The sequence below is a fragment of the Saccopteryx bilineata genome, chromosome 8 (assembly GCF_036850765.1).
Source record: "Saccopteryx bilineata isolate mSacBil1 chromosome 8, mSacBil1_pri_phased_curated, whole genome shotgun sequence".
Classification (NCBI taxonomy): Eukaryota; Metazoa; Chordata; class Mammalia; order Chiroptera; family Emballonuridae; genus Saccopteryx; species Saccopteryx bilineata.
In genome coordinates this window covers 46,836,562-46,980,740 of record NC_089497.1, presented here as the reverse complement: position 1 = coordinate 46,980,740, position 144,179 = coordinate 46,836,562, and the positions used below count along the sequence as shown (strand labels likewise).

Genomic DNA, 144,179 nt, shown 5'->3' with positions numbered 1-144,179 from the left:
CAGATCTCAGGGAAGCCCTCATGCCTCAGGAAAGTCATTGCTCCAGCCCCTACGTTAACCCAGGCAGGACCTTTTCCCCTGTTACGTGTTGTCTGAGAGCAAACTGACTTTCCCTTGAGAGTGCCTAACACAGTATGAAATTTTATATTTACACAATTATATTAGTGTCTGTCTCCCCCACTGGATTATAAGGTGCATGTGACAGGAATCATGTCTATTTTACTCTACCTTATATGAAGAATCTAGCATAATGCTTGGCTCATAGTTGGAGTTCAAATGTATAAATTAATTAATGCATCTATGGATTTGTTTCCAATTTATATCATTCAATTTAACACTTTCTTGTTTCTCCCAGTCTCTTATATTGTTACTTGATACATCTGCTGGTAATACTTCACCATATAGTTAATGTACTTATGTCAAATCAATCATACATACTATGGAAAAAGAGTAATCCTTTTGCGATTTCCCAACCTATTTTTAACAACCAAATTTATTCAATAGTTTTTTAGTATATATTTTTTTAAGCAAGGCAGGGAGAGAGAAAGAGAGAGAGAGACAGAAACATCAATCTGCTTCTGTCTGTGCCCTGACCAGGGACTTGAACCAGCCACCCCGACACTCTGGGCCAATGCTCCAGAACTATCTGGCTAGAGCTTAACTTCTATTAAACTTTTTTCTTTTTTTTTTTTTAATTTTTTGCATTTTTCTGAAGCTGGAAATGGGGAGGCAGCCAGACAGACTCCCGCATGCACCCGACCGGGATCCACCTGGCACGCCCACCAGGGGGCGATGCTCTGCCCATCCGGGGCGTCGCTCTGTTGCGACCAGAGCCAGTCTAGTGCCTGAGGCAGAGGCCACAAAGCCATCCCCAGCACCTGGGCCATCTTTGCTCCAATGGAGCCTCGCTGCGGGAGGGAAAGAGAGAGACAGAGAGAAAGGAGAGGGGGAGGGGTGGAGAAGCAGTTGGGCGCTTCTCCTGTGTGCCCTGGCCGGGAATCAAACCCGGGACCTCCACACGCCAGGCCGATGCTCTACCACTGAGCCAACCGACCAGGGCCTTTAAACTTTTATTTAAGTGACAGAGAGAGGAAGGGAGAGCGAGAGGACAGGAAGGGAAGCATTTGTTGTTCCACTCAGTTGTGCATATTTTGGTTGCTTCCTATGTGTGCCCTGACTGGGATCAAACCCGCAGCCTTGTTGTTTCTGGACAAGACTCTTAACTGACTGAGCTAACTGGCCAGAGCCTAAAGGTATATGTAAATGTAGAAAAGTGTCATACCTTTAAATTAACAATTATCTAGAAAATGTATTTTTTTAGAAAGTTCTAAACATTTAGAAAGCTTTTAATCTAAGTATATTGAAAATGTGCTTACATTTTATGTGACCGTAGACAAACTTACTATTTGTTACAGACTTTGAAGTATGTTTATGAAAGATGTTCTTTGAGCCTTTCCCCCGCATCATGGAGGGAGCTGCAGACATTTTTAGAACCTTCATTAGTATTTACAACACCAACAAATCCCTCCTAGCAGTGTGTTCCAGAGAAGATTCCCATCCCAGGTGAACAGTAATCAGGCATGGAGACGTCCTCACTCTGTGGTTTATGGATTGTGTCACTCTAAAGATAACGGCCAAGTCTCCAGACAGCTCAGAGGGCAACAGTGTTAAGGAAATTTTAATTTCTGTAGGACTCCAGGGTTAGATTACAGCAAGTGTTGACATACAATAATGATATTTGGTGTGTGTACAAGATGGAGAGAGAGAGAAGCCTGACTACTTGGGGGAGGAAAATATACTGGAAATATAATCCTGTGTGTCAGAATGAGAATTTCAGTTTAAATAAATACCCTTAACATTTAATGTATTCATTTAATAAGTATGTAATGAGCACAACACGCTAGCTTGGTGCTCTATCGGGTATAAAACAATGACTCGGTGGATAAGCCTCTGGCTTGTCATGGAACTTACATCCTAATGTGGGAGCTCCTAATGTATGTCAATCAAGCTCACCAGGAGTTACTTGTGGTTCCTGGACAATTTCAGAGATATTAATAAACTTCTGCTCTTTTGTTCGAGGCTCTGTGTCTTTTGCTGTGTACCTAAAATCAACCCCCTCTTGCCAGAAACCTACTTGTCCAACAGGAGATGAGCCCTGCACACTCAAGGCAGGAAAGCCACAGGCAGGCCACACAGTGGCTGCCCTCTGGGAGCCTTAGCGATAGAGAGCCCCAACAGTTGAGATCGTTTGCCCCAGTTGCTCTTGAGCTGTTCAAGTAGAGCTGCCCCCTCTTTGTCAGGATGGATGAACTTCTTTCCTTAGAATGTTACTAAGGCCTCAGTAAAAAGTTGCCCTAATTCTTACATCACATACCTATGGAGGAATCCAATTGGAGAGAGAGGTAGAATAAAGCATATCAAATGACCACCCAGTAGTGTTTGTATGCATAAGATCTATGTTCTATCCCACCTGTCTTTCAACCAGTTTCCCAGATGAGGAATAAAACAGTTTGTAGCAAAAATAGGACTAGATGCACAGCTTCCCATTCCTCTTTGGGGTCACCTTATACCACTTCTCCTCTCGGCCCACCTCATATGAGTTGCACACACTGGGTCTTACCTAACCCAGCCTGCTCTGTGCTCTCTCTGCCTGGGTCTCCCTCTCCACTTCTCCACCCTGACCACAGACTTCTGTAGCAAATCTTCTCTGCCACTTCCCTTCCTTTATTTTTAGAGCTTCCCCAGGCACAACCAATCACAGGATATCATATTTAATCATGTCAAATATGCAAATATTGGTAAATATGTTTTATCTTGTCATAATGCTTCCTTATATTGTGCTTGACCTTTTCACTTGAAAGTGAAAGATTATATTACATTACTTGTCCTGGTACCTGGAATAAAGTTAGGCATGTCAATTCTTAAGGTCTTTATGGAGGACTCCAAATGAGTAAAAAGCCTAATGTTTGCAGATGGTTGAAGTTAAGTTGAACAGCTTATCTTAACCCCACGTGTGGAATTAGAAAGATAAGTTTATGGCTATTTTTAGAAAACAGACATGATTCTATTTATTTACCTCCTAAGCTTAGGCATACATTCCTGATTGATATTCTCCTAATAAGAATGCACACAACGCTATATTCTGTTTGTCAACCAGTGTGTTTTCTGTTTGCAAGAGGAAGTTGCTGTAGAACTCTGCCATCCACTTTGACAAGCTATTTTAGTTGGCAAGATATGACAAGGTTACTTCTTGAGGAAACGCTAAGTGGCAAGACATGCATTTACTTAGAAATGAGATTGAATAAGAAGTTTGCTTAATTTTTCCTAGACACTATGTGGTGATTGCAATGTTTGCACAAGCTATTTCTCAGGAAGAATTTGCTCTAACCCTAACCCTGTTCTTCAGGAAGGCGTGCTCATGCATAACAGCTGCAGAATATAGGCCATTGTCTTTCATTTCAATGACACTTAGCAGATCCCCTCCATCTGACACGTATAACACTGCTTTTTTGCTTCCTTCCTTTGACAGAAATGAATGTCGGCCAAAAAGTGGAAACCAAAATAGCAAAGTAGAAATATTTTTAAAGTGGAACATTTTCAAAACTAGGCACATGGATGAGAAAGAAAAAAACGAATACTATTTGAATATTTTCTGACCTCAAACCTCTTAACTAACTTGAAGTACTCACAGTAAGAGGAAGAACATAATTTATTTAAAAAATTCTGTACTAGAGAATTGGTTGTGAGTTGGTAGGAAGAGGTAACCACTTGGCCCTCCTGCCTGAGCGCAGTGCTGACCTCACGGCCATCTAGAGAAGGGGTGAACAGGGTGTGGGAAGGAGGAAGGCAGCGGCTCACTTGCAACATGGCCACCACTGAGTGGTAGAACACATCGTTAGGATGAAAGCAAGGAGCCAGTCATTCAAGGCTCTGGTACTTAAGGAAAAGTATGAGAAGTGGAACACAGGAGAGTTTTCTCATTTGTATAATCTGCAAGGGGCAGATTACTTGTTTAAGGGTTAGAAGAGCTGAAATCTAAGCTGCAAGTGCCCTCCAAGGAGCTCCTGGGCACTATGTACCTCTTGGGAGCTCAAATTCCTCAACTATAAGCTCAGAGAGCATATGGGTTAGAGACTGTAAGTCAAATTCATGTTTTGTTTTCTCCTTATTGCTTTGTCTTCTTTATTGAGTTAGTGTTGAATTTTTTTAAAAAGCAGGAGATTTCTGTTTAACTTTCTTTGGAAAAAAGCAATCATTTTGTTATTTTGTAACATCATATATGAATAGTTACCATGCACTGGATGTGATGAAAAGCTGTCCCTTTTAGACTGGATCTGCCACATTCTTCCTGCTCAGTATATAGTTTTCCATCTCAACCTGCTCAGTATTCTTCTACCAGCCCACTTCACCAAGTCAGGTTACCCTCTGCCTTTCATATTATGCATTTGGTATTTTAATACCTCCCGTGATTACTGGTATCACCTCCAACTCTAGCAACTGTTATCCTTTGATATTGAGAGGTTCCTCCTCCTATGCTCCCATTAATAATTGTCCTCTGATATATGGTCTTTTCAATTTGTAAACATCTTGGGAGAAAGAACAGTGTGTGTTTAATTTGCTTTGTGCAGCATGCATCACATCACCTTGTCTAGATGCTTTTTCATGATGTGCATGGGCAGGCTTTTTGTTTCTTATTTCTTTTTTTAAATATCATCTTCATCAGCTTTTTAAGCAACACTATCAGCAGTGAGTTTATCATTGTCCCTCACAGAAAGTTCCCACAGCTAAGGTTATCTGAAGCCCTGTGGGGTGGTAAGTTCCCAATATCACAACGAGCACTTAACTTAAATGTACCAGAGTGGTAGGATTTAGTAAAGTTTAAATTGACCAACTGATTTCATTTAGTTCTACACCCTGATTCATTTTAATCTATAGGCACATTTGCATGTGTTAATTTACTTGGCCAATACACAGGTGCACATCTCTGCATATTTATTTTAGGTAATTTAGAGTTTTAATTTTATAAATATGATAATGTAATTTTAAGTTAAGAAAAATCACAACATGGAATTTTGGTGGTGTTGGGAGTCCGTAGTATTTAATTATACACATATGCAATATAACTATCACCAAAAATAACTTCTCAATTACACAAAATGCATTATTTATATTACTTTTATTATTTTAAAATATGTACTTTATATATTATTTTTCACATTATGGTATTTTACTCAATCCACCCCAGCAATTCAAGGAAAATGATGTTTTCTTAACAGAGAGAGAGGATGTTTCCAATGAGGATGTCTCTATCTTCCTTTTGGGATGTCAGACTATGAAACAGTATAAAAAAAAACACATTTTTTAAAAAGCGAGCTTTCCTGCTTGAACCAAACTAACAAGCTTTCAGCCTTGTTTATTGGCACCCATTCACCTCTCTGCTGCCAGTTCCAGAACCCTGAGGCAACTCCAGAGAACTCTGGAGATCTTCAAAGATCTGTTTGAAATCATTGGTTTGGACACTCTCTGGTGTTCTCTTATATCAATATACTGTAAATCTAATGTTATTTGCCTATATATTTATTTATTTTGTAACTATTTGATATCAATTAATATACTTTTTAAAACATTTTATTTGTTGAATTTAGCAAGAGAGAAAAGAAAAGGGAGAGAGAGAGACAGGAACATTGAGCTGTTCTTGTATGTGCCCTGACTGGGGATCGAACTGACAGCCTCTGTGCTTTGGATGATGCTCTAAACCAACTTAGCTATCTGACCAGGGTGATATCCACAAATATCAATAAATATCTTTAAGGAATATATAAGCAGCTTTTTTTTTTCTCTGATGACTGCATAAGCATATTGAATGATCGTGAATTCTTAAATTCTTTTAAATTACACTACTAAAATAAAATTTGCCATTATTTTTAAGGGTAGGATTTTTATCTTACATTTGGGGGAATTATTTAACACAAATATGATAAATGATCCTGTATGTGCACAGTTTCCAGCTTAAATACCAGAGTTTTTGAACACCAGCTTTCCACAGTGGACCTGAAGGATGCTATGTCTTTCTTTCCATCTCTGCAATGGCTTTTCTACTATCATAAAGACATAATGATGTCCCATTAGGACACGTTCACGTTTCCCTGGAGCTGGGATGATATGGAACCTACCTTAGTCCTCTGACTTTTTTAAATCTCTTCTTCATAATTACTTTTATATTTTAGAACAAGTGAAGAGCCTGTTTGAGGGGGTGTCAGTGAGCAATGTGAGGCCCATACATTGATTATACAACCATCTGAACAGACAAGAAGAAAAGAGCCCTGAGAACAATAAAGAAAGCAGTTGGAAGATATCCAAAGTAAAAATCACAACATCCCATATACTCCTCTGGACAATGACCATGTTGTTTACAAGCCTAGGAAGGAGCCCATGGCTTCTTGCTTCTGGCTGACGAATAGGTACCCAAGTCAGGGTGGCAGACAGGATCGAAACCGTGGAACTCACTGAAACACCTATATAGGAACAAGAGCATCGATATTAGATGAAAAACATTCTAGCACACAGCCTCATTTTCTTCTTCAAAATTGGGTATATTAATATTTTATTTTCTCCAAGCTGTGGGGAAGGCATATATTATTGATAATATCATGTTATGTAGAGTTTCAGAATCTCTAGCTTTTCCTACTCTGTTATTTTTCAGCATTTTATACAGAGAAGAGCCTTGGGAAGAGAATCTTCTATGATTGTGGGGTACCATAACAATGAGAGAATAGATTAAAGGAAAGGTTTTTATTTCTATCTTTCCTAGCTGGTATCTTTTTGTCTTCTTCTTCCCTTCACATTCCCCTTCCACTGTTTGATGAAGGATGAAGTCTAGATGCCAGTGAGAGGAAATGATGAATGCTTTACAGAGACATTCCCTGAGCCTTCAATAAAAAAAGGGGGGCTGTGGGAGATTGCACACTGAGATCAACCCTATGCCCCTATCAGTCTTCCAGCCAAGCATCTAAGTGATGTGCATAGAATGAAGGGATTGATAGCATTCTGATCGAGCTGCAGAGAGTCAAGTCCCCATGGTAGTCCCTGTGTTTTGTCACTTCTCTTTTGCTGAGGGAATAGGTCATAGGGATTGCCTATCATGTCTTGATCTGGTTTTGGAGATAACTTAGAGCAAGTAGAAGTAGTGATACTGGGTTTTAGGCACTTGCTTTATCAGCTAGCCACTTAAATATTCTCTATCATTCAAACACAGAGCCGGAAGAGAAAGCTCCACAGGTTGTCCCTTCCTCTGTGAATGGATGGTGCACGGCTCCAGTGCTATTTTGAGCATCTGTTTCACAAAATCATTTTCTCAAGTAATGTTTTCCAGCAAACATTCCGGCCCTCCCTTTCTTGTTTCCTAGATGATTGGAATTAGAATAAAAGGTTAGAGGAATGTGGGAAAAAGGTCACATTTTTCATTGCAATCCCCAGTCTGGACAGTGGTCATAGAGGTGATGGGCACAGGCTACAGGGAGATAGGTAATTATTATTATCACAACCTCATCTGCATTGCAACTCCATTTTTCTCTCTCTGCATCCAGTCACTTTCATTCTATAGTCACTTGAGCCTGAGGATGTAACTGGAACTACTGCAATAGTGACTACATGGTTTGGGGTCTAGGCACCCTTGTAATCAGCTGGTGGTACCCAAAACAGCTGTAAGAATATGTCAAACCTCTCCTTTGAAAACCAGTAAGTGGAAATTTGTCATGTTTTTCTTTGTTTTATCTTTAAATACCTTTGCTACCTAAATCCATGGATTGCAGCTGTTGTCAAACATTGTAGTCACATTGTCTCTGTATTCAGGGAAAGTGATAGCTTGAATCTTAAGTGTGTCTCACATTGCTCAATGTAAACAATTCCAGTGCCCAAGGTGGAGCGGATAGGGAGTAATTATATATCTGTCTCGTACTTTTCAACTTTTAGTGTTCTTTCTCCTACTTGGAAAAACCTACCTCAACCCTATCTAACAAATTATTAAAAATCACACAGAGAACATATGAGTAGTCCTCCAAGCAAGACAAGTGGTCTGACTTTTAAGACCCAAATATTTCCTGACTTAGTTACATCTAACTTCACAAAAATTCATGGTTGTCCTTTTCATAACTCTGTCCTTGTAGTTAATTTAATTTATAAGGAATCCAAGATCAGCACTGTGTAAATAAATTAATTACTTAATATAATTTTTCAACCATAAATCTCACACCTTTCATATTTGAGATCAATAAATATTTTCCTTGTATCATATCCCCACTTTCAAAATTCGAGAATGCTCCAGCTGCCAGCAGAGTCCCCTTAGGTGCTGAAGAACATTCATCAGCATGATTGGCTTCATCCTGGCTGACAAAGGTTTTACCCTCTACTTTAATCCACCCATCCTTTTATCCTTTTTCTTTTTCACTTTCTTTCTCCTCCTCATCTCTGCTGCTGAAACTGTGCTGAGCTTTTCTATGAAAGGGCCTTTCTGAGGTCCTGGTGAACATCTATTCCTACAGGAAGATGTGAAGGAATTATACAACAACTGGTTGACCCTTCTTCCCCCAGACTGAAATTCATGACCTAGGTTGAGAATAACCTCACTGACCTTGAAGCTTAAGTTATGTGGATGTCTATTTTCATTTGTGAAAAAAAAAGTTTCAAAAGGAATGAATGAATATTATTTTTCCTGAGTATCTTAAAAATGATGACTTAATTGTCTCTCAAGAGATATGTATAGATAGATGATATAGATATATACACACATATACACACATGTATGTATACATATCTATCTATTTATCTATCTTTCTATCTATCTATATACAATTAAAATATTTTAGTTTAGTCCCCAACCCCCCCAAAAAATATGATGTTAACTTCGATAAGATCCTAGACTGGGAAGCTAACCTGGAGTCCAGCTTATAGCTAACATCATAGATAGTAGTTGAAGTCAGGAAATGCACATACCCATGCAGGTGTGAAGCAAATTAATTACCCATAGTCGGGAAGGATATGGATTAAGATAGAAGCTAGCTTTAAGTACAGGAGTATTCCCAAGTGGTCAGGAATTGTGATAGGCATAGGTAGGGTATAATGGATGGGTTTAATACCAGTTAAAACAGTTATTTAGTTGGTTAAATATATGGGCAGATTAAAGGCAGAGTAGCTGTGAGCTACTTACTCTAAGAGAAAGGCATAGCAAAGGATCCTCTCACCACTTGTGTGCCACAGCCTTCTTTGCCATAAAGCCAACAGATTTATTTCTAGAATACTGCTTTCGTATACAAACAAAAAATGTAAGAATTTAGACTTCAGTTTCTGGGAAGATGGAGGGGACATGCTGTTTCCTCTTCTCCCACTAAGCTAAACACTTTGGACATTTGATATAAAAGAAATATTAGAAGACTTTGAAGGGTGGAGAGAAAAGGGAAGACCAGTTAGACATCTTTAAACTGAAAGACTGACATGGTGGTAAGTTCCCTGGGTTATTAGGCAAATATAAACAAATTCAAACAAACTGAAATCATACTAATTTTCTTCACTGACCACAGTGGAATCAAATTAGAAATCAATAAGAGAAAGATAACATGAAAAAACTCTGAACAAGGAGAAATTAAACAACATACTTCTAAACAATCAATGGTTCAAAAGGCAGTCTCAAAAGAACTTTTTTTCTTTTAAAAGAAACCTTTAACTGAATGAAAATAAACATCATATCAAAAATTGTGGAACATGCTAAATTAGCACTGTGAAAGAAACTTAGAGCAGTTAATACTTAGTTGAGAGAAGGAAGAAATCTCAAATCAATAATCTAAACTCCTATCTGAAGAACTTAGAAAAAGGAGAGCAAAATAAATCTAAAATAAGTAGAAAGAAGAAAATAAGAACAAAAGCCATAAAATGAAAACATAAAAACGATAAAGGAAATCATGAAACCATAAGGTCATTCTTTGACAAACATTTTCAAAACTGATCACTCTCCTTCCCCTAGAAAAAAGAGAAGAGATGAATTAGCAATATCAGGAATGAAGTAGAGTATACCACTTCAGATGTTGCAGACATATAAAAAAATGATAAGGGATTACTATGAACAACTCTACAAACAAATTTGACAGTTTAGATGAAATGGACCAATTTCTCTAAAATCAATAACTACTATGATTCACCCAGTATGGAACAGAACATTTGATAGTCATGTATCTATTAAATTTTAATTTGTAGTTTAAAAACGCCCCAAAATAAAGCTCCGTGATAAGATGGTTTCATGAGATAATTATTCTGGATATTTAGGGAAGAATTAATACCAATTCTGCATAATCTTTTCCAGAAAACAGAAGAAGAGATGAGACATACTGGTTTATTTTATGATTCTCCACATACCACAGCCAAACAAAAATATTTTTCATTCACGAGAATCAAAAATACATAGAAGGGTCTCTTATGATCACAGATGCAAAACTTCTAAGAAAATATTGCCCAAAAAATTCAGTAATCTTTAAAAAGTTACCCCATGATCAAGTGCACTTATTTCAGGGATAGACTATTGGTTATTTGAAAATTAATCAATAAAATTTATACTAACAAATTAATGAGGAAAAAAATCATATAATCTTGTTAATTGATACCAAAAATAAAAAAAAAAGCATTTGGCAGGATTCAATACCCATTTCCAATAAAACACTAGGAATAAAGGTGAATTTCCTCAAACTGATTAAAAACATCTACAAAAACCCTGCAGTTAATTTTACTTAATGATGAAAAACAATATTTTCCCCTAATATTGTAAAGAAGTCAAGTATATCTGTTTTTACCAATATTATTCAACATAATACTAGACGCTCTAGCCAGTAAAAGAGCAAGAAAGTGGGGGGGGGAGCATAGAGACCAAAAAGGAAAAATTAAACTGTCCCTACTGGCTGATAGCATGACTGTGTAGGTAGAAAATCATAAGACACTGTAGAAAAACTAAAGCTAATAAGCATGTTAAAAGGGGTAAAATACAAGATAAATATTACAGAAAATCAGTATTTCTAAATATTAGCATTTTGCATATGGTCCCTAAAAAAACAAAATTAATACTATTTATACTTGCTCAAAAATTAAATTCTTAGGTGTAGATCTGGCCAAACATATTCAGAATTTGATGCCGAAAAACAACTGAACCCGGAAGAAAGAAATTAAAGAATAGCTAAATAAATAAATATACCATATTCATTGATTAAAAAAATTCAATAAATATATCAGCCCCCCCCCAAATTGAAAAACAGACTTAATATCTTTCTTATCAAAATTCTAGAAAATTTACTTTTGGAGATATAGACATGATTACTCTAAATATTTATCAAAAGGCAAAGAAACTAGAATAGTTAAAATAATTTTGAAAAATGAAATGAAATGTGAGTAATCAGTCTACCTGCTTTCCTGACTTATTATATAACTACAGTGATGAAGACTATGGTTTTGGCAGTGAGATAGACTCATAGAACAAGAGAACAGAATAGGTAACCCAGAAATACATGTGCGTGGATATGCTCAATTGAGTTTTACAAAAATATAGAAGGCATTTGAGGAAGGATGGGCTTTTTCACAGATGGAGCATGGAACAATTGGGCAATCATGAACCGAAAAAATTGTTTTTAATTTAATTCTCATATCTTATATAAAAAATAACTCAAAATAGTCATGAAATTAACTGTAAAGATAAAATTATAAAAACCTTTAGAAAATAAAACCAGAAAGTCTTTGGAAATTAGGGCTTGGTAAATAATTTTTTGTACTGGACACTGGAAGCACACTCATAAAAGGAAAAACAGATAAATTAGGCTTCATCAGAATTAAACATTTTCTTCTGCAAATAACCCTAGTGAGAAGATGAAAGGACAAGCTATATACCAGAAGAAAAAAAATTAAACCACATTCTACAAAGGATATTATCTAGAATAAACAAACAGATTAAAAAAAAAAAACCCGAATTTCAGCAGTAAAGAGCCAAACAGTCCTATCAGAGAACAAGCAAAATACATGAGCAAGTATTTCACTGAATAAGTTACACAGATGGAATATAAGCATATAAAAAGATGTTTGATATCATTGGTAAGTAAATACAGATTAAAACCACAATGAAATATTACCACAGACCTATCAGAATGACTGATAAATATTAAGGGTAATGGGTGCATGATGCAGTGTGCAGACCATGTTTTCTTGAGTTGTATACATGAAACCTGTATTATTTTGTGAACAAATGTCACCCCAATAAATTAAATAAAAAATTTTGACCATACAAAATAATAATGATTCAGAGAAGTGGATTACCACTTTGATGTGGGTAAATGCAAAATTTCCTGCAGTTTGGAGATAGTTTATCAGTTTTTAAAACTAAATGTGAAGTAAACTCAGTAATTGAATTCCTACATATTTATATCAGAGAAGTGGAAACTCACACACACATACATAAAAAAAAAAGAAAAAAGAACTGGACACAAATGCTGATAGGAGCTTTATTTGTAATATCTTCACGTATCCTTTGATGGATGAGTGATTCAACTCCCTGTGGTATGCCCGTACCATGGACTACTACTCAGCATGGAACCACCTGGATATATGGTCAGAGAATTATAGTGAGAGAAAAAAAGCCCATTCAAAAATATTACATACCGGCCTGACCTGTGGTGGCGCAGTGGGATAAAGCGTCGACCTGGAACACTGAGGTCGCCGGTTGGAAACCTTGGGCTTGCCTGGTCAAGGCACATATGGGAGTTGATGCTTCCTGCTCCTCCCCCTTCTCTCTCTCTCTGTCTCCCTCTCTCACTCCTCTCTCTCTAAAAAAAAAAAATCAATAAATTAAATATTTAAAAAAATATTACATACCATATTGCTTCTTTTATATTACGTTTTTGGAAGTGACAAAATTATTAAAATGGAGAACGAATAAGTGGTTACCAGGGAATAAAGGCAGTGGATAGGGCCTGGGTAGAGGTAAGTGTGATTATTTTAAAAGGTGGTCAACACAACAGGAGTGATCCTTGTGATGGAACTGTTCTTTATCTTCACTATATCAATGTCAGTGTCCTGGTTGCTACATCATAGTCTATTTTTAAAAAATATTACCATTGAGATAATTGGATAAAGGGTACATGATACCTCTTTATATAATTTCTTACAATTAACTACTTATCTATAATTATTTCAAAATTAAAAAGAAAATAGACATTGCAACAACATGAATTCTTCCAAAGCATGAACACAGGATGTCATTCCATTGTGTTTTATTGTTTTCAGTGCATATGTATTCTACCTCCTTGGTTGAATTTATTCCTAAATATTTTACCTTTTTTGAAGCTAATGTAGATAGGATTATTTTTTTTTTATTTTCAGAAATGCAACTAAATTTTCTGTGTTCATTTGTATCAACATTTAGAGCTTACTGAAAACAATGATGCAATATACTTTTTCCTGTGCAAGTTCACAGATCCCTTGTAAAAAAAAAAAAAAAAAAAAAAAAAAAACCAGCCTGACCAGGTGGTGGTGCAGTGGCTAGAGCATCGGACTGGGAAGCGGAGGACCCAGGTTCAAAACCCTGAGGTCGCCAGCACAGGTTCATCTGGTTTGAGCAAAGCTCACCAGCTTGAGCCCAAGATTGCTGGTTTGAGCCTAAGGTTGCTGACTTGAGCAAGGGGACTCGGTCTGCTGCAGCCCCCCCCCCCACCCCCTTCAAGACACAAATGAGTAAGCAATCAATGAACAACTAAGGTGCTGCAATGAGAAATTTATACTTTTCATCTTTCTCCCTTCCTGTCTGTCCCTATCTGTCCCTCTCTATGTCAAAAACAACAACACTAAAAACAAAAACAAAACAAACAAGTAAACATAAAAACAACTTGTCCAGAAGGTATGTAGTAGGCTGCAAATTGCCTGTTGCTCTACCTAAAGTATCATCTTCAGAATTTAATTCAGCTAACCTTTTCCTCTAAAATTTTGGTTGTTAAAGTGTTCAGCTTTCTTTTTCCAGATTTTAGTATTATGGAACCTTAATAGTCTCCTCTCTTCCCAAGACCATCATCTGACACTGTTCCATCCCTGTAGTCATTGATACTGCATTGAAGGTAGGGCACACTTTCTAGAATGGTGGTGGGTGCCCCATGAGTGATGTTATCATCTCCCAGGCAGGAAGAGAGACCTACTTCATTTAGGCCTGGGCTGGCAGAATATATGTTAGTATATTTTAAAAGTAAAAGAAACTTGTTGATATTGTGGTCAGTCACAGAAGAGTATTTTTTTTTGTTTATTGGCATTGTTGTTTTGATTATTGCTATTGTTGTTATTAGTGAAGAGAGACTTAAGCGTGTTTAAAAGGGGTAGGAGGATCTTCATAGAGGAGGAGCTTGACTGTACACTCATGATATAGTGGAGAAAACACTGGACCCAGAAGTCAGATTGGGTTCAAATCCCAGCTCCATCTCCACTAACATAATGTGTGACCTCGGAAAAATTCACTAAGCTCCCTACGCCTCAGTCTTCTCGTAGGTAAAAAAAGATGATTGAGAATTCTCCAGTGTTTTCAAACCAAACATGTTATAATTACACAGTTTAAATTTTAGTGCTGGAAATACTGCAATAACTTTTTTTAATGCTTCCCATCTGTAGCTGCTCTTTTCATCCTTTTGAGCACAGAAATGTTATGTCAAAAACTCCAATTTCCTTTTGGTTTTGGGTCTGGCTAATTTCTCTCTTAACACTTCAAGACTTTGGATTGTCGGCTTTCGGAAGGGTGTGACTCTGCCTCTCCACCATTCTACTGGTCTTCTGAGAGATGATAGCTCCAATACCTCCTTTCAGTGGCATTTTGATTATGTCCCCCTCTCTGCTTTTGTCACAGGAGTAGTCTTAGCTGGATCCCTTCCCTGATCATCAGTGGTGTTTGATCTTTGGCTGTGATTTGCGTAGAAGACAAGTCTGTGTTAAAGGTAGCTTCTACGCGAGCGTGTGGGTGTGCATTGCTTAAGTTTCCCAGCGGTAGGATAGGGCAATGTTCGTGTGTGCAGATTCACTAGCATGGTGAACAGGAGAAGCGTTTTGCATATTATAGCAGGTGTGTATGTCTTACGACGCTACTTCCAACGCATTTTCCAATTACATAAGATTTCAAACAGGAATTTTCAAATTTGAGAAGCGATAACAGATGGGAGAACTGAATCGCAGAGTTTCAGATTCCAGAGCTGTCACTGCTGCCACACGCGTTTTCAGCTGGATTAGCTATTTTGTCTCGTTTTCAGGCTGTTTCACACCATTTGAGAGACTTTCCGGTGTGAGGGAATTCAGAGCCACGGGAAAGCCCCTTCTCAGGCAGAGCCTCCCCTGACTGACTCAGGCTTCCCTGTTTGTTCTCCCATCTCATTAATGCAGCTGTGAGTGCATTTCCAGAGCACACTCCACCTGCCACCGTGACGAGGGATCAGGTGCCAGGTGGGTCTATCAATCTGGAGGGCTTTTAGCAGCACATCCCGCCACTGTTTGACAGCATGTCTCCGTCAAGGAGACTGTCTTCTTAGATCGATAAATCAATCAGCCCTTTTTACATCTCACGGCGCACCCCTCACACCCCCTGTCACTCATGCCGCGCCACTCACAAATGAAGGATCAGGGATGAGGTCGGCCCGTAACATCCCTATTCACATTCTGTCCCATAATTGCATATTCTCCCCAAAATCAATTCCTGGCACAGTGGTAATGGATCAAAGTCCAGTTTTTTACTCCTGTGAACTGACGAATAAATTGGTCTAAAGTGCTGGATATTGTCGTGTGTTTAAAACTAAATAAATCACATCTGTATTTGAAAGGCGACTAATTGCAAGGTGTATGATTACAGCTCTTCAAGGGAGACAACAAAGGTTTTATTAACAAATACTATACTTGCTGACATTGGTCAAGGGGACCCCTGACTTAAATAGGCTACCCAAGTTGGAAAGGGGCTCAGAGACCACCTTGTGCTGCTCCCGCGCACTGACAAGTACCCAGTCACCTTGCAGGCATGGGCTGGGGGAGGGGCGGTAGTATAGCCTCTGTCACCAGTGGAAGCCACTTGCATTTCTGTCCTGTGTTAGCTGTGGGCCTAAGATACCGTTTACACACCGGATTGTGCTGTTCTGAAGGGAAATGGTGAAAATCAGTAATTTATATTATGCTTGGTATCCTCATATTACAAAGGTAGAATCTGAAAGTTATCCACATACCTTGATCACAGTCACACAACTGGTAAGTGAAAGATGTGGGGTGAGACCCCTCACTCTCCACTCCTCAATATCCATCCATACTAAATCCCATTTAGAAAGTGACATTGGCTTTTCTCCCTAGGAATGGTGTCCCTTTCAGAGTGTACCAGGAGACACCAGAGGCAGTGTTGCTCAACAGTTTCAGATATAGGGTCAAGTATGTGGGGAGAAGGAATTTGGCTCATCTTTATTATTAGTCTATATCTAATCACTCTATTTCTTCATTATTAGAAGGAAGTTTGACCTTAGGTATAAAAGCATGAGTTTTCAAGCCAGACAAATTTAGAAAGGAAGCCTACTCCTTCCTTCATCCCTACAGAGTTTTGCAGCTCAGGAAAGCTTACTAGATAACAGAATCAGCTACACAGTCAGTCTAATGAAGTGCAAGTCTGGCCCCTCCCTTACTCTGTAATGTTGGGTAAGAGACCTATGCTTTCTGGATCTGTTCCTTTATCTGCTGGGCTGTGAGGACTAACAGAGCTAATGTGCATAAAACCCGTGGAAAACCAGCCTTGTGGCAGGCTCTGGGTACCTGTCAGTTTGCCTGCCCTCATCCTTGTTACCTGTGAGTGCTGTTGTTTCTCAGTACCTCCAACGTGATGCCACAACGCCGGTTTAGAGCTGCTGTCAACTGCTCTTTTCTTAAAACCCAATCCCAAGTTTCAAAGTAGAAAATTTAAAAAAGGTAACCTCATACCATATGATATCACTTTTATGTGGAATCTAGTGAATAAACTAACAAACAAAATAGACTCAGAGATACAGAGAACAGACGGGCAGCTGTCAGAGGGGAGGATGGTGGAGGAGCTGGGTGAAAAAGGTGAAGTAATTAAGCAAAAGAAAAAAAAATCCCATAAATTCAGATAACAGTATGGTGATAACCAGAGGGAAATGGGGTGGCAGAGGTAGAAGAGGGAAAGGGGGAATAAATGTGATGGAAGGAGACTTGACTTGTCGTGGTGAACACACAATCCAATATACAGATAATGCATTATAGAATTGTATGCCTGAAACCTACATAATTTATTAACCAATGTCAACACTATAAATTCATTAAAAAATTTAAAAAAACTTCTAGGACTATGTTGAATAAGAGTGGTAAAAGAAGGCACCCCTGCCTTGTTCCTGATTTTAAGGGGATTGCTTTTAATTTTTGCCCATTGAGTATGATGTTGGCTATGGGTTTGTCATAGATGGCCTTTATCATGTTGAGGTATGTTCCCTGTATTCCCACTTTGCTGAGAGTTTGGATCATGAATGGGTGCTAGATTTTATCAAATGCTTTTTCTGCATCTATTGAAATTATCATGTGGTTTTTCTCCTTCCTTCTGTTTATGTGATGAATCACATTGATTGATTTGTGAATATTGTATCAGCCTTGCCTCCCCAGAATAAATCCCACTTGATCATGGGGTATGATTTTTTTTCATATATTGTTGGATCCGGTTTGCTAATATTTTGTTGAGGATTTTAGCATCTATATTCATCAGGGATATTGGCATATAATTTTCTTTCTTTGTGTTGTCTTTGCCTGGTTTTGGAATCAGAATTATGCTCGCCTCATAAAAAGAGCTTAGAAGTCTTCTTTCCTCTTGAATTTTTTGAAATAACTTAAAAGGATAGGAGTTAGTTCTTCTTTGAATATTTGGTAGAATTCACTTGAGAAGCCATCAGGCCCAGGAGTTTTCTTTGGTGGGAGTTTTTTGATAACTGTTTCGATATCATTTGTTGTAATCAGTCTGTTTAGGTTTTCTGATTATTCCAGACTGATTTTTGGAAGATTATATGTTTCAAGGACTTTGTCCATTTCATCTAAGTTGTCTAGTTTTTTTGGCATACAGTTCTTCATAGTATTTTCTTACAATATTTTGTATTTCTGTGTGTCAGTTGTTATTTCTCCACTCTCTTTCTAATTTTATTTATTTGAGTCCTCTCTCTTTTTTTCTTGGTGAGTCTAGTTAAAGGTTCATCATGTTTAAGTTTTTAAAGAACCAGCTCCTTGCCACAGCAATCAGACAAGAAGAAGAAATAAAAGGCATTCAAATTTGAAAAGAAGTAAAACTATCATTATTTGCAGATGATATGATATTGTATATAAAAAAACCCTAAAGTTGCAGACAAAAAACTACTGGACCTGATAAATGAATTCAGCGAGATGGCAGGATATAAAATTAATACTCAGAAATCAGAGGCATTTTTATACACCAACAATGAACAGTCATAAAGAGAAATTAAGGAAACAATCCCCTTCACTCTTGCAACCAAAAAAATAAGGTACCTAGGAGTAAATTTAACCAAGGAGATTAAAGACTTCTACTAGGAAAATTATAAAACATTGATAAAAGAAATCAAGAAAGATACAAACAAGTGGGAGCATATACCGTGCTCATGGTTAGGAAGAATAAACATCATTAAAATGTCTATTACTGAAAGCAATTTATAAATTCAATGCAATACCAATTAAACTACTAATGACATACTTCAAAGATATAGACCACATATTCCAAAAATTTATATGGAACCAAAAAAGAATACGAATAGCCTTAGCAATCTTGAAAAGGAAGAATAAAGCGGGAGGTATCACACTTCCCAATATCAAGTTATACTACAAAGCGATTGTACTCAAAACAGCCTCTTATTGGCATAAGAACAGGCATATATATCAATGGAACAGAGCAGAAAACCCAGAAATAAACCCACAGCATTATGGATAACTGATATTTGGCAGAGGAAGTAAGAGCATACATTGGAGTAAAGACAGCCTCTTCAATAAATGGTGTTGGGAAAATTGGACATCTACCTGAAAAAAATGAAACTAGACCACCAACTTACACCATTCACAAAAACAAACTCAAAATGGATAAAAGTCTTAAATGTAAGCTGTGAAACCATAAGCATCTTAGAAGAAAACATAGGCAGTAAGCTCTCCGACATCTCTTGCAGCAATATATTTGCTGATTTATCTCCATGGACAAGTGAAATAAAAGACAGGATAAACAAATGGGACTATATCAAACTAAAAAGCTTTTGCACAGCTAAAGACAATAAGAACAGAATAAAAAGACAAACTATACAATGGGAGAACATATTCGACAATACGTGTGATAAGGAGTTAATAACCAAAATTTATAAAGAACTTGTAAAACTCAACACCAGAGAGACAAAAAATCCAATCAAAAAATGGGCAAGAGAAATGAATAGACACTTCTCCAAAGAGGACAAACAGATGGCCAATAGATGAAAAAATTCTCAACATCACTAAACATTAGAGAAATGCAAATTAAAACCACAATGAGATATCACCTCACACCAGTCAGAATGGCTCATCAACAAAACAACACAGAATAAGTGCTGGCGAGGATGAGGAGAAAAGGGAACCCTCCTGCACTGCTGGTTGGGAATGCAGACTGGTGCAGCCACTGTGGAAAACAGTATGGAGATTCCTCAATAAATTAAAAATTGAACTGCCTTTTGACCCAGCTATCCCACTTTTAGGAATACACCCTAAGAACACTATAGAAGTGTTCCAAAAGGAGTAATGCACCCCCATGTTTATGGCAGCATTGTTCACAATAGCGAAGATCTGGAAACAGCCCAAGTGTCCGTCAGTGGACGAGTGGATTAAAAAGCTTTGGAACATATATACTATGGAATACTACTCAGCCATAAGAAATGATGACATCGGATCATTTACAATAACATGGATGGACCTTGATAACATTATACTGAGTGAAATAAGTAAATCAGAAAAAAACTAAGAACTATATGAATCCATACATAGATGGGACATAAAAATGAGACTCAGAGACATGGACAAGAATGTGATGGTAATGGCGAGGGGGGGGGGAAGAGGGTTGTGGGAGGGGAGGGGCACAATGGAAACCAGATAGAAGGTGACAGAAGACAATTTGACTTTGGGTGAGAGTAGGCAACATAATCAAATCTTAAAATAATCTGGAGATATTTTCTCTGAACATATGTACCCTGATTTATCAATGTCACCACATTAAATTAATAAAATTATTTTAAAATTTTAAAAACAACAATAACAAACAAAACACTACAATTCTTGGGTCCTTCTTATAAAGAAACATGCAGTTTTTTCCCTAAAAGCAGCAAGAAATAGCCAATGAAGGGGTGGCCTGCAGGTAGGGTGTAATTAGCCTACTGATGCAGTTCTGACCTAGCTGCTCCTACATGCACAAACCCCTGTCTAGAGCCAATGCTTAAATCAACTGAGCTATCCTCAGTTCCTGGGTCCGATGCTCAAACCAATCAAGACACTGGCTGCAGGAGGGGAAGAGAGAGAGAGGGAGGAGAGGGAGGAAAAGAAAAGCAGATGGTCGCTTTTCATATGTGCCCTGACTGAGGATCAAACGTAGGATGTCTACACACTGGACCGACACTCTACTCACTGAGAAAACCAGCCAGGACCTGTTCTTTTTTAATAATTGTGGGCTTCTCAAAGAGCTGAGGACAACTTTGCATTACTGGTTCTCAAAACTCATCACACTCTATTCATTTAAAAGAGTGATAGAAATATTACATGAAAAATATAGCATTATTTAAAAATTAATTTGAAATCTGTGCTTTTGGCCAGTATCCTTATACCATTTATAGTAGGTGGTTATATATTATAAAGATTTTTATAAATGGCTTGAGGAGTGAGACAGATTATATTACTAGGCCAGAGAATCTTTCCTAGATTAAGGGATAATTTGTAGATTACATATTTGAGGGGAAAAGAGGAGGTGATCACATCTCATTCCTTTTGTCTACAGGGAAAACAGCAATATTTGAACTAAGATCCAAAGTCAAGGCCAAAGGTTATTTGGGGAATATGAGGACAAAGTTTCTATTAGAAAGAGCCAAAAGGAACTTTCCTACATAGGATACTATTAGAACAAAAGGGAATTGAGAGGTTATCTGATTGCTTCCCTATCTCCCTGCCCACCCTGCCTACCCTGCCCATGCTACCCATAAAGGTGACACTCATGTTACTTTTCTATTAGAGGAAGAGGAGAAACAAACACTGATTCTCCTGTTTCCCAGCTTAAGGCTCTGTTCAATATGCTGCATTATCTCTCTAGGCAGACATGTTTCCACATATCCATTAGAGTTATCCAAACCCATATTATGGTGACAGCCCACTGAAATGAGCATCTAAACTGATAATGATAGTTCATTTCATATGGGCCATAAAGTAGCAATAACTGTCTTTAGCTTCTTGGTTGAAGCCAGACCTGTAATTTCTAGATAAATGGCTTTGCGTGCTTTTTACCAATTTTCTGAGCAAAGCAGTCTCCCTTGTTTCTCCACTCAGGAGCAGCATCTGCTTAATTTTTAGACTAATGAAATAATTTCACGGCACTAAATACATCTGGTGTATTTAGTTGATTGCTATTAAATGGATCTGTACCATCCTGACGCTGTTATGTTATCTGTCTGCTTAAGTTTCCATTGCCTAGTTGCACAGCCTCTCCCGAGCACACATGGTTTGTATCAGGTTCCCTTGCATTCACTCTTTACTGCTACATCCACCAAAAAATTATGTTTTCAATCCTCCAAGCACTTTTCAAAAAGTACCTGATGCACAGGCTGATGGACCCAAGGCTTCGGTGGTTAGAAACAGGGAAATCAGACCCAGCACTCAGAATGCTTTGACAGATATAACATTGCATCTAATGTGAGATGTATGTGCATGGAACAATTTTTCTGCAATGATATTAAATGTAAGCAGAAGCAATTTACTGGTAGTTTCTTCAATCGCTTTCATCCATCGCCTAATTATTCTCTAGATTGTTGCTGGATAACTTTGTTTTCTTCCTATCCTAATGTAGTCTTGAAATGTAACCTGAAGGTTCTATGTTTCTTAAAGGAATGGCAACCTTTCCTTTGCTATAAAATGTTAAATGTAATTTTGGCTTTTGACATGAGTTTTATTGTAATGTTATATATAACGTGGTTTTCCTGTGCACTATAAAAGTAAGTTGGGTTACAAGTACCCAGTTTTCAAGTACTTGCAGAGGGCAAGGTCTTCCTTTTTATTTGCCTTGATGAAAACCCGGTACATGCATTAGGATGAGTTATTTTGAAGTCAATCTACATGGAATACTTAAGGCTAGTAGAAACTCTATATAGTATACAACTCTGTCAGTTCCTGTGAACTGTGTGTATGTGTAAGGAAGACATTAAAAATATGGCTCCTGCCTTTAAATAATTTACAATTGCATGAAAAAGACAAGTGCAACAAAATGAAATTATTTTAAAATATTGCAAATAATAAATAACACATAAATGCTTATGTGTGTCATACAGACAGACCCTACTGAAGAACATTAAGAAGCTTAATCAGAATTAAAATGGGAACATTTACTGTGGGCCTTTAGCTGAGAGTTGCTGGATGAGCATGTTTGGTGGAGAGCAGTAGATTATATTGTAGGTCTCAGATATCCCCTGCTTATCCCTGGAGGAGGATTGTACTTTCCTGGGCTGTTGGTATAGGGCTTGGCCATGTCACTTGCTCTGGCCAATGAAATGTGTTATTTCTAGGAGGGAACTTTAAGGATCAGTGTGTGCTCTGTTATAGTGTCTTTCCTTTCTGCCACACAGCTGACACTGTTCAATAAAAGGCTTCCCAGTGAAATAGAATGACAGGCTTTGTTTTGTAAGACATTGAGATGTTGGGATTCTTTGTTACTGCAATATAAATTAGTCTGTCCTCACAGACACAGACAGGTAAAAGTAGGCTTTCAAGCAGGAGGAAAAAATAAGATTTAAGCAATTAGAATGGTATTTTTGAGCAGAGTGAGAAGAACAGTCTAACTTTAGAAAGAGTGTTTCTGCATTTTATGAGGCCAACATAACCCTCATACCAAAACCAGGCAAGGATGGCACAAAGAAAGAAAACTACAGACCAATATCTCTAATGAATACAGATGCTAAAATACTAAACAAAATACTGGCAAATCGAATACAACAATATATTAAAAAAAATAATACATCATGATCAAGTGGGATTCATCCCAGAATCTCAAGGATGGTTCAACATACGTAAAACGGTTAACGTAATACACCATATCAACAAAACAAAGAACAAAAACCACATGATCTTATCAATAGACGCAGAAAAGGCTTTCGATAAAATACAACACAATTTTATGTTTAAGACTCTCAACAAAATGGGTATAGAAGGAAAATATCTCAACATGATAAAGGCCATATATGATAAACCATCAGCCAACATCATATTAAATGGCGTAAAACTGAGGACTTTCCACCTTAAATCAGGAACAAGACAGGGTTGTCCACTCTCTCCACTCTTATTTAACGTGGTGCTAGAAATTCTGGCCAGAGCAATCAGACAAGACAAAGAAATAAAAGGCATCCATATCGGAAAAGAAGAAGTAAAGGTATCACTTTTTGCTGATGATATGATCCTATACATCGAAAACCCAAAGGACTCCACAAAAAAATTACTAGAAACAATAAACCAATACAGTAAGGTCGCAGGATACAAAATCAACATACAAAAGTCCATAGCCTTTCTATATGCCAACAATGAAATATTAGAAAACAAACTCAAAAAAATAATCCCCTTCACGATTGCAACAAAAAAAATAAAATACCTAGGAATAAACATAACAAAGAATGTAAAGGACCTATATAACGAAAACTACAAGACATTGCTAAGAGAAATAGAAAAAGACACAATGAGATGGAAAAATATTCCTTGTTCTTGGATAGGAAGAATAAATATAATTAAAATGGCCATATTACCCAAAGTAATATATAAATTTAATGCAATTCCCATCAAAATTCCTATGACATTTTTTAAAGAAATGGAACAAAAAATCATAAGATTTATATGGAACTATAAAAAACCCCGAATAGCTAAAGCAATCCTAAGGAAAAAGAAGGAAGCTGGGGGCATTACAATACCTGACTTTAAACTATATTATAGGGCCACAATAATCAAAACTGTATGGTATTGGCAGAAAAATAGACACTCAGACCAATGGAACAGAATAGAAAGCCCAGAAATAAAACCACATATATATGGTCAAATAATCTTTGATAAGGGGGCCAACAACACAAAATGGAGAAAAGAAAGCCTCTTCAACAAATGGTGTTGGGAAAACTGGAAAGCCACATGCAAAAGAATGAAACTCGACTACAGCCTGTCCCCATGTACTAAAATTAATTCAAAATGGATCAAAGACCTAAATATAAGATCTGAAACAATAAAGTACATAGAAGAAGACATAGGTACTAAACTCGACCTGGGTTTTAAAGAACATTTTATGAACTTGACTCCAATGGCAAGAGAAGTGAAGGCAAAGATAAATGAATGGGACTACATCAGAATAAAAAGTTTTTGCTCAGCAAGAGAAACCGATATCAAAATAAACAGACAGCCAACTAAATGGGAACTGATATTTTCAAACAATAGCTCAGATAAGGGCCTAATATCCAAAATTTACAAAGAACTCATAAAACTCAACAACAAACAAACAATCCAATAAAAAAATGGGAAGAGGACATGAACAGACACTTCTCCCAGGAAGAAATACAAATGGCCAACAGATATATGAAAAGATGCTCAGCTTCATTAGTTATTAGAGAAATGCAAATCAAAACTACAATGAGGTACCACCTCACCCCTGTTAGATTAGCTATTATCAACAAGACGGGTAATAGCAAGTGTTGGAGAGGCTGTGGAGAAAAAGGAACCCTCATACACTGTTGGTGGGAATGTAAAGTAGTACAACCATTATGGAGGAAAGTATGGTGGTTCCTCAAAAAACTAAAAATAGAACTACCTTATGAACCAGCAATCCCTCTACTGGGTATATACCCCCAAAACTCAGACACTGATACGTAAAGACACATGTAGCCCTATGTTCATTGCAGCACTGTTCACAGTGGCCAAGACATGGAAACAACCAAAAAGCCCTTCAATAGAAGACTGGATAAAGAAGATGTGGCACATATACACTATGGAATACTACTCAGCCATAAGAAATGATGACATCAGATCATTTACAGCAAAATGGTGGGATCTTGATAACATTATACGGAGTGAAATAAGTAAATCAGAAAAAAACAAGAACTACATGATTCCATACATTGGTGGAACATAAAACGAGACTAAGGGACATGGACAAGAGAGTGGTGGTTACCAGGGGTGGGGGGGAGGGAGGACGCAGGAGGGAGGGAGGGAGAGAGTTAGGGGGAGGGGGAGGGGCACAGAGAAAACTAGACAGAGGGTGATGGAGGACAATCTGACTCTGGGTGAGGGGTATGCAACATAATTTAATGACAAGATAACCTAGACATGTTTTCTTTGAATATATGTACCCTGAAATATTAATGTCATCCCATTAACATTAATAAAAATTTATTTAAAAAAAAAAAAAAAGAAAGAGTGTTTCTGAAAAAATAATGATAAAGAAAATTTGATTGCTGGAGTGAGAGTAGACATGAAAAGACTAATTTTAATCTCGACAATAAGAGTTCAAGTTGCTTAAAGACCAAGACTCTATCTTTTTCTTCTTTACCTTCTCATCCTCTGAATGTGACATCTATTCAGAAACGTGTTGAATTTATAGTCTGAATTAAGTTGACATGGTAAAGTACAATGAAAATTTAGTTTATAAATGACCATGAGGGTAAAATAGAAGCTAAAAAATATAATGAACTCTAATTGTGACCTAAGGAGAAGAGCATTAACAAGGTTTAGAAAGACAATCATAGGTTGCAATGAATATGCTAAAATTCCCATTTGGAAGAAAGTTAAGTGTTATTATGCAGTTTGACCATAGACTGTAAAATGTCTACTGACTATAAATAAAATGTTTCTACATCAGCTAAGTGATTTATTATGTTATTAATGGAAAAGAATGGCAAATGTATATAGAATTGTCTCTTTTATAGAATTTAAAGAGTTATCAAGGGTTTTAAGAGATAATCCTAATCAAAATATGACATGCTCTTTATGACATTCGCCATCTGGCCAATCTGTCAGTCTGAGTGCCAAGCCTATTGGTTCTCAGGTGTCATCCCTACTTCCTGTCGCCACGGTCACTTCTGCTCCTTATAACCATGGGTAGCAATCCCTTAGCCCTCCTTTTTTGTTTTTTTTTCAGGTCTATAATACTTCTCACTTACCGATGAGGTAAAAATTCTGCATAATGTTTGTACAACCCTAACTGTGTTTCTCTTCAATCTATCCTTGAACTTAATGAACTCTGGAGCTCTAGTTCTGGCCTGTGTACGTTCTGAGCACACACAGATACTACAATTTCCTGAATGTCCACAGCTATGTTCCTTATGATGAAGATATTAGAGCCAGGGACTCGTAATGTTATAGTTAAATCAGCATCTGCTTCATCAAACACTGTGCCATACTGGCTGTGTCAAAAGTAAATTAATTAAATTCAGAACTCAATTCAGTAGCCAACAGCTAAGTTGCACTGAACTCCTTAAGGAGCAGGAGGAAATGCCACTCCAAGCTCACACACTGCTTCGCCACTGAGCACTGATACCAAACAGCTGAGCCGGTCTCTCCTTGTGTATGCCTACGTGCCCTTTCTGCTATTGATTCCTTCCTTCCTGGCATTACCTTTCTCTTCAGAAGCAAGGGGAAAACAAATGCACTGAGTTCCTCAGAGAGCAGCAGTCTTTTATTAATATTACATGTTCTGCAGGTACTACTGGTCTCTATGTATACATCAGGGTGGGGATCTGGGATAGATAATAAGAGAATTAACTGGCCCTAAGCACCAAAAAAGACATGCAAGAAACAGCTTTTAGCCTCTACCTGAAACATCTGGTGGATGACTGCTAAGTGTCCCAGTAAAAAGGTCATGTGTCAGGGAGTGGTTGGCTGGATACCTGGGTGGGATGCAGAAATCTTGGCTTGGAATTCCCTCTTTAGACTTGAGATATTGTGTGTGTGTGTGTGTGTGTGCGTGCGCACGCTTTTTCAGATTTTGGCAGCCTGCCATTTAATTGAAGCTATTTAGCTTTCTTTGCTTTGTGCTGACCAGCTCAGAGAAAGAAATGAGTATTCATGATATTCAGGGAAATGCATCTGGGGAACCAAAAAGCTGCCCAGAGGCTGTGGCCGTGCCCATGAGCCATACTTGGGGTGAGTGCAGGGCAGCGAGGGAGGGCACTGGAAGAGCCTCCCCTCCTCCTGTCCTGGATTCACATCCAGTCACTCTTCTGCTTCTGTTCAGCAAGTGTAATCTTAGGGCCACACCGAAGGAATGAGCAACCTTAAAGAGAGAGAGAAGGACGAGAAGTGTATTTCAAATCTGTGTTTGATCTCTCTGTGTTTTACAGTCATGGGTTTGTTTGGTTATATATAGAGCCTCGTGCAGTGTCTAGCATAAAAGGAAAAGTGCATCCTGTAATGCACTTGATACTTTGAAAAAAACAACAGACTTAGAATCAGACAAACCTGGTTATAATTCCTACTTTACCCCTCAATAGCAATATGACCTAGATTAAGTTGTCTCTTTTTGACTGTTTAGTTGTGGAAATGTTCTCTCTATTATGTCAGTAAAAGTCTATTGTGAAGAGTTACCGGCATGTTGCACAGGTCACATACGTTGCATGGATAGAGTTCATAAAGGTGTGATCATGTCATAATGGGAAGCGCAGGGCATAAAGGCTAAACTCTCTTTATCACTAAAGACAAAATTCAAGCAGCTGCACCAGGAACATTGCAGATTGACTGGATATTCTTGTGAAATTATGGGGGAATACCTCTCAGGTATTGGACACATGATAGGTACTCAAAAATACTAATTTTCTTTTTCTTTGCTTTTTTCCTAATCTCCTACCACAGCATTTTACTTCCTAAAAGCCACTTTGTATAATTTTTACCTTCCTTTCACCCTAAGAAAAAATATAAGAAAGTTCACAGTATAATATTTTCAAACAAACAGTATTGCCTTCTTTATATTATAAATCTTCCTCCTTTAAAGAGAGCAATGATGTCTTTTAGTTGAATTTTATATATCACTGAGCATGATCTTGTCAACCCAACATGGAGCTGAAAACAGACTGGTAAGTATGTAAAAGATAGGCTTTCATTAAGAGTGAGATAAGTGAGTGGGCTGGGTGGAAGGCGAGGTGGTGATGATAAAGCTTCGTAGGTCATTCAGTTTCTCAAAAGTTTTTCTCCTCTAAAAAGTAGAAACTATGATATTCAATAAGAGTATTTAAAAATTATCCAGTGAGCATTTCATAATGTTCCTACATGTTTGAGAGGCAGTGTACTATGAAGTGATTTTCAAATTGTGGTCCCTAGGCCAGCAACGTCAGCATTGGCAGGGAACTTGTGAATTCTCTGACCTCGCCCCAGATCAACTGCATCAGAAACTCCGGGTGTAGGGCCCAGAGATCTGTGATTTAACAAGCCTTCTATGTTTTTCTGATAAAACTAAAGTTTGAAATTCTGTAACATAGAGAAATATGGGTTTGGTTCTGACTTATCTATGTTAAGTAATTTAAATGTCTCTCTCTGTCCAATAAAAATTAAGAACTTTGGACTTGACATTTAAGCTATGGTCATGTTAGTATTCTGTGATTCTCCATAGGATGCAGATCATTCATGAGAGGGAAGATATTTCTCTGGGCTATGGAATGGCTCTTTGATTTTGTAGCTCCATTCCAGAAAATGTCTAGGGGCTCTGACTACTTGGCTCAGTGGTAGAGTATTAGCCTGGTGTGTGGAAGTCCTGGGTTTGATTCCCTGTCAGGGCAAACAGGAGAAGCAAACATCTGCTTCTACACCCCTCCCTTTCTCTCTCTGTCTCTCCCTTCCGCTCCTGCAGCCATGGTTAGACTTAGCAAGTTGGCCCCAGCTGCTGAGGATGGCTCCATGACCTCATCTCAGGTGCTAAAATAGCTTGATTGCTGATCAACAGAGCAGTGGCCTCAGATGTGCAGAACAATGCCCAGTAGGGGGCTTGCCAGGTGGATCCCTGTCAAAGTGCATGCGTGCAGGAGTCTGTCTCTGCCTTCCTACCTCTCACTTAATAAAAAGGAAAGAAAGAAAGAAAGAAAGAAAGAAAGAAAGAAAGAAAGAAAGAAAGAAAATAAGAAAGAAAGAAAGAGAAAGAAAGAAAGAAAGAAAGAAAGAAAGAAAGAAAGAAAGAAAGAAAGAAAGAAAGAAAGAAAAGAAAAGAAAAGAAAAGAAAAAGAAAAAAATGTCTGGGCTTTGAAAGTCATTTCAAGATGCCACCTATTAAATTCTCTATATGCCAATAATGTAGGCTCAAGTTCTTCCCACTCACTGGACTCCTGACCCAATAAGAACGTTTCCAAATAAAAACCAGTTCAACTACCAGTACATTAGGAACTTCCTCTTTGTTTACCAAGGAGGACATATCCACATGCTTTCAGCTACCAGGAGTGCTTGAGAGAAGACCAGACAGGGCAATCATCACTGTGAGTCAAAAGTCTTTTTAATTTCTCAACGAAAGTTCTTTCAGTGATCCCTGCAGAACTGGTCACAAAATCTCTGGACTTCCTGGGGTTAAGAGATGTTTATGCAGCCTAGACTCAGTTGATTTGGTTTCTGCACTTTTTCTTTCCTTCAGTAGAAAAAAAAATACTTTCTGGGCAGTTAGGGTTTAGGTTAGAGGAGGAAGGAGGAGTGATGGGGAGGGCTTATTTGCTTCTAACCTAAATAATAACAGTTAAATTTAGAGAGGAAAGAGTAGAAGAGGAAGGAGACTTAAGGAGAGCAGCCAGAAAACTGGATGAGTAAAGGTAGATTGAACTCATAGATAGGGCCTAACGTAAGCATAAGGAGAATCAAGAAAACGGATTGTAGGAGCTCATCCTCTTGCCCACATCTGAGTTTCCATACCAGCATGTCCCTGGTAACTGTGGACACTTGAACATTTGTAAAGCACTCGTGTTTTCCCTTTCTCTATTTTCTTTTTTTTTTAATTTATTAATTTTAGAGAGAGAGGAAGGTGTGTGTGTGGTGGGGAGAGATCAACTTGTTATTCCATTTATTTATGCATTCACTGGTTGAGTCATGTCTGTGCCCTGACCAGGAATCAAACCCACAATCTTGGCATATCGGTACAATGCTAACCAACTGAGCCGACCTGGTCAAAGCTGTTTTATTTTTCTTTATTTGAAAGGCCTCTGGCATAACTAAAGAATCACTATATAGAAACTCAGTTTGGTGTAAAAAGCAGATCCATATGCTTAAATTTAAAAGGAGTCTGCTTATATGTCTGCCTTGGGTTTGCTCCTCTCATCATCAATGAAAACAAGGAGAAGTGGGGCAGGTGATGATTAAGATGTTAATAAAAACACCTGTTTTCGAGATCCAGCTAAGTACTGACTTTGTGCCAACAGTCCAGTGCAGTTGAAGGTGTTCATGTAAAGATGCAGAAACTGAGTATCAAGAAAATTAAGCCACTGACAAATGTCACACAGCACTAGTGTCTGGCCAGAAAGTACCGTAGACAGGTTTCAAACACAAGTGTGGCGTTGCAATTTAAGATTTTCCTTGTGCAGCATGCTACCCCACTTTAAGAAAAGTTGCTTCCTGAATTAAAATGCTACAGTTTACACCCACTTTCATTGTTATGGCTACAATAGAACATGGGAATTAAAGGAGATGTAGCAAGCACATGGTTTCAGCAGAATGAATTGAACAGAAGTGCTGTAGTGCCATTAAGTAACATTTTTAGAAACTTTATTTCAATGAAAGAGTTCCTTAATTGAGGCAAATTCAAATCAGCATAGTCATTGTGATACAGTGGTATGACTATGTTAGTCTTTGACTTGTAATTATTGTTTTTTAGGACCTTTGACTATCTTTTGCTAAACAGACATTAATCAAACACCAGATCCCACACCAAAGATATTTATAGCCTCTAGCATCCTGGCTTTCCCCCCTGCAGTTTAGACTACCCACCATGGGGCTAGACTAATTACTTCTGAACATAGAATTTAACAAACTCAATGTCATAAATGCTGAGCATTTATTATGTGCTAGAGTGTGGTTCTAATTCTGTGATTTCCTAGTCTGCATATTTTTAGAGATGGCATATATTTCCTCTGGTATGAAAAGGAAACTCCTGTAATTGACTGTCAGAACTGCTCTACTCTTTCCATTGAATCCGATTTCCCATGACTCCCCTGCATGTTTCCTTCACTCTAGCCATGCAGGTCTTTTCTCTGTATATTTAAGATGACATATGTATAATTCTGTCCTTCATCTAAAAATCATCACCACACTTCCAGATGGGGACAATCTTCTGTTCTCTAATTCTGGATAGATTTTTTAGACACAGTTCTTGTTTTCCTTTATGATGTTTGGAGATTATTATCTTGTCTAACTTCCCATACTACTATTTATGCTAACTACTACCTGTTGTTGTTACTTCACGGATTTTAGTGTCAATATTATTTCCAAACTGGGCTGTTAAGCTATTTGAAGACAGTCTCTCTGACTTATAATAGAGCTTCCTAAACTTTCATGTGCATGTGAATCACCTTAAATGTAAATTCTCATTGAGTAGGTCTGGGGTGCGGCCTGACAATACACATTTCTGAGGAGCCCTCAGGTGATGCAGGGCTGCTTGTCCACAGACTCTCAGGATTTCACTTTGTATCCTTGACACAGCAAATGCAAACTGTTTCATGAGTAAGTATTAAACACAAGTGAAGGGTGTCATCCAAAAATAAATTTTCAGTAGATAAGAACTAGTCATTTTATTTTATTTTTTTCTTTTTCATTTTTCTGAAGCTGGAAACAGGGAGAGACAGACAACCTCCCGCATGCGCCGGACCAGGATCCACCTGGCACGCCCACCAGGGGCGATGCTCTGCCCACCAGGGGTCGATGCTCTGCCCATCCTGGGCATCGCCATGTTGCGACCAGAGCCACTCTAGCGCCTGAGGCAGAGGCCACAGAGCCATCCCCAGCGGCCGGGCCATCTTTGCTCCAATGGAGCCTTGGCTGCAGGAGGGGAAGAGAGAGACAGAGAGGAAAGCGCGGCGGAGGGGTGGAGAAGCAAATGGGCGCTTCTCCTGTGTGCCCTGGCCGGGAATCGAACCCGGGTCCTCCGCACGCTAGGCCGACGCTCTACCCATTTTATTATTATTATTATTTATTAGTAGTAGTATTATTAAGGTAATTTGATGAAGAGCACCAGAAAGTTTGCTTTTTAGAATAAGTTTGATCCCATTTGACAAATAAAGCAACGTGACATTGTGTTGTAACATTATAAATAAATCTGGTGTTTTCTCTCCCCTCCTAAAGATAGCAAGAGACACTTAAAAGCTCACATTTTGGAAAAGCTTATGACACACTCTAAGCAACTTACCACATTAAAATCAATCAAGTGAGAATGGATAAGGAATATTTTCTTCCTTTCTTCCTCTGTTCCTTAATGTATCCTCTGCTGTTGCTACTTTTCTGCTTGTCATTTCCTGCCACTCAGGTTACCTGGGGGCATGCTTTCTGGCAAGCTTTTCAGCCCTAACTAGAGATGCTCACCTGAAATCTGCATACTTTTACTGATCAATGTTACCCCATAACTTTTAATTTTTAAAAAATTAGATATTACTCTCTCATTTTCCCACTTGCAGTTTTTATGAAACATTATTTCTAAAGATCATATCATGAATACAGTATTTGATGCAGAAACTGAACCCCCTGTGTATATAAAGTGCTAACAGCTAAGGAACAATATATTTTTCCTTTTAACTCCTCAAAGCTAGAAGAGTGCTTCACATCACTGCTACTCATTCGTTATTACTGTCACAGTCACTTGCTTTATGGTAAGATTAAGATTAATAGTTTTAAAGACTATCTTTTACATATTGTATTTTAATAAATATTGAATTACTACCCTGAATAGAAAAGTCAGTATTATATGCCATAAGTAAAAGGAAAGTGTTAAAAATAATAAATTCACTAACACCAAAGTTTTGCTGATTTTCAGCTAGATACAATTCCCCTCAGAAGATGCTGAGTTTAAGGATGATTTATTATTTTTTTTAAATGGAAAATTGGCCAATGGGAGCTGTGTTAAACACATAAGCCACCTTGATTAAAGAATTGAAAGAGAATTTCAAAGAGAATGTGGTACACACTATATGATTCAATGTTATCTAAGACTGACATCTTGCACCATTTCCAGCGATCTCTTCTACATATCACACTTCAAGAAGCAATATTCTAGTCACAGAGATGATAATCTGTAGGAAATGTTCAGTTCACACAAAAAGAAAGAGAAATGTTCTTGTTTAAGTCTGAAATTTAGTCTTTAAATCCAGAACATGCCTTAAGACTTTCTCTGTGTCTTTCAGACAAGAACAGGAAATGGTCTAGGTTTGTTTTCTTTTTTTCAGCCTTGAAATTACAAGTACAATATCATGATAAAAAACTTTAGTATAAAGTAGAATAAACAATAAATGTACTTACTTGGAAATTCCAATCTAGGAGAAAGCTCATCTGGTAAATTTGGGTTCAGCCTGGCTCATGGCTTACCTGGCCCAGTAAGGCAACAAGTTCAACTACATTCTGTAACACGATGCAAAAAAATACATAAAAAAGTAACACAACATTATTATTACTGTAAAATAGAAAGGCGACCCATCCCAATGACTTTGGGGAATACAATTCCACTGAAATGGATAAAGCAGAAAGAGTAAGGATTCAGTTCTGTAGTAAGTTCTGCTTTGAAATCAGTCATAAGGAATATTCTCCACAGGGAAAGGAAATCAAAGGAAAGGGAATGAATGAGATTCCAGCCTTTTCCTTACCTTTTCCTGAGAAAGATTCCTGTATTCCATTATTGCCCAGTGGAGATGTATAAATATATATGTAGATGTAGATGCAAATAGAGATAGAGAGAGAGATAGATGTATATATTTAAGGAAACACTTTTGACTCTCTACCTTGTGTGTCTGTGACAACGATTAAAATACGAAGAATTCTGCTTTTGTTTCAGTCTTGACCAACTACTTATGGATGATTTATTTAAGAAGTCAAGCTTATTTCTTTTTCATTTTCTTCTCTTCCTTCTTCTTCCTCCTTGCAGGCATAGCCAGACCGGTTTTGAAGTACTAATGATGATTAGTTCATTTAAGCCAGTGCAGACCAACAATAGGTTTGAAATGTTAATCTGATGAAGGGCTTATTGCCAAACAGCCCACAGAGTAGCAAATGAACTAGGAAAGGAAAGCAGGGAGAAAAAGAGACTGAGTGGAGATTTGACACAAGCGTTTTCAGCTGCTAGGTCTCTTTGATGTGTGAGTGAAACAGATGCGCTGCTCTTCTCCTGAGAGAACCCTCTTTGTATACAATAGCACACTGATTAATATCACTTCACTCTTCCTTTGAGAGGATCAAGACTGGCTCTTAGTCTTTCTCTCATTGGGCATTATTAGACCATCTTCTCTTTCCTGCTGTTAGGGAACTGTCATTCAGTCTCTCCTCTCTTTATCTAAAAGCTCAAACTTAAAGAACTTCCGTCTTCCATCATGACTACCCCAAGTGTGTGTCTTATAATGAATGAGGTCATTTATATTTTCCTTTTATGCAAAGGACACAGGACATTAAAGAATTGACACAGAAGGTACACACAAGTACACAACTTTAGACAGGTTGGAAAGACTGGTTAGGTCAAGGCATTCACCTCTTAAAATACTGCTGTTGCATTCTAGAGTCAGTGATGGAAGTGGTCTATATCTGTGCTGTTCATTGCAGTGCCGCCAACCGCATTGCTAATGAACACTTGAAATGTGGCTAGTGCAGCAGAGGAAATGAGTTTTAATGTAACTTAATTTTAATTCATTTAAAGGTAAATGGCCATAGGTGACTATAGGTAACCATATTGGAGAATATAACTCTAGAGGGAGGGTCTAGAGCTTTGCCACTCAAAGTGGGCTCTGAAGACCAGCACCCTTGATATCACCTGGGAACTTATGAGGAATGCTGACTCTCAGGCACCACCTCAGACTTTCTGTATCAAGTTCTGTATTTAGGATATTCCTCCCAGGTGACTTATTCATGCATTCAATTTTGAGAAGACTTGTTCTGAAACGTGTTGAAATCCAAATATCCTAAACCTGACAGTTTCAACAAATGACTTAGTGATTCTACATTGTCTGGTTATTTGCCTCCTTAAAAATATACTTTTCCTAAAATGTGATGAGTCTTTTTTTTTTTTTTTTTTTTTTTTTTGCTTTTGGAAAAGAGTTACAGGTACATGATAATTGGGGCCTAATGTCTGAGGAGGCAATGGTAATGGCCCTACAAAGAAAAAAAAAATCTGTTAGGGAAAGTATTACAGACTTATTAGACCCCAAAACCACATCATCAGCCGGATAATGGTTGCACAGTTCCTTACCATTTTTATAAAACGCTTCTAGGTATGTCATGTTAGATGGGTATTATTTTTATTCCCACTTGAGGTGTAAGGAAATGATTGCAGTATGTTTATCACTTGAGCATGGTCACTGAACATGGTTGCACAACAAGTGAATGACAGATGTGTAGTCCAAGTCCAAACATTTTCCTTCTTGGGTCTTTCTAATCTATTGCAAAATGAAATGAGCACACCCTTCCTTGAAAATTTCATGGTGGCAGAATTTAGGAACAGGTTGGATGAGAGAATTTTAAGCCTGTGTCTGAGCCATAAAAAGAAAACAAGACTATAGCCCTTTCCATCTTTCTTCTCTCAAAATAAAATATCTTTTATGTTATTGCCTCTACGAACATTTGGCTTTCATATCTCATTTACATATCATCAGTTATAAGTCATTTTTCCACGTCTGCTGAAGACAAAAATGATATATTGTGATTTTAAAAATAATGTTGAATGTTATTTCCTAAGCCCCTCACAAATTCTTCAACAGGTATTACAGTTTCCAAATGAGAAAAACTCAGAAGGTTATAACTCTACCAAGTTACAAAAGGTCAGTGTTGCTGTATTCAATTTCAGGAAAATAAGAACGGGGCAAGCTTCTTAAGTCTGTAAGAGAAAATTTATGGGTCCATAAGTAGAAGTTCCTATGCTAAAATTAATAAACTTACAGAAGTTGTCAGCTAAAGCGATTATATAGGCTAGTATGATGTGTATTACATGCCATGAGTTGGCTCTGACTCCTGGAGACTCTATGAATCAGTAAATTCCAGAATGTCCTGTCCTCAGTAGCTCTGCTCAGCTCCTGCAAACTCATGTCTACAGTTTCTTTTATGGAGTCAGTCCACCTCATATTTGTTCTTCCTCTTTATCTGCTGCCTTCTATTTTTCTCAGCATTACTGTCTTTCTGAAGAACTCTCCCTTCTCATGATGTGCCCTAAGAAGGACAGTTGTAGTTCTTTTTTTTTTTTTTTTTTTTTTTTTTTTTGCCTTCAGCGATGTTTCAGGTTTAATTTGCTCTAGAACCCACTTGTCACGTGTCTGGTAGTCCAAAGCATCTGTGGCACGTTCCTCCAGCACCATGTTTCAAGTGAATTAAGTTTTTTTTATCAGCTTTCTTCACTGTTCAGTTTAAGCATATGCATATAATAATTGGGAATAAGAGGGCGTGGATGATCTTAACCTTGGTCTCTAATGACACATTTTTGCTCTTGATGATCTTTATTCTTCCATTGCTGCCCTTCTGAGTCTTAGCCTAGTATGATGCTAATATTTAAACATGTTGTCATTGCTGACAAAGCAGGATTGGACTATTAAATAAATCTGGCATTATTTGGATATGTGCCTCACATGCAAATGCTGATGTCACAGGGAAACAATTCTTTTCTACAAATCATACCAAATTGCCTCCAGTGAATTTAATGCTTGGCTAAATATACTTGGATCAGAATTTGTGGTACTTCTTGTGGTCTTAGTAACAGCTCTAATGCATATTAAAGATTTTCTTAGTTTTATAAATGCCAGAGGAATGTATTTATTGAGCTTACAGAACAGTTTCTGATTTTGATCCCCACCGTCAAAATTCTTATTGGCAAACACAGAGTCCTCAATAATTTTTTTTTGTCTTTGAAGTCCACATCAGATTGAGATAGGTATGTGGAAACTGAACAGAATCATTTTATTATTGTTTGCAGGTCCTTCTAAATCTTACCAATCTTCCTTTATCTCCATACAAACCTTTGATTAACATATCACTCTGACATTTGTAGGGGTTCCCTTACCCCAGCACAGAGAGGGTATTACCCACCAACACAGCAGGATTTCAATGGAGCAGAATGAGACTTTAATTACAGATTTAATGAGGAGAAAGCCTGATCTTCTTTCTTGCTGATTTCCCAGCTGTGTGATGATGTCTGATTATTTCCAATACACCTATGGTTTATTTTCCATCTGCTGCTGTCACCACCACCACTTTCACTGGGCAGCTTTCTGCTGGTTGTCCTATTCCTCTGGCATACTGGCTCTTAGAAAAAGCAAATATCAAACTCAGGTATTCTCTGCTGTTGCTAGAGAGAAGTAGCTGAAGAGATGTGTGGTGCTGCCTTCTGAATAATTTGGGGCAAAAATGAAATCTACTTCTGATTTTCTAAAAAAACACAGTACACATGTTACTGATTCCTCTTAGAGTATCAGTGAGGATACCATGTCACTTTTTATCATAAAACCCTCAGTTTTCATCTGGTTGTAAATTTTGGCAAGAATGCCCAGGGATAAAAATTAGTATTTCTTTTTTTTTTTTCCTCTAAAATATAAAATATTCAATCAACCACTGATTTTTTTTAAGGTTTAAAATTCTGTAAATAGAAGCAATATTGTTGTACAACCTGGCCATTTATTGAACTTCTTTATGCCTCAATTTTCTCATCCATAAAATGGAGATATTAGTAATATCTACCTCACTGAGTTGTTAGTAGAAATAAACAGTTTTATTCATAACACAAGTTGACAGTAAATTTTCTAATTTTTAGAGTATTTATAAATACCATTCTCTAGTAAGTGTTTATTTAGTTTTGAGAACATAAAATATATGGCTAAATTTTCTTTGGACATGTTTAGTTTAAAAAATAATTTTTAAATGACTGAAAAGAAAATAATAACTTAGCACCAGCAGTTGGCATGTAATAAGACCTGGAAAACTTTTGGAAAACATTTCTAATCAAGAAGCAGGCCAAAGAGCAGAAACAGAAGTGCTATTTGAGGTGATTCATGGAGGAGACATTGACCTTTCAGACAAAAAGTGACAGTTTTTTAAATCATTTTACACAAGCCATCTAATATTAGTAAATATCTAAACAAGTGAAAGTGATATAACATCTAATAATGATTAGAGTTATCATTTCAAGACAGAAGAGTCTTAAATGGATGCCTTGGAAAGCCAATATATTCTGTTGTTCTTTGGCTTAATAAGGTGATAAATATTGAATTGCCATGACTTGTTTTATATATAATATACTGGTTTTCAAACACTGTATGTCTTAACTATTATTATTCTTGATATTCTAAACACTTGGGCTTAGAGACTAAATTTTTATTTGTGTTTTAGTCAAGTCTCACTGAACACACACACATATACATACACATGCACACAGTATAACATTGCATGTTACATATGTTAGGTGCTAAATAATTATTGAATGTCAGATTGATCTTTTAATTCATCAATGTGTTTATCGCTTTTATGTGATCAGCCTCTTCCTTTCCTTCTCATTGCTCTTTCAGTGAACATTTGCTGAGCACGTACCACATGCAATGCAGATATTTAAGCCTTTTTCTTTTCTTTCTTTCTTACTTGTTTTCCTTAGAGAAAAAGTACTAGAATAGATGATACTTCCACTTCAGCGGTTAGCTTTGACCCCTTTGGAATGCTACTCTTTACCTTCCTGGCTTTAGCACATCTGTCTGGCATGGTTATAGTGCTGGGTGGAGTGAATCTGCCTGCTTTGTAATTTCTGTATTCTCTCCTTTTCTCACTCCAAGCACTGTGACCTATTGCCTGCTGGCCGGGAGGTCTAGAAGTAGTTCTTACTGATCATTCTGTCTTCCTCGGTTAGGCTCCCATCTTCAGTGAGGCCTTTCCTGGATCAATAATGTCCCTCCTGAGGGCCCAGGTGCTCTCTCTGTTCTTTTTACAGAGCCTAATGCACTGTAGGTGCCCAACTGTTATTAACAGCACTAAGAATGAAACTGTAAAAGCAAACAAAAATCTATCTCTTCACTTTGTGTGTAGTTCATCTTTTGCACTTTATTTGGTCAAATAAGTTTTCTAGTTTGTTTTACTTTATTTTCAAAGAAACTTTCTATTTGGCATCTGGTTCCTTAATGCCATGTGGTATTATTTGTTTTGACAAAGCTGAACAAGAAAGTATAAGAACCAGTTGTTATTTCATTTAAAAATAGAAAATATTTCTTTATAATAGATAAAATAATTTTAATTTTTGAGCTATTTAGGAAATAGATGATTTATAAAAAGTATATTTTTTTATTTAATCCTAACAACTTTATAAACTAGACATTATTAATCCCACTTTACATACCAAGAAACTAACACTCACTGAGATAATTAGTATGGAGCTAGGATTTTAGCCAATGTCTTCTGGCTTTAAAATTTACTTCAGTGGTTCTCAAAGTTCAGTCTCTGAGTCTCTGACAGTATTGTTTAAAATGTTTCAACTTCCAGATCCCACCTTCAGGAGATTCTCATTAGCATAGAGCACAATCTTAGGACTTTACTTTGAGAAACCCAATCCTCCTTTTAAATTTTGAGTAGAAAATTATAGCCAAATAATTTGTATAAAACAACTTGAGAATATTTATCTTCCCTCCTAAAAGTTCTCACATTGTATTAGGTTAAGTGGAAACTCCAAAATTACCATGTATTGGGGGTCAATATGTGTTATTGCCCTTGTTTCAGACAAGCAGAGAGAATCATGTTGCATTCACTTGTCTCAGCCCTGCTCAGTTTCAAAAAAGCATTGTAAAAATTATCTCTAATTATAATTTTAATATATACAATAACAAAGGGCATAGAATTACCAAACAATATCATATGATAATATCAATGGTGGCATTGGATAAATTGAAAATGACTAATATAATATGAGGATTATTGCATGTGAGAAGAAAGCAAAAAGAGCATACGGTATTGTAAGCCCACTCTGGAAGATACGTTTGGCCCTTAATGAAAAATAGACTAAAAAAAAAAAGTAATTACATGGGACATGGTAGGCTAATAATGAATGAATGGACAAGAGGACAAGAAAAAAAAGAACATGCTATGTTAATCCCTGCCTCCACAATTCCTAGCTGTGTGTCTGCCTAGTAGTAGAGGCACAATAATTACTAGTTGCATGAATGAATGAATGAATGAATGAATGAATGAAGACATATTACAAATTTTAAAAGAAAGTGAAGTAAAGCAGAAAGATTGGCTAATTGAAAGGAGAAAAGGGAGCCATGGATAGAAGAAAGCTAATTGTTAGTCCTAGAAGAAGAGAAAGATCCTGAATGGACAGAAAGACTAAAGCAAAAGATAAGTAAGTACTGGCGGGAATGCTCCTCTCTGGGTTTGCTGCGGACGGGCGGTATTTCCATTCCATAGCAGTTCTTTATAACAGTGTTTTGCATATGAAAATCTAGTTAAGCTAAGAAGGTCCTTAATTAGGGCTTTTATTATCCTTTAATTCCTTGCTTAAAGGGAAATGATTATGAAGCTCATTTTATGATTTAGAAAACTAATGTTTCATTTCTAAAGTGTTTCCTTCTCTCATTGCTGATATTAAAAAAGAAGAAAAACAAAACCCATAGAATGACGCAAACCTGTACAATATTAGTCAATAGAAGTGGTTGAACCTGTGTATTATTAGAACTGCCATGAACTTCAGAAAAGTCTCCTATATCAGACATGACCTCTTTTCTAGATCTTAATTTAATAAGGACCAATAGCAACTCTGTATGAAGACTACTGAAATTATCTCTGCCAGATTCTTTGGCATGCATTCTTAATATTTTTTTTTTATTAAGTGAGAGGTGGAGAGGCAGGGAGACAGACTCCGGCATGTGCCCTGATAGGGATCCACCCAGCAAGCCCCCTACCTGCTGATACTCTGCCCATATGGGGTTCTGCTCCATTTCTTAGCAACTGACCTATTTTAATGCTTGAGGCGAGGCCATGATTCCATCCTCAGTGCCCAAGGCCAACTTGCTCAAATCATTCAAGCCATGGCTACAGGAGGAGAAGAGAGACGGAATGACAGCAGGGGTAGGGGGGTGGAGAGGCAGATGGTCACTTCTCCTGTGTGCCTTGACTAGGAATAAAACCCAGACATCCACATGCCAGGCCCACACTCTACCACTGAGCCAACCGGCCAGGGCCCATTCATAAAATTTTAATTACAGGACTGTGCATGGATCTCTCTCTCATCCTAGCGAGACACACTCTTGTTCTTCTGTATCCGCACTAGAGCATCCACCTTCATCTACTCAAGGATCAATCCCCACCCATTTTTTTTTAAATTTTTACTTAATTGCTTTTAGTGAGAGGACAGAAAGAGATTCAGGAGATGGGGTGAGCAGGAAGCATCAACTTGTGGTAGTTGCTTCCTGTATGTGCCGTGACTGGGCAAGGCCAGTCATGTTTTTGAACAGGCGACCTCAGCAGTCCAGATCGACACTTTATCCACTGAACCACCACAGGTCAGGCCCCACCCATTCTTTAGGACTGCAAAACAAAACATATAACCCTGGGGCTCTTCTGTTGCACAGCAGTATTTTCCAGATAAAATCAAGCTGAAATAAGGATCAAAGAGTGACCTACTAGAGGAAAATAATTCCAAAGCATAATGTCTATTTAATTGGTCTTGGAAAAAATAAAAAGAAAACAACTATCATTTGAGAACTGTCTGTTAAAAAGAGGACTGGCAGTGATAACTCTTTGCCTTTAGTTCAACAGACACAATGTCCATCTACGGTTGTCAGTTATTCTACTATATTTTGTAGGTGTAACTATTAATGCTATTTATTTTGGGAAAGAGACACATAAATAAAAACTTACCAAATAATGCGCAAACTGAACTCTGAGGTAAGGATATATAGCAGATAGGAAACAGTAGAGTTCAAGTTGAGGGTTCAAGGATGGCTTCTTGGACATGGCATGCAAGTAAACATGCACATGATGGATTTAAGAGGAGCTATATACTACAAAACCCAGGTAAAGACTGTCACAATATTCCCAGGAACAAGAGATATGAACTTGAAAGTAGGGTGTGGCAATAAAACTTGGAAAGAGGTGACTGGTATGAGAGATTCAAGAGGTGCCAAGAATGTGAGTTGGTGTTAGTTGTCTGCAGATGTGGAGGGAGGTGAGGTGTAGCAGAGACTCTGGGCATTCTGGCTTGGATGACTGAATAGACTGTAATGAATGTAAGAGTCGTTCTGTTTATTGATCTGCTTGTTGTTTTCATGGAACTTGACACCTTCTGAAAATTCAAGTTGTGCACTTCTGATTTGTTCACTTTCTGTTATATATAATTGATTAAATAGAAAGGAATAGATAGGAGTTCCATGAAGAACAGCTTTGATAATGTTAGAGGTGCCTTCTGTGTTGTGTTTTTAGTAGTGTTTTGCTGGATATGATCCTTGTGATGATTTGCCTACTTCTCCTCTGAATCGCTATGCTTGTGTTAGTTACTAGGGATGAGTGAAGGCCTTCATTCAACACTTTTTATTGATTATTTTGCATAACATAATTATATATTTAATGGGATTTCAATCTTTCTTCAAGGAATATTTGATAATTAGTGAATGATGACTCTGGAGTTTACCTAAAAGAGAGTACACATGGATGACCAGACGGTTCTAGTAGAGCAAGATCTACATACAAAAATTATGTTCCTTTTCATCAACACTAACCTGTTCAAAGTGTAATTTTTTAAAATGCTATATATTGATAATTCACAATGGAAACAAAAACTAGAAGAGAGCTTAAAAATTAGAAGAACCTATATGAAGGAAATTTGTAAACATTTTTAAAAAGACATATGGTCCAATGCAAAGCATTATTTATTAGTTAATAAAGCTGAATATTTTAAGTTGTCAGTCTCCCAGAATTAAGTTTTCAATCCAATATTATCATATTTTATTTATTCAACATTCCAGTAGAGTATTTCTTGGACTCTGACAAACTAATTTTTAAATAGATTGATCAGGTTTTTGTTTGTTTGTTTGTTTGTTTGTATTTTTCCAAAGTGAGAAGCAGGAAGGCACTCAGACTCCCGCATGCGGGACTGGGATCCACCCGGCAAGCCCACTAGGGGGCGGTGCTCTGCACATCTGGGGCATTTCTCTGTTGCAACTGGAGCCATTCTAGTGCCTGAGGTGGAGGCCATGAGCCATCCTCAGTGCCTGGGCCAACTTTGCTCCAATGGAGCCTTGGCTGCAGGAGGGGAAGAGAGAGAGAGAAAGGAGAAGAGGAAGGATGGAGAAGCAAATGGGTGCTTCTCCTGTGTGCCCAGGCTGGGAATTGAACCCGGGACTTCTACACACTTGTCCGACGCTCTACCACTGAGCCAACAGGCCAGGGCCAATTAGGTTTTTAAAAAGTTTGATTATACTACTTAATATTTAATAACCACATTTTTCTTTGCAAGAAAAGTTTTTATATATCAGTAGACTCTTAGCAGTAGTATTTCTGTGTGGCTCTGGAAAGGTGACTTGGCTTCTTAAGCTCCCATGTCCTCACCTGGCATGGGAAATGGATGTAAAATGGTACCAACCTCAAAAAGATGGTGAAAGGCATGTGAGATAACACCTGCAAAGTACATGTCAATTGATGCAATTAGGAAATACTTACTAATTTTAAGCTATTATAACTGAAATATATATATTGAATATATATATATATGTATATATATATATATATATATGGACTCTTAGCTTTCATTTGTTTCAAAAGAATGTAAATTTCTATTTTATCAGTTTTTCTTACTTACTCTACTAGCAAGTTTATGTTTGTTGGAATCAAGTTTTTAACATAGAATTCCACTTCCACTTGCATCCACTTCATTCACCAAATTGAACTCACATTTGAACCCTCCCTTTTTATCCTCAGACTTGAAGTGTAGATGATTCTACTCTGCTTTGATTACAACTTAGTTGACAGACTTCTATTTCCTCAGCCAAACCTACCTCAAACTCATCATTTTCACTTTTATTTGTCTTTTTTTGTACCGTAATTTCTGCTTTCAATCTTTATTATTTTCGTCAGTCCTCTCTTTTTCCTATCAGTGAGAACTGTAGGGCCCCACCATTCATTTTCCTAACTCGTTTCTGTCTCTTCTTTCCCAAGTTCAGACAAGCATTCTTACCTGCTGTTTCCTAGCTCATTTAGGAACAGAGAATTACAGTAATTTAAATTGAAAAGTTAAGTGCCACACACCAGAAAATTCACTCTAATTTTCTCCATCAGTTTTGAGACAATGGGTAAGCAATGATTTATGATTAGACAATGGGATTAATTAAAGTGATTCTTAGGGTCCAATCACTTATGACATTTTGCTAAAGAAAGGTAAGTTCTACCTTTATCCTTTGACTAGTGAGTTTTTTTCATGCTTGCTGACCCCCAAGAATGAGTTTTTTCCAAAAAATGAAATTAGTTCCAGTTCCAGTTTTATTAACTTAAAATCATGTTTGTTTGATAACCAATTTAAGGAAACAAGAAGAACATACATTTGCCTTTTTTTAATGTTGCCTTACACATGTACGATTGTACTCTCGATGATTAGGAGGCACAGGATGTACATGAATGTTGATACTACTCAAAGGATTAAGAGATACACATTAGTTTCTCTAATACACAATGTCAAACTGAGATGAATTAACAAGTCAAAATGCACCTGTCCCTTACAGTTTTTGATGAACTCTCAGAATACAGTATTATTTTTAAGTACGCTTAGACAAATTTAATTTCTCCTCAGCAATTATCAATGATCACTTTACTTAACCAAACCTTTGGATTCTTTCCAAGGCCTAAATTAAAATTTATTCTTATCTTTTTTTTTTTTTTTTGTAAAAGCCAGGGGCCCATGGCCTGTGCCATTGACAGTGGGACATCTAAGCCAGTTCAGGTTTTGATGAAAAATCCCCACCAGCTGTTTTGCCCAATGCTGGGTTAATGGCCTTACTTAGCTTTCTTACAATACTCTTTTTTACTCAGAGTTTGTGAGCTCTTAAACTCCATTCTAGTTCTTTTCTCACAATGCTGACACTTGAAACATATTCATTCAGTCCTCTGACTGCTCTTGAAGTCTAAAATGGAAGATAAAATTCAAGAGAAAAACATTCCCTCTGCCACTGTTTTATTATTTTTTTTCTGTTAGTTATTCTCCCAAAACTCTGACCCTTAACTTCTAATCAAGACAGGTTATTCTGACTTTCTAAAATACAAACAGCTAGATCTTACTGTCTCTTTCTTTTTCTATGGCACACTTAGCCTTCTTTTCTAATGAATGCTTAATTAACATTGATACACATCTTTTCTGATGAAGCTTGTAGCTGTCACAATTTTCAGGTTGCTGGAATCTTGCTCATAAAGAGGCTCAACTTGCAGTTATAGAACTTTACAGTTGTAGACTTTCCTGAAAGTATAAAGACAATTTTAACATTCAGTTCCCTTTGTAGAATTTCATGCAGACCAGGACTTCAATGGTATCAAGTAAAAGCATCTCTGTCACTCCCCTAAAATCTGTGACATGAAGATATCTTTCAAAGAAAGTAATTAAGTTCATCCACAAAGACTTGATCTTCATAAACATGTCATTTTTACTATTGACCGATAATACTTTTCCCCTATGAAATGTGCTAATTTATATAGTTTAGTTTATTCTAAGTATTTCTTATAATGCTTCAATGATATTTAAGTCACTGTGTATAAATAATAATAATTTGATGTGCCTGTTTTTAGTATATGTGTATGTGTTTTTGTGTGCACAGTTTTCTGAACTTATTTTAAGTTGTACTGAAGTTTTCCAATGTCACTGCCAATTTAGTATAAAGGAAAAAAAAAACTTTATGACCCTGTTGTCAACTAAGCAGGGGGAGCATGAGAGGGAGAAAAGGAGAGAAAGTAGAGAGAAAAAGGAAGGAGAAGTAAACAGAGACTGGGAGAGAGAGGGAGGAAGGAAATGAGCAAATGAGCTAGCAATCCTAGGAGAAGGGTGGGAGAGAAGGGAGAAGAGGAGAAAGAGAAGGAGTCCAAGGAAAATAGGAGAGAAAGAAGTGGGGAAAGAAAAAAAAGGAGGACACAGAAGGGGAGGGAGGAGGAGGGAGAGAACCCTTAAGAATGTACATGAGCACTTGCTTCCTGGAAGCGTATGTTGTTATTTTATGGGTAAATAATAATACTGATGTTAATTTTATGAGATGCTTTGATTTCATTGAAATGTCAGTTTTTGTTGCTTATTTTATCCATATCTGGATATCATAGAACTGTACTCACCCATACTTTGTCATAATTGGTCTTCCTCTTCCTCAGCCCCACCAAGTGATCTTTAAAGAAAAAGCTTAACTTGATTTACAGTTGTTCTGAGTATCTCTAGAGCAGAGATGCTGAGGTTGTATGAAGGCCTAGGAATGATAAGCTAGGGGATATCTTTTGTGAATAAATAATGAAAAATATGTGTGGCGTGCTATTGGAAAAAGAGGTATGAACTCTTATAAGTATATAAGGAAAGATAATGAAGAGGGGAAAAAATTTAGATTTTGTTGTTCTAAATGTTTCAACATATACTAAGATTTGAACAGCATTGAATTCTTCGTTACACTATTAGAAGCCAAACTCTTAATTCAGGTGGTTGACAAAATGACTGTTTAAATAATAAGATGATTATTTAAACTTTACAAAAAATTAAATCAGTGTGCGCCATTCACATATTTCTTCTAAATCCGCTTGGCATTCTGAAAGTATGAGTCAGCGTAACCAGTGATGCATGTAAATAAGGGAACAGACAAGAAGAAAAAGAATCAAAGAAATGGAGGAACCAGTGAGGTCTGATACTCTGCATCATTATATTATGGCATTTCAAATTAATTTTCAAAATTGAGGTGCTTGTACTCAGAGCAGAGGGTTTTTATTTATTTTTTCTACTTTTCAAATGTAGAATAATATTGCTTTTGTCTAAAAACATCACTTGTTACTCATGTAAGCTTGTATATACCTTCCTTACACGGTGATCAAACCCCTACTCTTTTGTAGGCTAGCGTGTAAACTACAATTGTCATTTAGTGTCCCCCTGGCACAGTCATTGACAATAATGTTATAATAATACTTGGGAACCTTCAATTTAGGGACTTAAAAAGACTGACTGCACCCTATGGATTGAAGTTTCAGTATAGCTTATTACCATTAATTTAAACATAATGGAATGCAACAGCAATATCTACAGTAAGATGAAGTGGATTTCTGATATTCTAATTTCTTCTCACTCTGACATGGCTCTAGTGCACTCTACCCTGGCTTCCCTGGCTTTTCATCATATCAGCTCTTTTCCTGCTTTCCCTGTCTTCCAGAGTGTGCCCAGGATGATTGCTGGATCCATCAAGATCCTTGTTATTAATTGCGGAGAAGCCTAAACCTTGGCTTCAGCAATTACTCAGAGTCAAGATCTTTTTAAAAAGACCCCTTACCAGCTATAGATAAATAAGTGTTACATTGTGCCTTCCATTGCTGAGAAATCAGGAATAGTGTCTCTTTTTGTGCAACAGATATCCTCTAATATGTGTATGCCAAAGGACTTTATTCAGAATTGCTTAGTTTTGATCTACCTCTGACACTCTCCTCCATGTCTGGCCCATGACATAGAGAGAGATTTTTTTTTTTTTGTATTTTTCTGAAGTTGGAAATGGGGAGGCAGTCAGACAAACTCCTGCATGCATCCGACCAGGATCCACCTGGCATGCCCACCAGGGGGCGATGCTCTGCCCATCTGGGGTGTTGCTCTGTTGCAACCAGAGCCATTCTAGCACCTGAGGCAGAGGCCATGGAGACATCCTCAGCGCCCAGGCCAAATTCCTCCGATGGAGCCTTGGCTGTGGGAGGGGAAGAGAGAGACAGAAAGGAAGGAGAGGCCCTGGCCGGTTGGCTCAGCGGTAGAGCGTCGGCCTAGCGTGCGGAGGACCCGGGTTCGATTCCCGGCCAGGGCACACAGGAGAAGCGCCCATTTGCTTCTCCACCCCTCCGCCGCGCTTTCCTCTCTGTCTCTCTCTCTTCCCCTCCCGCAGCCAAGGCTCCACTGGAGCAAAGATGGCCCGGGCGCTGGGGATGGCTCTGTGGCCTCTGCTCCAGGTGCTAGAGTGGCTCTGGTCGCAACATGGCGACGCCCAGGATGGGCAGAGCATCACCGCCTGGTGGGCGTGCCGGGTGGATCCCGGTCGGGTGCATGTGGGAGTCTGTCTGACTGTCTCTCCCTGTTTCTAGCTTCAGAAAAATGAAAAAAAAAAAAAAAAAGAAAGGAAGGAGAGGGGGAGGGGTGGAGAAGCAGATGAGCACTTCTCCTGTGTGCCCCGGCCAGGAATCGAACCCGGGACTCCTGCACACCAGGCTGACCTCTACCACTGAGCCAGCCAGCCAAGGCGACAGAGAGAGATCTTGTAGGAAGAGTCAATGCCCAGTTGAGTGCAGGCTGAACAGGGTTTCTCACAAGCAGAGACATGATGTGATATTTGAAAACAACATGGAATAGCCTTCTTATCAGCATCTATAAGGACCGTTCTCCACACCCACAGATGTGTATGCTGTGCATGTATCAGTGTTCAGGAGTTTTCCTTTCAGATTCTCCTTCAGAGCCTATTGCCCTTACGTGAGATGATTTGTTGAGACTGAGTTATCAGGTTTTGCAGACCATGGCTTTTCCTTGCTGTCAGATTTCTTACTGTCAGAGCTTAAAGTCCATCATCACAGCTGGAATTCATTTCAGGTAGTGCTAGCTCCCCTCTTCCCCTGCACACACCTCTACAGACCTGGCTTGTACGATGGTTGAGTTTTAATTATGCAGAGTATTTCCTTAATATATAGAACTTCTTTCTTTGATGATGTCAAGTAAATGAGATTTCTGCAATTAGTAATGTCTTTTAAGTTATGTACAAATTTGGCAAGAATAAACATAATAACTATATCCGTAGTTAAAAATTTACCTTAGAAACCAAAATTGCCCTTCCAGAAATACACCTAAAAAAATCCATGGCTAGTTTAACAGCCATTGTTCAAGGGGAATTCACAAGACTAGACGTGGCATTTCAATTAACTGTTTTCATTTCAGCAGGTCCCCCAGAGTTGGGATTGACACAGCTTCTCATCTCCAGCCCTTCATTTTATTTCCCCCAGTATCAGTGGTGGGATTTAAATACTTTAACAACTGGTTCTCTGCCCTACTGACTGTTTTAAGTATAAAACACAGTATACTGAAAGGTAGTTTATTTGCATTTACTACTTAAATAAGAACGATAAAAGAGGTACACTAAACTAGATTATAAGAGTTTTAAAATATTGATAAAATTATTAAATAATACCTGACAAAAACAACAAAACTGTTAAGTTATTTCCATATTGCTTCTTGAATGGCATGCTTTCTTGCAATTTTTTTTTACCTATGGACGGAATGAACATTACTACGGGCACTTAGAATACGCTGTTGTGCAGATAAACATTAAAAAAAAGTAAGGAATTTAAATTTGTGATTTCCACATTGGACATTTTCCCAGGTGACCACATTAGAGAGAACCCTGATTACAAGTGCCATTTTAACAATCGGTTCACTGAAATCAATCAAAAACTAGGTAGTGGTTCTGCTGAACTAGTGCAAACAACTGAATCTCACCACTGCCCAGTATACTGGCTACCATTTAATAGAAATGCGAAGTCTCAGTCATACCAAGCATTTATACTTGTTCTTCTATTCTCAAGGATCCACTTTGTAAAAAAAAATACTTTCTTTGTTTTATAGGACCTTCATTAAATAATATCTAAGTATTTGAGGCAATACAGTAAGATCCCCTTTAGGGAAATAAAATCCAGTTATATGGGCTCAAATATTAAAATAATGGTATTTTCTATCCTTGGGACAATAGATAGTTCCACACATCAGACAGCTTCTTGAGGAGATCTTCAAGGAAAAGCATCTAAATTACTATATACCTTATTCAGAGTAGTTGTAGCCTAGTATTGTCCAGCATATCTGGCCATTGTCTCTGCTGTGACACATGTAACAGATGGCATTCATATGCTCAGCACACTCCCATGGGCTTACCCAGATTTTGATAAAACATAACAACATTTATACTGAAGTCAGGCACAGCAATAATTTATAGTCAACACAATTATTAAAGTGATGTCAGTATGTGTTACTCCCTGTGGGCCCTTCAGAAAGTCCGGATGTTAACGATAAATAATTAATTTCATACTAGCTGTACCATACCTCCACCCCTTTTTTATATCACTCAGGAAAGAGCATGAAATTCCAGTGAGGTAGAATGGCATAACCAAAGATACAATTGTGAACCATTCTAAACTGTATTTATTATAATTTTTAATATTCACAGACTTTGATATTCTATGATGAGTAAATTATTTGCAAACACATAACTCACAACCGGTAAAGTCAAATTACCATTGATTTGGAATCTTACATGTTGGGACTGATATTTCAGTTCTGGTTTTTACTGTAGGAGTAGCAAACTCTTGGAATCTCATTGTTGCCTTTATTAAAATTGAGATAACTCTGACTTCACTGAGGATTAAGGAGATACTTTTTACTTATACATTTTTTACTTTTATTAAATATGTTCATGATTGTATCTTATTTTTTGGTGCTTTATGATAATACATACATATATACACACATATTCATTTATGATGCTTGGGACGATTGTGAGATGTCCATGGCAGATATTAATCTATGTGATAGATAAGGGAACAAACTAAGATGATTTCACTTTACTTAAGTGCCTAAGCTCTGTGTCTTTCCCATTCCAAACTGAATATCCCTGAACTGTCCCCATCTCTAGCATATATGCACTTGTATAATAATATTTTTGAGAACTTTAAGAGAATTTTTAGAACATGAGAAGTCATTAATATCTTTAAAAAATAAAAACAAAATGAATCACTATAGAGTTAGAAGAAATAATTTGTAATAGAAGATTGGTTCAGAAGAAAGAAGAAGAAAAGAAGAGATGAGAATAAACATACATTTCTATATGTAGTGAAACACTAATAATTAAGACTCATAGGAATTACTCCTGGGGCTAGTTTTGACACTTTTATAAATGGTCCAGGTGAGGGCATTCACACTGAAATATCTACTAAAAGCAGACTCTGATAAATTATTGACCTGGCTTGCTTTGCTGACAGTTTCATCTTTCTTAAAGTATAAGGTGTTACAGTGAGGAATTGCTACTTGGGGCTTAATTCTAATCTCAAGGGAGAGCTACTGGAGATGTGGTAAGGAAATCCACAAGAGACCAAATCTGGTGGACAAAGTGAAGGAATAGGTTGGGTGATAGTAAGGGAGACACAAAGATCACTTGTTGAATTCAGAGTATTAACTTAAAAATTACCATCAACCTGGAAAAATCTCTTAACAAGGCATAGCCCTAATCAAGGTTATTATCAATGTTACTGACTCTATCATAGAAGTAACTTATCAGTTGTTGATGTTAATGTGACAGCAGGTAAATATAAATAATGCATTAATGAAAGAATTAAGGCCCTGGCTGGTTTTCTCAGTGGTAGAGCATTGCCCGGCATGTGGAAGTCCCAGATTCAATTCCCGGCCAGGACACACAGAAGAAGCAACCATCTGCTTCTCTATACTTCCTCCTCTCCTTCCTCTCTCTTTATGTGTTCCCCTCCTGCAGCCAAGGCTCCATGGGAGCAAAGTTGGCCCGGGGAACTGAGGCTGACTCCATGGCCTCTGCCTCAGGCATTATAATAATGTCTCTAGTTGGAACAGAGCAATCCCCCAGATGGGCAGAGCATTGCCCCCTAGTGGGCATGTTGGGTGGATCCCAGTTGAGCGCATGCGAGACTCTGTCTCTCTGCCTCCCTGCTTCTCACTTCAGAAATAGAAAAAAAAAAGAAAGAAAAAATAGAAAAAAAGAAAAAGAAGATTTAAGACTTAATGTAATCCTGACAGGCTAAACTCCAAGGCCAAAAGCAACATAATAAAAATGTCCTAAATACAGGTTTTTGTGAAAGTACACAATGACCACTGATGTTTGAGATGTTGCTGATTGGCTTATAAATTAGTTTGATCATCCTGGAGGGAAATGTGAAAATATACAACCAGATCTCTAAAATGTTTTAAACCCTTAAGCTGGGTATTTAACCTGAGAGACTTAGTCTAAGGAAATAAGCAGGAAAATGTTTAATACAGACAAGCAAAAATATGAATAGTCAATTGATCAGGCAAATTACAGAACTATCATAATAAAATTCTAAGCAGTTATTAAAAATTATGCAGTAAACACTTGATTCTTTTTTTATGACAGAGACAGAGAGAGGGACAGATAGGAAGGGAGACAGATAAGAAGCAAAAATTCTTCCCCATGGCACCTTAGTTGTTCATTGATTGCTTTCTCATATATAACTTGACCAGGGGGGTGTGTGGGGAGCTACAGCAGACCACATGACCCCTTACTTAAGCCAGCAACCTTGGACTCAAGCTGGTGAGCCTTGCTCAAACCAGATGAGCCTGAGCTCAAGCTGGTGACCTCGGGAGTTTTGAACCTGGGTCCTCTGCATCCCGGTCCAACTGCTCTATCCACTGCACCACTGCCTGGTCAGGCTAAACACTTACTTTTTGATAAGCAAATATATTAAAGTTGATAAAGAAGACTACAGAAGAATGTTATAGTGTTAATTTTTTATTAAATAAAACATATTTTTTTGTATTTTTCTGAAGCTGGAAGCGGGGAGAGACAGTCAGACAGACTCCCGCATGCGCCCGACCGGGATCCACCCGGCACGCCCACCAGGGGGCAACGCTCTGCCCACCAAGGGGTGATGCTCTGCCCCTCCGGGGCATCACTCTGTTGTGACCAGAGCCACTCTAGCGCCTGGGGCAGAGGCCAAGGAGCCATCCCCAGCGCCCGGGCCATCTTTGCTCCAATGGAGCCTCAGCTGCGGGAGGGGAAGAGAGAGACAGAGAGGAAGGAGAGGGGGAGGGGTGGAGAAGCAGATGGGCACTTCTCCTGTGAGCCCTGGCCGGGAATTGAACCCAGGACTTCTGCACACCAGGCCGACGCTCTACCACTGAGCCAACCAGCCAGGGCAAAACATTTTTTTTATAAAATAAATATTTCTCTTAGTCAACTTACGTTTTTTATAAAATAAAGTTTCTATGTTTATGTGTATAAATATATGCAAATATATGAAAACAAAAATCTGTGGAAAGATATCCAGGAACATTTTAGTGGTTTCTGTGGTTGATATTTAAAATTTTTTTAAAGATTTTATTTATTCATTTTTTAGAGAAGAGAGAGAGGGAGAGAAAAGAGAGATAGCGAAAGGAGAGAGAAAGAAGGAAGGAAGAGCAGGAAGCATCAACTCCCATATGTGCCTTGACCAGACCAACCCAGGGTTTTGTACCTGCGACCTCAGAGTTCCAGGTGGATACTTTATTCAGTGCGCCACCACAGGTCAGGCAGTTGATAATTTTAGAAATACAATTTTTTCTTTATGCTTATCTATGTCTTCTAATTTTTCATAACATATATGTATTGATTGAGTGATTAAAATTTTATCCTAAAAATATAAGATTGAGACGATTTCAATTTTATGTGAAAATTTTCCTTAGTCATTTGGATGACAGAGTTATCACCAGTGTGATATAGCAGCTGATAAAAATAGTATTATTAGGTTGTATAAGTAACAGTAAAGTTTTAATTGGGGTTGGTGGGAGGAGGATAGCACAGAGTTATAAATTCACCTGGCCATGTGGTATTCCATTGTAAAAACCATGTTTAGGTAAAAACTGTAACAATATGTACCTTTCAATGGGTGGGAACTTATCATATAAAGAAAACTCTTGTAACTCAAATATTTAGTCTACACAATTGTAAACTTGGGGATCAGAAGACGTCATGCCTGGTTAACTGTGCTTAGATGTTAGAAGGATAACAGAGTGAACGAAAATTTGATTATCTCTGTAAAGCTTTAATCAGTGGTAGTCAACCTGGTCCCTACTGCCCACTAGTGGGTGATCCAGCTTTCATAGTGGGAGGTAGCGGAGCAACCAAAGTATAAATAAAAAGATAGATTTAACTATAGTAAGTTGTTTTATAAAGATTTATTCTGACAAACAGCGAAATCCAACATAAAGTCCTTGGTAAGTAATTATTATTATATGCTTTAACTTGCTGTAACTCTGCTTTATAAATTTTATAAAGTAAAGTTATTTTCCTACTTTATAAATCACCATTACTGTGGAACTGGTGGGTGGTTAGAAAATTTTACTACTAACAGAGATACAAAAGTGGGCAGTAGGTATAAAAAGGTTGACTACGCCTGCTTTAAATAAAAGACTTGAACAAAAGGACAGAAGTTAAAAAAAAAAAAAGATATTCAGAAGTATCAGAAGGATTTCCTAACCTGTATTAGAAAACTGTAACAAGTTACAGTAGAAGTAAATGCATTTCTATCTTGACACTATCATTTTGGATTCTCTCTAATAACTGAAAACCATGCTCAAAATAATGTTAAGTAAGAGGAAAATTTGAGTAGAGAAGTGGCTGGTTTAGTCACAGACAAGCTAGATACATGGTGCTGACAGTTCCCACAGGACACACTTTTCCTACTTTCTTGTAGTTTCACTGTAAAAGTAGCTCAGATCCGTGATAGAAAGATGACTATAGTACTTCAGAAATTGGTCCTCTATTTTCATTTACAGGAAAGAACTCTATCATCAATGGTAGAATGGAAAGCCCAGACAGGATTCCTCTTAGCCATAATTGTCCCGTGTCTATTCCTGACCTAATTACTGTTGCCACCACGGGACCCATCATCCCCCAACAGAGGATGGGCTTTTACTTAGACAAACCACATGGGCTGAGGATATGGAAGAGAAGTTTCTGAAAGGTAATTCAGGCTAATCTTTTATCAGGAAAATGAATGGATAGCGGATTGCAATAATAATAGGTGCCTATTAAAACTAGAATAATTTCATAGGTTCTTTTCAGTGCCAAAACTCTATGAGACTACAATCCAATCTGTAGTTGGCACTAAGATTGATTTTCAGGGAGAAAAAAAATAAAGTTAAAAGGAATATAATAGGAATTTTTTATAAACTCCAGGAAGATATTACTAATCTACAAGAGAATATGGGAAAGTCATGCTGCGGGCAGGCAAAGACATTAAAGAGGGAAATAATTTAAAACATAGAAACTTTCCCAGTTGTGAAGTTTAGAATTTTGACAATATTGAGATCCTATCAGTTAACATGTATCTCTCCCCCAAGCCTGCATATTCCAGTGCTTAAAAGATGTTATCAATCATCAATCATAGATTATTTAGGTTTGATAAATGCCTTTAGAAATTTATATGATCCCTAGAAGGGTTAAGATTCATTCACACTCACAGTGAATGGCTTTAATTATATAATCAGATCACCAGCTCCTTAGGGCTGGCTGCCCGCTCAGCATAATTTCCCCTGCAAATTTCCACTTTTCTTTTGAGAGTGGGAAGAGAGTTGGGAGGACAAGGGTTTGGGAGCAGACTGTGTTTGGGTACATTTTGGGCAGTGTCCTTAAAGAAATGAGGGGGGAACGCAAGGGGATAGATGGAAACCCAGAAGTAGGAATTTAGAAAGACAGTAACGAAGACAATTTTCTGGAACTCTCTCAACTCTGTATAGACTAGCTGGAAATAATGAACATTTCTGCTTCTGCAAGTCACTACAACTCCCAACTCCTCTAATTTCCCCCTCATCCGATCCCTGCTCTATCTTCTTTTCTCTTAAGATGTTAAAATGTAAGGAGGAAAAAGATTAGGGTAAGTGTAGCAAGAGGAAGATTTTTTATTCATGTGCCTGTCTCCTATCCCTTTGTATTTTTCATGCTGTTGCAGGTTGTAAACCCTGGGATTTGCCTTTTTTAGGTAGGATAAGTACATTGCTTCCCATAGGAACACCCAGGGCAATGCCCTTGTTATAAAGCCTTAGTTCATCTGCACTCTCTGTGTTTCTGGTTGATGAACCTTAAAAGAGAGGAAATGGAGCTAGGAAAGGTCTAAGGAAGGGCAGATAAAGTGATCAGAGGACAAAAAAGGGCGTTGTATGAGAATACATTAAAACAAATACTTTCCTTACCCATCACCCAAAGTCAGATTGTCCTCTGTCACCTTCTGTCTAGTTTTCTTTGTGCCCCTCCCCCTCCCCCTTTCCTTCTCCCTCTCCCTGCTCCCCCTGTAACCACCACACTCTTATCAATGTCTCTTAGTCTCACTTTTATGTCCCACCTACGTATGGAATAATGCAGTTCCTGTTTTTTTCTGATTTACTTATTTCACTTCGTATAATGTTATCAAGATCTCACCATTTTGCTGTAAATGATCCGATGTCCTGGACGTGTTATCTTTGAATATATGTATCCTGATTTATTGATGTTGCCCCATTAAAAAAATAAAATTATTTAAAAAAATACTTTCCTTAATGCTGACCATTATGAAAGTGTGAAGGGCATAGACAAGGCAAACTCAGACTAGATGGTCATACCCTCCAGTGCCATCACCATGAGAAAGCCGCAGAAGCCAGGGAATAGCAATCAGGGAAGTAGAAGTCAGTAATTCTATGCATAGCAGGGATACATTCATGCAACTTCCTATCCTTAAGCATTGTATAAACTAAGCAAATTTAAATTAAAGAAGATTGTAGTTGAAAAGCCCACAATGAGTTATCAGAGCAAGCCATATGATGTTTATGAGTGCTTCTTAAATTTCTGCTGTGGATACAACATACTGGTCTTTAAGACTGATGGATCAACAGACTCACCTGGGGGTACTTTTAGACCATACATAGATTCCATAGCCCCACTTGAGACATCAAAAATAAAAACTTCTGGAAGTAAGGTTGAGGAACCCTGGTCCTGCGCTGTCCCTGCTGCCCCAGACAGTAGCACTGGGATAAGGACATATTATAGTATGGACTATGGGGTCATGCAGACTTGGATTTAAATACTGACTGCTGCTTTCCAGGGTGTGACTTTGATGATTTTTCTGCCCTCTCTGAGCCTGAAACTGTGTTATAGGGTAACTTATAGAGGATCTGATACATAGCTGTGTTAAGTATTAGCCTATGCATCCCAATCCCAACCTCCAACCAGCTCCTGTGGATTGGCAAGCACAGAATCCTAGGCTAGCGGTGTTATGCACATCCATAATCTTCATACATCCAAGCGTTTGTCTCTGACAGGAAAAGAAGACAATTTTATAGAAAGGTGTGACTGTAGACATGCCATCTTTTTCTCTCTGTCCAAACACTTCTGAATTTCCAGTAGAAAAATGAAAGAAGAGGCAGAGGATTCAAAACTACCAGGTTTCATTTATTGGCTTCATGGTGTTTTCAGGTAATTTGTCAATATTTAGGCTTTTTGGTTCCTGTTAAGGTCTGTGCCTTTTTAGATTAGTTTATTGATACTTCTGTAGAGTTGAAACTAGAGGGGAAACAAATCAGTGAGGATCTCAAAATGTGAGTGAGTACCTCTTGGGTTGATGTGCACTGAAGCAGCTGGTGAGAGAATCCCAGACACCCCATCAAGTCGCAGTCAAGATCTAAGGAAATGAGAGGAGAAGAAAGCTAGGGGATGTGAGGACCAAGGAAGATGGAAGCTCTTTTAGAGACAGGTGCAAGTAAGTAAGGCAGATGCAGGTGTTTAGAGGACAGAAAAGGAAAATAGAATTCCAGGCTTCTGTTGAGCTGGCTGGAAAGGAGGGAGATCATCTGAGAGGTGGGAGGAGCTAGGCTCTAGTTCTGCTCTAGTGCCCAGCTGGTCACGGCCACTACTGGATCTTAGGGTTACACAGGTATTTTCAAACTCCATTTCCTTACATGGAAACACAGATTTGCATGGAGAAACCTGCCTGGTGGGGTGAGCAGTAAAGAATGGGGAGGCAATGAATCTATAGTAGTGAGTCTTCCCCAGTGTCACACCAGATGATGGTGAGCCCATTTTCCCCACCCTCTCTTTGCATCATCTCACTTGAAGCCTCTCAGGAAGTCTGGTCAGTAGTCTCTGTGGTGAACTTGTTTCTGTCCCTGGCCCATAGCTGGTTATTGAGGGAGCCTTATGCCTACTAGGATGATGGAGAATATGAATTTTCCTGTTATATTGGAATTGGGGTCACCCAAAGCCCAGATCAAAAGGTGCTCTGTATCCATATTCCAGATGCTGAGAGCCACCAGAAATTGTGACTGGAGACTTTCCCCAAAGGGCTTTCTGAGGCGAATCTTTCCAAGAGCCTAGGCAGAGCCTAGAGTCAGGAAATGCAGCGTATTTTTTTCAGGTTTTTTTTTTTAATTATTGGGGTGACATTTGTTATAAAATTATATAGGTTTCAGGTATATCATTCTATAGTACATCATGCATATATTTGTTGTGTGTTCACCAGCACAAGTTAAGTCTACCTCTATCACCATTTATCCCCCCTGAACTCTCTTCTTCCTCCCCCACCCTCCCTTCCCACTGGTAACAAACATACTCTTGTCTGTGTCTATGAGTTTTTCTTTTTTAATTTTTTGCTTAATCCCTTCACCATTTTCCCCCATGCCTGCAACCTCCCTCCCCTCTGAGAGCTGTGTCAATCTGTTCTCTATCTATGCGAAGGGAAAGACAAGCACCATATGATTTCACTTATATGTGGACTCTAATGAACAAAATAGACTAACAAACAAAATGCAGCGTATGTTTGACAACAGTTTCCCTCCTATAGGAGTAGCAGGGGATGAGGAGAGAGAGAGGCCTAAACAGAAGGGGCAGGGCTCTGAAGTAATGTTTACCTCATTTGGAAGAGAAAAAAAGGTTGCTTTGCCATCTGTCCTCTGTTTTGGGAAAAGAATCCTAGGTTTGTATTAGGCATTTTATTTTAATTCTTCGTGATCATACAAGAGAAACAGAGATGTATTCTTAATTTAGAAGTTAGAATATTAAAGAGAAATGCAACCCCCCTTTACCAGACCCTAGATGATATAAATCTATAGCTATATACATATATCTTTATATCTAAAGATCTTTATACCTAAATAAGAGTACACATATATAAACATGCACACACACAGAGACACATAATCCCATTTAATATCCATAATAGAACATGATGTAAAATGCTGTTGTGATGTAATCTGTTTTCTAATATGGCTTTTTACTATTACTCAGTTTGTTTCTCTTATAGATATTATTTGACTCTTTAAAAAGGTGATCTACATAGTTTGAGTGAGACCATAGAACTTAAAAGCAAGTTAGAACAAGAAAGTTAAAGTCTGGACTGTGGAGCCAGACTTTCTGGCTGTGTGACCTTGGAAATTTGTTAATATTTCTGTGTTCCAATTCTTCATCAGTAAAGTTAGGATGTATTTGAATTTACTTCACAGGTTTGTTGTCATAATTAAATAAAATTTATACACATAAACCACTTAGAATGGTGCCTGACATATTTTAGAAATGTTACAAATAGGTCATATTCATTTTTACTACAGTAAATTCTAGCATATGAATATACCCTATTTTATTTATCAATCCACTACTGAATGACATATTGGCCCTTTTCTAATTTTGCATTATTACAAACAACCCTGCAATAAATATTTGATTAATGTATAATATGCATTTTCAGAACACGTGTTACAACTCATATGTATAATGCTGCTATTGTAATAAATGCTTTTGAAATCACATTGATGCTAAGAATTCAATGTAACTTTTTTTCTGATTTATACGCTTGAGATCATTTTTCCTATCTCTGAAATGACTTGAGAGAAGCTATGTCCCAAAGATTTAATGAGGTTATGTCCCTTCTAACTGTCAAGAGTCCCCATTCTTTACACTGATATTCTTTTGAATTGTTTATAATTAATCAGGAACATCAGTGGTAAAATGTCACAGAGATATCACTCCAACCATTCAATCTATAGCTTTAAAGGAAGTTTTTCTCCCTGCCTGCTGGCCTTGTCATTGCCAGGCTTCCTTCTTATTAACCTTGAAGTCACAAGGAACGGCCTCTCCTCTGATTTCATCACATCTCCCATCTGAAAAGATGCTATCACACTCAAAAAAAAAAAATGAAAAGGACCACATCACCCCCAACAAAGAAGGAGGGTCATAGGTTTATTTTATTTTTTTTAATTTTTGCCCAGTGGGACTTCTTGCCCTATTAGTCGAAGATAAGTATTCAGACCTCACTAAGGACATTACATTATTTTCAGAGAACATTTTAATATTAAAAGCTGTTCATGAAATTTCCTTTCTTCTGATGAAGTTGGTCTTCTCTGAGCTTTGTGGAAAGGAGTTTTGTTTTGTTTTTTTTCCCTTAAAAGTGTTCAACCTCACAATGGTGATATTTGATTAATAAAAATAGTAAAACAAAAATATGGAAAGCTTTCCAAGACCTTTATAAACTACAAAGAGTGAAGAGCCTCTTGTCAGGCATATATGACATTACCCATATGCTACCTCTCTTGGATCTAGTTCCCAGTACACAAGGCTAACCATAGGCAAAATGGTGCAGGTTGTCCTGGCCCTTTCTCTCAACATCAAAAAAGACCTTGGCTGCTTTGGTTTACAAATTCCTATTTCCTATCATCCTTTTCAGCCAAATGTCTGAGCTTTCTCTACACTAGAAATATCAGAATGAGACAATGTAAGAATTTCCAGGAAAGGGCAAGATACAGGGGCCAGAGAGCATGATCTTGACATGGGATAAAGGAGATTTCACTTGAATTCATAAAGTGGAACAACTGTCAGCAAGAAACAGCTGAATAAATGCCGGGTTCTGTTTTATTTCCAAAGCATCAGACGCTGGATTTGCACAAAGCTGACACTCAGAACAGATGGAGGAATAGCCTTTAGCCTAAGTCTGTTGAAATTGCAAATGACAAACTTCGCAGTTTGAGTTGGAATTGAATACAGATCCACAGAACCAAGACTGAGCAGGTATCAAGTCTGCGGAGTTAAAACTCTGGAGTACACAAAGGTCAAGGGTTAAGCCTCAAGAGCAGGCAGATTGGTTATGTCATGGCAAGTTGTAATGCCAAGATTTGTGTTCTTGTGTTTTTTAACTGAATGAAAAGGGTTTCTATTCACTCAATTTTATCACATTCCTGGGTCTTAAGGGGTCCTAGAGCATCTTTGGCTATTACGCACTTGCATTACTAATGGACCCCCTTCTGTATTGCTTTGTTTTTGACAACCTTCTCCATATTCAATTTTGAATAATGGCAGCCTGAATACCCCACAAAGAAGCCTTTAGTCCTGCTCTCATTCAGCCATCACTTCCTACTTTCCTACTCTGAAGCTTCTAACATTACAGGAATGCTCATCTATGTCATCACATCCCCTATACAGTGTCTTACTTGGGTGAGAGTCATGCCACCACTGTCATAGCAGAGCCATTTTCTAATCCAAGCAGCCTCCTGGGTCCCTTTCCTACTCAGAGGACCCCATGGTTATCCCTTTCAGGGTCTAACTTTCCAAAACCAAGGTCTGCACCTTGACATCATAAAAGCTATCAACACCTAAGACAAAGAACCTGGAATAAGGAACAAATTTTAGTTCTTGCAAAAAAATAAATAAATAAATGGCTGTTCATTATTTTTTTTATTCCTCTGCAACAGAAAGATATCAATTAATCTATTAAGGACTCCCTTTATATATTTGATTTTTCAACTTTTTATGGGTTGAGAAAAGTCTACCCTTTACCTGTGAAGGCTTGGGATCAGGAAAAAGATGGAGAGTTGCAGAGGCATAATATTTATACTATAGGATGTTCTTTTTGATAAACCTAACATGCAAATTTTGACACTGCATTGTGCTAGATGTAGAAAGACACAAGACAATGGTGTCTGAAAGAATGAGATCTGAATTTCACTCTACTAGTAATTTTGTTTGCTGTTCAGAAAGTCATTTCATTTCTTTACGAGACCATTTCTTTATCTGTAAAATGATAATACGTACCTTATAACATTGCTGAGAAGATGTGATGCACTAATATATGGAACTAATGCAGTGTATTTTCAAGCACATAGTAGCATTTCCACAAAGAATATATCTATAATGAACTTTGCCACTTATTTTCTAACTTACAGCACAAATATAACTTTGGGTGCACATACAGGCAGAGAGGGAGAGGGAAGTTGGCAGGAACACTTGCTTTTGGAAACTCTCTAGTCTCAAGGGTTACCTATCTTACTAGGCAGAAATTCTAGGTTAACTATTTTAGGACATAAAGAATATAAATGTGTATGAGTTTAATTTGAGAGAGAGAGAGAGAAAAAAAACTAGGACTAGCTGTGAGTTTTATCTCTGTAATGAATACTTCTGTCTTTGAATCTAACCTCTCAGCAAGTAAGGGATTTCTTCCCATTGCATCTTTCTTTGCAGGCTATAGGGCAAGTTCCTGTACTCTCTCACAGAGCTGCTCACATATGCATAGACAAAGCTCTTTTATATGAAAAAAAAAATGAATGGAAAATATTTTTACACACCCCTTACTATTGGAGAATCTCTGTTTGCATCAATGCCCTATAATGTCATTTGACCTTTATGACTTATAAAAGAGAAAAATGTGGGCGGGAAATTGAGTTAGCAAAGTTGAGGTATTCTCTTCTAAATGACCCACAATATGCACATGTAGATTCCTTTTCACTTCATTTGATTTCATGAAAAAATGCAAATTTAAAAATTATTATATGAATTGCAAACTGTAAGTGTTGTAAAGTGCCTTACCTTACTTCCCTGGGTTTATGTAGAGACACCAAGTCCAAATGAATTTTTGAGGAATTTTATTAATAAAGCCGGCTGCATATGACAAACATGAGGTATAGCTGACCCAAATCGTGCAGTGTCCAATATAGCTCTGAGGTTAGTTTTATACACTTGATCACATACAGGGTGGGGGCAAAAGGAGGGAGGAGCATGATACAATCATTAACAAGCTTAAAACATTTGTCTATAGGATTTCTAAAAAAACATTCCTACATATTAAAACTTACAAGGTAACACAATAGCGAAAAATGTTGTTTTACATATCAAAAGACATCCCCAAATCTTTTCCTGTCTACCTCCTATTCCTTTGTCTAGAGATACATACATCAATCACATGACTTGAGGATGGGAGGGGGCTTACATGATGTCAGAAGATAAGTGATTTGTAAATCGCCCATTAAGGAGAAAGAAAGGGGGAGAGGAAAGGGCTTCTTAAATCTTTCTTCCCTTCCCCCACACCTGGCTAGCTGTTTACCTTCTTCCTCACAGGTACGGGGAAGACAGGGGGTCCAAGCCTTCTTCCTCTTTTTATTCAAAACCTAGTACAAAAACCTCTCTATTTACTATATAATATCCCTTCCTAAGCAGGAACACAAGTATAAAATCATATTTACAAAATCTCGCTGAATGCTTGGCCTAAATCATAAAAGATCTTTTAAGCCTCTTAGTAAAAGGGGTTTCTCATCTCAGTACATAGTATGACCTTGTAAGCCAGGAAACTCCCACATTCCTCTCCCTCTACTCTCCACAGAAAGGATGGGGCAAGAAGGCTGACTCCTCCTCCTATAAATTAATATCGATTTTTTCAATTATTTGGTACCTTACCACATAAGAATCAATGTGAGAAAGATAGCTGCAACCTGAAAATATTATGATCCTGACCTGGGCAGATCCTTCTAAAAACCAGTGGAATTTAATGTCTCCTCTGAGGAGCCACTGAGCCATTTCACCTGCAGGTGTCATAAAGTACCAAAGGCTACAGAATTAATATTAATATTTTAGGAGGCTTGGAGAACATTTTATTAATTTGGGTTAAGGTGTGCAGAGAAATTGTGAGAATAGCCTCTGTACTATGTGATTGGCATAACCAGGATGGCTCTTGCCATTGTATTGTAAATGAAAAGGGAAGGAAAACATGGATTCCCTGACATTCCACCACATCTGTGGGGAAAGGAGTGAATGGCTAGCCAGGTGTAGGAAGAGAAAAGCCAAAATAAATCTTTTCTTATAACTATGAGCCATTTGCGGGCATTTGTCCCCACAGAAACTACCTCTTCTATGTAAATGCATGTGGTTAATACGTCTGACTCTGGACAGAGAGATAGAGGGATGAACACTAGAAAATATAGGAAGGCCTTTTAATATGTAAAGAGATATCTTTCTACCATTGTGTTGATTTGTTTTCTCCAAAAGGATGTATGGCTTGCAAATTGAACATGGTCCTATCATATTAAAGGACATATGACTATAACCAATAGTGGTAAAGGGCTCCTAAATACAATTTTTGCTTCTGTACTTCCCACTTTCAAAACTATAAAAACTAGGTAGAACAAAGGGCCAGAGCGCTCTCCCTCAGATTTCTGTTGGAGCTGCCGCCTCTTGGCCAAGCTAGACAATAAAGCTTGATGTGTAAACGACGGACATTGTTCCTGTCTTTCATGTTTTGAGTCCCTCCGAATTTGGCTTAACATCCTCCTTACAAGGGCCAAAGAAAGGAAGAAAATATTCGACATGACCCCACAACAGCTCAGGGGTAATGAGACCTCAGATCCACCATTCAAGGTAGAGAAAGACTCTGGAAGTCCTGAGTTACAGAAAGCAGTTATTTCTCTCAGCTCTTCTACCTGAGAAGTTATACCAAAGATAACTTCCCCTCAATCTGTTCTCTTTGTTATGTTTCTCATTTAAGCATTTCTAGTTATTCCCATGAGGATGCAGAATTCCAAGTCCTAGGCTGGCATCTGGTTCACCCATAAACCAGATTTGCTTTAAGGGCCCCTGCTGTAGGCACCATCCTCCAGGGTGCTTCAGTCCTGACCCACAGAGGCTAAAGCTATTAATGAGGAGTTTAAGTCTCCCTGACTCATTCAGCTCTTGTTCTCTCTCCCGAGACTGCCAGCAAGAGAAGCAATTAGGGCCAATTGTGGTGGTGGTTGGCTTCCTTTTAAAATAGAAACCATCTCAAAATCTTTCTAAGAGCTTGCCTTACTTTTAGCTTCCTTACAGACTGCCGAGACAATTCAGTGACAATGCTGAGAATTACTCAGATTTTCTAAGGGAGCCTATAATAGTCCAATTACCAACATGTGTTTGCTGTCTTTTTGTGAACTTTCTCTAAAGTCAGGAAATGGCTGGAAGGTGCTGAGGAGACACAGGGTGGTGGAAGAAAAACAGTTCTGAGAATGAAATTGTTTTCACCAATTACTCGAGTCGCCAACTGATTAGGTGACTACCAGAGGCTCTGATGTGTTTTATTAACCTTCACCATTTTGGGAAACGGCTTCTCTGCAGGTTATGGAAATCTCCCACGAAGCCTGGGTTCATTATACATTTGTTATATTGATGTGAGAAAAAGTTGGTGGGTTTTTATTTTCCTTTTTACTGAATTTATTGAGGTGATACTAGTTAACAGGTTTCAGGTGCACATTTCTACAACACATCATCTGTGCACAGTATGGTGTGTTCACCACCCCAAGCCAAGTCTCTGATCATCACCCTTTGTCCTCTCTGTACTTCCCTCCACCTCCCCTTACTTATCCCTTCCCCTGGAAATCTCAATAATATTGTCCACATTCATGCGATTGTTTTCTGCTTTTTCTTTTTTGCCTTTTCTGATGTTTGTTTTTAATCCTACACTGTCCCTTCTTGAGTGAGATGATACCAAGATTTCTAGGAAACTCAAAAGAAAACCTGAAAATGAATGTGCTTATTTGTCATCTATTTTAATTCTTTGAATAGGATTTTCTTGCTTTGCATTTAGAGGAACAACCCAATTCAGAACAAACTAGGAAATTAGTCAGACTATTGTTAACATTTTTATCCTTCAGGGAAAGAAAAAGAAACCAAAATTTGTTTTCTCATGAGCACTGTTTCCCTTGTCAAATCATAAAAAGGATTATATAGATATGTACTAAATGCTTCATTTCCATAATAAAGTAGTAAGTAGTGCTTTTTCTTTTCTTTTCTTTTTTCTTAAGTAGAGCTATTAATAAGCTGTTATTTGGAGTCTCTGATCTTCTTACTTACCTCTAGCTGTCTGATAATTAATCAAGTGCTATCATTCATTGACACAGGAGATGAGTAGTCAACTTCACTCAGAACTCTTCTGAATCCTAATTCTTAACCATCAATTTCTGCAGGGATAAAGGGACCACATGGGAGAGCTTTTCATAATTTCCTTCTGTCACAACTGTTTACATTCAAACTTCACCTCTTAAAATTATTCTCTAATGTTTTTTTTTTCTTTTCTTCTAGTCAGTATCTTTTAAATTACAGTATTACCATATACGCAGACCATCATAGATATATTTCTGGTGCACCTGAAATTGTGCAATTGTGTGCATAAACCATTTGCTCATTTCTTCCTTTTAAGAGCATCTGTGTTTCTCCATGACTGCTCATTTCTGTGGTTTATAATTTTCACTTTGGAGCATTCTATACCCTAGACCCTTCTACACTGGCCAATGGCAGCTGTATCTACTCAGATCAGATCAAACTGAAAAAATCTTGGGTTCTGTCAACAAATATCTTAGAAGGAAAGTATAGATGTAATATTGTGTCTGTGTGTGTCAATGGAGGTGTTTACATGTTAATCAGAGTATAAATTTATTTAGGGTGGAACAAAAGCAGGTTTATAGTATGAGTACATGCAACAAAGTTTATTCTTGTGTTATTACTTATTAATTATTTTACATATGAATAACTGCAAACCTACTTTTGCCCCATCTTCTATGTCTCTGATTGTTTCCATAGACCTTTTGCAGCTTATTAGCTCTTTGCTGAGTCCGGGTCCTTCTGGCTGTCAGGTCACTGCCCTTTAGAGTAGAGACAGAGATGCTACTCTGTTACTTAGGATTCCTTTGCATTTGGATGCATTTGTTGTTCAGGTAGAAGGAGACCCATCTGCCCAAGTGTCAACCCTTATGTTACAGGGGTAGAAAAAACAGGGTTTTATAAATTTTAGTAGGATAAATAATGACCACCCAAAGATATATTGTAAAATCCTAATCCCTGGAATTTGTAAACCTTCTTTTATTTGGAAAAGGGGTCTTTATAGATGCAATTCAGTTAAGGATCTTGAAATGAGGGGTTACTGTGGATAATTCCAGTGGATCCTAAGTGCTATCACCAGTCCCGGTGGTTATTTACAAGTGTTATTAGAGAGAAGCAGAGAGCTACAGTAGACACAAGACAAGAGAGAAGAGGGGCAGCAGACATTGTCATGATTCTGGAACAAGCCCAGGAATACTAAGGCAACCACCAGGCACTGGTATGGTCAAGAAAGACTTTCTTTCCAGGTGGACCTAGAGAGGGCTGTCCTGGTGGCTTTGAAGTTCTAGCCTCCCACAGTGTTAGAGAATAAATTTCTGTTGTTTGAAGGCACCAAGTCTGTGGTAATTTGTTATAGTAGTCTCAGGAAACAAATAGGGAGATGGGGGAATAAAACAAACCCAGGATATGCCTTTTTTATAAGTAGTATGCCTCATTGACATGTTACGTTATCAGAATTCTTTCGCATTATCATCAGCACCACTCATGGGCATAATCACCCTTTTCTTCCTCCTGCAGCTGCAGTGTTCAGGACTGGAGCCACCAGCCACAGGTGGCTACTGAATAATTGAAATGCAGCTACTGGGACCAAGGAATTAAATTTTTAATTTTCTTTAATTTTAATTTACTTAAAATTTTAAAACTTGGTATGTGGCTTCAATTATTGGAAAACTTTTGAGTATGCTTGCAACAATTTAGGTATGCGATTTTACTTTTGCAACTTTAAATTTTATGAAATATAAATATACATCAAATATTTCCAAGAAAATTTAGTATCCAATGGGATATGTGTTCTGAGTATAAAATATACCATATACCAATAAACCACATGTCAAAGACATAAAAATACAAAATATTTTTACCAGAAAGTTTCATATTGTTATGTTGAAGTGATAATATTTTAGATATGTTATGTTAAAATGAAATTGTGTTCTTTATTTTTAAAATGGAGCTACTAGAAATTGGAAATTATATATACATTCATGAATCACATTAGATTACTTTTAAACAGTGCTGTCCTACAGTCGTCTTTCTGAGTGACCCAGCCAAGGAGACCACAGGAATAAATCTGGTTTTCTGGAGCTTATGGACCAAAATACTTACCCAACTTGCCATTATCTGTTACCACATATCCATTGTCATATCATAAAAAGGATTATATAGATATCTACTAAATATGTTCCTTAATGAAAACAATCATGTTTGGAACTAAAACTTAAAAATAAACAGTTAATATTGCCTTCATTCATTTTATCACATGGGAAAGAAATAATTCAAGATCACAAGAAGTTTTTCTTGATGGTTGCCATTTGAGGGTGTTTACAGAATTTGTGAAGTAGACATTGTCAAGAAGTAGTTGACCTTCCAGAGATTTGGCAAAGATAATTTAGTCTCATTTCATATATCTCTTGATAGTTCTATGTCATGCACCACATTTTTATTCTTGCTTTGCTTTATTTGCCTCATGGATCTATTTTAAAAGATTTAAAAAAAGAACATTGTTAAATACTTGTATAAATTAATAGATTAATTTTGTTTACTTAAAATATTATTTCACTGGAGAAATGCATTCAAATTTTTCTACTGTTATACTAAATGTAGTTTATATTTTAAAGAAATATTGGTTTTAGGCAGTTACCATAGTGAAAACAGCTCACTAAACCAAAATTAGAAATAAAAATATTTTTCTCTATTAGTCTTTGCTGGACTAATTGTGGACCTAAAACTGTAAGCAATAAACAATACTTGACAATAGAAAACCTCTTGTATCTGATATCTAAAAGTGGTTCAAAATTTTTTTGGTTCTTAAATTTAATGGGGTGACATTGAACAACAAAAGTACATAGGTTTCAGGTAAACATCTCTATAGCATTTGAACTGTTGTGTTATGCACCTATCATCCAAAGTCAGATCACTCTCTGTCACCACATACTTGCTCCACTTTACTCCTCTCCCCCAACCCCCTCCCCTGGTAACCACCTCACTTTTATCTATGTCCATGAGTGTCAGTTTTATATCCCACCTATGTTTGAAATCATACAGTTCTTAGCTTTTTCTGACTTGCGTATTTCACTCAGTATAGTGTTCTCAAGGTCCATAGACATTGTTGTAAATGGCAATATGTCATAATTTCTTATGGTTGAGGAATATTCCATTGTATATATGTACCACTTCTTTAATCCTCTATTGAAGGATACTTTGATTGTTTCCTTGTCTTGGCCACTCAGAATAATGCTGCGATAAACATAGTGGTGTATGTGTCTACTTACCAATGTTTTCAAGTTTGGGGGATAGATCTCTAGTAGAGGGATTGCTGGGTCATATGCTAGTTCTATTCTTAGTTTCTGAGGATCCACAATACTTTCTTCCATAGTGACTGTACCAGTTTACATTCCCACCAGCAGTGAATGAGGGTTTCTCTTCCTCCACAACCTCTCCAATACTTTATCTGTCTTATTGAGAATAGCCAATCTAACAGGTGTAAGATGATATCTCATTGTAGTTTTGATTCGCATTTCTCTAAAAGCTAGTGAAGATGAGCATTTTTTTTCATATAGCTGTTTGCCATTTCTTTGTCTTCTTGGGAGAAGTGTGTGCTCAGGTTTTCTCCTCATTTTTATTTGGACTGATTGTTTGTTGTTGAGTTTTGTGAGTTCTTTATATTTTGGATATTAACCTCTTAGAGCTGTTGTTAACAAATATTTCCCATTTGGTTTGCTGCCTTTTTGTTTTATTGCCAGTTTCTTTTGCTGTGCAGACACTTTTTAGTTTGATATATTCCCATTCATTTATTGTTGCCTTTCCTTCTCTTGCCTTTGGGGTCAAATTCATAAAATGTTTTCTACAGCCAAGGTCCATATGTTTAGTATGTATATTTTCACCTATGTACTTTATTGTTTCAGATCTTACATTTAGGTCTTTGATCCATTTTGAATTAATTTTTGTTCAAGGGGACAAACTATGGTAAAGTTTCATTCTTTTGCATGTGGTTTTCCAATTTCCCCAGCACCATTTATTGAAGAGGCTATCTCTACTCCACTGTGTGTTTTTGGCTCCTTTGTGAAGATTATTTGCCCATGTCTACATGTGGGTTTTTTTCTGGGCACTCAATAATTTTCAATTGATCTGTATATCTGCTTTCCTGCCAATACCAATTTGTTATGATTATCATAGCTCTGTATTATAATTTGAAGTCAGGTAGGGCAATACATCTGGCTTAATATATATTTTTTCAGGATTGTTTTTGCTGTTCAGGTTTTTTTATCGTTTCATATGAACCCGGTGATTTTTTGTTCTATTTCTTTTAAAAATGAAATGGCAACTTTCATGGGGATTACATTAAATTTGTATATTTCGTTGGGTAATATGGCCATTTTAACTATGTTGATTCTTCCAATTCATGAAAAGGATAAGTTTTCTATTTGTTGTGTCTATTTCAATTTCATTCATCAATGCTTCTTAGTTTTCAGTAAAACTTTGTTAAGTTTATTCCTAGGTATGTTAACCTTTTTTGTTGCAATTATAAAAGGAATTGTTCTTTTTTTTTTTTTTAGTTCATTTTCTAAAGTTTCATTGTTGGCATATAGAAAAGCAATAAACTTTTTATATTGATTTAATTTTTTAAAGTTTTTTTAATTTTTTAATTTTTATTTTATTCATTTTAGAAAGGAGAGAGAGAGGGAGAGAGAGAGAGAGAGAGGACAGAGAGATAGAGAGAAGGGGGGAAGAGCAGGAAGCATCAACTCCCATATGTGCCTTGACCAGGTAAGCCCAGGGTTTCGAAACAGTGACCTTAGCATTTCCAGTCGCTGCTTTATCCACTGCGCCACCACAGGTCAGTCTTATATTGATTTTATATCCTGTGACTTGACTGTATTCGTTTATTTTTTCTGATGGTTTATCATGGAGACTTTAGAATTTTCTAGATACAGGATTATGTCATCTGCAAAAAGTGATACCTTTATTCTTATTTCCTGATATGGTGCCTTTTTTTTTTCTTGCCTGATTGCTCTGGCTAAAACTTCTAGAACAATGTTGAATGAGAGTGAAGAAAATGAGCAGCCTTTTTTTGTTCCTGATTTTAGAGAAAAGCCTTCATTTATTCACCCTATAGTATGATATTGTCTGATGGTTTGTCATATATAGCCTTTATTGTGTTGAGGTACTTTCCTTCTATACCCGATTTATTGAGTGTTTCTAACATAAATAGATGTTGTATCCTATTGAATGCCTTTTCTGCATCTATTGGTAGGATCATATTATTCTTTTTTTGTGTTTGGTTGATGTGATGTATTATGTTGATCAATTTACGTATGTGTGTTGAACCATACTTGTGCTCCTGGACTAAATCCCATTTAATTATTATCTGTTACTCTTTTAATGTCTGTTGTACTTGATTTGCTAGTATTTTGTTTAGGATTTTTGCATCTGTATTCATTAGAGATATTGGTCTGTAGTTTTCTTTTTTAGTGTTATTCTCACCAGAGTTTATTATCAGGGTTATGTTGGCCTCATGAAATGTGTTAAGGAATATGACTTCTTCTATTTTGGGGGAAGACTGAGGAGAATAAGTACCAAATATTCTTTGAATGTTTGGTAGAATTCACTAGTATAGTCATCTGTCCTGGACTTTAATTTGGGGGAGGTGTTTGATAGTTGTTTCTATTTCCTCCCTGCTTATAAGTCTATTTAGTTTTTCTACTTCTTTGTGACAGTCTAGGAAGATAGTATAGTTTTGGAAGCTTCCATTTCTTCTAGATTGTTTAATTTGGTGGTATATAATCTTTTGTAGTATTCCAGTATGTTCCTTTGGATATCTATGATGTCTGTGATAATTTCTAATCTTTTATTTCAGATTTTGTTTATATGAGTTCTTTTTTTTTCCTTAGTGAGTTTAGCTTGTGGTTTGTCAATTTTATTGATCTTTTCAAAGAATCAGCTCTGGGTGTAGTAATTTTTTCTGTAGTATTTTTGGTCTCTATTTCATTTGGTTCTGCTCTAATTTTTACTATTTTCCTTCTTCTACTGACTTTGGGTTCCCTTTGTTCTTTTTCCAGTTCTTCAAATGTGATGTTCAGTTGTCTACTTGGGATTTCTCTTCTCTCTTTATATAACATAAGCCTGTGATGATATAAACTTTCCTCTTATCACTGAATTCGCTGCATCCCAGAAATTTTTATATGTGCTGTTGTCATTCTCGTTTTTCTATATATTTATTTTGATACCTGCTTTTATTTTTTCTTTGACCCAATTATTTTTTAGAAATATATTGTTTAATTTCTACATATCTGTGGGTTTCTTTACTTCCTTTTTGCAGTTGAATTCTAATTTCAAAGCCTTATGGTCAGAAAATATGCTTGATATAATTTCAGTCTTCCTGAATTTGTTGATGTTAGTTTTGTGGCACAACATATGGTCTATCCTTGAGAATGTTACATGCACAATGGGAAAGAGTGTATACTCTCATGTCCTGGATGAAAAGTCCTGTAAACATCTATTATAAGCATTTGGTCTGGTGTTTCATTTAAGGTTGTTTTTCTTTATTGATCTTCTGTTTAGATGATCTAGCTAAAGTCGTCAATGGTGTATTGAGATCATCAATGATGATTATGTTTTTCTTTCTATTTTTAGATTAGTAAGTAGATATCATATATTTTTGTGCTCCCTGATTTGGTGCATATATATTAGAAAGTATTACACCTTCTTGTTATAATGTCCCCTTTATCATTGTGAAATGTCCATCTTTGTCTCTTGTGATCTTTATTGTCTTGAAGTCAGCATTGTCAGATATTAGTATGGCTATACCTGGGTTTTTTTTTGGTATAATTTACTTGGAGAATTATTTTCCAACCTTTCACATCGAGTCTACTTTTGTACTTGCAGCTTAGATATATCTCTTAAAGGCAGCATATGGTTGGGTTTTGCTTTTTGATCCAATCTGCTACTCTGTGCCTCTTTGTTGGTGAGTTCAGTCCATTTACATTTAGGGTAATTATTGACACTTGAGAATTTCCTATAGCCATTTTATAATTTGCTCTCTGGTAGCTGTGTCTCATTTAATTCTTCTCTTTTGTGTTTCTGTCAATTGTTTTTGTTTGGTGGTATTCCATACTTCTTATTCATGTTTCTTCTTTTTTAAGCTATGTGTTTCAGTAGTGGGTTTCCCATTACCATTAGGTTATTAAGAAAAAAATTGTCATATGTGCAAGAGTCCTTTGTCTTATAAGTGCTTCTGCAGTACATCCTCCTTTGCTACTGCAGATCTTTATATTCCTTCCTTTTATGTTATTGTTGTCACATATTATTCATGTTTAGAATGTGACCTTGTTGAAGCTTTTTTTTTAGTTTTGATCTTTGTATCTGGTTGAGTAACTTTCTTGACTATTTTCTGCAGTGGATTTTTTTTTGGTGATAAATTCCCTTAGCTTCTGAATGTGTACAAATATTTTTATTTCTCCTTCATATTTGAAGGATAGCTTTGATGCATATAGTTATTCTGGGCTCTTTTTTAGTACTTTGAATGTTTGGGTCCACTCTGTTTTGGCTTGTAAAATTTCTGCTGAGAAGTCAATGGTAACCTAATATGCCTTTTTTTATATGTTATGTTTTTCTTTACCTAGCTGCCTTGAAGATTCTTTCTTTGTCATTGATTTTTGAAAATGTTATTACAAGGTGCTTTGGAAAAGTCTCTTTGGGCTGAGGTAACTTGGCATTCTGTTTGCTTTTTGGATTCAAGAATCCTAATTCTTTCCATAGGCTTGGGAAGTCCTCATCAATTATTATTTGAATACGCTTTCCATTTCCCTTTCACTTTCTTCTTCTTCTGATATTTCATTATTCTTATATTGTACTTTCTGGTGGAGACAGAAAGTTCTTGTAGTTCTCTTTTTCTTTTTTTATAATTTGTGAGTCTCTCTCTTTTTCTCACTGTAGTATCCCTAGTTGCCCATCTTTGATGTCTCTGATTCTCTCCTCTATCTGGGCTGTTATATTAGCTGCACTTTCTACCTCAGTTTTCAGTTATTTTATTGAGTTCTTTATCTCTGTTTTTAAAGTATAATCTGCTTAGTGAAGAACTCATTTTGTTCATTAATTTGTTTTTTAAGCTCATAAAATTGCCTGTTGTCTTTTTCTTGCATCTCATTAAGTATTTTCCTAATTTCAATTTAAGAATGCTAACAAAACCAAAACCTTAAAAACTAAAAACTTAAAATAAACAATGCAATGAAAAATATAAAGTTTAAAAAAATAATAATGACATATAAAAATGAAAAACCACAAAAAACAAAGCGCAAAAATAAAAAAATAAAACACTCTCAAAAATAAAAATCAGAGTGAAATTTGAAAGTGAAAAAAGGATTTCAATTTTGAGAAGTTCTGTTTTCTTCATGTAGGTGACAGTTTATTACAAGTTTAGCTCTGTGAAATTTCTGAGCTTATCTCTGCTGATATGTTCCTGTTGCAATGATATAGCCAGATAGCCAGGGCTGCAGTCTCATTTGTGGCTAGGGTGTGTTTTGAGGGCTTTACATCTTTACAGCTCTAGGGCTTTAGCAATGGTCATCTCAGGTCTCTCAGCACTCCTCCCCACATCTCAACAGACCAGGGAACCAGGCATGGAGCAGCTCTGTTCTTTAGAGTAGAGAGATGCTCTGGAGAGTAGCTGTGGGGTCTGTCTCTGGCACTCTCCATACCCTGTGAGGTGAGGGAGGTGGGATCTGGAAGACTAGGAGGTTAACTTTGGTTTTCTCTGTCCTGTGCCAAGTGAGGGCTGTTAGCAGACTGCGGGAACACTAGCCATGACCTCTCTTTCTGCCATCACTTTGGTTCAGTAGCTCCTGCTCTGTCCCTCAATTTCACCACTCCTCCCCACAGAAGGAGGCCCAGTCACTCCAGGCTTTCCTCCCTTCTCTGTAGCCCTGGAAAAGTGTAATCCAGATAGTCCAGACTTTACTCTTCTCCAGAGCTCCTGCAAACAAAACCAAGACAGAGCTTCTCTCCTCTCTAGAGCCCTGGCAGGCAAAAATCCTGGATAGTCCAGGCCTCTCCTCTCTCCAGAGCCAACCACCAGTATGTCTTATCTTCCACTCCCCTTCTCAACCCTTCCCACCATTAGTCCATTTGCTGCTTAGATCTTTCAGTCAAACCTCGAGGACAGCTGGGGTTGCTTCACTGTGTTATAGCTGTTCAACTTGTTGAAATTTCAAGGAGAGAGATCAGAGATATTTCTCATGCCACCATTACTCTAATGAAGAACCCAATTTTGTTTTGCTTTTTTCTCTTCTTCATTCTTTAATTAATACATATTCTTCAATGGTTTCTCCTGTGTTACCTTCACATCTCACCAGCTCCTGCTGGCTATAGAGGAGGCCTTAACAGAGAACTGATGAGTATATCATCTGTGTCACAAAAAAATCTACCAGAGCTCCAAAGGACTTACTGGTCTTCTCATATCACAGATGAAGAGTAGTTCATATTCAGAGACAGGACCAGCATAAAGGGTCTTCTGACATCAAATTTATTTATTTATTTTTTTGCTAAAACATACTTTTCCACTATGAATGACTTGAAAATACCCTGAATGCAATGCTTTTACCTTATCTTCTAGCTTCTAAAGGAGTCTGATCAAATCCGAAAAGCCAGTTCTGTTGAAAATTAGAAATTGGTGGGGGTTGTTCTAATTTCAGTACAAGTGTGAACATCTGAATTCCCAATGAGTGCTCTGGTCACTCACCCCTCATACTTTTCCCAGAATGTTTGTTGCTATGACATGGTTGTTTTTAAGACAGGCACCCTTGGCATAAGTACTTCCTACAATCACATTAGCCATATTCAATGGTATTCATAAACTCCCATGTAAGTTTCTATAAGGAAAACTAAATAATTGTTCTAAACTTGAAGATTAAAATATATGTTCCAAGTTTTTTAAATTAAACTTATTATTTAATATAGCATTCCAGCTATCAAAGCTAAGAACTAGTCATTTGAATTTATAGATTCAGACCTAATAGCAATATTTTAGGTGTAATTTGAAGAAAAATTAATATCTTAGTCCACTCTGGCATACTTTTAAAGTGCTGTAATTTGATATCTAAGTCTGTTTTCCAGTCTTTATGCTCATAAACTTCAAAGTTATATATTACCCTTAAATGTCATTTTTTTTTGTGCTCTACATCTCCCTAGATTATATTTGCTGCCTTGTCTGTTCAAATGACTAGACTAGATCATTGGTCCACACTCAGATCTTACCACAGGGGGCACAGCAACTGGAGTGCAGGTTGTCCTAATGACTCAGTCAGGAAAAGCACACACAGCCAGAGGTCTATGTGATAGCTCCAGATACTGGTAGGCAACATGTATCTAAGTCTTTGGGCTATTCTCCTCTCTGGGCTTTATGTTCCTAGTGTGGAGAATAAGTATTATTCTAGAACTGTTTACCTCATAGAGCCTTGAGGATAACGTGGGATAACATATTCATGTGCATTGTAAAATAAATTAACTGTGAAACACAAGTAATTGCTTAGGGAGAGAAGTAATAGGGTAGAGAAAGCAAAGGAGGAGAAGAATGATGGAGGAAGAGAACAATACAAACTAAAGAAATAAGTGATGTAGAAGACCAGGAGCTTAGAATGAGTCAGGCTTATAGGCGTGGAGTTGTTATGGGAGTTTTATTTTTTCTTAAAATGTTGAAGTTTCAGCCCACTGTTGATGGCTGTGAAAAATGTACCAGAACTTTTACACATATTGCAGTAACAGATTTTGTTAGAGAGGTTGGACAGTGACATTAATTTTATTCTTGGCATTAGTAAAATGATCATGCATACATGCACAGTGCTTTGTAAACTAAAGATCTAGTCCAATTGTGTAGATTATCATTACTGTCCAATGATGTGTGTGGGAGTTCTGGTTGTTGAGCACAGTTTGTATTCATTGGGAAAGGGGGGTTTTGTAGACTAAAATGGAAGGCTGCCTATGAGAGGCAATTCTATGAAGTGACTATTTCAATCTGTTCAATATCTTGAGGTTTCTTAAAAGTTCTTTGTTTTCATATGCAAAGTTAGGGTAGAGAGTAAGGAAAATGGGAAGAAATAATTTCTTTAATTGAAGAGTAAATCTACTGTGATAAACATTTGTGGGGCATTATCTATTTGTCTTTTTGAATCCTAGCAGTTTAGTGTTTTTCATGTATATTTTTGTATTTTGCTGCTTTTATCATTAGTCATTTGTTTTATCTTCCTCTTCTTTTTATTATAAAGTATATAACCATTTAGTCTCGGTTGTAATCAGTGCTCTGTTCAGATTATGGCAGATGACCTCTGAAAGCAGTCCTAAGTGGACATGTAAACATGATATGTGAATAGAGCGAATTCTGTCTGCTATTTTCTTTGTACACAAAGTTTTCTTCAAAGAAATAACAAAATCTTTTCACTCTTTTTAAATTCTCCAGTACCTTGGAGGTTATTTTCAGTGAGGTAGTGAGAAAGAAGAGTTCAAATAGGATTGGTTTAATAGAGTTATGATTTGAAAAATCTCACAACACACTGTCTTCCTGAAATGGCCAATCATGGAAGCATTAAAATTAGAGTGGGGAAAGAAGCCACGGCATCCCAGAGAGGCACGTGAATTAAAGAATGATAGCAGTTTGCCATTCCTGTGTGGGAAAATAAAAGTATTATATGATGAGTAATAGCCAAAGAAACATTTGAAGGAGTCATCATCTACGAGCTACAACTTCAGCCATAAATTTAATGCAAGAATATGTCCCCATTATTCTCCCAACAAAGACCAACAAACATCAGAGACCAACAAAATTAAAAGAATATCTTCTTATTTATTTCACCCACTTTTCTACTCCCTCCATGGGATCTTTTCTCTCTTCCATACCTGCATTTTATTGTTATCATCACAAAACTCTACTCTTAATATTTTAATGGTATATTTAGATTCCTTTTTCTGTGCTACTTATTAACTGCTCTCAGAGTATTATTCATCTACACACTCTTTAAAGCTGCCTGTCTGCACATGACAAATTTAGCCTGAAGGCAGGCACTTTCTAAGAGATTACTGCCTATGAAGTATGGCAATGATAGCAGCAAGCATATGGAATTGCAGGTGACTGAAATACAATGTAGAGTAACTAGAGAAAGTGTTTGCAATGAGTTCTGCTAGAATTATGGCAGTGGACAGTACTGAATCTTTGGGTGATTGCCTCTGTCCCAAGGTCACCTAACTGGGTATGACAAAAACAGAAACATGATTATCAGTGGTACGCTGTGATCCACAAAATGTGCAGGATTTATTTTACAAATTAGAATTCCAGTTAAAATAATATCTTTACTATTACAAAGTTATGTATGCATGATTGGGTATGTGCAAATGTAGAAAATGTCTTTAAACATAAAGAAGAAAATAAATAGGTCTAATTCCATCCCTTGGTGAACTACTGTTCTGATGTCTAGTTGTCAAATCTATGTATACTTAAGTATATGTTTTTTAAAAATAAGGTATAATAATTGAAGTCCAAGGGAAAGATTTCAATGAATTGAAAATGAAGACAGGTGTTTAGGGGTTTTAAGATAAGAAGAGGAAGTATGAAAATTTTCTTGGTGAATAGAAGAGTGAATGTTTAGTCTACTACAGTGGGATTACCAGATAGTATTGACTTCCTATTTGCAGTTCATAGTAATGCAATTAAAATGAAACCAGTTTGCTTAGTGATGTGGTTCTCAAAGAAATGTTTAGCTGTTTAGATTCAAGCACAACAAAGGTTAATGATACAATTCTTTCAGAGTTGGAGGTTTGCCAGGTGGTTGTAATAGAGGAAGCTGAGAGCATTTGCAAGAAAATGTTAATAACAGAAAAGCAATGAAGTGGAGATGCAGAAGGGTAGATGGGGTATTTGAGAAATGAAAGAATTCTGGCAGTAGAAGGACCACAGCAAACTGGGGAAAATATTTTAAAAAGAGTAGTCAAATATCAGAATGTTTAAAATTGAGTTTCTCTTGAGCACGGGTTCTCAATGTGCCCTTGACCATGTACTTGAATTGATGCAAGGTAGTAGAGGAAGATGAAGACTTGAAGCAAAGGAGAGGCAAACTGAATGATTCATTAATGTGAGTGTTGAATTCACTGTAAAAATGGCAATCATTGTGGTGAAAGAAGCTATGTAATAACATTTTTGATGAAATGAAGTAATAAGGAAATAAGGAAGTAACTGTAGCAAGTTGAATAAGACTGTGATTTATTAAGATGGTGTCCATTTTAAAGGTGTAGTGGTTTTTGCAAGGGGAGGGATGATAATAGTCTGGAAGCCACAAGGGGAAGCAAGGAGGACACTAACCTCACTTTCTAGTTCTGAGGTAATAGTGTATATAAGAGGAAGCACAATCACTACCTGCAAAGGTTTTAAAAGAAATATTTGTTCTCAGAGAACTAGGTTTCAGCTAAGATGAGGAGGTAAAGGGAATGTTCTGAGAAATTAACAGTGGGGAGAAGCTTGGGGAAGTAAGGAGGTGGAGATTGAGTCTGAATAGGAGATGAGCAGAAAAATACGAAGATGAGTCTGCATTGAAACATATGGCCAGAGATACTGGTGGTGACGAGACGTGCAATGACGAGAGTCATTGGTGGGGCTGCTGGATAGATCTGAGATGAGTGTTATCCATCACTCAAAGAGGACTGTGGCTCTCTGGGACTTAGTTATTATGGATCTCTTTAGGCTCCTAGTCCTTAAAAAAGGGAGAGGGCTGAGCCAATGCAGCTTCACATCCTCTGTTTTATATATGAATATCCTGATAAGCTTTTATATGAAGGAAGGGTCCTGTGGCTAAAAAAAAACAAAAAAAAAAAACCCCAAAACAAAACAAAACAAAAAAACCCCTATTACAGGCTGTCCTTCATCAAGCCTCATTTAGAAAAATCCCTGGGTAATCAGAAAGGGATACATGAACATTATTTTTTTAAACTTCTCTTTCACACTGAAAAGATAGATTTGATCATAATTGGGTCTGTGGGTGAGAATTAGAACAGAGGAAGCAAAAGGGATCAGGAGCCAGGGAGTCAAGCTGAGTAAGTAGAGAATTCTGATTTTGTTCTCTTGTCAGACAGAACGTGGAATCTTTTGTCAGGAAAATAGCATGGCAAACTGTGGACAATCCTATCCATTAGGGGAGATTTATACACATCAACTTCCATTCTGGGCTGAAAGAGAGGCTGAGAGCCAGAACAGATATATCTTAATTGACCAATTCCCAAGCACATTGAAATATGCCTCATTTCCCTCCCTCTCCACCCTGTACCGCAGATGACAGAAACTTCTATTAGCTAACATTTCACTCAGTGGACAATGTTTAGGCAGTAAGACAGTCCATTTCATTTTTCCCTAGACTAGTTGTTTTCCATCATAGAGACTGTGCTGTCAGTGCTCTTAGGTCTGCTAGCCACCCCCAACCACCTTATTATTGTTCTTTTTTTCAAATCCAAAGTAACAACATCTGGATAATTAGAATGATTAGCGTTCTTTTATTGCTAGAATTCTTGAACATTTGTGTTGGCTGAGATAATGGAATTTCCCTTCACATAAGCTCCTATCTTTAGGAATGCTCAGAATTATAATTTTCATATTGTGAGAACTCAGTTCTTCCTCTTGAGGCAAAAACTCAAGCTATCTCTAAGCATTGAGAAGAAGTAATTTTCTAATCCAACAACTGTCATGGTATTTCACTTTCAAAGTTTTCTGTGTGTGTGTGTGTGTGTGTGTGTGTGTGTGTGTGGCAGAAACAGAGAGAGTCAGCAAGAGGGACAGATAGGGACAGACAGACAAGAAGGGGCTCTCGAGAGATGAGAAACATCAATTCTTTGTTGCGTTCCATAGTTGTTCATTGATTGATTTCTCATTTGTGTCTTGACTGGGGGGGCAACAGCAGACCAAGTGACTCCTTGTTTGAGCCAGTGACCTTGGGCTCAAGCTGGTGAGCCTTGCTCAAACCAGATGAGCCCACGCTCAAGCTGGCGACCTCGGGGTCTCGAACCTGGGTCCTTCACACTCCAGTTTGACACTCTATCCACAGCACCACTGCCTGGTCAGACATTCACTTTCAAAGTTTTCTATGAATTAATTGTTATCACTGTGTTTACTTGACCATACCATTTAGCCTATCATTTTAGATATAATTTTGATGGTCTCTCCTTACCTCTTCTGTGAGACTGACTTTCTCTTTTTTTATTCTTTCTTTAGTATTTTCTCAGGAAAAACTTACATGATAACCCTTAGACTAGGTTATGTGATGTTGCCCTTTGTGCCCAGAACACTATTCTTTCCCCTATCTTATCAAGTATTTATATATATATATATATATATATATATGCACACACACATATATATACATATATACATACATATATAGATAATTAAATAAGCAATAATATATATTATAATATAACATAATGTTATATATATTATAATATATATGTATATATTACTGCTTATTTAGTTACCAGTATCTATGTCTGTAAGGGAGTAGCATGTACATTCTCATTTTTTAAATTTATTTTAGAGAGAAACAGAAATATTGACTTGTTGTTCCACTTACTTATGCATTTATTACTTGATTCTTGTATGTGCCATGACCAGGATCAAACAGCCTTGGGATATGGGGATAACACTCAAACCAACTGAGCCACCCGGCCAGGAAAACCTCATTTATTTTTATATCCACAGTAGCTAGAAGTTTTAGTCTCACATATATTCTTTTTTTAAAAAAAATTGAATTTATTGTGGTGACACTGTATAACATAAAACAAGTTTCAGGTGCCCAATTGTACACCACATCTATATATTGCATTGTGTGTTCATCCCCTTCAAGTCAAGTCTTTGTCCATCACCATTAATCACCCCTTATACCCTTCCGCACCTCCTCTAAATATATACTTAATAAATATGTATTGAATGAATAAATGCCACCTTTTTGGATTCATCTTGAAATTGCTCATTAAGTTACTTCAACCTGTTTTCTCTTACCTTTAATAGGTTGATTTATTTTAATTTATTTTCTAACTCTAGGCTGGTTTCAGTACCAGATATTCAGAGGTCACTCAATATTTGTTCATTAAACAGTAGGAGTTTATTTACATTGGGTATGCTAAGTTGGGAAAGGTGAGTTCTGGGAAAGAAGCCAGAGACATAGTTCTTTTGGAGTCTTTATAATACCACCATGTTTACGAGAAACTGCTTCAGATGTCCACTTCTAGTTCCTTACCTCTGTCTTCTATCTTCCTCCATTAAGTCTGAAAAAACTAGATTTTACTATTAAGAAACAATTTTTATTATTTTTCTCTTTTAATGCAATGTCTATAAATGTTCTTGAGCAGATTGGTTTTAATCAAGAAAGGATACATTTATTTAGGAATAAGACCCTTTTTCTATTTTTTATTAACTATCTAACTTGAACTTCAAGTCAGATCCAGTACTAATGCTTAGAAATGAAGTTTGCTAATGGCTTGCCAAAGGACAAATCAAAACATGCCTTCCTTTTGAGTGCAAGACAGTTGTTTCAAGTACAGGGCAGGACTTTGAGTATTGTAAATCATATAGCAGTTGGGTTTCAAAAAATACAAAGGCTAAAATTAAATCCAAAAAAGTCAGCATAAAATCAGAATTCCATGCAAATGCCCGTGTAGAAATATGATTATCAGATAAGGAACAGGAACACATAAGCAGGTTAGATTTTTTTTTTCTTAAGCTATCAAATGAATGAGAGCTTTCACTTGTCTTACTCTGTAAGATGAACTCCATAGATATGACTGAATCTGGTGTTATTTGGCAACAGATGATGCTTATCATTTGGCAATTAGCATCTTTTGTTATGTAGAATATATCCAGAGAGGAATATACCTGAAGTAGTGAATCATTTGATGTTTAGATCTAGAAGAGATTAAAAGATTTTGGTAATTTCATATATTACTATTTTAAATTTAAAATGGCCAGTGTATCTATATTTCAGATTTATATCTTCTTAGATGCTATATTACCCTTACATTAACATTTGTTGAGGATCTACTATCTACTCAACACTGAGAATGCTACTGGCCCCAGCAGCTATGAACTAAAGATTATATTCTAATGGAATGGAAACAGATATGTAGTCAGAAATTGAATATAGTGTATTAAAAAAACATGGAGGAAAAATATTAAAATCCAATTTAAAGCTCCTGAACAGGCTGCTTGAGCACAGTAGTGATTTTTAAGAATGAACATGCCTTTGCCTTGTTAGGAAGAATGAGAATTTATTCTAGGTAGAGAGTACACTATGCACAGGGTACAGAGATGAGCATGTGTGTGTGATGGGGTGTAGGGTAATTATAAGCCTATGCAGAGACCATAGAAAGAAAATTGGAAGTTAAGCAAGACTTTGGTTATGAAAGGTCTTTTATGCTATATTTATGTATTTAGAATTTATCTAGAGCTAATGATATATGCATAAAGGATGTGATGTCAAATCTTCACTCAGGAGACTCCGAGGAGTAGCTATTTTAAGGAAACAAGCCAATATAGTGTAGTAGTTTAATGTAATATTCTTGGTCTGAGCAATAAGGAACTGAAATAGAGTTGTTGTTTTCTTAAATAGATAAAGGTGGGGTTAAAGAAGTATTTATGCAGCTAATAATGCAATTATTTTGCTATTACTATGTAGGAGGCTTATTACAAGAGATAAAAAAGAATTATAAATATACTGAGATGAACTGAATGACAGGTACATTTTGGGTTCCTAAAATAACTAAGGTATTTGGGGATTACCCATTGAGATATACAGTGTGTCCGTAAAGTCATGGTGCCCTTTTGACTGGTTACAGGAAAGCAACAAAAGACGATAGAAATGTGAAATCTGCACCAAATTAAAGGAAAACCCTCCCAATTTCTGTAGAATGATATGGCAGCATGTGCGCATGTGCAAATGATGATGTAACACCATATACACAGCGGAGCAGCCCGTGGCCATGCCAGTCAAGATGTGGATGGTACAGAGGAAAGTTCAGTGTGTTCTGTGGCTCGCTAAATTCAAATCCATGACCAAAGTGCAAGGTGAATATTGGCACATTTATAACGAAGCACCACCACATAGGAATAACATTACTCGGTGGGATAAGCAGTTGAAGATAACCGGCAGTTTGATGGAGAAACCCTGTTCTAGTAGGCATCAGTCAGTGATGAGTGATGAGTCTATAGAGGCTACATGGGATAGCTACCTAAGGAGCCCTAAAAAATGTGTGCGTGAGCCCACATCGAACTGCACTGAATAGGTATGAAACTGGGAGAGTTTTCCTTTTATTTGGTGCAGATTTCACATTTCTATCGTTTTTTGTTGCTTTCCTGTGACTGGTCAAAAGTGCACCATGACTTTATGGACACACTGTATATGAGAATCAGGCCATGAATTAATTATAACCTGAACCAAGACAGATGGACCTGGATGTATGTGCAAGGAAGTTGATGAGAGTGGAGTAGAGATTTCTATTTTCCTTTTCAGGAACTGTGCCTATAGAAAGCTTTGGTCGACAGTTACCTTCTGTATAAGAAATGGCATCAGTTTATACCTATTCCAATATAAGATTAACACTTTTAACTTGGATACATAGAATTCTAGAAGAAAAGGAGTTTACTCTTTTTTTGTACTTAAAGATGTTATTTATATGCTGTTTTACATAATTTCTGTTAAAACTCCAGCTGTCATTCTTAGTTGTTGTTGTTTTTTTTGTTTGAATCCAATGTGTCTTTTTCTCCCCCTCTGACTTCTTTAATCTTTTATCTGACTTTTGCTTCTAGTAGGTTTGTTATATTCTACCAAGGGTTATTGTTGTATTTATCTTACTGGGAGTTTGTGTAGTTTCTTGAATCAGTGGCTTCAAGCCTTTGATCTGATTTAAAATATTACTTTCCAGTGTCTCTTCAGATATTGCTTCTGTTTCCATTATCTCTGGGCTATACATATATTAGAGCTGAAGTCTATTGTAGCTAATGTTATTAAACCATATATTGAGTTCCTAATATCTGTTATTGCAATTTTTAGTCTAGAATACTATTTCATTGTTTCTTTAAAAAAATTAGTTCATAGTTTTAATTCCCCAGCTTGTCATCTATTTTCTGAATATGTTTGTCATAATTATTTTAAATTCATGATCCAATATTTGTTTTTCATCTGTGGGTCTCTTTCTATTGCCTATTTTTTTCCTTTTTGGTCCTGATCTTTTCTTCCCATTCTCTGACATAACTGATAATCTTTTACTGAGTACCAGACATTGTGAATGGCAAATTTTGAAGGCTCTAAATGATATTAAAAATATATTTTTCCTTAGAGAAATATTTTCCTTCAAAAACAGTTACGTTAGTTTCTTAACCTTTGAAAATTGTTTCCTTACTGAGACATTTTTTTCTTAATCACCTATGCATGAAATTGCAATAACAAAAATATGCCATGTGTTAGTTTATAAATATCTGTATATCTGTTTTTTATATAAAATAAGTAAGTAAAATTTCCTTTTTTATTAAATACTGGATTAAGTATGAATAGATAATTTTTTTAAGTTAAGAGTAAAAACCAATTTTTAATTTTTTATTGAATTTATTGGGCCACATTGGTTAATAAAATTATACAGATTTCAAGTGTACAATTCTATAATATTATCATCAGTATAGTGCATTGTGTGTTCACCACCCCAAGTGATGTCTCCCTCTATCACATCCATACGCCTTCAATCCTTCTCCACCTTCCACCACCCTCCTTATCCTCCTGCAATCTCCACATTGTTATCTGTCTATGAATATTTTTATTGCTTAATTCCTTCACCTTTTTCATTTAGCTCTTCTACCCCATCCTCTCTGATAGTGGTCAGTCTATTCTTTGTATCTATAAGTCTGTTTCCATGATTTCAGTTATTATAGAATCTAATAAACAAAATTAAAAAGTAAAAAAAAAAATAAAGCTGGTAACATTTAACTTTAGAATTTATTTGTGACTTCTAATGTATTAAGTTATAAATGAAAATTAGCAGGCTATATAAATACATAATATGAAAGTACTTTTAGAAATTATTTAAGACTATAATTTCTTCATTAGAAATTTTTTTTTTTTTTTTGCATTTTTTCTGAAGCTGGAAACAGGGAGAGACAGTCAGACAGACTCCCGCATGTGCCCGACTGGGATCCACCCGGCACGCCCAACAGGGGTGACGCTCTGCCCACCAGGGGGCAATGCTCTGCCCATCCTGGGCATCGCCATGTTGCAACCAGAGCCATCCCCAGCGCCCGGGCCATCTTTGCTCCAATAGAGCCTTGGCTGCGGGAGGGGAAGAGAGAGACAGAGAGGAAGGCACGGAGGAGGGGTGGAGAAGCAAATGGGCGCTTCTCCTGTGTGCCCTGGCTGGGAATCGAACCCGGGTCCTCTGCATGCTAGGCCGACACTCTACCGCTGAGCCAACTGGCCAGGGCCTTTCATTAGACATTTTAAAAATATATTTTAAAACATTATTTTAATGAATTTAATTTAAACTTTTACACAACATGTGAAATAACTAAGACCGCCAGATGTCCATTCAGATAAAATTGACATTTGTTCTTTTAAGCACCTCACATAAGTAAGAATGTTTAAATAACTTGTGTAGAATGAAATAATAAAACGTAAACAATCTTTATTTAATTTTCAAAAATCATGTCACAAGCAAAAGCAATACATAAATAACATCTATAGGGTACTTATGTTTTAGACACATGCAAGTCACCTCTTAAAATAACACTAACATTGAACAATCATTGAAGAGAGTCCTTCGATTACAACCATCTATTTACTGCGTTTCAGCACTGATCTTGCATACATTTTGTGTATCTTCTGTGAATTCAATGTCAATATGCTTATGCAATACCCAAGAAAACTTAATGAGAGAAAATAAACATTAAGATATAAGAATTAGTTCAGAAGAGTTTTACATCCCATTTCTCAGCTAAAAGATATTTTTTTCCCATCCAAGGACCAATCTTTATTAACCTTTTTTGAGAATCAATGGATTAGGGAGTGGTCATCTGGATCCAACGGCATTGAGATGATTTGAGGCTAATTTTCAATCTTTGTGAAAGCCTATCTTTGGAAATATTTGCCTTCATTCCTAGGCTGTATACTTTCAGATTTCTCCACAGAAATGTCTTTCCTGGACATAGATAAAAGTGAAGTGGTTACTAAGGGGAAGGGAATGTGGGGGAACGAAACAGGGGAGTGTGGAGGGGAAGGGTATAAAGAGGGACAAATATACAGTGATGGAAAATGATTTGACTTTGGGTGATGGGTATACAACATAATCAACAGTTCAAATGATATAGAAATGTTTACTTGAAACCTAGCTTCTCTTATTGATCAAATGTCCCTGTGTTAAAGTTAATTTTATAAATAAAATTTAAGAATTAAAAAAAAAAAACCTTGGCTGATTCTGAACCCCATTTAAAATTTTTTTAAATTGAGAAGCAGGGAGATAGGGAGGCAGAGAGACAGACTCCCGCATGCACCTGACTGGGATCTACCTGGCAAGCCCCCTACAGGTGATGCTCTGCCCATCTGAGGCCATTATTCCATTGCTCAGCAACTGAGCTATTTCAGCACCTGAATTGAGGCCAGCCATGGATCCATCCTCAATGCCCAGGGCCAACTTGCTAAACCATTTGAGTCATGGTTGCAAGAGGGAGAGAGAAAGGAGAGGGGTGGAGAAGCAGATGGCTGCTTCTCTTGTGTACCTTAACCGGGAATTGAACCTGGACTTCCACACACTGGGCCAATGCTCTACTGCTCAGCCAGGGCCCTGAACTCCAATTTTTGTCTACCTGTTATCTTAAGACTATTGAAATTTCTGTTTGGTTTTGTAGTCTCCTCTTGTATTAGTTGCTTTTTTGCTTCTGGATTTGTTGCCTAGTATAATTTAGGAATTTTCAAATATCTCGAGGGATGAAATAGCATGTAAAGAAGGGCTCACTTTTCCACAGTTCCCTTTTTGTTTTTATTCTCAGCCCCCTGATACCCTGACTACATTGCTAATCCTGAACTTCATTTTCCACTTCCCAAGTCTCATTAGTCTGTCAAAAGTTTTGAACTCCTACTTTCTGTTTTCACTCTTCGTCCTGCATAGTTGACAAGTTGGCAAATGCCTTGAGGAGAAAAGCAATGGAGAACATTGGACACACCTCAATGTGTTTTAGTTCTCAAGATCATAGATTATTAAATCATGTGTCATTGGTTGCTCTCTGGTCCATTTATATCCTTTTTTGTATTTTATCCAACTTTTGCTTTTTGTATTTTATCCAACTTTTATAGTTGTTCATAGTGGGAGAGTTAGTTTTTTACAAACTACCTTATCATAGCTGGAAGCAGAGACTCAATCCAATGATGTGGATTGGTTGGAGATTTGATTAGTTTCTGGCAGAGGGCACTGAGAAAAGCTCAAGGCTAAATAGATAGATATATAAACAAAGGTGCAATTTCAAAGAAACTATTATAATTTGTAAGTTTATTTTTTCCCTTAAGATGCACCTCAAATATTTTTCATGAGGTTATTCATATGTTCCACTTTAATAAGAATCAATGGAGAAGTGGAATTAATGTTAAAATATTTGCTTTATACACACATTTAAAATGCATTATGAAGTAAAACTGTTTTTTGTCTGGTCAGAGTTATTGCTCTGTTTTCATACAACCCTGGAGGCTGAAGTTTTCATGAATTACTTGGAGTGGAACACTAAGAGATAGTGTGTTTATATCTGATATCTTTTTTCTAATAATTTGGGATTGGCTCTCTACTAAGACATTTCCAGTTCTACCATTTATTAGTTGCTTTTTCTTTTCTTTTATGTCGCTGTTCTAATTCTCTGTCAGCAGTCATAAATGAAAGGTTCATTTTATTTTAGCTTTACCCCATCTCTATCCGCAGCTGAAATACAACATTGAACTGTTCCTAGAGTCATTCCCAGATGCCATTATAAAACGGTTTCATCTCTTCACTTCCTAATACTGTTTTTTTTTCTCTTTTAAAGAAGGTGATAGAATGCTTTCCTGGTCAGTCATAAAGGTTTAATGCTGTTGCCTTCTCTTTGATGCCTGGTTATAGCACCTTATTCCACTGATATAATGTGTTCTTGTCTGCTGTTATGAAAGGCACAGAGAATAGCTTCTGCTGTTTCTTTTGTTTGCAAATTTCCTATGAAATAAATCAAGAGATCAACTTATTTTCTTAGTACTTTGTTCATTTTAAATCAGTTAATGACTTTGTGTATATATAATTAAAGTACTATACTTTTTATTATTGGATTTATTGGGGAGACATTGATCAATAAAATTATATTGGCTTCAGGTAGAAAATTCTGTAATACATCATCTGCATATTGTATGTGTGTTCACCACCCTAAGTCTCTTCCCATCACCAAAGCCACTAGGTTGACAGGCTTTTCTCTAAGTTCTATATTAAATTACTTTAGGTTTTTATTCATCCAGTCAACATTATAAATTAAGCAAGACCTCTGTTTTAGTAGTTTCTGGTCTAGTGGGATGAAACAGTAACAAAAATGCTGCTTTTGCAGAATGAAGACCAAAGACCTAACTATTTGCAGAAACTGGACAAGGCAGCACATTTTTCTATAGTGATTGTCTTCTTTTTTTAATTTTTTTATTATTAATTTTAACGGGGTGACAATAATAAATCAGGGTACATATGTTCAGAGAAAACATCTCCAGGTTATTTTGACATTTAATTTTGTTGCATACCCATCACCCAAAGTCAAATTGTCTTCCGTCACCTTCTATCTGGTTTTCTTTGTGCCCCTCCCTTCCTCCTCTCCTCCCCTCCCTGCTCCCTGCTCCCCCCCTAACCACTACACTCTTGTCCATGTCTCTTAGTCTCAGTTTTATGTCCCACCTAAGTATGGAATCATACAGTTCTTAGAGATTGTCTTCTTATAAAAAAACATATTAAGAAGTAAAATAGAGCCTGACCTGTGATGGCGCATTGGATAAAGCATCGACCTGGAAATGCTGAGGTTGCCGGTTCGAAACCCTGGGCTTGCCTACTCAAGGCATATATGGGAGGTGATGCTTCCAGCTCCTCCCTCTCTTCTCTCTCTCTGTCTCTCCTCTTTCTCTCTCTGTCTCTCCCTCTCCTCTCTAAAATGAATAAAAAAAAGAGAAGTAAAGTAGGCATTCAGGGAAAGGAGGTGATTTTAACAATTTCAAACTGTTAGAGCCATTTTAAAGACTGATTTTCCCCTAGTTCAAGGGGAAAATGAACCAGTTTCTGCTCCTCTTTATTCTGCCTTTTGGCCTCTTGGAGTATGACTCCCTGTGGAAAATCAAGTGCTATAAACTGAGTGTTAAATTTCCCACAAAATCCACATGTTGAAGCCCTGATCTCCAATATGATAGTACTCTGAGGTGAGATCTTTAGGAAGTAATGTAGTCAAGAGAGTGGAGATCTTGTCAATGGGATCAGTAACCTTATAAGAAGAAATGTGAGACAGAGTCTCTCTCTTAGCCATGTGAGGAAAGAGTGAGAATATGGCCATCTGCAAACTAGGAAATGGATTCACACCAGATCTACTGGTACCTTGACCCTAAACTTCCCAGTGTTTGGAACTGTGAGAAGTAAATGTTGTTTAAGTCACCTATTCTATGGTATTTGCTATAGCAGCAGTCTGAAATGAGTAAGACAGTGAGCAACAACAAAGCACATCCTCACAGAAAAAGAAAGGTCAAATAAAGTGAAGAAGCAATTGGCCCAAGGAGGGTGTTGTTAAAGGAACCTTTTCAGGTATCTGGCCTACATAATGGGATCACCCCTCTTGTAGAATATTCATTCCACTAAGCCATTATCTAATTAAGTGTTATCTGTTTGTCTGCTTGTTTGTTTGAGGAAGCTATATGTATATGCAGAGGAGATGACTGGTAAAAACTTTCCAGCCCTTAACACTCCCTTTGCTGTATCTCTTTTTTTTATATATATATAATTTTATTTTTTTAATGGGGCGACATCAATAAATCAGGATACATATATTCAAAGATAACAAGTCCAGGTTATCTTGTCATTCAATTATGTTGCATACCCATCACCCAAAGTCAGATTGTCCTCTGTCACCTTCTATCTAGTTTTCTTTGTGCCCCTCCCCCTCCCCCTTTCCCTCTCCCTTCCCCCCCCCAACCACCACACTCTTATCAATGTCTCTTAGTTTCACTTTTATGTCCCACCTATGTATGGAATAATGCAGTTCTTGGTTTTTTCTGATTTACTTATTTCGCTTCGTATCATGTTATCAAGATCCCACCGTTTTGCTGTAAATGCACTTGAGTTTGAACCTCAAAATGTACTTTTAGTGTAGAAAAAAAGCAGTCTTTTAAAGAATTCTATGACGATGTGAGGAAAAAATAAAAAGAAATGGGCTATTCATACTTTTTTTTAACTTTAATTATAATGAACAGGTGACCAAAATGTCTACTTATGCAAAAATTATAGAATTTAAAAAAATACATATGCTTAAGTCATTCAGATTAGTAGAGGTACACAAAACTTTGTTTTCTAGAAAATCCAATTGATGACAATAGAAACAAGAATTTCTAACATGGTACAATTTGTGTTTCCCATTTTTTTAGATTATAAGTGTGCTTGTTAGCAACATCTTTTCTAGGTTAGCAGAAACTATCACAAATTTATCTTCTACTTACTTTTATTCAATATATTTCTAAGGTGACTCAATATTTACCCACAGAATATTTTTCAGATTTTTTAAAATCTAGTGAAAAATACGAGTTTTGCTATTTGCTTCTTAATATCCACTTCTCTGATATTGTCTGAAACTTCAAGTAAAAAGTGTCTGATAATGATCTGTTTTCATTCAAGGTAGAATATTTCTGAAAGACTTTTGTACTTTTAATAGCATTTTCTATTATATGTAAAACAAAGGCCTCTGAATTTTTTTTTCTTTAGAACTATAGTCTCAAAAAGAAGTTCTCTATGCAGAATCTTCTCCCCACCCCAAATCTCCCCTTTAGTTCCTCTTTATTTAAATAACACAAGTAATGTTTTCTCATGTGCCCCTCTGTTAACTTTGAAGGGCTTCTATCTAGAACCCTAGCATGAGAAATACCACTTTGTCTGGTCTAGTTGCTTTCTCTTTAGTAATCTCTATTAAGAAGCCATGCCTGGCATTTCTGAGGTGTACAAAAAATGGGTGTGTGTATGTGAAAGACCATGTGGTCAGAGTTTATGGAGAAGGGATGTAGTGAGAAAATATGATGTTATTTTAAAATGATAAATGCATATAAAATAATTTGTCATTGATTGAAATAACAGCTTTATTTTATCATTTTGAATTAAGCATAATGCTGCAATCCCTGCTGTACCTTCAGGACTATTTCAGGGGTTGTATTCCACAGCTTGAATGCTAGAGGATTGTTGTGTAAGTTTCCCGTCTCTCTACAAAATTTTATATGTATGACAGGAGTAATTAAAATGCCGAGACCTTTCTAATAATCTAGAAATAACGGAAAAGATATATCACAGAAATAATCTACATGAAGCTTTTCCAGAGTTTAAGCGGGCTGATTAAATAGAAAGTGATATTATTTATTTATGCTAAGATATATAAAAGTCTGGACAAAGCATACAGTCCAGTGTTAAATGAATGGCAAATCCAACTAGATCATATCCATCTAGAGAAGGACTCTTAGGAAAAGGGGTAAACAGGGTATTCCACAGTTGATAGGATAATTGCTGCCTATGCTTCCCATGGTTCTGTAAAGTTTTCCTTCAGACTTTCCCCAACTGCTTCCTCTACTACCATTTTTTTTCCTTTTTGCAATCTATAGCACTTTATCAGTTTTGCAATTATTTGCTCATTATTTCTCCCATCACCTATTGTCTGTCACCTCCCTTTCATTTGATTCCTTTATTTCCCTTTCTCAACCGCTGAACTAAGTCTCTTCTGTGACTTATCTATAATGTGGCCAGTCTAAGGTTCACATCACAAATCCACTAGCAAGTAAATTCCTGGTAACTCCTTTTTCTCAGAAATCAGATAAGGTACAGGACTCAATGGAAAGAAGTCTGATGGCACTGGATCCACTGTCCTTATTCCAGATAAGGTCTTTCCTCAGTGTTCTTTGGTGGTGTGACTTCTTCACCTCCCTCTGGAGTGTCCTCTTTTCCTGAAGTGGTGGCTCAGAAAGAACAAGATTGAGCTCCCTGCCCACCCAAGTTAAATTCTTTTAAAGGAGCAATATATTTATTAGTGGCTTTTATAGGATCTCTAAAACTGTACTCATTTTCAGGATTGCCATTTTAATATTGGCATAGAAATGCCAGATCTTTCCTAAGGACACAATGATGAGAGTTTCCAAAGCAGAACAAGATGGCAATCCATCTACAATCATGCTACTTTAAAAAAGTAAATCAAGCTTTATGGATCTAAACTTAGCCTTTCCAAATACATGTGTCTGCAGACACTGGTGATTAATAGATGACACTGAAGCCTGGCACTGCGGGGCCTGATTAATGGCAGTGACATCATGACTTTAAAACATGCTATTAATGCTGGGGCTTATGACAAATGCAAATGTGACACATAGATTTTCATAGCATTTGCATAGATGCAGAAAAAAAATAAAATAAAATAAATAACCTTTCCCCTTCAATTAATCACTAATTTGTAAAGGCAGTATCCAAGGACATGAACTCTACCTCTTCTGGCTTCTCTGAGGGAGATCTGAAGTTGTTCTTGTGGAGCTGGAGAGACTTGTCCCCACACCCCTAGATGATTCTGGGACATGAATTTATTTATAGAATTGCCAACCTTAGGGGTTCTTCCAGAAAGTTCATATCCTAGGAATTGAGTGTTTGCAGCGAGGAAAATGAAGTCAAACTTATATTAGATAGTCTCTTGTTTAGAGTCTTTCCTCACCATCACTTGTCCCAAATAGAAAAGAGAAAAAAGAACAAAAAATATTTCACAAACTAAGAGGAAAATGCTGAGCCTCTTTCTACTGAGGTGTGGATTCTTAAGACTGTATGCCTCACTGCCTCTGCACTGAGCTCTCCCTAGAAATCCCTACCAGGGAACCTGGGACTCCAGTTCAAGGCTGCCTTCCTCCCACCCCCAGATCCGTAAGCATACAGTACACATTCAGAGTGCTGGGTGTGCCTGCACATATCCGCCACATGCCTGCAAATGTCTACCTCACTCTATACTGGCATATAAGCTGCACCTGTAAGGATAGAATTTGCCCCACATCAAGTACATTCTGAGAAATGGTAATAGAGAGCAGTGGTGGTAGTGGCATAGTGGTGCCTGATAACTTTTATATTCCCTGTCTGACCTATGAGAGGACAAAGAATATCCAAAATATGGGTGGTCCTTCAAGTTGAGGAAGATACATTAACCATTCAAGGAACATGGAGGTGGTGAGAGAACAGAGCTGTGGGAAATGTTAGAAGCAGGAAAGATTGGAGGAGCACCTTAGATATAACTACACAAACTACAGGCTAAAGAACCCTATTTTTGGCCCTGGACAACTGGCTCAGTGAATAGAATGTCAGTCCTTTGTGAAAAGGTCCCAGGTTTGATCGCTGGTCAGGGCACACATGGGAAGCAACCATCTGCTTCTCTTTCCTTCTCTTCCCGCCCTTCTCTCTCTCCTCGCCTCTCACAGACAGTGATTTGATTGGTTCAAGCGTTGGCCCCAGGTGCTGAGGATAGCTTGGTTGATTTGAGGATTGACCCCAAATGGGGGTTACCAGGTAGATCCTGGTCAGGGTGTTTACGGAAATCTATCTCCCTATCTCCCCTCCTCTCACTTAAAAAAATTAAATATAATTTTAAAAAGAACCTTATTTTTTGTTAAATACCTAGTCAGTAGTAAACCTCACAATTCTCTCAAGGTAAGTTTGGTCATCACCACTTTTTTTAATGGAAAATTTGGGATCCTGAGAAGCTACTTAAATTGCCATAGGCTCCAGATATAAGAAATGGTAGAGCTGGAATTCATCTCTAGATTTGTCTTTTGCCACTCTGCTTTATTATTATTTTTTTCATTACATGCTTCCTTGCAGAATTTATGTTAAATTGAAATAATACTATTTGAAATATCTGAATTTCCAAGTCATCAGCTCAGAAACATGGGCTTCATGCTGTTTGCAAAGCCTGGGTCCGAGCCAAGGATATATTATTTCTGACACCGTGATGTCTAAGATCTTGTTTAGCTCTAACGTTCTGTAGTTCTATGACCATTCCTCTCAATATTTTATCCTGACCTTCCTCTTACCTCACTGCCCTTCTCTTTCACCTCCGCTCAGCCTTCCACGGGCTTCCATTACATAGCTGCACTCTCCATTTTGACTGTAGCACACACATTATTTTAAGGAAAAAAATAATTGGCTTCTAACTGCAGGTGTAGTAATTGGCATTCGCTATAGCCTTTAGCCAGTGGGGATAGCTGGGACTTGATAAGCCAAGGAGTCTGACATCTGATTCCAGAGAAGAACAAAAGACCTGGCAAAGAGTCTTTTAATGCAAAAGTCTATGTTGTAGGAACAGAAACAGGAGGCACAGAAGAAATGTATACAGTCTAAAAGGCAAGGAATTGAATTTTGCCTCAAAGGATTCAGTGTTACAAATCAGATCCTCTTCCTTAAACTGCTTGAATATTAGTAGAACCCCAAAGGTCTTCAAAAACACAAAATGTTAAAAATAAAAAGGACCTTAGAGAGTTTAACCTACCTATGTCATTTTTGTGGAAGAAATTGATGCCTAGCAAAACTGTAACAAAAAGCAAAAGAAAAAAATTAGCCCGAATCTTGATAACCATATATTTCTGCTTTTTATTCACAAGTAAAATATTATAAATAAAGTCATATAAATTTAGTACTAAAACATAGTTCCAGTAAATTCTTATAGTAATTTTAATAAAATTTTATGTGTATGCTCTTTGGCAAAAATAGATGAGAAATCAATTTTAGTGTTATAATAAGACTGTTGTTTAAAAGTACTGTTACATGTTTATAAATATCTTAGGTGACTTGTTTTAGGAGAATGTCTTGCCATTTTAGACATTTGTTTTTGAGATCTTTTACAGAGGCAAAATAAAAGTTGCTCATTACTAGACAGTTTCTAAGGCAAAATTGCTTCTTAATAAGCATTGGCCAAGAAGAAAATGTACAGTTTGAGAACTCCCTTTAAATATCTTCTACCTGCCTTTTTCTTCTCCCTGCTTTCTAATACATAAAAAATTGAAGATTTAAAAGCATAACCTTGATTTTGGAGGAAGGTTGGCAAGCAAGTATAAGAGCCCTCTCCTATAGGACAATGCAGGACTATGAGGTGGAAGGGAGTTCATAAGACTAACTCAGGGACAACGACCCATTTGAAAGTATATTTTAGAACATAAAACATTACTGTGGAACACCAGTAAGGGTGGCGCTGAGGTGTGGAGATCTGGTGTGAAGACTGAGGACCTGAAACTTGAAGGAATTCTGAAACCTGTATTTCTCCTGTGCCCCATTTGCACTATTAATTAGCAAAGGGACTTGAATTTACCTTCCAGTTATATCCTGGATCTAGCTGTTGCATACTACCTCTGCCACTGACCACCACCGGGTCCAAGCCACCATCATCTCTTGATTAGATTGTCTCATTGCCTCCTGATTAGTTTCTGCTTTCACACTTGCTTCATCTAGTCTGGTCCAAGGTTGGGCAAACTTGTCTGTAGGGGACTTAGGGGCCCATGCAATCTTTGCAGCAATGCCTTCGTTCTGTTATTGCAGTGTAAAAGCAGGAATCACCAACAGGCAAATAAACGTCCATGGCTATTTTCTAAATGAGTTTTATTGAGATCTTGAAATTTGAGTTTTATATGATTTCCACATGTTCCGAAATGTTGAATTTTTTGTCAGTCACTTACAAAATGTAGAAATGATCTTAGGTCTTGGGTCATACAAAAACAGGCAGCAGGCCAGAGTGATCTTGTAAAATAACAAGTGAGTTCATAGTATGCTTCTATTCAAAATATCCTTGTAACTTCCTATCCATTTAAATAAGAGTATTTATGATGGTCTATTAGGCCTCATCAGATCTGCCCCTGTTACTGTCTCATCTCCTCCTCTCCTTTCCTGATCGTGCTTCACTCAGTCTTCCTGCTCTTCTTTAACTCATTGGCCGTGCTTCTGTCTTAGGCTCCGTGATTTTTGTTTGCTCTGTGTGGAGCAATCTTCCCCCAGGTACCCACTTGGTTTGCATCTTACCTCCTTTAGACCTTTTCTCAAAAAGTCCTCTTCTAATCACTGCTACTTAAAAATCTCAAACCATCTCTCTGAGGAGAAATACATGAGCAATTTCACTTTCTTCTTCATGTCAACTGCTTTCTAAAATACTCTAAATTTACTTAATTATTATCGGTTACCTCCAACTAGATTTTTAAGGTCAAGAGTGACACGCATTTTCCCCCTATCTGTATTTGTTTTGTTTACATAGGTCTGAGTCTGGAACAAATAAAATGCATTCAATAAATATATGAATGATTTCTGAATGAATTCTGGTAAGCCTGATCTATTGCTGTTCTCTAGAATATGAACCTAAAAACATTATCTTTTGCAGTGAGTGATGAGTGGTTGTAGAATTGGGGAAGGAGTTTGGTTTAAACAGTTATTAAGAGGTCCAGCATATAGAACATAAAAGGGAACAGATACTAAATCTCAGATTTTGCAAACTGATTGTATTTCTAGGGCTTAGAGCACAAACAGAGTATTGCCCCATATTCATTCATTCAACTAAATATGTTTAATAGTATCCATTCCTGATTGTCACAGCACTGTACTGACATCACCTGCACAGCACATAGGAAGCTATTCCAATGTCAGGGCAGACTTGCTCTGAGCCAGCCAGTCCCTTGTGCTTCATGTCACAGGGCACTAACCCTGCTCAGCGCACCACCATTGACCTTGTTGTGATAGGTGCTCTAGTTACCATCAGCAAGGAGGCAGGCAAACATACAGCCATGGCTTTTAGTGTATTTTACGAATGTCATGCACATGATGTGGCCCATGCAGCTTTACCACAGGCTGTCATATTTACCTCATTTGTCATTACAAATGGAGAAAGAGAACATCTTTGTTCCACCATATGGGTTTATTCCCAAAGTCTGTGAAGGCTGTAAACTTAACAGTTTTGCTAAAGTTTCATAAGATTTGAGATTTACATTACCATTAGTTTAATAATTTAACAAACTGATAAACCAAAGGAAATATCCTTTCACATACACACAAGTTTCTGGAAATTATATGTATTAGTGTAGAAAATATTAAGAACTGTGGACATGGAGGCAGAAGATCCTGGTTTAAGTCTGAGCTCTGCCATGTTCTTGCTTTACTTCGAAATGCCACTTAATATAAATGGTGATGATAATAACAAATAGTATTTCCTGGATCTTTATGCAATCATTTCTCTTGAATTGTTTTTTTTTTTTTTTTACCAACTCTGAATTTTGTACTGTTATCCTGATTCTACAGATGACAAAACAGTGTTAACTGAGCAGTTTACCATGATCACATAGCTGATGCCAGAATTTAGATTCCAGCCCAGGGGTACATGGCATCAAGCCCACACTCTAAACTCTTCCACTATAATGACACTCCCAAACATGTATTGACACTGTGAGCCATGCACCAGTCTTGATATTTACTTATTCATCTAAAAATTTTGATAGTAATTATCTTTCTTACATTGTTATTGGTTGATATATTAATATGAGTTATTGTTTTGTGTGTATGTATTTATGTGTTTAAAATAAGGTATATGTGGGAGATATTTTATCAGTGCCACATTGTGGAGGATATAAATTATTATTTCATGCTCCTGACCACAGCAAAGTGCACAACTCCCCTGTACCCACAGAGCTCTGAAACTTCCATAATAATTTAGATATAATAAGACCATGCAAAAAAAAAGCACCATTGTTTGTGTTTAAAATTAATCTTTTTTACTAGAATAAAATAAACAAAGAAGGTTGAGGTTAGGAAGGAAATCGTTTTCCATATTTTCTTTAGGTTTTTCTTTATAAAGCAGTGATGGAATAAGAAATCAATTTTTTTCACTTCTTACATCTCAAGAGAGCATAAGAATCTGTGTCATTTTTCAATGGTCTATTTAGTTAATTATGCTTAACTGTATGTCATGGATTTTCAAATGACGAATACAGGTTATATTTAGCAACTTTTTACATACATGCCGTGCCACTTCCTTCCAACACACACACACACACGTTCTTAAGATAAAAGTGGACTGACTAGTGGTGTAGTGGATAGAGTGTTGGCCTAGGACACTGAGGATCCAGGTTTGAAACCCTGTGGTCACCGGCTAGAGCGCAGACTCATCTGGCTTGAGCATGGGCTCATCGAACTTGAATGTGGAATTATAGACATAACCCCTGGTGGTTGGCTTGAAGTCCAAGGATACTAGCTAGAGTACAAGGTCACTGGCTTGAGCAATGGATCACTGCTTTTGCTGGAGTCCCCCGGTCAAGGCACGTATGAGAAAGCAATCAATGAACAACTAAGGTGCCACAACAATGAGTTGATGCTTCTTATCTCTCTCTCTTTCTGTCTGTCTGCCCCTGTCTGTTCCTCTCTTTCTCTCTTACAGAAAAAAAAAAGGCCCACTCAAATTAATGCAGTACAATTTTTTAAGGGAAATTAATATTTTATAGTACCCAAGTGCATGGATATTTTTAATTGTAACTCTACAACCACCTTATTCGTAAATGTTTTTCATTTCTTTGGGTAGCTGGGGAGAAAAATTAACAAATAGTGGAAGTCTAACCATCACTCAGTTTACTCCACCTTTAGCCCTTACTATCCTGTTTATGTTGTTGATATGGTGGGCTTCAGAAGCATTCCTTCTAATCTAATAGATTATTCTCTAATAAGAGCCTTATAGATGATTCATATTAGGTATGATATAGGAAAATGTATTCTTAACATTATGCTCCTCTGATGTCCTATTGCACCAAGCACTCTCCACACTTTAGATTTCTTTAAATCTATATCAAAATATAACACTGCTTCCCATCTCCTCAGGGTCTTACAGTCTGCAGCTCTTGCTGTTTGAATCTGATTTACTAATCTCTTCTTTTGAAATAGCTGGCTAATTGGATGCTTCTGTTAGCGTAGGTAGCTAGTTAGTATTAATAAAGGAAGAGAGCAAAGGGAATAAGACATTAAGCCTAATAAACAAGGGAGCTGAATCAGATATTAAGCTTAATCTATTAGGGAGTTGAATCAGACATTAAGTCTGCTTCACTAGACATTAAGTTTGCAGCATTCACAACCTCCCTGGGAGACAGACCTCTGCATCCTCCTTCCCCAGGACTTAATCTCCCACACAATCCCAGGAAGAATCTATCAGGGGAACAAACTGCCTGGTCCTGGGATTATGGGAGTTAGAGGAGCAAGGAGGGAATTCTCCTTCTGAACACATGAACAGCAGAAGCCAAGATAGGACAGAGGTGGTCCTTCTACTTTGAGGCATATGCAGTAGGAGCACAATGGTGACATAAAGGGATAGAGTCTAGCCTGAGAAAAATCTGGAAAATGAATCGGATTGGACAAGGACACAGAACCTAGAAATCCAGTAAAGAGATTGATTGGGGGGAAGGCCCAGAACAAGCCCAGGAAAAATCCATGAAGTAGGTTGTATAGTCTGCATGACAACCTGCTTATTCCCCAGAAAATATGCATATGGAGGGTTATCAAGGACATTGGAGAAGTTGTTGCTAGAGCCTTCCTGCCCTCGGCATCCCCAAGGGTGTATTAATTCTTTTCACCTCAATAAATCTTGCCTCTGTTCAAACTTCTCCAACACTTGTGCCCTTTGAAATTCTTTTCTCATGATACTGCAAGAACCTATTTCCACCAGCAACACTTCCTTCTCTGAGAACAGTGGCCTGATCCACCTACCATTTGTGGAATTTGAAGTATGTGAGTGACCACTGAAGGTAGTAGTACTGTTGATCAGGTATGACTTTGGGTTTTCCTCCATGAATAGGATTGTTGATGGCCTCATCTAATCAAATCCAGTATGGAGATTAATTTACAATTAAATAAATAATTATAATGATTAAATGCAGAACTTGTAGTTTGCCAAGTTTCTCTTAAAGTCTTTATATGGAATTTGTCTTTTAATACTTACAACCACCATACAGGCCGATCTCAGGTTACAAATAAGATAAGTTATGTAGTTTTGTTCTTAAGTTGAATTTGTATGTAGGTTTTAATGGGTACATTTACTTATTAAATGCAACTTAGGCAGATGTTTGTCTTTATTTTTACCTTTCTGTCCATATACATACTTAAACATTTTTAACCCTACCATCTCATTTGTAACCTGGGGAATGCCTGTATTAGAAAGAAACCTTTAGTACATCATCATATAGGAAACTGAATATTTTCAAGACTAAGAAATATTAAATAGCTCATGAGGAATGAGACCTGGATTGAGGTGAGAAATACATATCTGACAATGGAAGTAAATGTCTGACAAAGGAAATGAAAGGAATTGAAGTAGAAGAGCTTTTGACCAAGTTATTCCGTGTACCTAGAATTTCCCATGTTATTCTGTATACACTTGCAAAGTTATCAGCTCTTCTGGCTGGGTTTCTCTTCTCACTCTTCCTCCCCCCACTGTGTCCTTATAGGACTTGATTCTTATCTATTTTAGAGCACTTACCACCTGTATCCAGAAGAATTATTTAGGCAGTCTTGAGCAACAGATCTTGAATACCTTGAGAGGGAGAAATAAGCCTATTCCATTTTTATGCCCCCTTCATAGCACTTGATATGTAACAGATAGATGCTCTGGAGAGCTTTGAATGAGTTAAAAGAAATCATTCCAAAATGGATTTTAAAAAATAGACCAAGACATAATGAACTTGCCTGCTTACATGGAAGCTAGAATGCCAGGATTAAAGAGGGTCGGTGTCATGTGGCCTTTAGTGACTAATAATGATTAGCAAAAGGCTGTCTAGCAGAGAAAATGGTGTTTCCTTTATGCAATTTTTTTTTCTTTTGCTGTGTCATTATTGATAACATTCTATCACTCTTTCCGAAAGCAATCAATTCCATTTCTATTGCTGCCCAGTGCGCCGCTGCAGTTCCCAGGCTGACCTCTCACATGTAAGGTTCTATCTACTTTGCATTAGGACCTCTTCAGATGAACTTGCAAAGTGTCTGGTGATTAGATCAGGAGGCTGGTTTCAAGCAGTCTATTTTTATCTCTATTCCTTCCCTTATTGTGTCACCTTGGACAAAACACTTAGTCCAGGTTTACATGTAAGGTTTTTCACCTAAAAAGCATGTCTCGTGATAAATTCTCATCCAGACAGAAGAAAGCAATTTTCCTAAGTGCTTTACTTAATTGGTTTCCATCCACACATGAACCTCTGAGGCTGTACTTACATATCCCATCATGCAATATGCCTCCATCATTCTCAGCCTCTCAGGAAGGTACATGTCTCTAAATAATTTGTTTGTGGCTGCCGAGTTTATTCACTGATGCTTGCTTGCTCTTTATTCCCCACGCTCTATCTCTTTTCGGCAGGCAGCAATGTATTGCTTATTGGGAATATGGGTTGGCCCTCTCAAGTAACACTAGCAGGGCTGTAAATGCTCAGTTACCTAAAATAAACATCCAAGTCTGAAATTCTGGCTGGTGGAAGGGTCCCTTGAGGTAGAAAACAAAAAGGTACAAGGCCTTTAGGGTTGCAGACTGGGGTGAGGGTCCTGGTGGGGAGACAGCTTCTTCTTTGTTAGTAAACAGTGTTATTTATTATTATTAATGTTGAAGGTGAACCTTTTTTATGTGAGGCAAGGAGAACATGGGAGAAGTAAATATGGAATCAACTGTATGTTGTTTCCACTATTTATATATGAGTTGAGTACTAACTCTGATTATTCTGTCTAACGGGGGCAGGAATCTGGGGAGAGATATATTCTTAAGGAGATAATAACCATAAGAAATGAAGAACTGTCATTTTTTATAACCTTGCAGTTTTTTTTTGAAAGACTTAGTACCTTGGGTATGACCTTAAATTTTTTTTTCCATTTGTTTGAAAGAGTTTCTTTGTAGGCCTTTGTCATCCAGGTGCCTGAATTAAGAATATGGTGTGTGGTCAAAGAACAGGAGGAAAATGCAAATCTCTGTCTTTGGCTCCTTTCACTCCAGCTCTAACAGTTCAATGAATGAAGCTCGTTGGCAAAGGCAGTGAAGAGTGAGGGCTCCTTGAGGCAAAGGGCGCAGGGAGAGACACGTGGGGTGTGAGTGATAGTGTAGCTCATTTGTCTATGTACTCAGTAAATGTATGAATTCAAATAGAGCAAATAAAATGTCATATTTCCTTTTGTTTGACTATAGATTATATAGAATGGGATTTTCTCTGGGATAGTCAGCTAAAAGTCAGTTAGTGTCTAGAGAGGAGACTTAAAACACTCCTTAAATATGCCAGAACAAGAGTATAGCCCTACTTTATGCTGTTCTGTATTAGTTCTCTTAGGCAAGGGAAATCCTAAGAGACTTGATTTTAGTAACAGTGAATATATATACTTTCCTGTGCTCTAATGTTTATGAATGATTTTTTAAGTAACAGTTGTGAAAATATTCAGTATCTATTTTCAGCTCACCAGTTTTGCCTACTGAGGTCAACTAACAATATCACTAATTACATTCTGATTCTGACTCCATCCTGCAACACTGAGTGGAACCAGTCTAGGTCTTTTGTCCCAGTTAGTTTGGCCCCTTTGACTACACTTTGGTTAACATCTTCGATGCCCTTATTTCTGAAAGGTGATATTGGAAAGAGCTTATTGGCACCTGTCAAATGTTTGACCTCTAAAGCTGACTAATGAGATTATTCTTGTGACTAATGGAATTATTTATTTCTGATATATATTTAATCCTGTTCTACCTGATGGATGGGAAGGTATACGTATTTATTTATTTTTATTAATTTTAATGGGGTGACATTGATAAATCAGGGTACATATGTTCAGAGAGAACATCTCCAGGTTATTTTGACATATGATTATGCTGGGGAAGGTATACTTATTTAAAAACTGAAGAAATATTTGTGACTTTTTCTGGGTTGGATAGGATAGGCAACTGTTTTATGCATGTTTTGAAAGGAGAGGTAAACTTAATAAATAAGTCAATGAGTTATGACTAGAATTGAACTTGTGGAATATCACTCTTTAGCAAAGTACTGAAAACATCTAAGTACTGAAATACATTAACAAATAAATGGAACACATTTTTAGAAAATAAATGTCTTTATTAAGTAAATAGGTAGTACATCTTTCTCATTAAAGAAATGACTGATGAAATTTATCTAAGATAGGATTTTAAAAAAGATATAAATGTAATATAAATTTTAATTTTTACTCAAAATATAAGTAATAAAAATATAAATGATAATGAAACTATTTTCAATTAGATATAAATAAAAATAATTTCATCACTATTTTTATCTCAGAGGAAATAAATTTCTACTCTACCTTGAGGAAGAAGCAAGCCATCTATTCATTCTAAGTTCATGGAATAATCACTTCATAAGTGATAGGGGAGGCTCTAATGTTGAAAGAGGAAACATACCCTGCATTTAATGAAAACATGGTATAGTGTCTATGCAAAAATTATAATTAATGCTAGAAAGTCATGAATGCTATGGTAGAATCACTTTGAGGGTTCAGATGATTCTAACACCCAAGGAATACTTTAAGAAAATGTTGATTTTGAATAAGGCCTTGGAAGAATATAATTTGAACAAGAAGATAGAAATATAATCAAGAGACATGGATGGGATTGTATCTCAGAATACATTTTTAACAGACTCAGTAATTTAAAACTTTTTGGTAGACATTAAGAAGCCAATAGATGTGTTTGAGACTAATTTGATCAGAGCTATAGTAAAGGAAATTTATCTGAAAGTCTTATGTAGGTTGAATAAAAACAAACAAACAGGGAGATCTTGGAAACAGAAAGAATAGTTATTTAGATATTGAATGGTTAAAATAATCTAAGTGATAGTTCATGAGGCCTGAATTTGGCTGATGGACTTGGGAACGATGAATTAGTGAAGGAATGTAGGAAGGTGGAGCCATGGCAACTGATTAAGTGAAGGAAGCAAAGAGCAAAAGTCAAGGATGTCTCTGAGGCTAAGATCCTGAGTGATGGGTGGTCAGTAGTAGCAAACCTCTTATAGCAAATCTATGAGAGGTGATTAATTCACTGTGACCTACACTGTACATTTGAACATTATATCATAAACATACAGATATGCCCAGAAAGCTGGAAGGTAGTTGTCACTTTAAATTAAAGCATAATACTCTTTTTAACTTCTCTAAAACCTTGCAGATAGAACCCACTTACACAAATTGCCTCTGAGATAAAATTTTCTAGAATTATTTTCCAAAGTCTTCTATATGTTTTTCTTCTGAACAATTTAAACAATATTTTTTAAAAAAATTAGATAGGTTTAAATAAGTTTCATGACAGTTAGATATAGACTTTAAAAAGTCTGGAGAAAAAGTGAGAAGCCACCTATTTTAAAGCTTCCTTTTTAAGTTGTGAGAAGTGAAGCCAAGAGTGGTAATAGAAGAAAATTCCTACATTCACTCAGTCACAGAAATTAGCTCATGGATTCTAACTTTAAGCTTTGTGTCCTTTCTTTAATACATTATTGAAATTAACCATACATAATTGCAATTTTGTTTTTTTAAGTGAGAGAGAGAGACAGATAGACAGACACAAACAGACAGGAAGAAAGAAAGATGAGAAGCATCAATTCATAGTTGTGGTACCATAGTTGTTCATTGATTGCTTTCTCATATGTGCCTTGACCAAGGGGCTCCAGCCAAGCCAGTGACCCCTTGCTCAAGCCAGTAACCTTGGGCTCAAGTCAGCAACCTTTGGGCTCAAGCCAATGACCATCAAGTTATGTCTATGATACCATGCTCAAGCCAGTAACTGCAGGATTTCAGTATCCCAAGCCAATGTGCTACTGCTTGGTCAGGCTACAGTTGCAATTTTTGTAAGTTAAAAAGTTTATAACATCAAAATTTATAATCGAATAACAAAACACTAATACAAAGTAAAACATATGACTACTTAACCAAGGATCTGAAATTAATAAGAACTGGTTCAATCATATATTTACTTAGGGAGTAATTTAGTGACAACTATAAGCCTACTTTTGCCATACCCTGTGAACATACATGTCTATGGTATGTGTTTATATGGTATATAGGTTTGTTTTAGAGGAGAGAGAGAAAGAGAGAGAGAGAGAGAGAAAAGAAATATGACTGAGGAATTGCTAGTGAGAGACAAGTTTGGTTTTCTTACATAAACATATAAAATTATGTTTATTTAATAAGCATTTATTAATTATGCATTTAGTTTGTACATTGTACTTTCACTTAATTCTAAAAGAGACAAAATTAAACACACACACACATACACACACACACACACACACACACACACACACACACACACTGAAAATCTGAAAAGTGTGTACCCTGGCATTACAGATCAGGGAAATAAGTTCCAGAAAGGAGAAGAGAAGGGAACCACCTTATGTCAGTTCAGGACAGAGCTTTTCTGTCATAACTCCTTTCTACTGAATCATGTCCCAATAGAATTCTCAGGTTTTTCAAAGAGAATAGAATACGTTGTAGTCAAACAGAATATAAACCAGTGGGGAGTCACAAGGCCAGAGGAGCATTGCCTGGGGCTGACTAAAAGGAATAATCACGTAGGAGTTTGTTATAAGGCCTTAGAACAGTCCTGTCGCAACCCCCTCAAACAGAAAGTGTGATGCTGCTTTCATTCTTCCTGGAAGTCGGGATTTCTTTTCTAATTGCACATAGTACAGGAGCTGAAGCACTACCATAGGGAAGAATTAGAAGACCAGGATTAGTCTTGTTCATGCTAGTAGTCAGCTGTGTGACCCTGGACCTATCTTTTTGTTTCTTTGAGACATTTTTTTCATCAAAGAGATTGAACTGAAGGAGTTTCAAGTTCCCGCAAGCTCTAAATGTTAAAAGATCAAGAACAAGAATTGCACTCTCCTTGATAAATCTTTTAAGTCTTAATGAATCTGATGCTGACTGTGAACATGCTGATAGTGAGTGTTTCACCATTCTCCGTGGCTGCTTAGTACCTGCCCATCATGAGTATGTGTGTAGATTTCCACCCCTTCCAACTATACTTCTGTATCTCAGGAAAGAGCAGACAACTCCCACTGCTGGAGAAGAATATGTTGCAAATTAACTTTCCCTCTACAGCTGGGGCATAGGCCTAAGAATTGCATTTTGACAATCAAATAAATGTCTGAGCTCACTGACTTTGATTTTGGATTAGACACTTCCAAGAAGCAAGTGGTACAAGTTCTCTCTCTCTCTCTGGTAGCCTTCTTTCCACATTAAATCATATTTTAAGATGTGGCATGGGGCATTTTTTCCAAGAAAACTCAAACCTAGTTCTTCAGTTTTATCATTCATTCTGTGAGCTACTGAATTTACTGTTATTACCATACTTTCTTTAAGTTTCATCACTTACTTCTTTTTAGATCACTTGAATATTTTCACCCTCTGAAGTTGTTGAATCTCTCTTCCTCTCTCTTTTGCTAATCATATTGCTAATACCTTTTATCCTTTTTTAATTGAATTTATTGGGTGATCTTGAATAATAAATTACATAGGTTTTAGTTGTGTAATTCTTTAATACATAATCTAGGTATTGTATTGTGTGTTCACAACCCCAAGTCAAAGCTCCTTCTGTCACCATTTATCTCTCTTTACCCTCTTTAACCTCTCCCTACTCCGTATCCCTCTGGTAATCATCATACTGTTGTCTGTGTATATGATGATTTTTTTTTCTTAATCCCTTCACGTTTTTCATCCAGCCCCCCCCAACCCTCTGACAGCTGTCAGCCTGCTCTCTATTTATGAGCTGGTCTCTTTTGCCTGTTAGTTCATTAGATTCCATATATAAGTGAAATTATATGGTACTTGTCTTTCTCTGACTGGTTTATTTCACTTAGCACAATGCTCTCCAGGTCCATCCATGCTGTCACAAAAGATAAGATGTTCTTTTTTATAGCTGAGTAGTATTCCATTTTGTAAATATACTACAGCTTTTTTAATACACTCATCTACTGAAGGGCACACGGGCTGCTTCCAAATCTTTGCTATTGTAAATAACGCTGCAATGAATGTAAGAGTATATATATACTTTAGAATTAGTGCTGCAGGTTTCTTTGGATATATCCACAGAAGTGGAATCGCTGGATTTTAAGGTAGTTTCATTTAAAATTATTTAAGATAACTCCATACTGCTTTTCACAATGGCTGTATCAATCTGCATTCCCACCAACAGTACACAAGAATTTCCTTTTCTACACATGCTTGGTAACACTTGTGTGTTAATTAGTTGATGATAGCCATTCTGACAGGTATGAGGTGATATCTCATTGTGGTTTTAATTAATTAATTTATTTAATTTTAAGAGGAGGGAGGGAGTGAGGGAGAGAGAGAGTGAGAGAGAGAGAAGGGGAGGAGCAGAAAGCATCAGCTCCCATATGTACCTTGACCACGCAAACCCAGGGTTCCAAACTGGCACTGTCAGCATTCCAAGCTGATGCTTCAGCCACTGTGCCACCACAGGTCAGGACTTAATTGTGGTTTTAATTGCATTTTTCTGATGATTTTTTACATTGAAAATCTTTTTATGTGTCTATTGGCTTCTGTATGTCCTCTTGGAAAAGTGTTTATTCAGGTATCATGGTCATTTTGTAATTAGGTTTTTTGGAGGGTTTTGGGGTGTTTAACTTTATTAGTTTTGTTTTTTTTTTTTTGTATTTTTCTGAAGCTGGAAATGGGGAGAGACAGTCAGACAGACTCCTACATGCGCCCGACCGGGATCCACTCAGCACGCCCACCAGGGGCAAAGCTCTGCCCACCAGGGAGCGATGCTCTGCCTATCTGGGGCGTTGCTCTGTTGCAACCAGAGCCACTCTAGAGCCTGGGGCAGAGGCCAAGGAGCCATCCCCAGCGCCGGGGCCATCTTTGCTCCAATGGAGCCTTGGCTGCAGGAGGGGAAGAGAGAGACAGAGAGGAAGGGGGGTGGTGGAGAAGCAAATGGGCGCTTCTCCTATGTGCCCTGGCCAGGAATCAAACTCGGGTCCCTCGCACGCCAGGCTGATGCTCTACCGCTGAGCCAACTGGCCAGGGCTTTATTAGTTTTTTAATGAATTTTGGATATTAGTCCCTTATCAGATGTATCATTGGCAAATATGTTCTCCATTCACTAGGTTCCCTTTTCATTTTGTTGTTGGTTTTCTTTGCTGTGCAAAAACTTTTTAGTTTGCTGTAGTCTCATTTGTTTTTCTTTTGTGTCCCTTGCCTGAAGTGATATATTAGAAAAAAATATTGCTACAAGAAATGTTGAAGAATTTACTGCCCATGTTTTCTTCTAGGATTTTTATGGTTTTGAGTCTAACCTTAAGTATTTGATGTATTTTGAGTTTATTCCTGTGCATGGTGTGAGAAAGTGGTCTAGTTCCAATTTTTGGCACACACTCATACAAACACACTGAATAATAATATTAGTCTGAAATATTTTCAAAAAAGAAATTATCATTGATTTTAATTTCAGAAGACAGTAAGAAAATAGTGGGTCTAGAACCAAATTGTCTTCCAGTAACGTGGGAGCAAAAGACTTCTCAGCTAGGCATTGCACCCCAGGTCAAATCACTGACGTGGTGGGTCTGAGAGGGAGGAAGCTCACCCTTACTCCTGATTTCTAATTATGCCCTTGAGTCTAATGAGGTACATCATCCTGAGCCCTATTTCCAACTTCTTTGTACCTCTCCATATTTTTTGTGTGTACCTGAATGTGATGATTTATTATTTTCAGGTGGATGAGAAAACTAGATTCTTCAGTGCACCCACCTACAGAACTTTATTTTAGTTCTTGAATTCTAAGGAGGCCTGGGGCACCACTCCCATTTACTGAAGCATGTGTATGGATATATATACACTTTGTTTTATTTATTTATTTAAATACTTTTTATATTTATCTATTTATTTTAATCAATTGGGGTACAGGTTTCGGAGTGTCACTCAATGAAACATCATCTGCACACTGCACCATGTGCGCGTCACCCCCAGTAATGTCTCTTTTACTCCTATCGCCCCTTAGCTCAAATTCACCAACCCACCACCTCCCTTTCCCTTTGACTACGAGCAAAATACACTTTGTTCTAAAATGCGGTTTCTATGGACATTATTCAAGCCCTGAAGACAACCTAAGAACATTCACTGGGACATAGTAACTCACTTGCTTTACTCCCTTTTGATGTGGGGTCGAGTTCAAAATGAGCTCAGGACAGTAACACCAGAATTTAACAGCACTTTATTGTAAAATGAATTGTCTGGGGTGGTTCATAATGCTTTATAGGAGCTACAAGAACATGAAATGGATTGTGTCTTTCATGAGAGACAGTGGGTCATTATATACCCACAGAGAGATGCTCTGGTCCTCCTCCCAAGCCAACCGTAATTCTTCTCTTCCCACTCCTGTTCACACACATACACCAAAGGATTAATTTTCCCCTCCACAAAGGAAGCAGACCTTAAGAACTTGAAAAAGAATCATTGCCCATGTACACCATATCAAGTGGTAATTCAGCAAACCTCTGCCAACTGGGCCTGTGTGACTGAGATGCATTGTAAGCCATTGCTATACAAAGGTGGGCCGGATTTGCTGTATCTGCTCTGGGAGATCGTGCAAAATGAACAAGGCTCTATTTTCTAGGAACAGCATTTTCACAAACAGAACCCAAGATCTGAATACAATGACTAATGTATTTTAAATCAATGTTAGGATTTTGATGAAAGGCACGTAGGTGTAGAGGCATTTCAGTCTCTGAATGCAATTGAGAGTGAGGATAGAAAGTTACATGAACATTTTGTCAGCCAGGGCAGAGAGCCAGAATGAAAAACCGAGTGAGGGAGAATTGTGTGAGATAGCTAATCTTTACTGAATTATCTTAGAATCATCTCAGATTTCATGGGTGTATTATGGCTCACTTTCTGCCACAGTGCCAAGAGACAGCTTTGAGAGACAAATTATAAATGATGGGCCTCTACATAAAGGTGAGACAGATGACATTCTGATATTGGCAGTGATGTAAGGGAATCTTTTCACAGTTTAAGGGTAGAATCTTAAATTGAGGGAGGAGCAAAGCCATGCTAGGAATCCCAGGGTATGCCAGTATCCATACAATGAGTAAAAGAAAAAAGATGTAGAGTGCTCTGTCCACAAGGATTAAAACTAAAATCAAGGTGTATAAGCATTTATGCTCTAGCAAAAACCAGAAACTTCTAGTATCTTAATAGATAGGAGCTTTGTCTCTCTTGTCAACTTTGAATACACAGTCCTCAAAGTAAGTCCCTGTGTCAGGTCAGTTCATTATAGACGCAGACACCAAAATAGGAGTAGAAGTACATGAGACTTAGTTGGGAAGTCCTGCAGAAATGGATGGGTGGGGAAAGCCTTCATACTGCAATGCTGACAGGAGACAGGGAAGAAATGATTTTGTAGTAAGAGCCCTGCACTGCAGCTCAGTCCTGAGAAAAATCTTGGCTCGGTTGGATGTAAAAGCAAAAGTTGCTTGTTAAGAGAAATCCAATAGTAATGAGCCAGAATCAGGCTGATTAACAACCTGGGGGCCTTGGCAAGAATGAGGTGGGGTTGATCCAAAGGAGAAGTAGTCAGGCTGTCAGTCAACTGTACTCTATAAAAAGATAGAGTCGATTCTAGAAGGTCATCTAAGTACCACATCTGTGGCTTCTATAGATATACTTATTACACTTTGGCTGAATTGATTAAGACACGTGCAACAAATATCGTAAGACAAGCCCTCGTTCATGCACACATTCCTTCTGTTCTTTGCCACCACTATACATCATCCATTAATTTAAAGGCTGCTATCAGTGATGGGAGTCACTTGTAAATAAACATTGGTGGTAGGAGATTTATGATTGAACTCAAGTTTGTAATTTGACCTTGGGGTTACCCTGCAGAGTATCCTATTATATATCCCTTTACTTCTTCTGAGATTTTGGTTCATATGTTTTTGCCTCATTTATAAATAGGATTCATCTTTATTTTTTTTTCTGAAAATATACCCCAGTTTTTTTGATATTGTTAAAACATAATCCCAGCCTATTCGATCTTTATGTTCTTTTTATATTTTATTCCTTATATATTGGAGTTATCCTGGAATCAATCTTTGACACTTTAATATCATCCATCCGGTTATATGTTTATATATTTAGAATTTTTATCTCTATCCAGAACATCTTTGCTAATCTTAGATCTTTATATCCAACTGCCACCAGAACATTGCATGTGAATGGCTCAGAAGAATCTCAAATTCACAATGACCAAAAGAGAATTCCCAGTCCATACCCCAAACTTAAACTTTCAGTAAAAAAATCAAGGTTTTTATCTCCTAAACATCTTTTGATCCAATCATTTGCTCCATTCTTCTTGATTCTGACTTCGTTCCTTCCTTCTAATTTCTCACCAGAATTATTCCAATAGCCCCTCATTCTTCTCCTTGGTGTAAGCAGTATTCATTTTGAATCTGTCCTGCATATAGATACAAAGGTAACCTTTTTAAACAAAATATGGTCATGTCAGTCTTTTGCTTCCACAGGCTCAGGATGAATTCTCATTCGTTATCATGACACCCAGGGCCTGTCCTGTTTTACCTCCTACCGCCTTCCCCCTCAGATGCACTGTGTACCTACCTTCATAGAAATACTTGAAGTTCTATACATGACGGCATTTGGCTGCCTCTGTTCTTTTAGAAGTCCCTTATCAGAGTGGCTTTATGCGACGACTTTTGCACACATTGCCTTTAGGACATTAATTGCTCAGAATATGATATCAGTTCCCCAGATCATGACAGGAATGGCTACTGGATGAGGCTAATCTAAGAAATATCAACTTGGAGTAAGACCTTGGTGGCTAAGTATATGAGTCTGGTAAGGCAAGATCTAGATTCAAATACAGGAAACATTTATTAAAATATTACTATTAATTTGACCAGTGCTAAGTGATTTTATATGTAATATATACTCCATATAAAAACAAATATTTTAACATAAATTTAGGTAATAAAATCTTGATATCAAAACATAATAGAAAATCTTTCAGTTAACCAGAAATAATTCAAATTTTGACGTTTTGTTCTCCATAACTAGGGTTTTGACATAATAGTTACCTAAAAGACAGAGTGGTTTGAATCTCAACTATTTTGTAGACATTCCTATTGTTAGTTCCTTTACTCTGGTTCAGTGGTTCTCAAATTTAATGTGGTAACATTATTATACAGGGTAATGTAAATGAAAAAAAATGTATGCTACATTTTATGGGAAAAGTTTGGGATTTCCATGGCTAACTTTTCTGCCAGCAAATTTCCCTTATATACTTTCACACCAAGGGAATCTACAAATTGACTCAATTGTAGTTCCTCTGCTGAAAACTCCATACTACTCATGCATATTTCACTTCTCTGCCCACATAATTCCATTCTAGTGTCATTTTCTTTGGAAAGTATTCCAAAACAATTTCTATCCCTTCTCCCAAAAATGTATATTTGCCTGCTCTTCCTCTACTGTCTTCTGGAGAAAAGCTTATGGGCTGTATGTCAAATGTTTGCCTATCTCATTGTTTATAATCACTGGCTTTCTTATTGCTTCTTCTCAAATGGACTTTGAGTTCTTTAAGGGTTGTTTCTGGAATGTAGGATGATGTTGGGATGTGATAATTCTCGTTAAAGATTTGTTGAGTGAATACTTAATAAAAATCCATTTAAGAGGAATATTGTTTTGTGATAGTGAGGAATGGGGAAGTTGATTGAAACAGAACAACAATATCCTTTAGGGTTAAGTCCCATAGGTAACATGGTTTGTCTCAAAATGGCAGGGTTGAGTAAGACTGACAACAAATGATTGTACCTTGCTTTCTTGTAGTCTAGGAAATTGTTACCAGTAGGAAGTGGAAAAGATAGAAATGTGGTATTTCTTGGACCGAATACCACTTCACTGGTCACCCTCTCCTTTAATCGTTTAATAAAGGAGATTGTGTATAGTTGAAGAGAATATCAAAGTAAAATAAGGAAGCGTGACATAAAAGTAATTAAGGCTCAGGGTTACCCATTATTACTATCTGAAGTACATGTGTGAAGGGGATACAACTATGGTCTGAGAATGACAATATCTATTCATACAGTGAAAGGAGGAATATATAGTAGATTATTCATTTATTTTCAATTTGTTTAAATGAAGTACACTGAATTTGCAAATCAAAGTAAATTTGAAGGTGGTTTAGAACAAACAAGAATTTTCTTTAACTCAAAGAAGTAATTCCCCAGATAACAAATTGCCCTTCAGCTATAACTGTATTTGATTATGATATAAGATATCCTTAATCAAAACAGATGTTTTCTACATATTAAATAGAGTTTATTAGTTGTTTTTTTTGAAGACTGTGAGACACTTTAGGCCTTATCCAAATACCAGGAACAAAGACTTGAGATGGAAACAATCCTTTTAATAAATAACAGAACAGAACCTGTGCAGAAGAAAGAAAATGGGAGCTGAGATCTGACCTCTGAGTGTACAGGAGAAAGTCACTGGCTAGATAAAAATTTTCCCTTGAGCCCTCCAGGCATGGGGGAAGCCAAGAGGAGAGACAATAAGTTCTTCTTCCCTCCATAGTAATGCATTTTCCATCCTTTTCACCTACTTTTCTTCTTCACTCCCATTAGGACTTCTTGCTGTTTCTAGATGTGAAAGGGTCTGACCATTGAGAAAAAAAATTCATACTTTGAGGACTCTGGTGTATCAAAAAATAGACACTATGGCTTGAGGCTAAGAGTGATAAATAGTGGTTTTCTGTTTGTTTTTATTTTATTTTTAGTAGCTTAGTGAAGAAATTCTCTTTCATTCCATCTGCTCACTGTAGTCTCTTATTTTCTGTTTCTTAACTTTTTCTTTATTGTTTATGAACAACCTTAATCCAATGAGCAGAAAATGGTTATTGAGAGAGTAGAATGTGGAGAAGGTTATACATTTTTCTCTAAAACTGAACATTACTGTATTTCTCCATGTATAAGATGCTCTCCTGTATAAGATGCACCTTAATTATGGTGCTGAAATTTGAAAAAAAAAGACAACAAGCGTGAAAAAATGAGAAATGCAGGTAAAAAATCTACAACCACTATATAAGACACACCAGGTTTTTAGACTCCAAATTTTTAGAAAAGAGGTATGTCTTATACATGGGGAAATATGGGATTCATCTTAACTCTCTGAAAGGAGCCCTTCACGGCAGGTTCACTGTGCCCTCTCTACATCAGTCTATATTCTCACATTTGCCTGGTTATGAGATGCCTGATAATTACCATGTGTTTGTTTCACAGAAACTGCACCTAATCATTTCTGTGGTTCTCAACCCTGTCTATACACTGGAATCACTTGGAGGAGCTTTCCAAGATTCTCATTTCCAAGTTGCTTCCAAAGAATTAAATCAGAAAATAGGTATGAGCCCCAGGTGTCAAATTTTTCAATATCTCAAGTGATTCTAAGATGTAGTCCACGTAGACAACCCCTATTTACAGTCAAGTTTTAGGTACATCTCAGCAAATAGACATACAGTACCCTAAGGCAGAAATCACATACACATAATTTTTACCCTATTAACAGCATAAAAATGTAAACAACATATCAAACTGTATTGTAAATGCTTACATTTTATAGGTATGTACATGAAAACAGGGTCCATAATACCAAAATGATATTAAACAGATTGTTGCCTTATTTCACAAGGACTGGTAATACTATCTTTTAACAAAGGGTTTAAATTATTTGTGTACACATGATGAATATATTGTAGGCTGAGACATGGACCAAGAAGTTATTTTTATATTACATGGTAATACTAGAAAACTGTTTACAGAATAAACTTACTTCTTCTGTTATGGTGCTATGCTTGAATAGGAAGAAAAATTGACTGACATTTCTGCAAAGATTGTTCTGAAAACCGCACCAACTTCAAAATAACTGAAACATGAACTGAGCTTCTAAGTGAAAGTATTTGGAGAATTATATATTTTCTTCCTGACAAGTAATGAGTAGGATTTGATTTTTTAAGCTTGTAATTCTTAAGATACATGGCATTCACATGCAAAAGAATGAAACTGGACTACAGTCTCTCCCCCTGTACAAAAATTAACTCAAAATGGATCAAAGATCTAAACATAAGACCTGAAACAATTAAGTACATAGAAGAAGACATAGGTACTCAACTCATGATCCTGGGTTTTAAAGAGCATTTTATGAATTTGACTCCAATGGCAAGAGAAGTAAAGGCAAAAATTAATGAACGGGACTACATCAGACTAAGAAGTTTTTGCTTAGCAAGAGAAACTGTTAACAAAATAAACAGAAAGCCAACTAAATGAGAAATGATATTTTCAAACAACAGCTCAGATAAAGGCCTAATATCCAAAATATACAAAGAACTCATAAAACTCAACAACAAACAAACAAACAATCCAATAAAAAAATGGGAAGAGGATATGAATAGACACTTCTCCCAGGAAGAAATACAAATGGCCAACAGATATATGAAAAGATGCTCATCTTCTTTAGCTATTAGAGAAATGCAAATCAAAATGGCAATGAGATACCACCTCACACCTGTTCAATTAGCTATTATTAGCAAGACAGGTAATAGTAAATGTTGGAGAGGCTGTGGAGAAAAAGGAACCCTCATACACTGTTGGTGGGAATGTAAAATAGTACAACCATTATGGAAGAAAGTATGGTGGTTCCTCAAAAAACTGAAAATAGAACTACCTTATGACCCAGCAATCCCTCTACTGGGTATATATCCCAAAAACTCAGAAACATTGATACATAAAGACACATGCAGCCCTATGTTTATTGCAGCACTGTTCACAGTGGCCAGGACATGGAAACAACCAAAAATCCCATCAATAGATGACTGGATAAAGAAGATGTGGCACATATACACTATGGAATACTACTCAGCCATAAGAAATGATGACATCGGAACATTTACAGCAAAATGGTGGGATCTTGATAACATGATACGAAGCGAAATAAGTAAATCAGAAAAAAACCAGGAACTGCATTATTCCATACGTAGGTGGGACATAAAAGTGAAACTAAGAGACATTCATAAGAGTGTGGTGGTTACAGGGGGGAGGGGGGAAAGGGAGAGGGAAAGGGGGTGGGGAGGGGCACAAAGAAAACAAGATAGAAGGTGACAGAGGACAATCTGACTTTGGGTGGTGGGTATTCAACATAATTGAACGACAAGATAACCTGGACTTGTTATCTTTGAATATATGTATCCTGATTTATTGATGTCACCCCATTAAAAAAATAAAAATATTAAAAAAAAAGATACATGGCATTGTACTGAAGGTTTCCTTCTGGTACTTGCTTTTTTCTCCCCTCTCTTCAACAATGGGTATCAATTTTTTTATTAGACTTAGATCTACCTTGTTCTTGCTAATTGTTGCATAGCATTTCATAATTTGGATATATATATATTTCATAATTTGGAGATACACACACACACACACACACACACACACACACACGCAAATGTGGTAGAGATTATAGCCCAAGTCTGGGGGTGGGATGGGAAAGACATTTTATGCAGAGGAAACTGCATATGCAAACAAGTAGAAAAAGAGCTTGCATGTTGGTAGGAATAGAAGTAGCTTAGTACTGCTAGAGTTTATAAGATCTACAAACTTTTAATAATGTCTGGTCTTTATTTTACTGCTATAATTTTCATGATGGCATTAACCAAAAGGTTTTGTTTTTTTTTTTAAACTTTTATAGTAACCCACTCATGCTTAAGGTTATAAGTACACCATCTTTGGTTATTTATTCAACATTTAGGAAATATTTATTGAGGTGTACCCTAGTGTGATATGATGTCTTGGTTGTTAAATTTAGATTTCACTCAATGGGGGACTATTTCTCTGTTCCTAATTAAGTAAAACTTTTATTACTTAACATAATTTGAAATGGAGAGGTAGCAAGAAAACAAAGATAGTGTAGAATGAAAATCAGAAACTAGTTTCAAAAAGTCTTTTTCAGGAAGAAAATTAAAAATTTTATAATGGTTTATAAGGTATATATTGATGATATTTTAGTAAAAGGATTATTATTAGGAAAAAAGACTACTATTAGGTTATAAGCCAAAAGAAAATTAAACAGACATATTTTGCAATGGGATTTTTATAATTATACTGTTAATTCCACCACTTCATCTGAGAACTCAAATCTTAGGTATCAAAGTATTCAAGTAATTTGAAAATATGTACTTAATTATTTTTACTTTTCTTCTTCCACTCTCTATTCCCTCCCTTAAACATATCTCATTATATTATGTCTTAGTGATTATTTAATTTGCATTTGGTCAAATAAAATATGAAACAAATCTATCGCAACAGCCACTTCAGTAATCAAGATGATAATGTAATAATAGCATGTTAAAATATTGTCTCATTTAAAATAAATGTAATTTAAAATGTCATGTCATCTATTCCAAATTGTTTCCAGACACACAACTGGACATCTAATTGGAACACATGAGGAATGTGCCAGTGAAGTATACTATGGAGAATATCAGAAAAGAAAGAAAAAAATGTAGAAGCAGCAAGAACAAAGTTTAATAGATTTAAGCTTTGAGTGTTTGGAGTAGTATATTTGAAGTGACATATCTATAAACGTCAAGAAAAAATTCATTCCATGAATGCTTGTTAAGGGCCCACTTGGTACCTGGTACCATTACTTATGATTCATCATTAACTAATTTTAATTTTCTTTCTTTCTTTCTTTCTTTTTCTTACAGAGACAGAGAGAGAGAGTGAGATAGGGACAGACAGACAGGAACGGAGAGAGATGAGAAGCATCAATCATCAGTTTTTCATTGCGACACCTTAGTTGTTCATTGATTGCTTTGTCATATGTGCCTTGACGTTGGGGCTATACCAAGTAACCCCTTGCTCAAGCCAGCAACCTTGGGTTCAAGTTGGTGAGCTTTTGCTCAAACCAGATGAGCCCACGCTCAAGCTGGCAACCTTGGGGTCTCGAACCTGGGTCCTATGCATCCCAGTCTGATGCTCTGTCCACTGTGTCACCACCTGGTCAGGCTAATTAATTTAGTAGCAGTTGTAATTCCTTTTGGATGGGGAAATTATGTCAGTAGACATTCCCTTAGATACCTTTGTTTCTCATATTTTCTTACCAGTGAAGGGAAATCTGAGATCTTGAACTCAATGGGAACTGATGACATTTGACTGATTGATAGTTATGGTTTATATTAATATTTCATATCTCTAAAGCTTAAATTGCATTCAATTTTAATTTTTGGTAATTGTACTTAAAATTCTACTTGATTTGGAATGTTTTGTTTCATTCATTCAATTATTCACTTAATTTTAAGTTCATACTTCTTGCTTTAAAGAATGTTTTATTCTTTACAGAGATAACTTAGTTTCTCTGTTTTCAATGTTAGTTTATTTTCCTAAAATTGGAAACTTTTAAATGAGTATTGAATTTATTGGGGTAACACTGTTTAACAAAATTATACATATTTCAGCTGCACAATTCTACAAAACATCATCTGTACACTGTATTGTGTGTTCACAACCCAAGACAAGTCTTTGTCCATCACCATTTATCCCCCCACCAATACCTTCCTCCACCTCTTCCCACCACCCCCAACCCCAGCAATCACCACACTGTTGTCTATGTCCATGAGTTCTTTCCTTCTCTCTTTGTTCGGTCCTTTTGTTTGCTCAATCCCTCCATCCCCCTCACCCACCATTTGCACCCCCCCTTACAGCTGTCAGCCTGCTCTCTGTGGTCTGCCTGTATTTTGCTTGTTAGTTCATTTAATCTTATACTCTTCGGTCAATGAAAGACTATAATATTTTATCAAAATTTTCTAAAAGAATTGAGAAGAAATTTAAGACCTGATTTCCTACCATCCTCTTCCTTATAGCATTTCATTGAATATATTCCATTTTTCTTCAAACTTCACATAATAGAGAGAAAAGAAAAAACAAAGGGAGAAAGTGAATTAGTAGGAAGTTTAAGGGAAAGAAATGTATCAAGATCCTCAGACATAAAATCAGATTGGAAACACTTGAAATTCCTAAGAGGATAGGAAGTTAGATACAGCTATTAAGTTGCATACAGACAAGATGTAATTCATAAGAGTTGTAAATAGGGAAAAAACATAATGGCATGGGTGAATGAAAAAATAAATTATTCCAAATATGATATAATAGAAAAATATTAAGGACTTACCTTTTTAAGTAGTTATCACACAATCACACACACAAACACCCCAACAGTGATGTTCAATGGGTTCAATGTGAGTTATTTTCTATCATCTATCTATCTATCTATCTATCTATCATCTATCTATCATCTATCTATCTATCATTTATCAATCATTTTCTATCTATCTATCTATCTATCTATCTATCTATCTATCTATCTATCTCAATCTCTTTATTTCCTTTTTTGAATCTTCCCTCTCCCCCTTTTTCCCTCCCTCTCTTCCTCTGTTCCTCCTACATTCTCTCTTGTATTATTGTTATTGCTATACTGATATATTTGTTCTTTTCTATGCACTCTAAAATAAGACATGTCAGGGAAAAGGCCAGGCAAATTTTGTTTCTATACATTTTCTGTCCCTGTGGAACTCAGCATGTTTCTCTCTCTCTCTCTCTCTCTCTCTCTCTATATATATATATATATATATACACACACACATATATATGTATATATGTATATATACACATATATAATTTATTCAAAAAATTTTTGTTAAAGCAAGAAATGTATGAAAGAATGACTGAAGTGAATGAATGGTGAACAAATGAGTGAGTGAAAAAAATAAATGAATAACATATTCTCTCTTAAAAACATACAATTTAAATTAAAATGGTTGAACTACTATTGCAGGTCAAGTTTGCTTGAAAACAGACTCTATGACAAAGATCAAAGTTTATTAGAAATACTATTGAGATCAACACCTATGAGAGTTAAGGAAGCATGCTTGGGCAGAGGGAGTGGAATCACAAGTTATCCATTATAGTAGTCTCAGGTGACTCAGGGCTAGGAGACAAGACTTTATGCCCCTGCCCAAACAAGTATTTGGACAAAGACTGTCCTCTAAGAAAGGTAATGTATTTGGAGAGAGATTAAATTGATATCTCAGTAGCAAGGGAATTAGTATTTTGGTCCTGAGGATGGAAGAATAAGAAGTATACCAAGCATCCACTACAAAACAATAAGACAAATAAATGATGCTTATCATTTTTCTAGAAGGCAAATTTAGGACCAATAAATGGAAGAGGGAAAGATTTTAGCACAAGATAAGGACATATATTGACATATTATTATCATTTTAGAAATATTTGGACTGGAAATATCCCAACAGAGCTCCAGTAGTCTTTTAAAAATTCTGTTACATAAATATTAAACATCAGATAGCAAAAGGAGGAGTAGGACTTAGGTAATTCTCAACTCAGGTGGTCTGATTCTACATTTTCATATATGTGTATATCTCACTATAATTCAAACTCAATGAAGTTTAAGCAGAAGTTCATTTTGAGATATTCTATTTTCATCACAAAATGAATTCATTAGAATTTTAGAATAAACCTATGAATAATAGTAATTATAATCCTGGGATATCTGGGAGCATGTGTGAATAGCACTATATATTTTTTCCCACAGTAAGTAAACACCTAAAGTAGGGATACAAGAGAATTAGATAATGGGAGAAATACAAGAACATTGAGCATCAAGTGAGTTTAATTCACCAGCATTTTTTTTTATTTTTTTAGAAAAAGCAGCTGTATGCTTTCATATAAGGAAAGAAACCTAGGAATTGTTGGACTCCTACTGAGTGTCAGGCCCTGGACTACATTATTTATCGGTATTACCACTGCAATAATAGCAATATATTATACAGTGTGGACTGAATACCAGGTACTTTACAGGTAGTAGTGCATATATTATAACACAATCATTTGAAGTATATATGCTTATATTATGTTCTCAGTTTATAGATTATAAAACTGAGACACAGAGAGTTTCAGTAACTTGTCCAAGGTCATGGAGCTAGGAAGTGTTAGTGCTGAGAATTGAACCCAGGGCAATATGAGATACTGCCTCTCATTTAAAATATTGGGCCTTGCCTGACCAGGTGGTAGCACAGTGGATAGAGCATTGGACTGGGATGCGGAGGACCCAGGTTCAAGGCCCTGAGGCCACCAGCTTGAGCGTGGGCTCATCTGGTTTGAGCAAAAGCTCAGCAGCTTGGACCCAAGGTTGCTGGCTTGAGCAAGGGGTTAGTCAGTCTGCTGAAGGCCCACTGTCAAAGCACATATGAGATAGCAATCAATGAACAACTAAGGTGTTGCAACAAAAAACTGATGATTGATGCTTCTCATCTCTCTCCATTCCTGTCTGTCTGTCCGTATCTATCCCCTCTCTCTGACTCTCTCTTTGTCTCTGTAAAAAAAATAAAATAAAATAAAATATTGGGCCTCATTAATGGCTGCAGAATGGTATATAGTATTTTAAATTGAGAAATAACAACAAGGTGCTGAGACAGGATTGCCAATCAAAATAAAAGCAGTTTAAAATGAAATGAAGAGTCCCCTTTAAAGAGGATTTTCTAAAGCAAGTTTGACACATCTGAGTTGATAATAAATCAGTTCTTTGTGGTTTTTGACTATGCAGCTTGTGTACTGATAGGTTGTATATATTAAACCTGCTCACTTACACTTACAACTTCCCAATGTATAAACTCTTCTCCAGGGCTATACATGGCTTTTCACTGTTTCCTGCTGCCTCCAATACAGGAAAAACAGTTAAAAAGGAATAATTTTATAGTGGAGTCAGTAAGACTGAGGTTTCGTTCCAACCTCATCATTTGCTAGCTGTGAGTATTTGGTTAAATTATTTAAAACTTTCTAAGTCTTGGATTTATTATTTGTTTAATGGATTATTTTACATACCTTTTAAAATAACATTATAAACAGTGAGGTAACCTAGTCATAGCTCCTGGAACATCTCACAGGGGCCAAATATACTGTGTATAATTCTCTTTTATCTCTTGGTCTAGTAACTGCCCCAATCTTTAATTCATAGAAGGTAGTAGTTGATAGATACCTCCAAAAGGAATTCTAATTTAATAGTCTAATATATACTTACCCAGCATATTACTTTAAAATATATTCTACTTTCCTACTATGTCTCTGGTCAATTTCAATGAGCATTAGTGTTTTTGTTTGTTTTCTCTGAAGGCTACTTATAAAAAAGAAGAGAGAAATAAAACAGTCTATTTTTCTTTGATTAACATTATCTGATATATAGAAAACTGACATTTTCAAAGACCAAAGGGGAAACTCGAAGAAGGTTATAGCCATTAGCTAATGTAAGGCTTGGGCTTTTCTATAGATGTATTTATACCATCTCTAACCTTCCCAACCATGATAAATAAGAAGTGGTTGAGGTTATATGTAACAGGACAAGTAGATATATTTTGTTGGGTAGCTTAGTGATGGGCCAGGAAGACTTTGCATGGAAGCTCCACATGCTCATGGTTACTCCATTGTTTTTTGACAAGAAGAGGGAAAACTGATAGAGTCACTGCTTTCCTGTTAGTGAGCTGTTTTAGGCTAGGCTAACAGTGAGGTTATAATTAATCAGTAGACTTTGAATGAATGACAAGCTTTGTTTTAAGCTTTTGACTTTTAGGGAATATTTTCATATCATCAAATACCTATTCTGAATGTCATAATTTTTATTGTAGACCTGTATGTTTTTGTTGACTAGTAATTTATACATACAATTGACTTTCTTATTTTCAGGAGCCAATTATTCAGTCTCATAATTTTCCAGCTTCCTTGGTACTAGTTTCTCCTTGCTTGCCCTGTATTGGCCATTCATCAACAGATCTACCCCAGGGAATAGAGAGGAAGTAAATTGCTTAGGTGAGTGTTATATGACATCAAAGGACTTCAGGGTTTAAAAACGTCAAATAGTCCTCACCGGGTAGCTCAGCTGGTTAGAGCATCATCCTGGTATGTCAAGCTTGTGGATTCAATCCCTCATCAGGGCACATACAAGAATCAACCACCGAATACATAAATAAATGGAACAACAAATCAATATTTCTCTCTCTCCTTATCTCTCACTCTAAAATCAATTATTTAAAAAAAATTAAAATAAAAAAAATCAGGTGCAGATCTAAAGTGAAGTTGTATTTTCAGTTGTGGATACTTTTCCATTATCATATTGAAGAAAATACGTGGTCTTCTCATTCTCAGTACTTAAAGCCAAATTCATAGTTACAACAACAGTAAAAACAAACAACAAAAATCTGACAGACTATGTATGTTTGTCTGTATGTGAGCATATGTTTTGTCAGCACTTTGTCCCCTTCTTTGAATGCTTATACCACTGAAGCTGTATCATTCTAATGTCACTTATTACAGATATAGTATTTGTGAACATACCTCATGTGTATACCTTTGGCAGTGCAGTTGTATCTTCTTCATCTCTGCATCTCGATTGCCTAGAATTTGTCCTACCGCCTTTAGAAATGGAGTGTTACTGCAGAATGAGTAAACGAATGAATAATGAATGGATTTGTAAGGAACAAAATTAGAGCACAATGTGAATAACTCTTCATATCACATATGAGGTGCCATATTTCTGACCACTGTCCTAAACTGAAAAGTTGAATCTGTGTTCCTGCCAACATTAACAACGGAAAGCAAACCATTAAAGCAGCCGTAGTCCACAGACTTGCTCTATGTAAATCCAGAATGCGTGTTCTCCATTAGCACTGCCTGAGCATTGTTTCCTGCTGGAGCCGTCTTGGCATTGTCAGGAAGCAGACAAAGAATCCGTCAGTGACTGGAGATAAGTTTGATATATGCAGCTCATTCCTCATCCTGCAGTATCACTGCTAGTCATGGCCTCAGAGCTGTGGGGATTTTGTTCATTTCATAGCACCTACAACATCACTACATAAGCTTTCATAATCTGACTGTCAGAAATATCTCGGGGTGAGTATTATACCTAGGAAAGATTGGCATAGCATGGCCAGGGACACAGCAAGTGATGCATGAAAAACAATAGTCAGGCCTTTCTTGTACGGGTTTTTATTTATTTATTTTTTTTAATTTTTCTTTTTGGCCTGACCTGTGGTGGCGCAGTGGATAAAGCGTCGGCCTGGAAATGCTGAGGTCGCCGATTCAAAACCCTGGGCTTGCCTGGTCAAGGCACATATGGGAGTTGATGCTTCCAGCTCCTCCCCCGCCTTCTCTCTGTCTCTCTATCTCTGTCTCTCCCTCTCCTCTCTAAAATGAATAAATAAAAATAAAAAACAATTAAAAAATTTTTTTTTCTTCTCTTCCTCTGTGTAATCAGGTCCAGGCAAATGTCTGGTGCAGTTATACCCACTTATCAGTGCTGGCCCTTTGCACTGTGGTCTGACTCTGGCTCCCTCTGCCCCATTAAGCTATTTAAAAACAATGGGTATTTTGAAGATGATGGAAATAACTGGGTAAAATTTGTGGATGCTGTCATCTTAACTATTTTCATAGTGATTTCTCACACCTTACCCTGAGGGAGGGAGACGGACCCCTGCATTCACTCCCCCACATGCACACAGACACACACACTTCAATGTATATTCTATCCTGTATGCTTATGGAATCTTAGTCTTCCATAAGCACATGATGGCAGCATATGGAAATGCAGGTACTTCCCATAACATCCCAATGCAAACCCAGACTGATGGTAATTCTGATAACTTTGTTGCAGGGGTCTGGCTTAACAGTGGGTTCTTATATCTGGTTTATAATTCTGATAACTTTGTTGCAGGGGTCTGGTTTAACGGTGGGTCCTTATATCTGGTTTATAATTCTGATAACTTTGTTGCAGGGGTCTGGCTTAACGGTGGGTCCTTATATCTGGTTTATAATTCTGCTAACTTTGTTGCAGGGGTCTGGCTTAACGGTGGGTCCTTATATCTGGTTTTTCATCGCTCTGAAGGTTCTGAGCCTGTTGTACATGCCTGTGGGCTGTTGGATGTAGGGCTGAGGTGGACACAGGACAAAGGCAATGAGAATTAGATGCAATCACTCTTCTGTCTCCTCCCCGCCTGCACTCTCCCCTCCCTGACTCAGCACCCGGTTCTGGAATAGCTTTGATACTAGGCCGGCACCGGCACAATAACAAATACTTCCTCGTTTCAGTATGATGAATGAAGAGTTTTAATGAAACTGGCCCAAACTGCTCTGGCAAGCTGCCTTATATTTGTGTTTTAAATGGGAGTGATCCATCAGCCACACGCAACGTCCCTGTCTCTGCATTTCTCCTAGATGCGGTCGCCCGTCTTCCTTACCGGGGCCTCTGCTTCTCTGCTCCTCTCACCGCTCCCTCGTCCCCTCGCCCTTCTCCTGGTCTTCTGTGCTTGACCATTGGGCTAGAGGATCTCTGCACTGTCCCCACTTGGTATTATTATTACTGCTAATGCTTTGGATGGGTGGCTACAGAGCCCTGCGCCTGCAACTCTCGCCCTCATTTCCCCCCAGCCCAGGATCCAGGACGCTAATGTGGTAAAATGTCTGGCGGGTATTAATTACACTTGCCGGCTGCTCCCTGATTAGGGCTGCCTATCTTCCCCGAGAGAGGTTGTAAATCAAACTATGATTCATGACTTTCAAACATAAATATGGGAAAAGGTATACAAACACTAACCGGGGGGAAAAAAATCTCCAAAAATAAATAGAAACGAAGCGGAGGGATGACACCTTAATCAGGCTGGCTGGGAGCAGGAAGCGGCTCGGCATTTTGCTAGAGCGGAAATGAGAGTTGTGTTAGATGGGTTTTCTCCTAGTTATTTCATCATCATCAAAAAAAAATGGATGGCATAGAATTATTTTTCTTTTTTGGAGGAATTATTTAAAACAGAGTATGCGATGGGAAATGCAAGTGCATCTGCCTGGTAGGGTGGATAATGAGAGTGAGGCAGGAGTTTCATTAAAACAGAAGTTAAAATAAAAGGAAGAATAAAATCAAGGGAGGTGGTGAAAGGCTGGAAGTTTCTCTCTGAGTACAATTTTCTATAAGATACCATCTCCTAGAAATTGTTGCCCTGAAATATACTCCAAAGCTTTTTCAGAGAAGACCTTCTCACAAAGACCTAATCCCAAATCATCAAGGCTATTGTAAGACTCTCTGTCTCTCAGGGATGCCATGAGATAACACAGCATAATACAAATGAAAGTATCATTCAGCTCAAAAGTCATTATTCACATGTTTGTGCATAATTTGGGGACAGAGATGTTCATCAAAATAATTACAGCCGTTCCTGTTATTTCAGAAGGAGAGCCTGCGTTACTCCCCTACCATGTGCTGAGGAGCATAACACATGCTATGAAGGGTACAATGGAGCAGGGAAAAGAAAATCAGTTGTCTTTATTGGATTGTACCCTTTGATTGGGGGGGGGAGTCCACTGAGGTCAAGTGATGCAATAGAATCAACAAGGGCAATGAGCATTCAGAGGTTAATGATGATTGGTTTGATTGGGAAAAGTTTGATATAAATGGTTGGGGGAGTGTGTTGTATTATACAATGAGCAATGAAATCAGAGGAAAGACCTCAGTGTGTGTGGGGAACAGTGTGGAGAAGAGTCCCTTGGGCAGGCGAATCATGACCTTGTCTTATACATGAAAGTACTGGCCATCTCTATTGAGAATAGATGAACAAAAGTGTCAAGAAAACTCCAACCGGCACAGGTATTCCAGGTGATATATGTGTCACCTTTGTTTTGTTTGGTTTGCCTGCTGGAATAACCATACTCACGTTAGTAGGAACATAGATGATGGCGAGAGAGGCTCTGGGCTCCCTAGCTGTTTTGCTATTAAATTTTGGTTCTATTTAGTGGCAGTAGTAGTGGTTATTGCTAGGCTGTGGTTTTAGGAAAAGCCACTTGGAAATAACAGATTGGCTATTTCCCATAACACAACCTGTCATCTGCCTTCTCTCTCTGCCTTTAATTGAGTACCACTAGCTAGGGGAGCATAGAGAAGAGTTTGGCCATTTGAACTGTTCTATACTCAGAAAGAAAAGTTGTACGGGGATAAGAATTCACCATTTTGGGTTCAAAGAAAGATTAGTTTGTTAGGGTTGCTTTAACAAATTGCCACTAAGAAGATGGATTAAACAATAGAAACTTATTGCCTCATTGGTCTGTAGACTAAAATTCCAAAATCAAGGTATCAGCAGGACTGGTTTCTTCTGAGGACTGTGAGGGAGAATCTGTTTCCATGGTTTTCTCCTGGCTTCTGGGGTTCGCTGTCAAACTCTGGTGATTCTTGGCTTGGTGATATGTCACCCAATCTCTGCCTTTATGTTCACATGGCTTTTACCCTGTGTCTGTGTCTGAGTTCTAACTTCTCTTTTTTAGAAGGACACTAGTCACATTGGATTAGAAGTTCGCTCTACTCCAGTACCACCTCATCTTAACTAAATACATTTGCAATGATCCTATTTCTAAATAAGGTCACATTCTGAGGTATTGGGGGGTTAGGACTTTAACATAGGAATTAGGAGGGTGCCCAATTTAACCCATAACAGCAAGGATAAGCAATAGGGCTCATGCCAGTTATGTTGGAGATGATACTGTTTTTTCCTGTACAAGCTATAGTAATTGTAGACTCATTGATTAATTTGGTATGTTTTTCAGTAACTATATAATTTTATATTTTAGGAGAAATAGGAAACCAATAACACTTTCCAACAAATCACTTTTATATTAATCTTCTTCAGACTGCTGTGGCAGGGACCTTTTTCAGGAACGGGATATTCCTTAATCTTTACCTATAAGTAGATATTCTCACAGCAGACCGTTGTATCACACACTGAGGCCCTTGAAGAAATAGACCTTTGTTTGTACTAGCAGAACCCGGAGGGAGGGAAGAAGCCTGAGTAGGGAAGGGTGGGGGAAGGAAAGGGAAGGGTGGGCAGAAATGGAAGTAAGTGAAGAACTGAGGGGAGGACGATAAGGGTCTCTCTCATTTTCCCGCATGTTAGAACACATGTCGGCCCTGGCCGGTTGGCTCAGTGGTAGAGCATCCTCCTGGCGTGCAGAAGTCCCAGGTTCGATTCCCGGCCAGGGCACACAGGAGAAGTGCCCATCTGCTTCTCCACCCCTCCCCCTCTCCTTCCTCTCTGTCTCTCTCTTCCCCTCCCACAGCCAAGGCTCCATTGGAGCAAAGATTGCCCCGGGCACTGGGGATGGCTCTGTGGCTTCTGCCTCAGGCGCTAGAGTGGCTCTGGTCACCATAGCTACGCTCAGGATGGGCAGAGCATCGCCCCCTGGTGGACATGCTGGGTGGATCCCGATCGGGCACATGTGGGAGTCTGACTGTCTCTCTCTGTTTCCAGCTTCAGAAAAATACAAAAAAAAAAAAAAAGAACACATGTCTACTTGCTGTTTTCCTCCCTCAGTTCTGATCCAAAGAGAGTGCAGCAGCAATTCTGATGGCATCTGCAGCAGAGGAGCACATTCTAAATATTGTGGCAATGATTCAAAAGGAGAAAAGACATTAACATTGGAAATATGACTCTGGGTGTGTTTTGTGTAAAACTAATATTTTCAAAACACATCTGCCTATTAAAAACAAGTGGCAAACATTTTCACAGTTTTCCACCAGGGGGTGCTCCCCCCAATGGAAAGAAATGAGATCCCGAAAACATTTGTCAGAACAGCCCCAAAGAAAACATTTATTTCTGCCAAAATCCTAGAAACAAACAATATTTTCTTTGAGAAAAAAAAAAGCATATTGGATCATGAAACAAGGTTTGGAAATATGAAAAAAACCCACAGTTTTTCGAACATATATGTATAATATATATTTTAAACTTGCCTGAAGGATAAAAGAGAATTGGCTGATAAGTTTGATTATTTAGAAACTGAGAAATAGAGTCCAGAGAGACTTTTCAGACCATTCATTTCCAGCTTAAGAAGTTTTAGAATGTTAAATGCAAATGGAGACACAGAAGCCAATTCTCCTGGATCCCATAAAGCATTTAAAAATGTGCATTCCTTGTGATGTATATAGGCGAAACCCCTTAGAAGGTATGTAGGGGTTACTATTAACAAGGGAGCGTTCTAGGATCAGACTTTGCCTAGGCTCTACAAAGCACAAGTTTGATATGTCACATATCTGAGATTCTACTCTCGAGAATTTTTCATGCAAGTCATAAACAGCCCTAGTTTAAAGAACTTAGCCTTAAATACTTAAGTACTTAAATATTTAGTCTTATGTGTTGAGCTCAAAGAATGACTTTATTTGAAGCTCTAGAACCTTATGATTATTTTTCTTTCAAAAGTGCTTAAAATTTATATTATGAGCCTTATTTGCTTTATACAATTTATTTTAAAATTTATGAAATAATATCATATTTCTCTGGAGCAAATGAGTCTAGTTCACCTTTCACCCACCCTCCACCAAAGTGAAAATAGATTTCCTTATGCTTAAATTCATTGCATGAGAGCTCCTGAAATGTCTAAGGTAGATGTGAGGTCAGCTCATGGTCTCCACCTCCTTTCCCTTTTTGCCTCCAGTACCATCTCAGAAGAAGGAAAAAAAGAGGGAGAGGGGATGCTTTTGTGGCTAAACTAGTCTTCAGTTTCCTTTGCTCCTTATAACAAAATATATATATTAATAATTTCCCTCTCATGTCATAGCTCTGATATAGTGTATTTAATCCTACAGCTGTTGATAAAAGAAAGGTAAAACCACTCCTATCTTAACAAATGTGTATTTTGCAATTTCTAGAGAATTCACAGCAGCCATAATGCCACACAGTGAATTGCCTCAAGGAGCAAAGCCAACTCCTGTTCCTGGCACGCTCTCCCAGGAAATGGCTCTGGGTGCTCACTAGCAAGCCAGATATTCTACACAGAAACTTTCATATCATTATGTGGAAAATTGTAAACCTAAAAAGTTTCCCAAGCCTGTTATTTGGATTCTGCTTCTAAAAATAAGGGAAAATAAATAAGTATCTGAGTGAATCAGAGGGGTGAGAGGGTGAGGTTTACTTTTACATTGTGTGTGTATGTGTATGTGTGTGTATGTGTATGTGTGTGCGCATGTGTGGATCAATGGTCTGAGATGTATCATTACTGAGAATGCACCCGTGGGATTAACTTAACCAGCCACCCTTCCATGTGGTGAACAAAGCCTGTGTTGGGGATCTCAGACATATGCTGGGTCTCTGTGTGGCCCCTTCATACGGCTTGCACTCTAGCCTGGGTGTTACATCACCATGCGTTACACTAGAGGGGAAATGAGTGAAACCTCATTGAAGTAGGAAGAAAACTAAAGAGTAATAGTTTTAGGTAGTGCTTTATATTGTAGTTAAGTAATTTTAATAACAGTATCAACAACTATCTTTGAGTGACTTCTTTGTACCAGGTACCTCTTGTCTATTTTTTTGACCCTCACTTCAGGTCTTTGAGCACTAGCTCCATTTTTTTAGAGTTGAAAACACTTGCATGCTAAAAGAAATTAGGTAATGTGTCCAGGAATTATGCAGCTAGTATGTGGCTGAATTTTTGTTTAACCTAGTATTTCTTGTCTTAAAAGCCCATTCTCTTTTTTCCAAGTCAAGTGCATGTTTTGTAGCATCATATTGGAATTTTTTGTTCTTGTGAAAAAGTAGCATTTCATGGAGTGGCTCAGTATTCTTTGTGTGACTCTGGACAAGTCACTTCATCTCTCTTGATGACTGATTCCTTATTTGTGATACATTGACAATAATATTACCTACTGTGTATATTATTATAAGAATTAATGAATAAATATATGCAAAGCACTTCTGAGAATGCTTTCAATGCACTAAGTAATATATAAAATTTAACTATTGATACTATTGTTCAAATTGAACATTAGTGCCTGACCAGGAGGTGGACAGTGGATAGAGCATTTGCCTAGAGGACACAGAGGACCCAGGTTTGAAACCTTGAGGTTTCCAGCTTGAATGCAGGCTCATCTGGCTTGAGCATGGGCTCACCAGCTTGAGTAAGGGGTTGCTGGCTAGAGACCATGGGATCATACATATGACCCCATGGTAGCTGGCTTGAGCCCAAGGTCGCTGACTTGAGCCCAGGGTTACTGGCAAGGGGTCACTCACTCAGCTGAAGCCCCCCCCCTCCAGTCAAGGCACATACCAGAAAGCAACCAATGAACAACTAAGGTGCCACACAGAGAATTGATTCTTTTAATCTCTCTCCCTTCCTGTTTGTCTGTCCTTATCTGTCCCTCTTTGTCTCTGTCTCTCTTGCTAAAAAATAAGAAAGAAAAAAAAATTGAACATTAGTGAAAAGAGATTTTCTTAAAGTATTTAAGAAAGCAGAAATATACCTGAAGTATAAGCTCCCTGAGTACAAGGTATATATGGTAAGGAGAGTGCAAAGGACTCTGGTCCATATAATTTAGTTGAAAAGGATAGTTAACTAGGATCAAGGTAAAAAAAAAGAAATTTCAGGAATGAAACTCTAATCTTCTGGGTGTTTGGCCAAGTATGCTCTGAGGTTTATTAAATATTCCACTAACATAACAGTTCTAGTCTTTGCTTCTAGCAGGATCTACCATAGGGGCCAAATCTTATTCTGAACCTAGCAACCAGAAGAGAGAAACAGATAGCAGAATGGTGAAAAGTTGTGAGAGAAAATTCTCATGGTGAGCTAATAGAGAAGGACAAACAAGGAAAACATGAGGGTAATAGATTGTATTTAAAATGTATGGGTTTTTTTGTTTGTTTTGTTTTGTTTTTTGTATTTTTCTGAAGTGAGAAGCAGGGAGGCAGACAGACAGACTCCCACATGCACCCAATTGGGATCCACCCAGCATGCCCATTAGGGGGCAATGCTCTGCCCATCTGAGGTGTCACTGCATTGCAACTGGAGCCATTCTAGTGTCTGAAGTGGAGGCCATGGAGCCATCCTCAGTGCCTGGGCCAACTTTGCTCCAGTGGAGCCTTGGTTGTGGGAGGAGAAGAGAGAGCTAGAGAGAAAGGAGAGGGGGAAGAGAACCCATCTGCTTCTCCTGTGTGCCCTGCTTGAGAATTGAACCTGAGACTTCCACACACTGGGCCGATGCTCTACCACTGAGCAAACTGGCCAGGGCCTATAATGTAAGTTTTGAGAAACTTCACACAATTTGTGTTGGGAGACAAATATTTTACCGTCTGACTTTTCATTCTTCACTGCTTGCTCCCTGAACTCTGGTTCTTTGTTTTCTTAAAAGGCAGATGGTTTGACTAGCTTCCCTGATGTTTTCTTTTGAAAACAAACAAAAAAAATGTGAAAGCCACTCTCCTACAGAGATGTAAAGATATGCCATTTATATACACACCTTCCTTTTTCTCTGCTGTTTAAATGGTGGTACTCATAAGGTGAGGGGCCTGGAGTGCTGTCTGCATTGTGACATTCCAGGGAGAGACCTGACCTCAAGCCCTTTCCCCCCGGATCAATCAGCTTGACGTAGAAACTGTCTCACTCAACCTCAGTCACAGTGTGACTCCCTAGTAACCTCTTTCCAGGACCCATATGATGCAACCTATTTTGCAGAGTTCCCGAAAATTCACCCTTCTGCCTATAAACATGCGCTATAATATTTCTTGTTATTCCATAAGGTGCCACACACAAACTTTTCTCTAAGATGCTCTAAATCTTGCCCATACAATCTGTTCATGATCCTATCTTGACAAGTCCATAGTCTTGTGAATACAGAATAAAAACAGAGAATGTCACAACTGAAAGAATGTCTTGGAATCATCTTGTTGACCAGCTGTAATTTTCAGATGAGGCAACTGATACATTACTGTTAGTAGATAACTCCAGACCAAAACCCAGTTTTGTTTTGTTTTTTGTTTTTTGTTTTTTTGTATTTTATGAAGCTGGAAATGGGGAGAGACAGTCAGACAGACTCCCGCATGCGCCCGACCGGGATCCACCTGGCATGCCCACCAGGGGCGATGCTCTGCCCACCAAGGGACGATGCTCTGCCCCTCTGGGGTGTCGCTCTGTTGCGACCAGAGCCATTCTAGCACCTGGGGCAGAGGCCAAGGAGCCATCCCCAGCGCCCGGGCCATCTTTGCTCCAATGGAGCCTCTCTGCGGGAGGGGAAGAGAGAGACAGAGAGGAAGGAGAGGGGGAGGGGTGGAGAAGCAGATGGGCGCTTCTCCTGTGTGCTCTGGCCGGGAATTGAACCCGGGACTTCTGCACGCCAGGCCGATGCTCTACCACTAAGCCAACTGGCCAGGGCCGCAAAACCCAGTTTTTCTGAAATTGATGTAGTTTCTTTTCTGTTACGTGACATGATGCTAGGTTAAAATGATGCTTTTACTTTGATACTTAAGGCACATGATGCTGTCTGAAGTCTCTGCCACTTAACTCCACATAACAATTGACTTTTTAAAAAATTTCTTTCTCCTCAGTATACCTGTAAGTAGACAAAATGAGTGTTTACATGGTATAATTAAAAGAAAATCTAAAACGTTTCTGCTGTATATATTTCCAGGGACTGGCTAAGTCTAGAAACTCCAAAAATATCAATTTTTCTATCTTAAAATTTATAATGACATAAAATATTGTGTATTTCTTAGGATTTATATTAAAAATAATAAAATAAGATATTTATTAAGTATATTTTATTAAAGAATTTTAGACATGAAGTAATATCACCAGTAAGTTTTTCAATTTATCAAGAAACTATGACTGAAATAATTGTGTTCAGGCTCTCATGAATAGGCAACAGAGAAACCAATTGCTTCTGGAAAATAATGTATATCTGTCATCTCATTGATATCCAGTGTTATCATAGAGAGATCATCATATTGCAGTGTATCTGGTATATACTGTAATTACTTAAAACAGAATTTTCAAAAATTAAAAATTATAGCTTTAGATAGTGATTTACATCATACAATTTAGAATGCATGGGGACAACTTCAAAGATGTTTAAATTCAGATTCCTGTTTCCTGGTCTGAACATCCAGAATCTTTATTATTGATGGTGAGGCCCTGAAATATGCATTGGAGGAATAATTACAACTGATTCTGCTACAGTAGAACCTCACTTTGATAAAAATCTAGTTTAAAGTATGGTTTGCCCAATGGCAAGCATTTTCAAAGAACACTAAATTCATATTTAACCATACTCGCATAAGTTGTCGATAGCTGTTGGAGATTTTTACTTTTAAAAAGGCTAAGAATACTACCCAAGTTCATACCTAAAGTCCCTTCTAAAAAATGTGGTTGGTCAAAGGGTATGGTTAAAGAGTGAAGAGTTGGGGCTCCAACTAGGACCATATCAGCTTGCCCCTGGGATCCCAAGTGCTTGCGGAGGTAGAGATGACATGTCCTCAATGGGGCAGTACATGCAGTAGGAATTGAGAGGCCTACTCCCTTAGCCTGAACTGCTTCTCCGGAGATCTGGAATTGACTAGCAAATGTTTATGTGTAGAATTCCTTTTACATTCTCTTGCTGCCCAGAGAGTGTGGGAAGAGCTGTGAGAAGACAACAGATAGAACTATGTTGTGATCATACTGTTGGTAATGAACTTCAATTTTGAATCCTAAGTATTTCCATCCCACTGATGATCATTATAAGTCTGATGCAATTGACATATATAATTTAAGTTTTTTTTAGTAGCCACATGTCTATAAAAGGAAAATTAAGTAGGTAAAATTGATTTTATAATATATTTTATTCAATCATATAAACTATTATCACTTCAACATGCAATCAACACAAAATAATTAATATTTCACATTTTTTTCATAACAAGTCCTCAAAACCCAGTGTGTATTTTACACTTAACCAGCTCATTTTCGATTGGTCACATGAATAGCAGATGTGGCCAATAACCACTATATTGGATAGTGAAGTTACAAAAGATGAGAACTTGTTTTTGATAACTATTTTAGAAACACTGAATAAACACTGATGTCAAACATAATTTTTGGGCTTTGAAAAATATTTGCACTACTAATCACTAATATAGAAAATATTTTGCCAGATTACTGACATTGTTAGGGTTAGTTACATTTGTGCTTCCATTTTTTTTGTGTGAACTTGTCCAAAGTATGTGCTGTGCTAACAGGCAAAGGAAAGAAGGAAGGAAGGGAAGGAGGAAGGAAGGAAGGAAATTTACAATAGTTTTTAAATTTCAAAAGGGCCTTTTCACTTTAGGTGAAGCTACACAAATAAAGAAGGCCCCATAGTTCTTTTTGAAAATTTTTGTTGCTCTAAATAAAATTTTTGGTTGCTCTTTTGTTTTGAATAACAAAAGGCATCAGAATCTTGTGGGAGTTGGTTGAAAAAAAAAAAAGGATCACAGGCCCTGGCCGGTTGGCTCAGTGGTAGAGCGTCGGCCTGGCGTGCAGAAGTCCAGGGTTCGATTCCCAGCCAGGGCACACAGAAGAAGCACCCATCTGCTTCTCCACCCCTCCCCCTCTCCTTCCTCTCTGTCTCTCTCTTCCCCTCCCGCAGCGAGGCTCCATTGGAGCAAAGATGGCCAGGCGCTGGGGATGGCTCCTTGGCCTCTGCCCCAGGCGCTAGAGGGGCTCTGGTCACGACAGAGCAACACCCCGGAGGGGCAGAGCATCGCCCCCTGGTGGGCAGAGCGTCGCCCCTGGTGGGTGTGCCGGGTGGATCCCGGTGGGGCGCATGTGGGAGTCTGTCTGACTGTCTCTCCCTGTTTCCAGCTTCAGAAAAAAAAAAAAAAAGATCACAGTGGAGTGTGAACAGAGCAGCAAGCATGCTCTTTCAAAGAGAGGGTGCTGAGATTGGAAGGAAGGGCTATTTCCATACATCCAGTTGCTGGAGAGCTAATCAGACTTTCCACAAGCAGTGACAACTGACAATTTATTGTGATGCTTCTCAACTCATGGGAACCAGCAGGGTATAACAAGAATGGTTTACCTCAGAAGTATACGTCATAGTTCCCATTAGGCATTTTCAAAATAATAATAATAATGTTTATGTCCATAAAAAAAGAGCATTGGAATATTTGGGAACACTGACCTTTGGCACACACAACCACCAATTGGGGATTCTGCACTGGACAGGTCTTAGGATAATCCTAAGGAGTCACTTTAGATGTGTGAGGTGATTCTTTAGTATTTCCTTGGTTGTTGTCCTAACAAAGGTGGTATTCCAGCAGGAATTAGTGGTGGAAAAATACCTTTCTTTATTTCCTCTTTAAAATGTTGTGGAAGGAAGAGTGAGAAGTACAGTGAGTAACTACAGTACATATCTAGTCCAAGAGTGGGTTAGCTGTTCTTGATTGTTTAACATCCCAGAGAGAAGTGATCTCAAAGAAATCAGATTCTAAACCATTAGCTGGCTTACAAATTAAAGCCATCATGTTAATTGCACTAATTAGAAGTCCATTACAACCTAAAAAGTACAGGTTGTTTCACTTGGGTCTATTATCTCTTACAAAAGGTTATCAGCAGAACCCCCAACAGACGGGGTACTGCCAAACACTCCATTTGAAAATGTTTTGGTCGTAAAGAGATCCATCTCTTCGAGGAATGTTTTGTAAAAGATCTGCATCCCATTTAGATTGCCTTTTTTATTCTGTAATTTTTCAGTGCTAATTCTATTTAAAATGGATTACTTTGTGATGGTCACTACCTAAGTATGGTATTACTCTAAACAAAAGAAAACAACAATAAAATTAACAGCATAAAAGATAATAAATTGCATAGCCCCCTCTAGTAAATGTGGGAAGTAAGTGTTTCTTTCTATTTATGAATAACTTTAGCATACATTATATACCAGGTGCTAGAATTTAACGTTGAACAATGCAAGTATGACATCTACGCTCAAGGGGCTTAGTATCTAAGCTGGGGAGACAAGCATTGAACATAATGCTACAAAATATTCATTGCAACTGTGAAAAATTCTACAAAGAAAATCATATCAAAGTTTATAAATAAGGTTCCAATCGATAAATAAACCAAAGAATGTATAATATGAAAAATGTCTCAATTCACCAAATATCTAAATGAATATTAAGCAATGAGATAAAATATTATTTTTACCTATTAAATTAGAAAGAAATACTCTTGAGATTTGCCTATCATGCATTTCTGGAGGCATTGTCAATTTCTACAACCCCTTTGGCAAGCAGTTTTGCGCTATATGTGAAATACTTTAACCATGTTCACACTCTGTCAATTCACTTCCATAATTGCGTTCCAAAGGAGCAAATCTAAATAAGAAGGAAAAGACACACAGAGCAAACTATTAATCAATATTAAAAATGATTGGAAATTAGAAATGCTTTTAAATGTCAAAAATGAATAAATGGTTGAGTATATATGGGAAAAAGTAGTTATAAGAGCACAAAGCAGTAGATTCAAGCAGTTCTTGTTCAAGTCCTAGCTTTTTTTTTTTTTTAAGTTTTCTTGTCTATAAAGTGAAGATAATTTGTAAAGTGCTTATGAGAAATAGTGGTACATTTGGAAAGTCAGTCATAGAAAAATCTCACCTTCTCCTCTTTTGACCCTTAACTAAATTCTGTTTTTCAGTGTAAGTACAGATGAGATGAGATGATTTTATTTTCATCTCAGGACATTCAAAGCAGAGATGGTTAGGAACCAGTATTGATCTAGAGGCTGTGTAACAGTTACTGAGCTGGAGATGTTTTCATTTCTGGTTTTGGTTTATTTTATTTTATGTAAAGGAGGTCTTCTTTAGATTTGTGCTAGCATAACCCATATACTACACTAAACACAATTGGAAAACGCCACTCCTGGTGAAAGCCTTCCCTAGTCTTTTGCACAGAAACCAATGCATATGCTAATAATATTTGGGGAGTGACAGCTGAAATCTGAATGACTGGGAAGCATTTTTTTTGTCTTTGCTCTTATTTGGATGGCTGCCACCATAGAATTGTGGAAGGAAACTTAGCAATTCACAGAAGTTGACTCTTCCATACCTTCTTTGCTATACATTCTTTTATTCAATGTTTTACATTCCTAGCTGCGGTCAGGATGACATGGGGAAAATTTTATATAAATAACTTTCCCTCCTTCCTCACACCCTTCCCCCTTCTCCAGCCTGAAGAGATTCTTGTTTAATTGGTGTGGCAGGGGATCTGAGCATTCAAATTTTTTTAAGCTCCTCAAGTGATTTTACCTGCAACCACATGACAGAACTACCTTTGCTCCAAGACTCCCGAGAAAAGGGACAGTAACATGTTTTTAGTGGTAGTAGTAGTAGCAGCAGTAGCAGCAATAGCAGTAGTAGTAGTAGTAGTAGTAGCAGTAGCAGTAGTGGTAGTAGTAGCAGCAGCAGTAGCAGTAGTAGTAGTAGTAGTAGCAGCAGCAGTAGCAGTAGTGGTAGTAGTAGCAGCAGCAGTAGCAGTAGTAGTAGCAGCAGTAGCAGCAGCAGTAGTAGTAGTAGTAGTAGCAGTAGTAGTAGTAATAGCAGCAGCAGTAGTAGTAGTAGCAGTATCAGTGGTAGTAGTAGTAGCAGCAGTAGCAGTAGCAGTAGTAGCAGCAGCAGCAGCAGTAGCAGTAGTAGCAGTAGCAGCAGTAGCAGTGGTAGTAGTAGTAGTAGCAGCAGTAGCAGTGGTAGTAGTAGCAGCAGTAGCAGTAGTAGTAGCAGCAGTAGCAGTGGTAGTACTAGCAGAAGCAGTAGTAGTAGCAGCAGTAGTAGTAGCAGCAGTAGCAGTGGTAGTAGTAGCAGCAACAGTAGCAGTAGCAGTAGTAGCAGTAGCAGCAGTAGCAGTGGTAGTAGTAGTAGCAGCAGTAGCAGTGGTAGTAGTAGCAGCAGCAGTAGCAGTAGTAGTAGTAGCAGCAGTAGCAGTGGTAGTACTAGCAGCAGCAGTAGTAGTAGCAGCAGTAGCAGTGGTAGTAGTAGCAGCAACAGTAGCAGTAGCAGTAGTAGTAGTAGCAGCAGTAGCAGTAGTAGTAGTAGCAGCAGTAGCAGTGGTAGTACTAGCAGCAGCAGTAGTAGTAGCAATAGTAGTAGTAGCAGCAGTAGCAGTGGTAGTAGTAGTAGCAGCAGTAGCAGTAGTAGTAGTAGTAGCAGCAGCAGCAGCAGTAGCAGTAGTAGTAGTAGTAGTAGCAGCAGCAGCAGCAGCAGTAGTAGTAGCAGCAGCAGCAGCAGCAGTAGTAGTAGTAGTAGTTCCTGGTGGAAATATTGTGTGGCTTCTACTTTTCTTTTGTTCTGAACCAGGAGAGGAAAAGACAGTAATTAGCTTGTTTCCATATATCTGCTCGCCCAGGCTTTGTGGACTCGTAAGATTCATGGCAGACTTTATTTTTTCTCTTTTGAAGTACTGTGCATCATTTTTTCTAGTCCCTTCTCAGTGAGATAAATTCTACAATTTATGACACGACTTTCCCCATTCTTGTCAGATACTTTAGCCTGCAATACTTTCTTTTGTTCTTCAGTCTTCTCAGGCATTTCAGCATTCTGCCATCATCTTCTGAAGGGAAATAAAAATGTTTTGAATTCCAATTCCTTCCCAGATCTGAGAGGCTGTCATTAAATGATGCAAACCATTTTTCAGAATTTATGACAATTTATTCACAGGTTTTTGACTATTTTTATGAAAGAACATTTGATGTTTCTAATATATTGAGCATACTTTTCCAGCAATTTAGCATACTGATTAAGCAGATCAGTGATAGGTGACTGGCTGTTAGAATATACTATGCTGCTTTGCACTAAACAGATTTTATGGTCTTGGAGACTAAACACACTAAAAAAGTCATTTTCAATGTTCTAAAGCAGGAGAAGTTTTCCCCTGATGAGAAAAGTCACTCAGTCAAATATTTAGGGAGGGCTACAGCATGATGAACACTGTCCTAGTTGTGAGGATACAGTTGAAAGCAAGATAAAAAAAAAACCTTACTTTTTATGGTTCTTTATGTTTTTAGTAATTACTTCCTTAGGTTAAACTCCTAGAAGTGGAATTATATTTTAAAAAATGACTCTAAACAGTTAAAATCATTTCTAGTAGGTTATGAGACAAAGCAAATATAATAAAAATTAATATTAGAATGTAGGTTGGAGATATCTGGTGTTCACTGTATAATGTTTTTCAGCTTTTCCAAATTTTTGAAAATTTTAATAACACATTATTCAAAATAATTTCAGAAATATAAAAGCCTATCTATAAAAATCAAGATTAATATTTTAACTAAACACCACACAAAAGCAAATTTTAGTCTGGGAAAACTTGTATAGCTCATATTGTAAATAAAGGAATTATTTTCAAAATAAACAATGTGGTCACATGTCACTGGAAAAAATCCTGATGCTCCATTACAAAAGAACATAAAGACAATATGCAGAAAAAATGAAGTGGACAATGAGTAATGAAATAGGATCAATCTTATTAGTAATGTAAGACATTCAAATAAAAAAGGAATTTCCTTTAGAGTTGATTTATTGGGCAAATATTTAACAGAAACAAAACAAAACAAACAGATTAAGGCTCTGGTATTGGATACAAAGAGATACCTTCTTGGATTGGAGGGAGAGTGATGGAGTTTATTTATTTATTTATTTTTATTGACTTTAATTTATTGTGTTTATATAGATTCAAGTGTCCCACCAAATACATCCCACCTACCCCATGTTCCCTTCAACATCCCCCTTCTCCCCCTCCCCCCAATGCTTTCTCCCCTTCCTTCCAGGATTTGCTTTTCTGCTCTCTGTAACACTGTGTTATGTGTATATAATTTCACCAATCTCTTTCCCTTCTCTGATTTAATCCTATAATCCCCTTTCCCTCTGTCCACTTTCCCTCTGGTCCCTTTGATCCCTCCTCTGTCTCTATTCTGTTTCTCAGTTCACATTGTTCATTGGATTCCTCAAATGAGTGAGGTTATATAATATTTTTCTTACTCTGCCTGGCTTATTTCACTTAACATAATAGTTTCCTGGTCCATCCATGTTGTCGCAAAAAGATTTCCTTCTTTTTCATGGCCCCATAGTATTTCATTGTGTATATGTACCACAGCTTTTTAATCCATTTGTCCACTGTCGGACACTTGGGCTGTTTCCAGATCTTGGCTATTGTAAACAATGCTGCTATAAACATGGGGGTGTATTTCTTCTTTTGAATCAGTGATTTGGTGTTCTTAGGATATATATATATATCCTAAGATATATATAAAAAAATATATATATATATATTTTTTTAGAGACAGAGAGAGTCAGAGAGAGGGATAGATAGGAATAGATAGACAGGAATGGAGAGAAATGAGAAGCGTCAATCAGTTTTTTTTGCGACTCCTTAGTTGCTCATTGGTTGCTTTCTCATATGTGCCTTGACTATGAGGCTACAGCAGACCAAGTAACCCCTTGCTCTAGCCAGCAACCTTGGGTCCAAGCTGGTAGCTTTTGCTCAAACCAGATGAGCCTGTACTCAAGCTGGCAACCTCGGGGTCTCGAACCTGGGTCCTCTGCATCCCAGTCCAACACTTTATACACTGCGCCACTGCCTAGTCAGGCAGATATATTTCTAAAAGTAGAATGACTGGGTCAAAGGCAGTTTCATTTTTAATTTTCTGAGGAATCTACATACTGTTTTCCACAGTGGCTGCACCAGTCCCCATTCCCACCAGCAGTGCAGGAGGATTCCCTTTTCTCCACATTTTCGCCAGCACTTATATGGAACCAAAAAAGAACACGAATAGCATCAGCAACCTTGAATATTTTTTAAAATTTAATTTAATCTTTTTCATTTTTAATTGAAAACATTAAATTTAGTGAGATGGTATTGATCGATAAGAGTACATAGGTTTCAGATAAACATTTCTATAGTATTTGAACTGTTGATTATATTGTGTTTATTGTTTTAATTTTTTACTTTTATTTATTGGGTGACACTGATTAACAAAATTATTCAGGTTTTACATGCACAATTCTATAACACATCATCTGTATACTTTATTGTATGTTGACCACCTCAAGTTGAGTCTTTGTCATTTATCCCTGATACTCTCCTCCAGCTCCCCCCGTATTCCCCCATCCAGCAATCACTATGCTGTTGTTCAGATCCATGAATTTTTTCTCTCTCTGGTTATGTCTTTCTTTTCAGTCCTTATAGGCCCCTCACCTATACCCTCACCCCAAAAGCTGTCAGCCTGTTCTCTGTCTATGAGCTGGTCTCCTTTGCTTGTTAGTTCATAAGGTTACACATATAAGTATAATTATATGACACTTGTCTTTCTCTGAGTGGCTTATTTCACTTAACATAATGTTCTCAGAGTATAAATCCAACATTTCTGGAAAGCCATT

The 144,179-nt window shown here is 37.3% G+C and overlaps 1 protein-coding gene across 1 annotated transcript; it reads left to right on the top strand.

Annotated features, from left to right (window-relative positions):
- Positions 1-28,353: 28,353 nt before the first annotated feature.
- On the top strand, positions 28,354-141,096 carry LOC136311683 (uncharacterized). The gene is made up of 2 exons (XM_066240807.1): positions 28,354-28,373; positions 140,277-141,096. Exons 1-2 carry the CDS (start codon positions 28,354-28,356, stop codon positions 141,094-141,096), a joined length of 840 nt encoding a protein of 279 aa, XP_066096904.1.
- The last annotated feature ends 3,083 nt before the right edge of the window (positions 141,097-144,179 follow it).

Excerpts from the sequence above, each read along its gene's own strand:
- LOC136311683 (XM_066240807.1), top strand. The coding sequence starts at position 28,354 with ATGGAGCTGAAAACAGACTG. Across the intron at positions 28,374-140,276 it reads ATGGAGCTGAAAACAGACTG|CAGTAGCAGTAGTAGTAGCA; the intron begins GTAAGTATGTAA and ends TAGTAGCAGCAG.